This window comes from Podarcis erhardii (genome assembly GCF_964252035.2).
Source record: "Podarcis erhardii genome assembly, chromosome: 2".
In the NCBI taxonomy this organism is placed as follows: domain Eukaryota; kingdom Metazoa; phylum Chordata; class Lepidosauria; order Squamata; family Lacertidae; genus Podarcis; species Podarcis erhardii.
In genome coordinates this window covers 116,798,304-116,933,411 of record NC_138498.1, presented here as the reverse complement: position 1 = coordinate 116,933,411, position 135,108 = coordinate 116,798,304, and the positions used below count along the sequence as shown (strand labels likewise).

Here is a 135,108-nt window from a genome sequence, read left to right as displayed (position 1 = left end):
TGTCCTAGAGCAGAATCCCAGGTGACGATTTTAATATTTATTTATGGCACCATTTATATGCCGTTCCCAGGGAGTTCTCTGGCAGCCTACGATAAAGAGGTTCAAAGGCAGCCCTAACCTTAAGCATACAAATGCAGCATAGCATTAAGCAACGTGGAAAAAACACGTTGAAAACTAAAGGATTCTCCAGCAGGACTCAAAACCCTTAGAGTTCCAAATCCTGCAATCCCTTAAAGACTTTGAAACTTTATTTTAAAAAAGCTGGGATGCTGTATATCTTCACCCAACTCTGACTTGTGCTGTGTTCACATTACTGTCTTAGAACAAAATGAAGCAGTCTTCCGTCTGGCCCACATGATATGAATATCATGCAAATAGCCCTGAAGAGAGGTTCCAGATCTCAGAATACAGTGGTGCCTCGCAAAACGAAATTAATCCGTTCCGCGAGTCTCTTCATCTTGCGGTTTTTTCGTCTTGCGAAGCACGGCTATTAGCGGCTTAGCGGCTATTAGCAGCTTAGCGGCTATTAACGGCTTAGCAGCTTTAAGAAAAAGGAAACAAACTCGCAAGAAATTCGTCTTGCGGAACGACTAAAAAAACGGAAAACTCTTTTGTCTTGCGCGTTTTTCGTCTTGCGAGGCATTCATCTTGCGAGGTACCATTGTAGTTGTGCTCTTGTGCCTCTAGGCAAAAGTGCTGTTTTCAAATGCTGCAAAAGAGGAAAGGAGAAAAAATGCATCCATCAGTACAGAAACATCTCTCTCTTCCTTTCATGCAACGAAAGGCTTTATAACAATTCAAGTCAGGCAAAAGCACTCAAGGATGGAAAAGCCTCTGCGAGGGGTCGTGACTTAGTGGCCCTGAGGGCCAAACAGAGAGGTTTGAAGGGTCACTTTTGTTCCTGAGCCTGAGGTTCCTTACCCCAGCCTTAGGGCATTGTCTTGTTGCTCACCTGGTGCTGAGCTGCTTGTCCTTCTGCAGCCAGACAAGTCTTTTTCTTTGCCCAAGATGTTTAGGTTTTTTAGATCCTAGCCTTTCATCTTCTCTGTCACTACTGCTTTTTGGCTGTTCTCATACTGTGGCGAGCCATTTTAAAAGACTTCAGCCTGGCATGTGGGGTCATATTTATTTGTAAGAAATAAGCACCCAGAACAGGATGTGACTCATGTTATGATTCTCCCTTTCGTCCTGGGCAGGTTATGGACGGGTACGTGAGAATATGACAGAATAAGCTTCAGAAGCAAGTGGATCTGGGAAAGATTTGAGTGAAAAATCATGATTATGGTGCCCTAAAGCCATGTGCTGATGTCAAAGGCAGCTACCAACAGAGCTGAAATCATAAACACCAAATAATGCATACAGGAGAGGATAAATATAAGTGTTCAGAATGTGGGAAAACCTTCAGCCGGAGCACCAACCTTCTTGTACATGAAAGAACCCACACTGGAGAGAAACCATACGAGTGCTCCAACTGTGGGAGAAGCTTCACCCACAGTTCAAATCTTAGGGCACATGAAAAAATCCACACAAGAGAAAAGCCGTATGCATGCACAGACTGTGGCCAGACCTTCTATCACAGCTCGAGCCTTACAGCACATGAGAGAATCCACACAGGGGAGAATGTACACAGGTGCCCACACTGTGAGAAGGTCTTCACTCGTGGCTCAGTTTTTAGGAAACACATGAGAATCCATACAGGTGAGAAACCATTCAAGTGCTCAGACTGTGGGAAAAGTTTCTCTCAGAGGTGCAATCTTATTATCCACGGGAAGACCCACACAGGAGAGAGACCCTTTAAGTGCTCCGATTGCAGGAGAAACTTCAGTCGAAAATGTGACCTCATCGCACACGAGAGAATCCACACGGAAGAGGACCCATACAAGTGTCCGCACTGCGGGAAAAGCTTCTCTCAGAAGTCCAACCTTGTCATACATGAGAGGATCCATACAGATGAGAATCCATATCCATGTCTACACTGTGGGAAACGCTTCCGTCAGAAGGGGAACCTCATGACGCACATGCGGATCCACACAGGAGAGAAGCCGTACCAGTGTCTGGATTGTGGGAGGAGATTCAGTCAGAAGGGCAGCCTCACATCACATGAGAAAACCCATGCAAGAGAGAAAAGGACGTCTGAAAGCTTAACTTGCATGCAGGAAGTGAGGACTTGATATTTTTCAGCCTCAGGTGGAAGTACCTGATTTAGTTTTTTGGCTTAGGAGAGCCCTGGTAGTTCCTCAAAACCTTACTAAGGGCTCTCTCAGTGCAAAGATCAATAGGGGCAAACATGCTTCCCTGAAAGATGGATTGCTCACTACTATTGATCGTCCTCAACACATAGCTATCGAGCTACCAGGCTTGTCTTGTGTTCTTATACACCACAAACCCTGCCCTTAAAAAGATCAAACCCTAGTTATTGTGGCTGGAGAAATACAGGACTGTGAAACCAGCTAGGAACAGTTAGAAGTAGTAACATTACTCAGCAGCACTCAAGCTTTAATACACCTGTCATTAGTTTTAAAAAGAAAAGGCATTTGGGGGGATTACTTAAAATACTCTGTGTTTGCAGCTCTTGGGGGTTCTTAAAATGATATGTTGTATGTGTATATTTTAGCCCTGGTGTTGGAATTTGCTCTGCAGAGGGGCTCAAAAGGTAGGAAATGGTTTAAGAGAAGGGCAGGTTCATAACCGCCTCTTCCTGGTAGTTCATTTAACAGAGTTCTACCGCCTCAGTTTCATAATGGAGTGGGTCAGCTGCTCCTTCTTCATAGTTATCCCTTATCTGCACTTGGGAATTGATCACTTTCGCCTGCCTACAGCGGTGTTGTCAAGGATTGTTGGGAAAATTTACACAAAACACTGTGAACGCTAAAAAGATAATTCTACTACAAGCTAGATTTGTAATGAAATGCATCAGTCTGCAGGGTGCTCATGGCTATCTTGCTGTCTTCTAGGATACTTCTCTCTCTCTCTCTCTCTCTCTCTCACACACACACACACACTTTTCCCATCTCATCAGAGAATCAGCTTCTCAAGGCCACTAGAAATGTGTGTTCTTCTTTGGCCTGTTTTCGGAAGGTTTTCTAAAGTTGCTGGGGTTCCTCTATGCCTGCTGATACTTTGTGCATGGATTTTGCCATTTTGGCTACCTTTGGACCAGCGCTTGAAGAACCCAGTAGCCATGTGATTGCCTTTTTTTTGTTTTTGTTTTTAAATAAAAGTGTTTCCTTTTTCTCCTTCACGCCCTCCTCTTCCCACCCGTTTTTATATGTGACTGACTGAAACCTCCACTGTATAAAAGCAGTCCTTGCATATAGAAATCTAGCAAGTCAGGGGGAAGTATGTTAGGGCCAAATAAATTTCTACTGCTTGTGGGCATCTTCCCACAGGCCTCTGGTTGGCCACGGTGAGATGAGAACTTCACGGGCCATTGGCCTAATCCAGCAGGCTCTCCTTGAGTTCTTATGCCCAGCTTCCATAATTCAGTTTGGGGTAAAGTGTTGATGAAGGTGAGATTCAAACCCACATGCACAAGAAGCAATGGATTAGCCAGTCATCACTTTTACCTTGTGATCTTGAGGGCGGGGGACCCAAACCTGTACCTGGATGGACTCGAACCACCATCCTTCTGGTTAACAACCAGACACACTAACCAGCAGAGCCACAGAGAGCTGAATGGTTTCCCTCCTCAGCTTCCTTTGGGCTGAGGTGATGTTGCTGGAGCTGAATAGATGACAAACAGACTGATGGTTCGAGAGGCCGAACAATTTAATGTCTGAGCAAACTTGGTCACCACATTTTCACCCTGAAGCCCACATCATTTCTGAACAGAGGAGTCATTTTTTTTAAAATTTAAACATTCTTCTTAGTTTAACACAGAAAAATATCACCGATTAAAATCTACTTGTGGTTCTAAAAATTTGTATCTCTCATTGATGCAGTCTGCATTCAATTCCTGGTCAAGGAATATGTTTTTCTCTTTATTTACTTATTACTTGCAAATGCCTAATATAGATAACAGCAATCAAGACTCCCAAGTCACCACCCATGACGCCCACAGTCTTCCCTTTTTCCTTCTTGGAGAGCACAGCTGAACACACCCCTTGGCAAAAAGGAAGAGAGAGGAGGAAGTTGCCTTCTCAGAGGCTCCAACTCTGGACCTTCAGATTATGAGACTGACCTGTTGCTTCATAAGCTAAGAAGGGGGCAGAGTGGCATCTCTTCCCTGTTGAGGATGTGAGTATGGCAGCTCATGGAAGTTCTGTTCACAAGAGGCAGAGCCAGATTTGTTAACAAATCATGAAAACTGCTAGCGTGGCAGTTGAAGAAAAGTGAACAAAGAAACTCCATAAACAAAATTAATATAAATGGAAAGATCACAGATAAGATGAAGGAAATAAGAGCAGCATTTGTAAAATATTTCTCAGAATTGTATAGGAAAGGGAAGGAAAAAGCTTTTAAAATAGAGGAATATATTAAAAGTAGTAATCTGCCAAAAATAAAAGAGGAACAAATGGTGATCTTAAACACACAAATAAGAGCTCAAGAAGTGTTAGAGGCAATAAAGTGGACAAAAAAATGGCAAGTCCCCAGGTCCAGATGGATTAATGGCAAAGTATTATAAAAAAATAAGTAAACAATTGGTAAACCCATTGAAAGATGTCATGAATGAGATATTAAATGCAGGTGAAATCCCAGAAACATGGAAAGAGGCTTACATTACAATAATTCCAAAACAAGATTCAGATTTGCTGCAAATTAAAAATTATAGGCCTATCTCATTGTTAAACAATGATTATAAATTATTTGCAAACATCTTAGCTAATAGAATAAAAAATATATTAAATGAGTATATACATCAAGATCAGGCAGGATTTCTTCCAGGTAGACAAATGAAAGAGAATATAAGATATAGTTTGAATGTGAGCTGGAGCTGTGAATAGCTGGAGGTCAAAAATGAAAAGAAAGCAGCAATGATGTTTATAGACGCTGAAAAAGCCTTTGACAATGTTTCTTGGAATTTCATGACAAAAGTACTTGAAGAAATTATTGTGGATTCAAATTTTTAAAGGGAATACAAGCAATATATTCAGAACAAAAAGCTAAATTAATTGTAAATCAGGTGATAACGGACAACTGTAAGATACAAAAAGGAACTAGACAAGGATGCCCATTTTCGCGCTGTTGTTCATTCTGGTTCTGGAAGTATTTGCTAGAAACATAAGAGCAGACAAAGAGATCACTGGGATAAAAACTGGGAAAAGTGAGTTTAAATTGAAAGCATATGCTGATGATTTAGTAATTACAGTGGAAGATCCAAAAAATTCTCTCCCTAGAGTTATAGAAAAAATTCAAAAATTTGGGGAAGTGGCAGGATCTAAGTTAAATAGAAACAAAAATAAGTTATGAGTAAAAAATTTGAAGAAATAAAAAAAAGGTGGAGTAAAGTATTGAGATAGAAGTCCATAAAAAAGTAAAATACGTATATGGCTAACTGCAAAAAATATGAATATATATAAAGTGTGGCTTGAGATAAAAGAAATTTAGAAATATGGAACAGAATGAACCTCTCCCAACTAGGAAAAACAGCAGTGGTAAAAATGAATGTTTTGCCAAAAATGCTCTTTCTTTCACACTGTGAACTGAATGATTGTGAGTAAACTACTTTTATATTGATTTTAATAAGACTGTTGTGTCTATTCTTTTTAAGCGGGACAAGGGATCTTACCAGGAATCTTATATTAAGAGGCTCATACGAGCCTGCAACAAGCAAACCGCTGTGCGTTTAAAGGGGAATGCTACTCTGATAAGATATAGCACTTGCTAACGCAAGTTAGGAAGGATATCATCAAACAATATATCCTCTCCTGCATTCCTGAACATTCCCACATTTTTTACCAGTCTTCTCAATCTATTTCCTGTCAGGGAATCCTTTCGCTGGACTAGAGAGTTCAACCAGGCTTTTCTCAACCATGGTTTAGTGGCCAGGATTCTGTGCCACAATTGGTGCTGAGGTATATATATCCAAAAAATGTTTTTGATTATTGTTGTTGTACATTTTAGATCATCAAACATTACATGTACACAAAAAAGAAAAGAGATGTAATTCAAATCATAATATTCTTCATAAATAAATGACTTCCCGTCTCTTCCATTTTATTATAATAAACTTGTTGCCTGTATTTATCTATTTTCTTTTTCTTTGAACTACTATTATTTCTATCTATCTTCATTTTAATATTGGTTATCTACAGAAATTACTCAAAGGCCATTACCGTTTTCAGTTTGCAGCCCTTGTTGGTTTTAAATCAGTTGTTTTCTTCTTTCTATATTCAATGTACCGTATTTTATGCTCTATAGGACGCACTTTTTCCCCTCCAAAAATTAAGGGGAAATGTGTGTGCATCCTATGGAGCAAATGCAGGCTCCTTGGCTTCAGCGATAACAACGCGAAGCCTCCGAAGCGCAGAGGGAGCGCTCCGGGAACTCGCGCTTCGCTCCAAAGGCTTCGGGTCAGCGAAAGAAACCCGAAGCCTTTGGAGTGCAGCGTGAGTTCCCAGCTGTGCCCCAAAGGCTTCAGGTGGCTATCCCTGAAGCCTTTGGAGCGCAGGGGGACCTTGCGCTGCACTCCAAAGGCTTCGGGTTCCTTTTGCTGAAGCCGGGAGATCAAGACTCTGCTGGCTTCAGCAGAGAGGGAGAGCTGCGCAGTGCCCCTTCAGCCAAGCGGGAGGAGAAATGGAAGGGGCTTCGTTTCTCCTGCCGCTTCGCTGAAGGGGCGCTGAGCAGAGAGGGGGAGGTTTTTTTTCTTGTTCTCCCCCTCTAAAACAAGGCCCGTCCCATGGCCCAGTGCGTCCTATAGAGCGAAAAATACGGTATTTACAATGAAAAAAAACCAGGTAGGAGGAGAGAAGGGGACTTGCCCTCCTTAGGCATCTCTGTATGATATGGCCATTTGGGGCTCTCAGTGGGTGGGTGGGCGGGCCCCCCAGTTCAGATACGCAGAGAACAGGCATTCACTCTTAGATGCCCTCATTATGCTTAGAGTTGGGGAAAGTGTCAGTGCAGAGACCCATCAACCTATTCTGCCCTGGAGTGGATCTGCTATAAACTAACAAAGCTTAAGCTTCAGGGCCTCATACCCCATAAAGTCCCCAGAAGTGACTTGATTCATGCATGTAAATAACGTTTCTCTAATTTTCACTCCCCCCCCCACTTGAAAACTATAAGACATAGGAAATATTTGTTCACACGAGTGACACTGACCTGAGATAATCCTGTACAGCAATTTTAAGCAAAATCTGAGATGTAGCTAATAATAATTTGAAAAATTGTGGTGATCTGTCATGGAACGACCCCACTGAAGAATATAAGAGTGGTTACTCAGACCTTGGTGGTTGTCAGGTTGAATTTTACTTTTTGAAATATGGCAACCCTAGATCAAGCAGGATTGCAGAAGTTGTGCCCACACTCTGGGATGATCATTGGATCCTTGGAATACTCCAGGCAGATGGAGCAAGTGGCTTCAGCACAAAGAGTGGCTTCCTCACTGCAGAGACTGAGTTAAGTTTCACTTTCTCAGTTCTCAGTTTTCAGTAACTGGGTGTTTCCCTTCCTGTAGCTGATTCAGGAAGAAACTCAGTGCTGACATGCTTTTTTAAACCTGCAGTTGCTCAACAAATCAGCTTGAAAACAAGCTGGTTAAACTGGTTCTGTTCTCTCTATCTGTCAAGGTCATGCTGTTTATAATCAATAATAAGGCCAGAAGGAGCCTGGGTTTCGCTTCCTATCTCCTTCCTTCTGGTGTGGTGTCCTGTATATAGTGTTACGGTTTAGACTTATTATAAGTTATTGTAAGTTTAAGTTAAGTCTGCTGCAACTGGATTTGTTATAGACAGTGCCAATACTGACAAACCCCCTACTGAAAGCCTGACCGCCCCCCCCCAAATTCCTGGCTACGCCCATGCGGTTAAAAACTCAAAGAGTGAAAAACACATGGAAGAGAATGAATTTGAAGATGAACTAGAAATCATTCTGAAGGAAGGTGAGGACAGGTGACCCTACCGAGGCCTGAAGTCACCCCCCCCCCACTCAATAATCACACCAGGCCTCAAAACTGTCCAAAATTCCTTTTGTCTTCTAAAAATCCACAGCTACAGCTTTTCTGTGGATTCTCACAAGATGCTGGTACATAGGAAAAACCGTTACTTTTATCAGCACGAGAAGGCTTCAAAAAGCTAATGAATAGACTCTGTCAGAGCAAGCCTGAGAACTGAATCTTATCTCATTCGGTTGCAACATTTTGGACATGCTGAACCACCAGGGCTCCTCAACCCCTTGGCTCTCACTCCCCTTTCCTGGGAAGGGTGCCAAGAGTCCAAGAGTCCCAAGACAGGGGAGCTTTCTGTTCATGCTCAGAGGAACTCATGGGCAGGACTCCTGAGGGAGGAGAAAGGGGAGGGAACTGGAAGGGGAATATATACTCTGTGCACATGACTGTGAACCCGTGCATGCTTTTTGTGAACTATCACACTTGCTCCTTCTACCAGTTCATGGATGGTAGAAATAAAGCCTTTTCTCCGAAACTATTCCTTGAGTGTCTGTTGACTCCCATCTCCCTTTCCCGGACGCAATACATTTCCCACCCGAGGGCAAAGCCTCATAAGGCTACAATTCAAGGCAAAATTAATTCGCTGTCAGTGATTGGGGCCTACACCCACCTCGGCTAGATAGGACTCAGGAGCTAAGCAGCCAACCAAGATGTCCAGGCCAGGAGGCAGAGCCATAGCTGGGGTGTGTGTAGCCAGTACTTTTGCCCCGGGTGAAGCTCCCAGAGGGCACCAGTGAGGGTCACAGCCTGTTGGCCATTTACTGTATGTGTACATAAATGTGTGTGGCAGGGTAACCAACTTGGTCTTTGACCTGGGTGACAGAAAGCCTAGTTTCACCCCTGCCAAGCGGGCAGAGCATCATCCAGTCCCCATCCCTCAGATGAATTTGGGCCTCAGTCAGAAATTTACCTTTCTGAAGCTGTTGTCTGAATAAAAGAGAGTCTGAGGAAGCAAAAAGATATGAAGTTTAAGCGTTATACTCTTGTACCTCCAACAACAACAACAACAACAACAACAACAACAACAACAGTAATTATATTTGTACCCTGCCCATCTGACTGGGTTGCCTCACCCACTCTGCGTGGCTTCCAACATATATAGAAACATAAAACTTTACAATAAATATTTGTACAAAAAATACACTTCATAATGTAGCTATAGTTTCCTTAAATCAAGTAAATAATAATAATAATAATAATAATTTATCACTTGTACCCCGCCCATCTGGCTGGGCCTCCCCAGCCACTCTGGGCGGCCTCCAACAGAGATAAAAAATACACTAAAATGTCACATATTAAAAACTTCCCTGAACAGGGCTGCCTTCAGATGTCTTCTGAATGTCAGGTAGTTGTCCATCGCCTTGACATCCGATGGGAGGGCATTCCACAGGGCGGGCGCCACCACCGAGAAGGCCCTCTGCCTGGTTCCCTGCAACTTGGCCTCTCGCAGTGAGGGAACCGCCAGAAGGCCCTCGGAGCTGGACCTCAGTGTCCGGGCAGAACGATGGGGGAGGAGACGCTCCTTCAGATATACTGGACCGAGGCCATTTAGGGCTTTAAAGGTCAGCACCAACACTTTGAATTGTGCTCGGAAACGTACTGGGAGCCAATGTAGGTCTTTCAAGACCGGTGTTATATGGTCTCGGCGGCCGCTCCCAGTCACCAGTCTAGCTGCCGCATTCTGGATTAGTTGTAGTTTCCGGGTCACCTTCAAAGGTAGCCCCACGTAGAGCGCATTGCAGTAGTCCAATATTAGGTAGTAGAACAAATATTTTAAAACAAGGAAATAATAGAAAGAACCAATGAAAATAACTAGAACTTTAAAACTCAGCAGTGATAAACTAGACTTAAAAGCAGCAGAATAAAAATATTCAGCAAAAAACCGATGGTCTATGAATGTATATTCAGGTAGGTAGCCGTGTTGGTCTGACGCAGTTGAAATAAATAAAATAAATAAAAAATTGTCCAGTAGCACCTTAGAGACCAACTAAGTTTGTTCTGGGTATAAGCTTTCATGTGTGTGTGTATCTGAAGAAGTGTGCATGCACACAAAACTTATACCCAGAACAAACTTAGAATCATAGAATCATAGAATCATAGAGTTGGAAGAGACCACAAGGGCCATCGAGTCCAACCCCCTGCCAAGCAGGAAACACCATCAGAGTACTCCTGACATATGGTTGTCAAGCCTCTGCTTAAAGACCTCCAAAGAAGGAGACTCCACCACACTCCTTGGCAGCAAATTCCACTGTCGAACAGCTCTTACTGTCAAGAAGTTCGTCCTAATGTTTAGGTGGAATCTTTTTTCTTGTAGTTTGGAACCATTGCTTCGTGTCCGCTTCTCTGGAGCAGCAGAAAACAACCTTTCTCCCTCCTCTATGTGACACCCTTTTATATATTTGAACATGGCTATCATATCACCCCTTAACCTCCTCTTCTCCAGGCTAAACATGCCCAGCTCCCTTAGCCGTTCCTCATAAGGCATCGTTTCCAGGCCTTTGACCATTTGGGTTGCCCTCCTCTGGACACATTCCAGTTTGTCCGTGTCCTTCTTGAACTGTGGTGCCCAGAACTGGACACAGTACTCCAGGTGAGGTCTGACCAGAGCAGAATACAGTGGCACTATTACTTCCCTTGATCTAGATGCTATACTCCTATTGATGCAGCCCAGAATTGCATTGGCTTTTTTAGCTGCCGCGTCACACTGTTGGCTCATGTCAAGTTTGTGGTCAACCAAGACTCCTAGATCCTTTTCACATGTACTGCTCTCAAGCCAGGTGTCCCCCATCTTGTATTTGTGCCTCTCATTTTTTTTGCCCAAGTGCAATACTTTACATTTCTCCCTGTTAAAATTAATCTTGTTTGTTTTGGCCCAGTTCTCTAGAAACTTAGTTGGTTTCTAAAGTGCTACTGGACAATTTTTAAATTTTTTGGTCTATGAATGTTGTCACTGAATTTGTGGTCTTTAGTGGAGGACTGGAGGGGAGGCAGCGTAACAGCAATCCTGTAGAAGGATGCACAGGGGAGATTGAGGCAGCCTTGATAACTCCCCCAAGTAAAGTGATGAGGGATTTTGTTTAAGCCAGAATCATGAAATCTTATGAGAAACTCAGCTTGTAGAGGAAGGAATGGCGGAGCTCTCGTGCAAAAGGAATCCCTCCCCTCAAACCTTTTAAAAATCTTCCATGCTATTAAGAAACATAATTGTGTCCTTTGGGGCTCATGTGCACTTGATTTCATAATTAATTTGTGAACTCTCAGGAGATTGTGTTTGTGGCAGCTGTGGGTGGACGCCTGAGGACACAGATCAGGGCTTTGCTTCACTGCTGGGAGACAAGCCTGAGGAGGAGGCAAAGAGGGGAACAGGGTGGTTCAAAATGCCCTTTCACGAGGGACTTCCGGGTTGATGCGATCGGTGTAATGGCGGATTCCCTCCGAGCTCCGGAGGGAATCGGCTCCTCTGAGGACGGGTCTTGCCGCGCCGGCGACGCGGGGACCCTTAGAAACCACAGGTGCGGATACCTGTGGACCTGGTGACTCGGTGGGCACCTTAAGCGCCCCCCCTGACAGTCGAAGAGCCTTTTTAAAGGCTGCGGAGAAGGTACGGGGGGTGGCGTGGTGCTGAGAGTAAACCGCTACCTCAGTGGAGTGAAGCCGCAAGCCATTCACCGGAGAGCGTCAACTTTCTACCTGAAAATTCGATTGGATACAAACACCCCGTGAGTAGAAGAAAATTTGGACTTTAAAAAAAAATCGTTATTTTTAAATCGGGCAAACGGGGGGATGTGCTAAAGGGAAGTCCGCACCCCCCCTTCATACAGGCAATTGGAAGCAAGGAGCGAAAATCTAAGATCGGAAAAAAGATTTTATGTTTACGGAAACTGGTAAGAGACTTTAATAACTTTTAAGAACAAGTTTTATTTTGTCAAGTTGTGCTGGAGGGAAGAGACGAACTTTGGAAACTTTTGTGACCCCCCCCCCTTGGACCTGGGAGCGTCCTGCACCAATCTAGCCTTAAGGAATCGGAGTTTGACAGCTGTCAACTGAGCTGTCAAACAGCTGAACAAAGGACAAAACTGTATTACTATATATCTCTTTGGTTTAAAGGTGTTACATATAAACAGACGTGATTTGAAACAAAGTAAATAAACAATAGGGTAAAGGATTGCTGGCGTAGAACTTTGAACAATGGCAATCCCCCTAGGGGAAACCAGTGACACTACAATGGCTGCAGAAGGAAAATTACTAGCACAAATAGAGAGAGCCTCTTTTCTCGTGGGAATCCTACAAGAACAATACATGACCTTGATTTTCAAAACAAACAACCTTGCTGAGGGAACTAGAGACTTGTTCTTGAGAGAATCTGTAGCTCAACCAAATATGACATCTTTGGAGGGGGTGAAGGAGGAAGTCGGAGAAGAGAAAGTGTGGAAACCTATGTTGCCAGAGAACAAAGAAACCTTTTGGATCACAAAGTATGAAGACATGAGACTGAGGAGAAAAGTGAAGGAGGAAGCCCTTGGAAACTGTGGAATTATGGAAATTAAAGGAGTAAAGAAATATAACTGGGACTTCCTCCTCTTTTCTGGCCTTTATTATCTGCAACCTGGAGGACTTTTGGTAGAACCCTGGCAACAAGTTTTCTCAATTAGGTTTGAACTGGGAGAAGAGGAAGTAACTGTAACAGACACCCTTCGAGACCTGGAAACCAGCAAAAAGGAATATCAACAGAAAAACCGGAGAGAGACTGAAATAGACTTGAGGGCTGGAGATGTGAGGAATCCTGGCTAGGAATTTTATGGGAGGATAACTACCTGGGAAGGGACAGATACCCGGGCAGGGAGGGAGGGGGGAAAACAGATTTTTGAAAAACTTTATGATTTTTGGTTATTGTAAATTTGATTTATACTTTAATACAAAAAAAGGGGAGATTGGTATATAAATTTTGGATCTTAGAAAAAAGGATTTATTGCATATAAGAAGATAGGGTAATAATATGGGGTTTAATAAGATGAACTAAGTTGGAGAATAATGAGATTAAGTTTAGAGAGAGGAATAAGAACTTGCTGAATTAAATGGGGGAAGTGGGATGTATGTGGGGGGGTGGGGGGAAGTCATATGTGTTGTTTGTTGTTAAAAAATTTGAAAACCCAATAAAAATTTAATTAAAAAAAAAAAATGCCCTTTCACACTGCCCTTCAGAGTTTGAGAACCTCCAAAAGAGCCAGCCCAGATGTACATTGAGGGGAAAAACTTGACTTTGCTCTGCACTCTGGTTCAGGCTCTTTCTCTTTGTGGCAGCCACCATTTCTTTCCTCTAACCCCCCATGCACCAGAGTGACAAATTATATAGGGCATTCTGAGGAAAATAAGATGATGGCTGGACCACCAAGAATGAAGGTATTATTTTGTCTGCAGCAAAAACAAAATACAAGACTATGCAATACATTAAGAAAAAAAATTCCTTCCAGTAGCACCTTAAAGACCAACTAAGTCAGTTCTTGGTATGAGCTTTCGTGTGCATGCACACTTCTTCAGATACACTGAAACAGAAGTTTCCAGACCCTTCTATATAGTGAGAAGGTGGGGAGGGGTATTACTCAGAAGGGTGGTGGGAATGGGTGATTGGCAGATAGCTGTGATGAGCCTGTTGACGACTCTTAACGACTGCAATAGGTCTTACAGGAAAAAGCAAGGGGTGAAAAGGTGAAAAATGGCTTTGTCATGTATAATGAGATAAGAATCCAAGGTCTTTGTTCAGACCAGGTTTCTCCATGGTTTTAAGTTTGGTGATAAGTTTTAAGTTTGCTGAATTACAACCTTGGATTCTTATCTCATGCCTATTCAAAGCAACTGAATTATGTAATGTAATGCTCAAGAGTTTCTCTACCAACTTCACTTCACTGGCTTTCACAAGCCAAGGGCACGAACCATCTGAGTGTGATGACAACACAGCAGATATTGCCTTTCTCTAGATTAAGGTTACCAGACGTCCCCGTTTCCCAGGGACGGTCCCCATTGAAGTTGAAAAGTGTCCCCAGATTCATTGAAAAAAATCTGGTAACCTTACTCTAGATCAGACATGTCCAATACGTCGATCGCGATCAACTGGTCAATCGCGGCCTCGTTGCCTCCACCTTCCGCCCTCTGCCATGGCCGCCAAGCGCCTTCAGCATGTGCTCAGCTGCAGCAGGAGTGACTCCGCAGGTGGCAGCCGAGGATCCGCTTAGCCAGGCTTGATCACTGCCACCGCAGCAAGTGCTCTGGCTGGTGTTGGCAGCCGTTGGCCTTGCCCGACACCCATCTGTCCCCTGCAAGCCACAGCCCCAGGGCAGGGAGGCGCAGGGGCAACAATGAGGAGCACAGGTCCAGCTCTGCGGAGGGAACCGCGGAAAGGATGGCAGGCAGAGAGAGAGAGGGTGACACCCCTCCCCTCTCGCTCCTAGTTCTGGGTGGATGCTGAACTTTCTTCTCCTTTCCAGCTCCAGCCTGGCTACATTTACTCGAAAGTAAGCCGCTGCGGAGCTCGCTGTCCGGTAAAGGGGAAATTGGACATTTCCAGGTGTGCGCCAACGGCCCTGGGAGGGGGGCTGATGTGGGGGGGTAATTATTTGTTATTCTTTTTATCATCATCATAATAATTTATTATTTATACCATGCCCAGCTGGCTGGGTTTCCCCAGCCAAATATAATATGTTTAAGTTGAAAAATGACATTGGGAGAGTGTAGTAGATCACTGCCAGTTTTTGATACTGGATAGTAGCCTCCTTGGAGTTGGACATGCCTGCTCTAGATGTCTCCAGAGAAGGTGTGAAGAAGAAAAAAGATGTTTGCCGCTGTTGTTCCTTATAACCTCTATTCTGAACCTGAATGACACCTTGAAGTTACATATTGCAGCAGGGATATAGTCAATAATCCAGCACACGCCCTTCCCTTATGAGAAGTCACCTCCACAGGGGCTCCATGAGAAAGGGTGGGGTGGTCAATAGAGTGGTTGCTGTAGAGCAGTGATGGCCAAATTTGGCCCTCCAGCTGTTTTGGGACTACAATTCCCATCATCCCTGACCACTGGTCCTGTTAGTTAGGGATGATGGGAGTTGTAGTCCAAAAACAGCTGGAGGGCATCACTGCTGTAGAGTTACAGAGTGACTATGCAGTTGCAAATAAAATGTTTTAAATGTGTTTTAGTGCAATATACAATGTGACACTTTGGCAATGGTGATGGTGAGCCTTATGTAAAATTCAATGTATTTTTTCAATTTTTTTTAATTTTAAAAAAGCATTTTGAGAATGTTTTTATGTGTGTGTAGATTCCACCTAAGCAACAACGTAGGCACTCCAAAGGAAGTCACTTTGTCTGGAAAGGCCAGTCCTAGCATAGAGTCTTCCTAATTTCCCAGGCAGGGTCAATAAAAGAAATAGCCTTCACAGTCAGCGGTTATCTCCCAACATGTAACTCATGACCTGCTCAACATGATATCTACAATCTTACCCAGGAGACGTTGGGAGGAGGAATTCCAAGGGGCTCTATGCGCGGGCCAATGTAGAAGAAATTGAGGGGCATCTTCCAGGACCCTCACTCACGTAAGACCCTGGTGTGTCTCAAAGGGTGCTATCTCACCCCTCAACAGTATTCAGTGAAAGAGCTTGAAGCATAGCAAGTGTAAAAACTCTCAAGGGATCAGGCTTTCTACCCAAACGAAGCTGCTTCTTACCTCGGAAACTCCTTAGGGAAAATCACAACAATCCCACCTCTGAGGAACAAAAACAATCAACTTATTCCAGATTCACTAACCTCCCCTCCAAAAATACCTAAGAGAGAGTTAACAGAGGTGGGTGCTTTTCTGTTGCTCACCATAGTTTGAGGAAAAACTAGCTGGACATTGAAACACGTTCGTAGGTACTGAGCTATTCACAAGCATCTTTGAGCCACTTTCTTTTATATGTTTGACACTATGTATTGCAGAGTCAGTGAATACAACATGCAAGAGGCAGAGAAGAGCCTCCAGCCCTATGTGATGGGGAAGGAGGAGGCCGTGCTCTGACCTTGATCCTTGGAGGAAGAATTAGATTGCTACAATAGCAAAGGAGAGGGCCCTATTTTTACGTGTGAGATGCTGTAGGGCATGGATAGGCAAACTAAGGCCCGGGGGCCGGATCCAGCCCAATCGCCTTCTAAATCCGGCCCACAGACAGTCCGGGAATCAGCATGTTTTTACAGGAGTAGAATATGTCCTTTTATTTAAAATGCATCTCTGGGTTATTTGTGGGGCATAGGAATTCATTCTTTTTCCCCCTTCCAAAATATAGTCTGGCCCCCCACAAGGTCTGAGAGACTGTGGACTGGCCCCCTGCTGAAAAAGTTTGCTGACCCTGCTGTAGGGTGTGGAGTCCTACAGTCTCTCCCCCAGGAGCCCCTTCTGTACCAGGTTTTATGTGTTGGGGTCCTGGACCCTTCCTGACCTCAGAGAGATGCTTATGGAAATGAGCAGGATCCACTTACTTCTCCAAGGTGCTTCTCACATCCTAGAGGGGAAAAGATAACAGCAATCACTGCCTATAAAAGGCCACACTTTGAAGACACTTCAGACCCTGGAATGGATGCAGCCTGGTCCTCTAATCTCAGTCTGCCTGGCACACATCAAAGATTTGAGCAAGAATGGCTAAATCAGCCAATATTGGTTGATCAGCCAATATTGGTTGATATTTCAGTCAGTTTTTAATTTTACAATCTGAAGTTCAGTTCTCCACAATTCCATATCAGCATTTTAGTGCGAATTTCTCCCCAAATACACCTTTGTAGCCAATTTTGTATGCAAGTTCCGATTACTTGGCTTGAGAATTTCACTAGAAAATCTAGAGAATTGCAAATGCTGGTGGATGGCTATGATTCAGTTTGCATATTGATCATAAACAAAGCAGGTCTGAGGCAGTTTTAACTTATCAACCTGCATTTAATTTTGTGTGCAAAAAAATCCCTCCCAACACACTTCTCATTGTGCAATTTAGACATCAGGAGACCTACAGTTTAGTCCTTATAGAACATTTTCCCCCAAATCCATTTTTAGAACATCGCCAAATTTCAGCCAGCCAGCACGTACCATTTTCCTTCTGGAAACAAAAAAACCCACCTGCAGTATAAGATGCAATAAATTTTTGTGTTCAGCTGAGTTTCTTACCCCAGCAAATGTCGGTGGATTGGGTCATTACAACCCCTCATTGTTTCTTTCACAGAAAAATGTTCAGGAAAAGGTCGAGGAATTGTGAGGTGGTTGGTAGAGACCATATAATGATGGGTGATATTTCTCAAACCAATGGCAGGTTTCTCAGAGGGTTACATAAACACCCCAACCGCCACAGACCATTTACATTTGTGCCGAGTTGTAATAGCTATTGCATTTTTTTATGACACTTTCATAACATTTATCATGATTGAAGTTGGCCTCAATGTCTGTCTGGAGGGCAGAAATTGAAAATCTGAATGCAGAAAGGTGGGAGTGTCAATTTGGATTAAAAAAATGTGATTGTGCTCAATGTTAAGGCTCACTTCTCCTTTGCTTAATTTTAATTTTGCTTAGCTCTAAGGCAGCCAGATCAGCCCACAACAGGACATGAAGGCAGCACTGCAAAAATAGAAGGCATTAGGAGAAAATCTTTGGCTAAGCACAGAACACCACATTCTATTAACACTGAGTAAGCATCTCCAGTCTGCGTTAAGGGAAATAATAAACCACACCAGTTTTCTTGGCAGCTCCTGTGAAAAAGCTGAGTTCTTTTACTGCTTGTATAGAGGCACAAAAAGATTTGGAAGAAGCCCTTCTCCTGGAGTGGAGCCTTGGGCTGTTCCTCCTGCCATCTTACCTGCAGGAGTTCACTTGCTGGCTTCTGTCGTTTCTCTTCCATCTCCTGAATGATCCTCTCAAGAGAGGAGAGTTCCCTGGAGAGTCTGGCCAGCTGCTCATCCCTTCTTCTTGCAACCTCCAGCTCCACCTCTTCTATCTCGTGCAGCAGATGTTTTTCTTTCTCTTCCAGAAACTGGCGCAGTTGTCCAAACTTCTCCTCTGTCCCCTGCTTCTCAGTTTTTGTTAATTTCTGCAAGAAGCAGGTAGAAGTAAGAAACATGGAGCCCTGACTCAGGAACACGGCTATTCCTGCTTGCTGCCTTCCAGTTTGCCTAAAGCAATGAGCTTTTTTCCCTAGCAATGGAGGTTCCTTGCACATATTTGAACCTGGCATAATCACAGTTCTAAAATATTCAGGGAGCCTCCACGGACATTAAATGCTGCTCACTTTAGACTGAACACTTCCATAAATAGGAAGGCAACAGAAACACTAGCCTGCTCATCCCCAGAGCACCCCTGTTTACTTTAAGGCTTCAGGATGGCCTGACTTTGCTAAAGATTAACAACAGAGTGCACATTTCAAAATACCTTTCATTAACAATTTGTATGGTCCTTCAGGATATTCCCAACTACTTTATATTCAATAGAGCTGGCCTGCCTCAGGGGGAAGAAATTCAATCCAGTTTGCATTCAAAGGTGAACTTAGCTGATAGTCACTCTCCCAAAAAATATGCAGATGGAAAAACAGCATTCATTTCAAATTAACACTTCTCTGAATGTTACTCTGGTCAGGTAATGTGCACAAAAATGCACATTCGAGGGTAAAGTAGGCATTAAAACTGTTTATGAATGCAAATAACACAGAAAGGACTTTTTAGAATTCAAAATTGCATGCTGATATGGAAAAACGGGGAGAAGCTGGTATGGGACAGATTTGCCCGTGCTTCTTCAGTCCTGACTTGATTACAGTGGTACCTCGGGTTACATATGCTTCAGGTTACAGACTCTACTAACCCAGAAATAGCACCTTGTGTTAAGAACTTTGCTTCAGGATGAGAACAGAAATCATGCTCTAGCGGCACAGCGGCAGTGGGAGGCCCCATTAGCTAAAGTGGTGCTTCAGGTTAAGAACAGTTTCAGGTTAAGAACGGACCTCCAGAATGAATTAAGTACTTAACTCGAGGTACTAGTGTATTCAAATGCTTGTTCCCATCCTAGTAACAACAGGGACACCTACAAGGAGGTCTTGACTTTGCTTTTCCAGGTCTGCTCGATAGGCTAGCATTTTCTCTCTCTCTCTCCTCAGTGTCTCCAGGCGGCTGCAGATCAGTCTCTAAAGAAGGAACAAAATCCCAGGTTTGATTAAGACCAAGAAAAAGTGGGAGGGAGGGAGAGAGGGAGAGAGAGAGTTAGAGAGAGGAGTCCACTTTAGAAGGCATCTGAAAGCAGCCCTGTATTTGGGGGGGGGTTATGTTAAATGTTTTATTATGTTTTTATATGTATTGAAAGCTGGTTGGGGTATAAATATCACTATTATTATGATGGAATAGGATGACCCTATTTTCATCATAGAAATATTGGAGAGTATGCAGCTCCCTTTGGTACCTACCCCTACACTGCTCAGGTTTCTCCTTTGCTGCCTTTTACATAATAAACAATTGATGTTTGGGCAATTGATTTAATGCAGTTTGGACTTAAGTGCTACGGAAAACGGCCCGGGAAGAATCCACTGCTCTTCCCCTCATCAAGATCCACAGTGATTTCCTACCTTGTACTCTTTGGCAGCCTCCTCCAGAGGAACCATCTTGTGGTTTTCATGTTCCTTGGATCTGTCACAAACCACACAGATGAGGGTCGCATGGACTTTGCAGAAGAGCTTCAGGGTCTCCTGGTGCTTCTCACAGACCTTCCCTTCCTGAAGGGGAAGGCTGAGCTTCTTGGCTATTTCTACCACGTTGGCCAGTTGCTGGTTGGAGATGAGGCTCCTCCGCTGGACAGTTATTCTGCACTGAGGGCAGGAAGCCTCTCCCTCCAGTTTCCCCCAGCACTGGACCAAGCAAGATCGGCAGAAGTTGTGCCCACACTCTGGGATGGTCACTGGATCCTTGAAATATTCCAGGCAGATGGAGCAAGTAGCTTCATCGCACAGACTCTGGACGGGACCACCAGAAACAGCCATACCTTCCAAAGTCCCAGTTAAGTTTTACTTTCTCAGTTTTCAGTCACTGGCTGTTCCCCTTGCTGTAAATGATTCATGAACTCAAGGCTGTTGGGGCCTTCTTTTTAAAAAGACAGACAGACCTCTGCAGTTGCTTAACATTTTGTTGAGAAGCCTTGGTTGTCCTTTCATTGCTTTGGATTGCTTTTTAATTGTGTGTTTGTTGTTGTACAGTGGTACTGTAGCACCTCTGCTTGTGGTTAACGCTTAGCTGGAATGAAATATTCAACGCAGCAATAGAGAAATTAAAATAATAATTTATTTGTCAGACAAATAAATGAGAGGCTCAGTGGTATATGGTTACCAAGCTCTGGCCTGGCCTCCTGCCATCCTGGCCAGCACTTATATTTCCTTAATCCAGCCCCCTTTGCTCCTCCTGTGGCTGCCTCTGTCCAATCAGCCTGGTTGAAATTCCTATTGGCTGTTTGCTAGAACCAATCACAAAAGATACACCCACTTCCTTCTGTCCTTATATGGGAGACAAAGAGCTATATATAAATGACAAATAAGTAATAATATATCTTACATGGAATCTTAATTACCAGCTCACCTCTTACCCTCCTTGCCCTATTGCCTTCTAAAACAAATGGTTAATCTTACATTTTTATCTTCAACAGATGTCAAGGATCTTGAGTTCACATCAACATTGAAAGATTTCCTTCAATTGAAGGTTTCTAAACAAATGCCTGACAACTATATATCAAGAGTGCTCTATGGCGTCTCCTGTCTAGCAGGGGGGCTAGGCTCATTTGCCCCTCTGGTCTCCTATTACAATATGACTCTATGAAATAAGAATCTAGCATTTCTTAAATCCTTTGCATAATTACATTTAAGCCAATATATTTAAGCTAATATATTTCATACATTTGTCATAGGTAGCCTTTTAAAAGAATAAAGCTTCTCAAAGTGAAAAGGAAGGAACTCAGTAAAAAAACAGCTTTTAAAAGAAGCCTCTTCAGTTTGCACCTCCCCCTTTCACCCTCCTCTCCAGCCTCAAAATAAAATAGAAAGAAGCTACTTCTTCTACAGCCAAGCCAGTTGCCTTTCCCAATATTTAACACATTTAACCTTTTTAACTCTCTCAGTTTAAGAAAGAAACAGCTTTAGAAAAGACTTTTCAAAAATGCTCTCTTTTCTGTCAGCTAAATGTTTTTCCCCATTTGCTCCTGGCCTTTGAAAATACAACTCAAGGTTTAAGAGAGGCCCCATGGTATCATTTTACTATTTGCCCATTCCTAATTGTGTTTTGCAATCTGCAAGGTCAGTTGTCTGTAATTCCTTTTTTTATGACTTTGAGAATTGTTTTTCCTGCTATAAATCAGGGGGGCCCCCTTGTCTTAGGAGGAAAAACATCTTGCCAAGGTTCTTTCTGCCTGGCATGAAACATTTGAAAATCCTTTTTAAAGCTCATTTTAAATACAAGCAAGCCTTAATAAAATATATATATGCTTTGATAAAAATGCAGGCTTATGATTAGATGCCTCAGTACCTCGGGTTACATACGCTTCAGGTTACAGACTCCGCTAACCCAGAAATAGTGGGAATAGAACAGAAATCGTTCTCCGGCGGCACAGCAGCAGCGGGAGGCCCCATTAGCCAAAGTGGTGCTTCAGGTTAAGAACAGTTTCAGGTTAAGTACGGACCTCCAGAACGAATTAAGTACTTAACCCGAGGTACCACTGTACATTGCACTGAGAAGGCTTCCTGAACTCAGCTAAATCCTTGGCATTGTGGCGGGGCAGTCTTTGCTTCAAAAAAAATCCAAGGGTAGAGCTTTGTAGCAGTTGGAGCTGCCCTGGGCTCCCTGCTTGGCCATCTTTGTCAGCTGCTCAGTTCCAGGGAATGGTCTGGTGGTGTTGAGCCCTTCAGGTGAGGGCTGCATTTTATCCAGCGCTTGGCATCAACTGGTTTGAATAAATTTTAATGAATTTGTTCAAATCCTAGGCTCGTCCACACTTCTGCTTGTCTAGTTGGTTTTCTGCTTTCTATCCACACATCCGAATAGTTTCAGGAAAACCTGCTCTTTATTTTTAAATAGGAGGAAATGTCAATCTGGAGAAAACCCACATTGCCATTTGCTCCGAGTGAGAGCTAAAGAGCAGTTTTCCCCAGGAGAAACCAGCAGGATAACAGGCAGTGTGGGTAAGGCCTTGATCTCTGAACTACACCTGAAAGTAGCCCCCATAACTGAGGGTGAATTAATTTTGTCTTGAATGATTTATAGCTTGCCATTGAGTTCATTCTCTTCCATGTGTTTTTCACTCATTGGGACTTTTAAGTGTAAAGATCATAATTGTTTGGGGAAATAAAGTGCTTTATAAAATGCTTTGATCCGTGAAACTGTCACTGTTACGAGTGCCAAATAATAGAACTTCTGCACTTGGAAGAAATGAACATCTAAACTTTGGAACTCCCTTCCTGTTGATATCAGGTAGTGCCCTCTCTTTTTTGTTTTTGTTTAGGCAATTCTAACCTGACACGTAGAAATTGAAATTAGGCTACTGCTGGATTTAATTATCATTTGAATCTTTTTGAATTCCTGTTTTCATAAATATTTTCTTTAGTATTTTAATGTTTATATTTGGGGTGTGGGTGCATGTAAATGGATTAGTTTTGTTATAATCAATCAAGCAGTACATAAAGCTTGTAAAATCAAATGAATCATGTAGACAATTCCTTTTCCTGTGTGTGTGTTTCGCTTTACTGTATATGTTTTATTGGGGCTGGATTCCACTAAGTAGGATACTGGTAGGGTTGCCATATTCCGAAGCGCAAAATCCGGGACACATTTGGGGCACCTCCCCCATCCCGCATCTCTATCGTTCACCCCCTTCCTGTTCGCCCCCTCCTTCCCTCCCCTCCCTTACCTTTGCTGTCCTTGGCTTCCTACTCACAAGATGCTGCGTCTCTGGACAGTGGGAGGCCAGAAGCCCGGGCAAGGCCTGGTGGCCAGTGGAAATGCCACCAGACCTAGTGCGGCCAATAATAATAATAAAAGTAAAATAAACCCAAACCCGGACACTTCATGTAAACTGCAAAAATCTGCCCAGAGGGGCATGCTGGCCCCCCAACAGAGGACATGTCCTGGAAAACCCAGACATATGGCAACCCTTGGTACTGGAAGAGAGGCAGTGCTGTGAGTCTCACTAGCATAACAAGACTTCAGCACCTCTTCTCCCCACTGAGAGAACCAACCCCCCCCCCCAGGAATGGTGAGGCGCATCTGTCTTGCAGGCTTTCCTCTGCTGCAAAGTGCCCTGCCCTTGAGGGAGTCCAGAGAGCAGCCTCCCCTCTGCCTTGAGGACATTATGGGGTGTGATGTGGGGTGAGGAAGAGATGGAAAACTTTCCTTGAATGGACTTCCCTCACTTAGGGTCCAATCCCAGTTATAGGTAATTGCCCCTTCTCTCAGCAGCTTCCTCTACTCCAGCCCACATCATGCAGGAATGTCTTTTAAAATTTCAGATAAATCTTTTTTTTTTTAATTTCTGTTTCTTATCTTTGTTACTTCTTTATTTCTTTATAAATTTTCTGTTTTATTTCTTTTTTCTTTTTTTCCCTGTTACAAGATAGTACATAATGTTTGTATAGACATGAAAATCTTTTAATCAATCAATAATTTTTTTAAAAATAATTTTTATTACGTTTCCCATTTTAACAATCCAATCAAATCACATTGAATGTTCCAGATTATACAAATACATATCAAATAGTCCAAATAGTCTGCCTAAATTATTATTATTTTTTGTTGGGACTTCCCATGCTTCAAGTTCGGGAGGGAAGGCTCTGATCATCTCATATCTCTACTGCCGTGAATAGTCTTTCCAATAGTTCCTTTAAATCTTCCTGTTGTTAACCTTCCTTCTTTCATGGCCTCTGAGTTGTTTCCACAAGCAAGTTGAAATAAGCAATGATGTGTTTCTGTGTGAATTTTATGTGTATGACTCTCCGCTGTTGTTGCAGTATCTCCTCACACACTGGTGTTTATGCCGAATCAATCCAAAAGTCATTTCGCTGCTGGCAAACGTCATCTTCTCTCAGTTCCAATGAAATCAAGTCTAGGCGTTTGCTCATAACTTTTCCCAGACCGGTTGCATCAAACATTAGCCTTTGCAGGGGAGATTTACCAAATCGGACTTGAAATACAGATATAATGACATATTAAGAGCTCACCTCCCCCTATGACTATTTATAACTCTGCAGCTTGGTCTTATTCCATAATGGCGGATTCCCAATTAAAAAAGGCATCACATCTCAACATTCTAAGAATTTTTGTGAAGTTTCTCCAGCGGCTAACGAGATCCTGCTTCTTTCTAAAATCAGCATTTGGAGGGTCTTTTATCTTCTTCCAGGCAATTCAAAAAACAGAAGCTTTAATTATATAATATTGTTATTTCCACACAGTTTATATTTTCTAATCTCGCTTGCTATAAATAATGTAAACGGTTCTTCTGGGGAGGGGGTTGCCAAGTAATATAATAAATCAGAGTACAATAGTAAAAAAGACTTTACCCCCCCCCTTTTCCGTTCTGTTCCAACATACCAACTTAGATGTTATCCTTCTTCCACTCCGTCTCTTTTGGCCCTCAGTGGCTGGCTTAATTGGCAGATTAATTTCCCCCTCCTCACTTGAAGCATGGCCAAAACTTAAATCCAAATTTTCATCTTAAGTAATGGATCTTGGTGCGCTCACGGGGACAGCGTCCAGGAGATCCGAACTCCCTCGGGGGCTTTCCATCCTGTGCCCCCACCCCCTTCTTCCTTACGAACTTGGGGGTGGTTTATTGGGAATCCGGGGATGAGACTGCATCTTCCCTTACCCTGAGAAGAATTTGGGAGGCTGATTACTCCATCTCAGCCTCTAATTACCCCGTGGGAGCTGGAGCGATGGTATTGTCAGCCATCTTCCATGGCGCCTCAAGCGGAAGTCATCAATAAATAATTGATAGTTGAAAAAAATATATTTTGGGTGGCGTTTTAGTTCTACAGAAAGTTGGAAAGAAAAGATTATCCTAAGTTAACATAGGATCCAAGCCCTTTTTTAAAAATAGAGCTACTGTATTTTTCGCACCATAGGGCGCACCGGACCATAGGGCGCACCCAGTTTTTAGGGGGGGAAATCAAGGAAAAAAATATTTCCCCCCCCCAGCCCCAAAGAGCAGCGTACAGGCTGCACACAACCTCTCCCTGCCGGAGAGGTTGCGCGCAGCTATGGAAGAAGGCAAGGCAGCGAGCGGGATGGATCCCGCTCGCTGTTTTGGCTTCCCCTTTAGCCCTGTGCAGCCTCTCCTTGCTGGGAGACGCTGCGCAGGGCTAAAGAAGCCATAGCCCCGTGCAGCCTCTCCCTGCCGGAGGGGTTGCGCGTGACTATGACAGAAGCCTGCATTTATTTTTTTTTATTAATTTTTTAGAAAAGTTTTTCTTTTACAAATTTAAATAACACATACTTTCCAATATAATACATAAATTCTTTTAGACTTCCCCCAGCTCCCTCCACAATCCTCATGATTTTAAAATTTAATTCACATTTCCTTTATAATTGTATTGCTAGTTAGTGAATCTTTACAGCTCTTTCCCCTCTTACAACACCCTTTCTCCTCACAAAGCCTCTTTAAAACCGACTAGCGTTGTCTGTTCATCACATATATTTTCCAGATAAATCGTAAACTTTCTCCAGTCCTGTATGAACTTGTGATCCTTTTGGTATCTGATTTTTCCTGTCAGTTTGTCTAATTCAGCAAAGTCCATCAATTTCCGTCTCCATTCTTCCAATGTTGGTAAATCTTCTTGTTTCCATTTTTGAGCCATTAAAATTCTTGCCGCAGTCACTGCATATTGAAAAAGTTTATAATCACTTCTATTGATCTCGCTTCCTGTAATTCCTAACAAAAAGGCTTCTGGTTTCTTCACAAACGTATATTTAAACATCTTTTTCAACTCATTATATATCATTTCCCAGAAGCCTTTTACTTTCTTACACTCCCACCACATATGATAAAACGACCCTTCCTTCTCCTTACATTTCCAACATTTATTACATGTCTTATACATTTTTGCAAGTTTAACGGGAGTGATATACCATCTATATACCATTTTCATGATATTTTCCTTTATCGTCATACATGCAGTGAATTTCATATTTTCCTTCCATACCTTCTCCCAATCTGTCAGCTGTATATTATAACCAAAATCCTTGGCCCAATGTATCATAACCGATTTAACTTCTTCGTCTTTTGTTTGCCATTCCAATAGCATTTTATACATTTTTGACAAAACCTTATAATCATTATTTATTATCTCTTTCTGAAATCTAGACTCTCCTTCAATATATTTCCTCTCTTTACAATCCTTTTTAAACATTTCATTTGTTTGGAAGTAGTGCAACCAATCATATACATATTTTTTAACTTGTTCATATGGCTTCAATTTCCATTTCCCCCCCTCTTTAATTACAATATCTCCATAAGTCATCCAATCCTCTCTCATGTTTGTCTTTTTAACACTCATGACCTCCAGAAGCCTGCATTTGCTCCATAGGATGCACACACATTTCCCCTCAATTTTTGGAGGGGAAAAACTGTGTCCAATAGAGCGAAAAATATGGTAAATGCCTGGAGCCAGTGTGGTGCAGTGGTTAAGAGTGGTAGACTAGTAATCTGGGGAACCGGGTTCACTTCCTCACTCCTCCACATGCAGCTGCTGGGTGACCTGGGCCAGTCACACTTCTCTGAAGTCTCTCAGCCCCACTTACCTCACAGTGTTTGTTGTGGGGAAGGAAGGGAAAGGAGAATGTTAGCCGCTTTGAGTAGGGTAGTGATAAAGCGGGATATCAAATCCAAACTCTTCTTCATCCACTGTCCCTTTCTCTAAGCAATACATGTATGTGCAGAGACAGGTATGAGGCCAAGCTGCTTTCAGAATTATTCACAGGACTGTGAAGTATTGGCAGGTGTGAGGTATTCACTGAGAAGAGGCTTTGCTCAGTGCAAGGAATCAGTGGAGGAGCTGAAGATTACATGCTGCATGGTTCAGTCATAATCATCATTGGCAATCCCTCATGGCCAAATAAGATTGTCTTCCATGAACGCAGTCTTAGTAGTGTGTCTGTAAATGACTGTCGGAGGTCAATTCTGGATTCACACATCCTTCCACAGTGGGAACATAGGTTTCTGGGCGGGAGCTGATCACAGTGAGGATGTGCCAAACAAACGTGCTTCAGTATAGCATGGTGAGCAAGCATGGGAAAGTGGTAGCGCATCTCTTTATATACAGTGGTACCTTGGGTTAAGTACTTAATTCATTCCGGAGATCCGTTCTTAGCCTGAAACTGTTCTTAACCTGAAGCACCACTTTAGCTAATGGGGCCTCCTGCTGCTGCCACGCTGCCAGAGCACGATTTCTGTTCCAATCCTGAAGCAAAGTTCTTAACCCGAGGTACTATTTCTGGGTTAGCGGAGTCTAACCTGAAGCGTATGTAACCCGAGGTGCCACTGTATAGGTAAAGGGTAAAGGGACCCCTGACAGTTAAGTCCAGTCGTGGCTGACTCTGGGGTTGCGGCGCTCATCTCGCTTTTTTGGCCGAGGGAGCCGGCATACAGCTTCCAGGTCATGTGGCCAGCATGACTAAGCCGCTTCTGGCGAACCAGAGCAGCGCACGGAAACGCCATTTACCTTCCCACCAGAGAGGTACCTATTTATCTACTTGCACTTTGACATGCTTTCAAACTGCTAGGTTGGCAGGAGCAGGGACTGAGCAACAGGAGCTCACCTTGTTGCGGAGATTCGATCCACCGACCTTCTGATCAGCAAGTCCTAGGCTCTGTGGTTTAACACATAGTGCCACCCATGTCCCTACCACTGTATACTTGTATCTATATAAGGTTTACCTCTAAGACCAGAACTGTATTATAGTGGGTTGAGCTAATCGTATACCAGCATCTCTTAAAGTTTATGTAGCTAGTGTGTTTAAGTTTGTCTTGTACCATGAGGCAACCAACACTTTATACTTTGAACTGAACTGAGTGGGAAAGTTGTTTCCTTACCAAGGAACTCTGGAAAATGCTACTGGAAAGCAGGAAAACTTGGATGTTCTGCTGGAAGACTCTGCAGATCACACTGGTCGAAGTGTGGTGTATCAACAACAGATGGCGGTCTTACAGGTCATGGGCCAACTGACTTCTACAAATCAATTAAAATTAGATAGATAGATAGATAGATAGATAGATAGATAGATAGATAGATGATAGAGTGAAGCTATGGCACATGCTCCCCCAGGAGGCAGTGATGGCCACCAACTTGGATGGCTCTAAAAGAGGGTAAGACAAAATTCATGAAGGGCTATTGTGGGCTCCTCACCATGACGGCTATGCTCTGCCCCCACACATTTGGAGACAGTAAATCTTCCCAATACCTGTCACTGGAAATCATGGGAGGGGAGGAGAGGGGAGTGCTCTTGTGCTGTGTTCTGCTCCCAGGTTTCCCACAGGCATCTGGTCAGTCCAGATGCTGGACTAAGATGGGCCACTGGGCTGATCAAGCAGGCTCTCCTTATGAACTGAGTGAAATTTATCACTAAGTATGGATATGGTGGGGACGCAGGTGGCGCTGTCAGAGCCTAGGACTTGCCGATCAGAAGGTCGGTGGTTCGAATCCCCGCGATGGGGTGAGCTCCCGTTGCTCAGTCCCTGCTCCTGCCAACCTAGCAGTTTGAAAGCACGTCAGAGTGCAAGTAGATAAATAGGTACCGCTCCGGCGGGAAGGTAAACGGCGTTTCCGTGCGCTGCTCTGGTTTGCCAGAAGCGGCTTAGTCATGCTGGCCACATGACCCGGAAGCTGTATGCCAGCACCCTCGGCCAATAAAGTAAGATGAGCGCCGCAACCCCAGAGTCGGTCACGACTGGAGCTAATGGTCAGGAGTCCCTTTACCTTTTATGGATATGGTGAGGCTGCACTTACACAGGGAATTTGTAGTTTGTGCCTCTCACACAGTTTGTATCTTCTTCCTGTCTTGAGGTCTATTGAACCAAGAGCGCCCTCTTTTGATATGCACGAAGGGGTTGATTTCTAGTAATCCACCAATGCAAATACAATGTGCATATCTGAACAACTATCGGAGGTCTTGTAGGGACATGAAGGCATACCACACAGCTGTCGCATTTTAAGAACATTATTCCAGATTGACAGATGACTTCCTGGGTTCAGATCCCGAACCTGGATGTCCTGTGCTGGCTCCAGTTTTGCTCTGACCATGTATTTTTCATCCCACCCTGTGGCATGAGTGAATTGGCTCACACCAGAGCATGAATTAAAAAAAAAATGGAAGTGAACCCCCCCCTCCAAGTTACCACTCTTCTTCCTCCTTCCCTTGTGGCAGGAGGAAACGGCGACTAAGGCCACGGTGGAAGTGGAGGAGGCTGTGCTGCCTGCAGCAGCTCTGCCCAAGGCGGCTTTGCCCATGGCTGGGGCCGCTCTGCTTGAGGCCATGCTGGTGGCAGAGGAAAAGGCGGCGGCTACAGAGGAGGTGGCGGCCAAAAGTATGGGAGGGGCAGCTGGTGAGCAAGTGGACGAGGGGGTGTGCAAGCAGGTGGGGAGAGCAATCATCGAGGGTGCAGCAGGGGGGTAGGGTGGCGGCAGAATTTTTTTTGAAGGGTATGGGAAGGTGGAAGAACAAAACTAGGATTGAAGGTGATGGAAGCTGAACCCTTTTGAGGAATATGTTATTTATTGGGAAAGTTAAAGTGTTGCTGTCTCTTTAAAAAATAAGCTGCAGGGGGAATTCTGGGAAAGGGAAGAAAAACAATACAAAGTCTTATTTTTGTTTGTTTTATTATTTATGCTGATTGTGACTGGAATGAATCCTCCCAAAGGACCCCTCAAAAGCTGCCAAAAGGGCTCCTGAGAAGCATATGTGTGTGTGTGTGTGAACCACCCTGAGACCCCCAAGTATAGGGCGATATATAAATTCAATTACGTGTGTGTGTGTGTGTGTGTGTCATTCTAGTGAGGCAGATTTCGTCTCCTCAGCAGATTTCAAGGTGGGTAGAAACTGTATCCAGCCGAAAGAAAGGGAGAAGGGTCTCTCCATAGAACCAGGCTCCTGAGAAACTGTAGAGTTTGGTTCCCAAGTCAGCATTATAAAAAGACACACATCCGCCTTCATAGTCCAGAGTCACCCGGATCCTCTTAAGCTTCCCATTCAGGGACAGATGAAGGGGAGTAGGGGAAATGCAGATCTTGTGCTGACCATCTTTCAACTGTACAGCCCAGATCCCTCCCACGGGACTTAGGGGAAATCCATACTTGCTCACAGACTTCACAGCGACCCCGACAACCCATCCTCCTCCATTTTCCACATTGACTTCCCAGAAATGTCTGCCTGCTGTGAATCCCTCACATCCTAACACCGGAAGATAGCAGCTGCTGTATGCATCACGAGGTTTTCCTCCCAGTCTCACACTTTTCCGATCCTCAGACAGGATGTAGTTGGTATCGGCTGTGTCTGGATCCAGAGTGACATTTGCTGTTGGGGAGATGATGAGGGAAAGAGAAGAGAGGCAAAGTCAGCTGAGAGTTGGAGATGAATATCCTGATCCAAGAGATGCCCAGACTAGATCCCCTCTCAAGTAATTGGGAGTTCTTTGCATTGCATTCTGGATTGGGACCCTCCTCCGCTTCTTCCAGACTTGCCCCAAGTGAACCAGGTTTCTGTTGTTTTTATATTCAATGTATTTATATTGTGCTCCTCCAGTTATTCCAGGTGAAATATTTTTTTTAAAGGCATATATATTTATATATAAAAAATAAATGTTCATAAATGTACCAACCAAGCACGTACATAGATATATAAACCACATGTCTGAAATCCCACAGAAAAAGTCCTGAAACCATTTTGTCCCTCCCAAATTGACCTCAAACATTTCTCTGCAAGGTGGAAGGAAATTAGAAAAGCCTCCCCATTGTCTTCTCCTTCACAAATCCTGTCTGAAGGGTATGTCTGTGTATGAATAGGGTGAGCCTGTGACCTGGCTCAGGAACTAAGTATTTATCATTACAAAAGACTGGCCAGACTTGCTATGTTGCTATGTTGTTGCTATGTTGTATTTTTATTTCATATTAAATTGTATTATATTATTCATGTACATTAATTTCTGGGAGTTAAGAATAGGACTAGGATAAATTGTGTTTGCTGTACCCGTATTTTATACAGTTTGTATATGTTGTTTGTCAATGTGTGGTGTGCTATGCCTAATAAAGGATTTTGAATTGACTGGCCAGACTCCCCAGGTAATCCAATCAAGTGACCATCAACAGGTAACCTGCCAGACAGGAGATAAATGCACTGAGATTTCTGTTGTAGACCGCCTTTTCTGTGATGTAGGTATGATGTATCTGGGGTGGTGGTCTTGGGCTACACCCCTTCTGTGATGTAAGCATGATGTTTCTGGGGGTGGTCTTGGACTGTAGGGCAGGCATTTAAAAATATCAATATAAGGGCAGGCACACCTTGGTTCTGGGCCTCCCTCCTTTATCCTACATGTGAGGGGAGCAACCTGTTGCAACAGTTCAATAAAGATCAGGCTTACTAGCTTCTCAATATTCTCTGGTTGGCCTCTGTTATTTTCTCTGACTGATGGAGAACCTACAAAGGACTCTTGTGTCCCCCATAAGGGAGTAAGGGCAGATTTTTGTTTATTACACAGGCATATAAATTATTATTATGAATTATTAATCATTATTATTCTTTTAAAAATCATGAAAAGTGTGATTTCCAGTATATTTGGGCATATGGAGGGTGTCAGCTGAGCTGGGGGTTAGGGTTGAGTTAGGAAATCCCTAACTCTGTGAGCCAGATAGAGAGGGTGAAAGAATGTTTCTTTTCATGCATTTTTGCTTTTGCCTGCTTGTGATCCTAAAATTTTCTTATGCTGCTGGGCCCCACTTTTGCATGCAGACAAAGGGCTTCTTCACACCACAGTTTATGCTGTGTTTGTGGCTGCTTCTGACCCCATTTCATTTGCGTGGTCCAGGTGATATTACCCTCAAACAACATCACTTGGGGGCCATATTCAGGCCTCCATCATGTTATTGAATTGCACACGTGTATTTCTAAAGAACAGCCACTGAAATTGTTTAGCTCGTTTCTGATGCTAGTCCTACACAGAGTAGACATGTTTAAATTAATAAACCCAAGTTACTCATTTTCACTCTGTCTATACTTTACAGCAACATAAACGAGTTCTCTCCCTCAATTGTTTCTCCTTATTGCAATTGTGCTCTTCCACAACAGGAATATTTATTTTTTTAAAAGATAATTAATGGCTCCTCCTCCTCCTCCCTTTGCTGTCCTATTTCAGATTGCAGATTTCTCCCTGACCAGCTAATTGACAAACTCTGATGACCAGCTAATTGGCAGCATTTGCAAAGCTAAGATAAGGCCTACATATTCATGTAATTTTAGAATGGGGTCTTTGTTTAATGCTTCTCTCTTGGATTTAATCTACTGAATAAGGCTAATTGCCTGGGAAAAACAGGAGACAATAAAAATGTAGCCAGTTACAGGCTGAGAGTGTCATAACTACAGTGGTACCTCAGGGTTAAGAACTTAATTCGTTCTGGAGGTCCATTCTTAACCTGAAACTGTTCTTAACCTGAGGTACCACTTTAGCTAATGGGGTCTCCCGCCGCTGCTGCACAATTTCTATTCTCATCCTGAAGCAAAGTTCTTAACCTGAGGTACTATTTCTGGGTTAGCGGAGTCTGTAACCTGAAGCATCTGTAACCCGAGGTACCACTGTAACTGAAGCCTCTGTGTTCAGAGGGAGTATCTCTCAAAGCAGGACCAGAAGTCTGTAAAGGTTGTACAGTGGTGCCTCGCAAGTCGAAATTAATCCGTTCCGTGAGGCTCTTCGTATAGCGTTTTTTGAGAGCGTGCTCACTTATGGCTTATGTGTGTGGTACGGAAGCTATACTACCCAGGACAGGATGGGGTTGTGCAGAGTTGTTAAGGCAGCAGAGAGCATTGTTGGCTGCCCACTCTCCACCTTAGAGCAGATTTATGCCACAAGGTGCCAGAGGAAGGCACTGGACATAGTAAAAGATCCATCGCATCCTGGTCACTGTCTCTTCGAGCTCCTGCTGTCGGGACGGAGATACAGGACGATGAAGACAAGAACGAGCCGTCTCAAGAACAGCTTCTTCTCCAGAGTGATCTCGGCCCTGAATGGGAAACCTGGACTTTGAAAGTCATCTAATCTTCCTTGCTGTATTATACTGTATTGTTTTAATTAGTGTTTTTATAGTTGTTCTGATTTTGTGTGGAGTGCCCTACCTGGGTGGATGGAGCAGCCAAGTAATCTCGTTGTCCCCGAGAGGGGGCAATGACAATAAAGATATTATTATTATTATTATTATTATTATTATTATTATCGTCTTGCGAAGCAAGCCCATTGACAGCTTAGCGGATTAGCGCTATTAGCGGTTTAGCGGCTTTTAGCGGTCAGCTGTTAAGCGGCTTATCAGCGGATCAGCTGATAAGCGGCTTAGCAGCTTAGGAAAAGGGGGGGGGAGGGGAAAAAACCCGCAGGAACTCGCAAGACATTTTCGCCTTGCGAAGCAAGCCCATAGGGAAATTCGTTTTGCGAAGCGCCTCCAAAACAGAAAACCCTTTCGTCTTGTGGGTTTTCCGTCTTGCGAGGCATTCGTCTTGCGGGGCACCACTGTATTTAGTAGCCAGCAGACTTCACATATCTCCCTCCGTGATTTGTTTTCTAAAAGAAAACTGAATTAACCATTCTAAGGTTTTTGAGTCCTGATATCTGGAGGAGATTGTTAATGGAAGTTACAGTCATATCTTATGTTACGTCCGCTTCATGTTACATTCTTTCAGGTTACGTCCCGCGGTGACCCGGAAGTGCTGGAAAGGGTTAATTCCGGGTTTCGCCGCTCGCGCATATGCACAAATTGACGTCACGCGCATGCGCAGAAGCGGCGAATCACAACCCGTGCATGTGCAGACACGTCGCTGCGGGTTGAACTCATTTCATGTTGTGAACGGGCCTCCGGAACAGATCCCATTCGCAATGAGGTACCACTGTATAACAAAAAAGTATGGCTACTCGCAAGCCCATCCCTGAATCTCAGGTGAAGGGAGCCTGAAAGTGGTGGGAGCCATTGCTTTCCTGCCATGAATGTGGGATCCCTGGAGGCATCAGACAAGCTCTAGGCAGGAACAGAATTAGTCTCACTTGTGGGTAGTTCCTTTGTAAGTAGAGGCACTCTCCAAACACCCAGTTCTGCACTCTCAAGCCCACCACCCTCTGTTTTACATATGAGGAACCCAAACAGCAAGACCAAAGCTATTGATGGTTCCCAACTCTGCAGAACAGACTCCTTAGCTCCAATGAAACACCAGACCCCTCCCGTGAAGGTGGGCCTCCATTGGAAATTTACCTTTCTGTTGTCCGAATGACCAATTATCTGAGGAAGAAAAAGATATAAAGTTTAAGGGCTATATCTCACAAAATTGTAGTTACAAATAATCACTTCATAAAAAAGCATATGTTGTTTACTCATTTCACATCAAAGATTAAGTCGCAGAACAAGCACCGTATTTTTCGCTCTATAAGACGCACAAGACGCACCTAGTTTTTGGAGGAGGAAAACAAGAAAAAAAGTATTCTGTATCTCAGAAGCCAGAACAGCAAGAGGGATCGCTGTGCAGTGAAAGAAGCAATCCCTCTTGCTGTTCTGGCTTCTGGGATAGCTGCGCAGCATGCATTCGCTCCAAAAGACGCACACACATTTCCCCTTACTTTTTAGGAGGGAAAAAGTGAGTCATAGAGCAAAAAATACGGCAACTGGAAACAAGAAAGTTGTAGTCAGATGAAATTAAATTAACTAACAGGTAAAAATCAGACGCTGTAAACCATACTAGACAACAACAGAATAAATCCATTCCAAATCCATCAATGAAATGGGGATCCATAGCAGAGGATGGGAGGGCCAGTATCAGTATTTTTAAAGGATCCAGAGAAGAGCTGGAGGCAGGTTCAAAGCTGCCCCAAGTAAACAGGTGGGGGAAAGCTATTGAAACCAGAATTGTTAAAAATACTGACAGAGCAAACCTGCAGAAGAAAAACTGGCAGAGATTTGAAATCTAATTCCAAGGGTCTCGTGCAACAGGAAGTCCTGCCTCATTAAACTTCTAAAATTCTTACAGAATGTTAACAAAATTTTTGGTAGAGGCTTCCTGGAAAAGTGTCCTTAGCTTCCCATGTGGGGCTGATCTAATAAGAATTGCAGGATTGTGTGATGGTTGAAGCACTATGCACGGCAGCTGTGGGTGGATGTCTGAGGAGACAGCTCAGGCCTTTGTTCCACTGCTGGACCAGCCTGGGCAAGACACTGTTGGCTATTGGCCCACTTGGGAAAGGCTGACTCCTCTTCCCAAGCACTGGGGCCTGCTGCCGGTGATCTGCCCCTGGCTGGTCTTCGGTCAGTCCAGGGAGATCAATAATAAGCAACACCTCCCTCTCGAGAGATGCACACTCCCTTTCCCCTTGCATCTCAGCAGAAGAAAGACGACAGTCTGAAAGTAGTCTGACTCATTCTACTTTATTCCCGGACTGTGCACTGTAGACGAGCTAGTATAAAACATGTCTGCTCTCTCAGAAACCTCCGTACAACTCACTCACTCCTCCTTTGCAGCAACAACAGGAAGGTCTCAAGTTACACTTGGAACACAGCCCTGAGAATAGCGTTGAATATCCTGTCTCACGCTCAGTCACATCATAAGAATCACATGATGTAAACAATGAGCTGCTGGTGAGCACTCATATCCCAACATCCTCCCCCATATTAGGCGAATCAACAGACACTGGGTGCTTGCTGAAGCCGTTTTTAATTACCTTCAGGACATTGAAACCCAAGGAAAGACTGGGAACCTCCAAAAGGACCTCCAGATTGTGTAGATGGGAAGCAAAACGTAAGGAAGGTTCCATGTAAATGAAAACTGGATGTTATGCTGACCCAGTGGGATTTCGTAAGGGAGAAAGTCAATGAAACAGTTTATAGGTCGGAACCAAACTCCTAAGTCATTGGTCCCAGAATGGCATGCAGGTTCTTCGCAGGGATGCCAGCACCCCCACAAAAATCTACCCCACACCTGTACCTTCAAACCCATCCTCTGGTCATTCATTGTACATATAAAGAAACTAAATGCCACTATAGACCCAGAACTAAGCTATTGAATGTGCTTCCAAACTCTGCAGAACTGACTGTTTAACCACAAAGACGTACCCGAACCCCACCCCTCCTGTGAATTGGGGTTCCTCATTGGAAATTACCTTGCTGAAGCTGTTCTCTGAATGAAAGGGAGTCTAGGGAAGAAAAAAAGATAAGTGTAAGTACTACATTCTTTCATTTCAAATATGTGTTCTTGCCAAATCACACTTTATACTGCAGCATCTAACTAACCCGTGATCTTTTCTCCGCCATGGTTTCTTCCTAAAACGGGTGCAGCCAACCAGCTAAAAAGAGACAGATTGTCCTGATCTCTCTCCCCTCATCCTCCCTCCATGGCCTCTGCCCCAAAATGGCACCAAAGCACAAACGAGTAAAGAAGTGAGCAAACTTCAGCTGTTCAGACATCAGGTGTGTGTGCAGCGAGATTTGACTATAACTCTTTGTGTTTGGATAACTGAGTGTTCATGTAACAAGCAGACAGATAACGGGACCTGTGTGTACAATATAATATGAGCCTGGTGTGCTCACTTTTTGACTTACATAATGCCCAGAATAAAATCATTGTAGTCATTATTTTATTACCTTGGAATTTCTTCATGGCAGAATCCAGAAGTTGGTCTATGTCACAGAATCTGGAGGTCTTTCTCTTCAGCTTTGGAGGGAAAGTTGGCGGATTCTCCAATTTCTGTCTTTTGTCATACCTGGTGAAAGGAAACAAAATATTAGTCTGGTCAATTCCACAATTCCTGGTAAAGGAAAGAAAGCTGAGAGGAGGAAGAGAATGGTAGAGAGCCTAGAGGGAGAGGCAGACACAGAGGGGAGAGATACTTCCTCGCTATGGGGTCCAAAACAGCCAAACCCCAAGCCTCCAGAAGGTGACCAGGCCAGACAGAGAGGCAGCCTAACTCAAGAAGGAAGAAGCCTTGCCACTACTGAGGTGCTTGTTCAGGAAGATGGTAGTAACCTATTCTGGCCCCTGCTGCCTGAGGCAACCAACACCCTCTTTGTTCCATAGCTTAGTGCAAAATCCATATTTGCCTTTTGTGTGTGTGTGTGTGTGTGTGTGTGTGTGTGTGTGTGCGCGCGCACACACACACACACACACTCTTTTGTTGACCACCAGCATTACGCTTTCCAATATATAACTACCTCTATCGTAAAGGTATATATTAAAGTATTGAAAAGGTAATTTCAAAGCCTGGAAATATGAAAACCTTTCGGCCTGCCATCAAAACGTTATTGTTATTATTAAGGGAAGTGTTCAGTGGCTCCATGTGGATGTTAAAAAGCAATGGGGACAAGATGGAACCCTGTGGGACAGCCCTGGAATGCTCCCATGGCCCTGAAATATGTCCCCCATAGAAATTCTCTTTCAGACGTTTGAAACTATTGCACAGTCAGTGAGTAGGATGTGCAGAAGGCAGAGAAGAGTCCCCAGACCTGTTTGATAGCAGGGAATTAGGTGCTACTCTAACCCTGATTCTTGGAGGGAGAATTGGGGCACAACAAGGTCAAAAAAGAGGGCCCTGGTTTTACTTGTGAAATGCTGTAGGTCTACAGTATCTTCCACAGGAGGCAGATCTTACGTACTCTCCTCTTTAATCCCTCCCGGCATGCCAACAGAAATGAGCAGGATCCACTTACCTCTGCAAGGTGCTCCTCACATCCTAGAGGGGAAAAGAGAAGGGAAATCACTACACACCACAGGCCACGCTAGGAAGACCCCCTCTGACCCCTTGATGTCAGTCTCATAGCACACACACCAAATTTTTGGGTAGGGATGGCTGAATCGTCCAATTTTCAGCAGTTGGGTAAATCGTACACTTTGCTTGGCTGGAGAACTGCCTTAGAAAGTCCAGAAAACTGCAAATGCTGACGAATGTTTGTAATTCAGTTTGCATATCGATTTATAAAGTGCAAATGAGGAATGATCCATCCCACGTCTATTGGATGCACAAGAGACCTGGCTTGAGGCTCCACCAATTGAGCCCCTTTATGTGCCTACTTCATGGGTAGGCAAACTAAGGCCCGGGGGCCGGATCCAGCCCAATCGCTTTCTCAATATGGCCCGTGGACGGTCTGGGAATCAGTGTGTTTTCACATAGTAGAATGTGTGCTTTTATTTAAAATGCATCTCTGGGTTATTTGTGGGGCACAGGAATTTGTTCATTTCCCCCCTCAAAATATAGTCTGGCCCCCCACAAGGTCTGAGGGACAGTGGACTGGCCCCCTGCTGAAAAAGTTTGCTGACCCCTAGCCTCCATCTATAAAAGCAGCAAAGGTCTGCAGCCATCTTTCTCCTGACGGGGAGCCTTGTGCTCTTCCTGCCACGGTCTTACCTGCAGGAATTCGCTCTCTGGCTGCTGGCGCTTCTCCTGCATCTCCTGGATGAGCCTTTTCACATAGGAGAGCTCCCTGGAGAGCCTGGCCAGCTGCTCTTCCCTTTTCCTTGTAATCTCCTTCTCCACCTTTTCTATCTCGTTCAGCAGACATTTTTCTTGTTCTTCAATAAACTGGTGCAGTTGTCTGAACTTCTCCGCTGTCTTCTGCCTCTCAGCTTCTGTTAATTTCTGCAAGGTGCGGGAAGAGAGAAGAAAAGCGGAGCCCTGAGTCCGGAATATGGGATCTCACGAAAACAAGACGTGAGATTTCCACTTCTGAGTTTTCATGGACACAAAATCAACTTCCTGCTGGTGAAGAAGCTCCCTTCAGGCATTAAAGGAAACATGGTGCCTTAGACTGGCACCTTAAACAAGTAGGAACAGGAGGAGGGCAGAGGTGTCATTTTTCTCCCCAGCATTCCCCATTTACTTTAAAGCTCCAAGATGGCTTGAGTTTCCTAAAAAATAGTAATATATCCATTTTTGTACCGGGTCAGAGGGTTAGGTCAGCTGCCAGCAAAAAAACTAGCAGGACAGGTGGTAGAGAGGTAACTTCAGGAGGCAGAAAATGCCAGTACAGGTCTGGAAAGTGCCCAGCTTCTCCTGTACCAGTGAATTTGCCAAATATATCTTCCTGAAAAAAATATGCAGTGAAATACAGCAATCTTCTGAAATTCACACGTCTCCAAATTTAGCCAGGTTACCCCAGCCAGGTAACATTTACAAGAATAAGGGTGAAGTATGAATACAGATGAATTTATCATTCCAAAATAAATTTATTGATATGCATTGATTAAGATCGTAAAGTTAAGAATAAACATTGTATGATTGTTCATAGGGTTAAAGTAACTAATATATATAACACAGTGTTAAGTTATAAGAAAAGAACAAAGGACGTCGAGCTGTGGTGGAGGGAAGTCACAATAGTAGAAACAAGGAAAGTAGATATGCTTAGTAATGATATAGCTATAACATAACGTACTGTTAAAAATGGAAACTTATAATTGATTGTAATATTTCATACTTTATATTCTGTATATACTAAAATAAAAAATAGCATTAAGTTCTAAACAAAAGTTATAAGAATTCTAATGTCTCAAATATAGAATAAATATTCATAAATGCATACATATCTAAATACATAAACCATATGTCTGAAATAGTACAGGAGAGCAATCCTGAAGCCATTTTGACTCTCCCAATGACCTCAAATATTCCTCTGCCCTAAGGGAGGCAAATGGTGAAAGCCTTCCCATTGTCTTTTCACTTATAAATCCTGTTTTAAGAGCATATTTGTATATGAATAGGGTGAGTACGTGACCTGGATTTAGGAGCTAAAGTATTAACCATCACAAAAGAATGGCCAAGCTGCCCAGGTAACGCAAACTGCGACCATTATCAGGTATCCTGACAGACAGGTTTTCTGCTGTAGACCACCTCCTATGATGTATATATGATTTTGGGGTGGTCTTTGGCTAAGGGGGTTGGGCAATGTCAATGTGAAGGTTCCTTCACACTTTTGTTCAGGGTCTCTCCGTCCTTAGAAGGAGGGGAGGGAACTCTCTTGCAAAAAATAAATAAAATATCTGCCTTGCTTTCCATTGGATCCTGCCTCCATCCATTCTCTGACCGATCAAAAGCCAAACCCCAATTTTTACATCACTAGTAACAACAGTGACACTTACAAGGAGGTCCTCACATTCCTTTTTCACGTCTTCTTGATAGGCCAGAATTCTTTCTCTCTCTCTCCTCAGAATCTCCAGGCGTCTACACATCAGTCCCTAAAAACAAACAAACCCAAAAGCTTAGGTTTGAACGAGAGAAGCAGAAGTGTTGATTGTTTATTTTATTTATCACACTGATACACCACCATTATCTTCCAAGAATCTCAAGGTGGTATCCATGGTTCTTTTCCTCCCCATTTTATCCGCACAACAACCCTGTTGTGGCTAAGAGATGGTGACTGGCCCAAGGTCACCTAGAGACTGAGTGGCTGAATGGGGATTCGAACCCTGTCCTCCCAGGCCAGGCATAGGCAAACTCAGTCCTCCACATGTTTGGGGACTACAATTCCCATCATCCCTGACCACTGGTCCTGTTAGCTAGGGATCATGGGAGTTGTAGTCCCAAAACATCTGGATGACCAAATTTGCCTATGCCTGTCCCAGGCTCTAGTCCAACACTAACCTTTACGCCACACAGTTAAGCTGACTTCTTGGTGGCCTTGCTATTAGCTCTTTATCACATAAAGTGCTCTGGAACATTCTAGTATTTTTTCCAATTTCATTCATTTTATTGAGAATAAATAAGCAATGGTTAATGATTTTATATATGTATATTATTATAGAAATGGTGTAGAAACTTGCATAAAATCAGTATTTATTGGGGGGATGTGTATCATGTCCACCCATGTTTTTATAAGCAAAAATAATAATCAACGTTACAAAACATAGGAGCAGTGCGCAAGATGTATTTTCCAACTAAGCAGAGAGAAGGTCATGTAGAAAAATAAAAGCAGCAAAACACATATTGAAAGCCAAATTTTGCAATTTGGTGGCGGGTGGGGGGGAGTGTTTTGTGTACAGTATCTGAATTTGACACAAAATTGAAGTCCCTCCATCCTGTGTAACCTAAGAGTTACAGAAAAGCTCCCAAGAAGAATAAAAAGAAACCCAAAATCCAGAATAATTTCCTACCTTGTACTCCTTGGAAGCCTCTTTCAGAGGAATCGTCTCGTGACATACGTGCTCTTTGGATCTGTCGCACACAAGACAAATGGGGGCTCCGTCCTCCTTGCAGAAGAGCTTCAGGGGCTCCTGGTGCTTCTCACAAACCTCTCCTTTTCCTCCTTCCTCCTTTCCCTCTTGAAGACTGAGCTTCTTGGCTATTTCTACCACGTTTTGCAACGGCCAGTTTGGGATGAGGCGCCTTTCCTGAACCGTTTCTCTGCAGTGAGGGCAGAAAGCCTCTGCCTCCGATTCCCCCCAGCACTGGATCAAGCAGGACCGGCAGAAGTTGTGCCCGCATTCTGGGATCATCACCGGATCCTTGAAATAGTCCAGGCAGATGGAGCAAGTGGCTTCATCGCAAAGACTCTGCACGGGACCACCTGCAGCAGCCATGGCTCCCTCGCGCCAAAAAGGAAGAAAACTTCCACTTTCTCCGTTTTCAGCCAATGGGCGTTTCCCTTCCTGCAGGATCTCGGTCCTGATGGGACTTTTTTAAAAAGAAGAAGCAGACCCGCCTCTGCAGCTGCTTAATGTTGTCTCAAATAGCCTTGATTGCTTCATCATTGCCGTGATTGCTTCTCTCTCCCCCCCCCCCTTCATTAGAACTATATAGACACATAGATTTAAACATATCGTTGTGCATTGTCCTGAAATAATAAATGCTTTTACAAATAACTAAACTAAACTAAATCCTTGTCATTGTGGAGAAACAGCCTCTGCTTCAAGGCAATCCACTTCCCCAAGGGCAGAGCTGTGTAGCAGTCAGTCCAGCCAGTCCAGGAACCTCTCTCTCTTTTTAATTTTTATTTATGCTTTTCAACTTTATACATTTCATTAATTTTACAATCATTTTAATTAACATTTCCCAATTTGACTTCTTTTCCCCTCTTTATGCGGTTCCATAACTTTATTTTTAATATCGTCTGCATATCTAAAGTCACTTAATTTACTCCTTAAAAAAACACCAAAATACTTTAAATACATACTCTTATAAAACTGCAGGCCATTACAATAAACCTGGCAATGTTTTCATCTGTTTACAATTTATCTGTACATACTCCACAAACCATTTCCATTCTTTTATAAAAAGCTTGTTGGCTTGATCATGGGTGACACCTGGCTTGAGAGCAGTACATGTGAAAAGGATCTAGGAGTCTTGGTTGACCACAAACTTGACATGAGCCAACAGTGTGATGCGGCAGCTAAAAAAGCCAATGCAATTCTGGGCTGCATCAATAGGAGTATTGCATCTAGATCAAGGGAAGTAATAGTGCCACTGTATTCTGCTCTGGTCAGACCTCACCTGGAGTACTGTGTCCAGTTCTGGGCGCCACAGTTCAAGAAGGACACTGACAAACTGGAACGTGTCCAGAGGAGGGCAACCAAAATGGTCAAAGGCCTGGAAACGATGCCTTATGAAGAACGGCTAAGGGAGCTGGGCATGTTTAGCCTGGAGAAGAGGAGGTTAAGGGGTGATATGATAGCCATGTTCAAATATATAAAAGGATGTCACATAGAGGAGGGAGAAAGGTTGTTTTCCGCTGCTCCAGAGAAGCGGACACGGAGCAATGGTTCCAAACTACAAGAAAAAAGATTCCACCTAAACATTAGGAAGAACTTCCTGACAGTAAGAGCTGTTTGACAGTGGAATTTGCTGCCAAGGAGTGTGGTGGAGTCTCCTTCTTTGGAGGTCTTTAAGCAGAGGCTTGACAACCATATGTCAGGAGTGCTCTGATGGTGTTTCCTGCTTGGCAGGGGGTTGGACTCGATGGCCCTTGTGGTCTCTTCCAACTCTAGGATTCTATGATTCTATGATTTTTTTATTCTCCTGGTAAGTTTCGCCATTTCTGCATATTCCATAAGTTTTTGTATCCATTCTTCTTTCGCTGGGATTACTTCTTTCCATTTTGGGGCAAGTAACATTCTTGCTGCTGTGGTAGCATACATGAATAAGTTTATGTACTGTTTAGGTATATAATTCCCAAGAAAAAAGTTTCTGGTTTTCCCCCAAAGTTATTTTAATCATCTTTTTCAATTCATTATATATCATTTCCCAGTAAGCTTTAACCTTACTTACTACAAGACCACCACATATGATAAAAAGGAACTTCTTTCTCTTTACATTTCCACAGTCCAGGAACCTCTCTCACAGTAGCCAGCAGGGCATCTCTCTGAAGCCCAAAGGTTTTCTCTTCTGGACCAGGCAGAGATCCATGTTGCTTTCCCTCAGATCTCATAGCGAGTGACACAAGGAGAGCCAGCCCAACTCAAGCACCAAAGGCAACCTTGGGAGCAATGGAAAGGAAATGGGGGAGGAGAGAAACAGCGTCCAAAATCGAAACTATTTTGCAAAAAAAAAAACACAGAAAAGGGGAAACATCACTTCCTCTCATTTGCAACGAATTCATGGTGGATGCCATTGCTCTGCAGTCCAAGGTCAGTACATTTCTAGATTAAATTGTGGGAAATGGCTGCATCCTATTTAACATGTTGGGAAGGGGCCCGCTCTGAATCACACCGGCCAGGACCAGACCCCAGACCTCATTTCCTGCCTTGGGTTGGGAGGAGATCAGCAGCCTCTCCTGTTCACTGAGAGGCCGCTGCAGAGGAGGCCCTGGGATGGGGGGCTGCCGAGCAGGTACCAGATCCGACCTCCAAGGATGTACCACAATCATGCATTCCTTGGAGGCCAGATTTGCTGCCCCTGTGGATCCTGCCACCAAAGGCAGTCACCTCACCTAATATAGATCTATTAACAGAGACTTTCTGTCTCATTTCTTCTTACTGACAAAGAGAAGCTTTCACCAAAGCTGGGCTTTGTAAAATTTAACCGTGTGCTTTGAAAAAGAGAAAAAGGGAAGCATGAAGTGTGTTTTCATTCTCACCCACCCTGTCAGACATGCAGCTGAAAGGGCAGAGAGGAAATGGGTGTTACACTTGCAGGACGCACCATCCTGCAGGGTGACTGTTGGCGTTTATGGTGTGAAGGCTGCCATAAACAGATTTTCCTGGCACACTTCCGACCAGATTTTGAGCAGAGGTGAAATACAGTTTGCAGCTAAGAGTGAGGCAATCGGACCTGAGTCTGGATTGATGAGCAACACACAGTTGTCTAAGCAGATTGCTTTATTGCCTGTCATTTTGCTTAATGGTTGCTATTTACAGAGACTGCTGTGGATCCCCACAGCGGAAGATCCGCTTGCATCCTCTCAGCAGATCAAAACCAAAACTCTCTCTTACTCGCACTCACATAAAGTGCTGCGAACGTCCATGACTTTGCTGTCTGATCTTTGCACCTGTATGAACAATCCAACTTCCCAGCCAGAGTGTCATCTTGCATGAAGAAACTCAGGAAGACAGTTTTCTGAAAATGAATGGCCCCAACAGTGACGGAAATCAAGCTCATCCAGGAGCAGAGTATAAACTCTAGTTGTGGTTACATCTGTAACATAAAATAACCTGTGTCCCCTCAGAAATAAAGTGCGTGGGAACAGGAAGAAGTGACCAGGAGGAAGCAAAAACTTCAGAACCTCTTGTTCATCAACCCAGATCCCTGTTCACAAGAGACGGCTAGTTGAGGGGTGAGTATTTTACAATTGGACCCCAGTCTCTGTTTGAAGCAAAAGGCCAGGCTAGACAGGATGCTAAAAATGTCTCATGCTAGGAAATACTGGTCAGGGTTGGTAAAATGTTCACTGGGACTAACCCTTTCCTTTCCTTCTCCAGAAGTCTTGATGAAAATCACTTCCTCCACAGATGCTCCCAGCCCCCTGGCAGTTTTCTGAGAGGCTTGACTGGTGACTTTACTGGTTTCCTGTTCTTTGTTTTTCAGTTGCTCTCTGCTTTCACAGTGAGTTTAGAGTGCCAGCATCGTGCACTTTGCTTGTGACCGTATAGGGACGTTTTCAGAAAACAAACAAATCCGACATATATTTGCGCCATTTTAGTGTCAAGCAAAGGGTGGTCTTGGGCTACCCCTTTAATGATGTACGTATGATGTATTGGGGTAGTGGTCTTGGGCTACACCCCTTCTGTGATGTATGTATGATCTTTCTGGGGGTGGTCTTGAGCTACAGGGTAGGCAATTTCAAAGTCCATATAAGGGCTTGCACACCTTTGTCCTGAGTCCTCCTCCTCTCTCCTGCGTGTGGGGGAGCACCCTGTTGCAACAGCTTTAATAAAGATCAGACTTATAGCTGCTTTGCTTTCATATATCCTGGTCTGGTCTCTGTTCATTTCCTGGCTGGTTTGAGCCTTAAAAGGTGCACTCTCTCCGAAGGTCCAGTCTTCCTTAAGAAGGTGAACCCCTTGAAGGGACCTCTCAATATTCTTATTTCAGCCACAGTGAGCCACACTCACTCCCACAAGAGAGATTTGGAAATCTTTATTGCCCAGTGGTTTTTGCAGGTTTCTGCCCTGCTCAAGCTGCTTCTCTTTACTTTGTCATATTACAGCTTCCCTTTCTATCAACAAAGCAGCAAACTCTTCACCCACTATGGCCTCAGCATCACCATCTGTGGACATGGACCAGGACGCCTTGTGTCCCATCTGCAAGGACTACCTCACAGATCCAGTGACTTTGGACTGTGGACACAACTATTGTCAGGGCTGCGTCACCAATTATTGCAGGATACGGGAAGAACAGGCTATGGGGCATTTGGAGTGTCCCATCTGCAGAGCCCAAATGCAGAGAGGGAGTTTCCGCCCCAATTGGCAGCTGGCAAGTATAGTAGAAAAAATTAAACTCCTGCAGTTAAATAAAGGGGGAAAGGATATGTGTGTGAAACACAAGAAGTACCTTGAACTGTTCTGCAAAGAAGATGAAAAATTGGTTTGTGTGGCTTGTGAACGATCCCCAGAACACAAATCGCACACTGTGGTGCTTGAGGAAGAGGCTGCCCAGGAATACAAGGTAGGAAATTATCTTGACACTTAGTAATGCAATCCTTTCAATTTTTTGTGAAATATTGCAATGTGGCTGGAAAGCAATTCCCGTGGCAATTAGATGTGTTATTGTGTACTGTTAAACAGCTTGGAAACACACAGAACAACTGTAAGTTTTAAGGAAAACCCCACCACCAATAAAATATAAAATGCTGTAAAATATTAAAAACCTTAATCCTGAGCTAGGTTGAAGCGATGGACATGAGGCAGGAGTTGATAAAGCAGGTGAGCTGCGCACAGGTGAGCTGCATGCAAGCTGCTGGCCAGCCCTGTGGAGCCTCCTTTTATTGAGACAAATATGCAAACCAGGCAGATACATTTTGGGCTGTGACCTTTACACATCTTCTGGTCCCGAGATCGTGGGGTGGTACAAAGTTATTTTGGCAACTGTTTCCACCGCGTCACTTTCCCCTTGCACAGTGTATGACGAAGGAGACGAAAGGTCTCAGAGACAAAGGTTACAGACAGGACACCGCAGACTACTGAGACCACAAAAGGTTAGACAGAGGCAACGATGTTCAGACAGCCATGGCTTTGTCTGTGAGGGGTGTGTGTGCTCCGCACCCCAAAGTCACGCGTGTAGGCAGGCTGAGGCTGCCTGCGGGTGGGGAGTGTGCTCCCTCCGGACCCCACTCCCCACTCCGTGATCATCCCTACACTAGGTGACAATGTTTTTAAAAAAGAAAGAAAGAAAAATATGTTACTAAACAGTCAGATACCAGCCACCAGCTGGCGCGGAAAGAAGACAGCACTCAAATTTCTTAAAAATACAAAACTATATGCTGGATGCAGATGTGTTAGTAAACAATCTCATTTAAGATTAGCAGTGAGGCCATTGGCATTTAATCCAGGACTTTCCAAAAGCTAACACATGCTGGATGAAACCTCAAGTTTCATATCCTTCCAGATCAAGCACCATAATATAAGGAGAGCCAGGCTGGGTCAGGTCAAAGGCCCATCTAGACCAGCAGCCTCTTATCATGGTCAGACAGCTAGGTAACCCTTCTGGGTTCTGCCCCCTCCTGAGGTTTCCAGTATTCAAAAGCAAATACTCTACCACACTGGAGAGTCACTGCTGTATTTACTTTTGACCCTTCAAATGAAAACCTTTTCTCCACAACAAAGCAGCGACTGGGGATCAGGGGTTAGATCAGGGTGAGGAGACACAGTTCTTAGTTCTCATTAAAAAGTGTGCTTTTATGGTGCTGGAGGAGACTCTTGAGAGTCCCATGGACTGCAAGAAGATCAAACCTCTCCATTCTTAAGGAAATCAGGCCTGAGTGCTCACTGGAAGGACAGATCGTGAAGCTGAGGCTCCAGTACTTTGGCCACCTCATGAGAAGAGAAGACTCCCTGGAAAAGACCCTGATGTTGGGAAAGATGGAGGGCACAAGGAGAAGGGGACGACAGAGGACGAGATGGCTGGACAGTGTTCTTGAAGCTACCAGCATGAGTTTGACCAAACTGCGGGAGGCAGTGGAAGACAGGAGTGCCTGGCGTGCTCTGGTCCAGGGGGTCACGAAGAGTCGGACATGACTAAATGACTAAACAACAACAAGAGCCTTTGCAGATGCTACTCTCAGTCGCAATCACAATCTGAGCTTTCGTTTCCTCTTTAGGGACTGATCTGCAGCCGTCTGGAGATTCTGAGGAAAGAGAGAGAAACAATTCTGGCCTGTCAAGCTGACACGGAAAAAGAAAGCCAAGATCTCCTTGTAAGTGTCACTAGGAGTAGTTATTATTTTTTTAAAGTCCTCACGAAAATCAATCAGCATCTTAGTGCAATTTCTGCTAACATGTTTTAAACAACTATATATAGCTTTATAAAGAGTTATATAATTATATAACTTTTTGTAGACATCTGAAGGCAGCTTTTCATGTTTGATGTGCCCGTCCCCCCCGTATTTTTGCTGGAAGCCACACAGAGTGGCCGGGGCAACTCAGTCAGATGGGTGGGGTATAAGAAAATAATAGTAATAGTAGTAGTAGTTGCATGCAATTTTGCCTAGTATACACATTTTTTGCAAAGCAATTTCCCCTAATATTATTCCTTTTTCTATGCCTTAATAAATGCATTTTAAGGCACACTTTACCTTAGTATATGCATTTCTGTAGTTATTACTTGGCTGAAGAACTGCATTTCGAAATTCAAAGAAATGTGAATTTCAAAAAATTGCTGAGTTTTTCTCTGCATGTTTTTTCCCCAGAAACTGCTAATGAGGTAATTTTGCATTTGAAGCCAAGCTGAACTGAAACTGTTCCCCATGAGGCAGCTCACATACACAGAACATAAATTAGTTGCAACCTTCTGATTTGCCTTACAGATTCTAAAAGAAATGTCTTTCTAAATGTGCACTATCTTTAATCTTTAGGAAGCTCAAGTCGACTCAAGACTTTAAAGTAAACAGAACAGTGCTGGGGATGTACAGGCTAGATCCGCCCCGCTTCTCCTCTGTTTCTAGTCATTTACTAGTCATGAAAGAAAGGTAAAGGTAAAGGACCCCTGGACAGTTAAGTCCAGTCAAAGGCAACTATGGCGTTTGGGCACTCATCTCACTTTCAGGCCGAGAGAGCCGGCGTTTGTCCACAGACAGTTTTCTGGGTCATGTGGCCAGCATGAGTAAACCACTTCTGGTGGAATGGGACACCGTGACAGAAACCAGAGCATATGAAAATGTTGTTTACCTTCCTGCCACAGTGGTACCTATTTATCTACTTGCACTGGTGTGCTTTTGAACTGCTAGGTTGGCAGGAGCTGGGACAGAGCAACGGGAGCTTACTCTGTTGCACGGAACTTCTGATTGGCAATCCCAAGAGGCTTAGTAGCCAGTGTGAAGTGAGGACTGTTTTAGGTCCATGGAAACTCTCTGACCAACGTAAAAAGCAAATTATACCAAGTTCAGAATTGTACCAGGAACGTCCATAGATAGAAAAAAAAACCATTGCTTCCACAAGGTGGATGGCAACAGAAATGGCAAGGGATAGGGCAGAGCTAGTGTGTTCAACCCTGCTGCCTCCCTACTGTGTTTACTTTAAAACCTGAAGAAGAGGACTTCCTTATCAACTGAGGGCTTGTCCACACTTCCACTTGTCCTGAGCCTAGAAAGCATGAGTCCAAGCAGGTTTCCCCTTTCCCCACACCTTCCCAGTGAAAACTGCCGCTTGCTGCTAAATTGAAGCAAATGTCCAGAGAAAACCCAAATTTAATAGGAAATGTGGATAAGCCCTGAGCACTGGTTTCATGTCTTTGAAAAAAGGAAGAGTACTCCAAGTGGAATTTTCATAACTCTCCTCCTGATGTTGTAAAGACTGAGACCATATTCCAGACTCTTATTCTCTTTCTTCCTGCTTCTTGCAGAAATTAACAGAAACCGAGAGGCAGAAGATAATGGAGAAGTTCAGAAAACTGTACCGGTTTCTTGAAGAACAAGAAGTACACCTGCTGAATCAGATTGAAGAGGTGGAGAAGGAGATTGCAGGGAGAAGAGATGCGCAGCTGGCCAGACTCTCCAGTGAACTCTCCTCTCTTGAGAGGATCATCCAGGAGATGGAAGAGAAGAGTCAGCAGCCAGCGAGTGAACTCCTGCAGGTAAAACGGCGGCATGAACAGCACAAGGCTCAACTTGGGGACGAGGCTTTCTCCAAACCTTTATGTCCCTCTTGCATCTATACAAGTAGTAAAGGGACTCAGCTGATGGAGGCAGATGCACCTCCCTAGGGAGGACCTTCCACAACTAGGGAACCAGCACTAAAAAGACCCTGTCACAGGGCAGTGCCAACGGAGCATGCCAAGTACTGAGGGGGAAATGAAACTTATACCCATGAAGCTTTAACATTTTGTAATACATTCCTCACCCCGCCCCCCTATTCAGCCAGAATCATACACATCACATTCTGTCCTTCGTGTTGCCAGGCTCAGGCTCATTTTGCTTTGCAAAGTACATCAACAGCTTTAATTAACAAAAGTAACATTCTTATTCCACGCAGATGCTTTTTCATATCCAGTTGTAACCCATATTCTCCATTCTAGAGTCTTATCCACAGGTCTGGGGTGAGAACAGAGTAGTCCCTGGGGAACCTTTGCAATAACACAGCTCTGTCCTTTCCCTTTAATCAAACAACTTTGCAAGTGCATGCAACAAAGTTAATCCATCTTTTGGACCTTCACGCCACATTCAATCAATCACCTGCAGCTTTGTTGACATCTTGTCAAGAGGGGTGCCCTTCACTTTGATCCAATTGTCCGAATTTAAGGGGAATCTGCAGCGTTAAGCAGTTGTAGATTGAGGCTGTCTCACTGATAGAGTGAGCTCGGAGCCCTGCCTCGTCGGCCACCAAACAACGATTTCCACCCCTATAATTTTTTTTATATATATAATAGTTTTTATTAAGAATTTTGTTGATACAATAGAGAAAAGACAGAATAAACAGAAAATAAACATAAGAAAGAACAAGCATAAAATTTAACATCTTGCAGTACCCATCTTTTCTTCATCCTTTGGACTTCCTCACATCTCACGCTCCTGCGTTCCAAATTTATAATGCTTTAGCCAGCAACTTATCACCTTATTTCAGTTCTTATTAAACACATTTCCAATGTTTTATCCCTAATTTTGAATATTTTTATCTAGGTCTTAAATATCTAATTTTAAGCACAATGTTTATTCAAATTTCCACCCCTATCAGCCACCAGCTTCGGCATGAAAGGGCTTCTGCACCTCCATTACATTTTTTTTAAAAAATAATTTAATCATTTTTTCAATGCAAACAACAACAAAAAAACCATATACCATAAAACCACAATAACACTAATAAGACAATTTAACAATTCAGATTTGAGTACTGATATACCTATAACTACACTTTTATAACACTATTTCCCCACCTCTCCTCCCCCTACTTCCCACCACTGTCCGCCTTATCACTTAAGTATTCCTTCCAGATTTCTTCATATTTATCCATTCTTAATTTGCGTCAGACTGACATCAGAGGGCCAGAGTCCATCCATCCCAGGGCTGAAGGGGTTTCATAATGTGGCCTGTGGTGTGCAGTGAATTCCTTTCTCTTTCCCCCTCTAGGATGTGAGAAGCACCTTGCAGAGGTGAGTGGATCCTGCTCATTTCCATTAGCAGCACTCTGTAAGGCTGGGAAAAGACCAGAAAGACAGTACATAAAGCCTGGCCCTCCAAGCTCCTGATGGAGAGACTGTTGGACAAACTCCATCATTTCACTGGCACAGATAGGGGCCTCTCTTTTGAACTTGTAGCACCCCTATTCTCAACCCAAGAATAAGGACCAAAACACTGCTTCCTCCCTCCCCCAACCACACATTGCTGGAGGCTCCTGTTGGATGTTGTATTCATTGACTTGCTCTTCAAAAGCCATAAGGAAGGCAAAGTTAGATTTTGTTTTGAGCAATGGAACAAAGGCCTCAGGCAGCAGGTGCTGGAGGGAGTGGTTCCCATCTTCCTGAGCCAGCACCTCAGCAGTGGGAAGGCTTAATTCTGGTTGGCCTGGGCTGCCTGCCTGTCTCACATTGTCACATTCTCCCCACCTGCAATGTGTCACAGCCAAGGACACTGGGAACGGCCACTGACTGAAGGAATAGGCACCTCAGAGGCACACCCTTGACCACACCAGGCATGGAGAGGGCCCATGAACTGCTCTGCTCCCATGACAGACCCTGACTACCACTTCCTTGGCATGGCAGCATTTGCCTGAGAGGGCAGGAAGCCGTTTCTCATGAGGGCTTTTCACCTGCTATACTTAAAACTTAGTTGGTCTTTAAGGTGCTACTGGAAGGGATTTTTTGTTTTGACTATGGCAGACCAACACGGCTACCTATCTGTAACTTTCTCCTCTGTAACCCCTTGCACAGAGCTCCTTGGAATTCCTTCCCTACTGGAAAATTTGATTTTGTTGTACATCTGTGGAAGAACTACCTCAGCCTCTGAGACCATCTGGTGCTAGAGCAAAAGTAATCTAAGTTGTCCAACCATGATACCAGCAGCCTCAAGAAACAAATATTTTAACCTTGCTCAAGTCTTGCTAAGAAAGTGCCTACTCTATACTTCCACACAACAGGAGAAAGTTACATTCTTTGGAGCAACCAGTGTTTTAGTTGTTCCTCTCAAGATATATCAGTTCAGTCACTCTCCAGCAAACCCCCATGTACCACTCAAGTTCAGATTAAAGGTCACAGCAGCCATCTTTTCCTTCTCCACACCTTCACTGGTGACAGCTAGAGAAAGGAAATGTGTGTTGTAATGTCATCGCACTCAGGATAATTTGTGCCGCTTTCTTGTGGAAATCAATGAAGTGAAGTTGGGTCAGAGAAACTGAGTATTACAATATTACCTGATGGTGTTGAATAGATGTACATGGGGGGAGGCCTGGGGTAGCTATTCTGGCCCTCCAGTGTCTGGCTGTGAAGTCTGTAGTAAGGGAAATCTCTTCCTCTGCGCCTTCCTGTCCCTCTAGGCCTTTTACCATTTTCTTCCTCCTCTTTTTTCTTTTCCTTTACTAGGAATTATGACTTTGAAAGTTTAACATTCTTTTTCATCAGGTATGAGAGAAGAGAGAGACTGCAGAATCTGCTGGCTTTCCCTCTAAAGCTAAAATGGAAGACCTCCAGATTTTGTGATGTGAATCTCCATCTGCAGGACGTGATAAAGCACTTCAAAGGTATTGAAGAATGGCTGCAAGGAGTTTATGCTCAGCATTGTATTAGACCAACATAGAGCTTGCCAGGCGCTTACTCTATTGTATTTTGCTCTTGCTGTAGACAGGGGTAGGACCATCATACTCGTGGTCAGGCAACCCCAAACTCGGCCCTCCAGATGTTTTGGGACTACAACTCCGATCATCCCTGACCACTGGTCCTGTTAGCTAGGGATGATGGGAGTTGTAGTCCCAAAACATCTGAAGGGCCAAGTTTGTGGGTGCCTGCGCTTGGTGGTCCAGCCGTCATTGGATTTTCCTCAGAAAAAAATTATGGGGTATAAGAAATTGTGACTGCCACAAATAAAGAAAGCCCACACTAGGCTGTATATTAAGGCAGGATTTCCCCCTTCTATTGTGCATCTATTTACAATTCCTTTGGAATGAGAGCTCTGCCAGTCTTTCCTCAGCAAGCTTAGTTTCTCATGGTGTTTAACAATTCTGGCTTTAATAATTTCCCCTACCACTAAGGCTGCCTCCATCTCCCCCCTGCATCCTGTTACAGGATTGCTATTGCTTGGGCTACCCTCTGCTATGGACCCCAATTTCAGGGAGAACATTCAAAGACAATCAGATTTAATGTGGGATATTTTTATTCTGCTGTTTTGAAGTCTCGTTTACCATTGCTGAGTTTTACAGTTTTCTTCTTAAGTTGTTAATCCTTTGTTCTACCACTTGAAATAAGGATACAACAGATTCTGTGTTGCTTTTCTATCAATACTTTATTGAGGTATAGCAGTGCAGTGTTTAAACTTGATATATTTCTTCTTCTTCAGATGCTGTGTTATTCAAACTACAGTTTCAGAAAGGTAAATTTCCAGTGGAGACCAAATGCACAGGAGGGAGGGGCACTGGTATTTCTTTGGGGGTTAGATAATCTTTTCTTTAGACTTTGGAACTATCAATAGGTGGCAAAATGCCTTATAGCGGCATTTGAGTTCTTCATATGTACATTGAATGACCAGAGGATGGGTTTATTTTATTTTGTTTTGTTTTGTTTTATTTATTTCATTTCATTTCACTTCATAAAGTTTATACACTGCTTTATTGTAAAACAAAAAACCGTCTGACACCTAGCGTGGAAATTGCCTTTTTCTGCTGCACACTAAGTCAACATCATCATCAATCTATCTACTATGAGCCCAAGGTTTCATGCATCACTTTCGTTGAATTGCATTTGCCATTTTACCGCCCATTCACTCAGTTTCTGGAGCTCTTCAGTGTCTCTTTTTTGGTTCAATGCAGTCATCATAACTAAAATCAGGGAGCAGCAGCATCTAAAATTACAGTCATCACAATAAAATGTGTGATGCTCCTTTTTGTAATCTCTTTGCAGTCACAACTTTGCATTCTGTCCCTGTGCACAGTTTCATTCAGGATGACATTTTGCTGGGTGCTCCACCTCTACCCTGTATGCAGATATGCTACATACTGAGAGCAAAATCATGCATTTGCTTTTATACATATATGTTCATGGTTTACCAATTATGATTATTATTTATACAAATATTGAAGAATAGTTTCCAAACTGCTCTGGGGGTGGGAGGAGGAGGAGGAGGTGTGTGATGATATTGGCACTAGCCAATAGGCACCCACCACAGCCAAGTTTCACTAGATAAGCTACAAACTGGCAGATCCAGTTTAGGCACAGCTTGTTTCAAGGCATGCGGAAATACAAATGCAGGTGTGCTTTCAGTACAATATCTGAGCTTTAAAACAACAACTGTCAAACCCAGGGAGACTTTGGCAGGCTTCAAGATAGCAAATGTGCATGAAGTGGTATCATGTTTGTAAGAAAACAACATGGAAGGAAAGTTCAGAAGTTCACAAGGCAAGAAAATCTTCTTGGTTGCTTAATTTTGCTTCTTTCCCAGATTGAAATGTGACCCTTGAGCCAGAATTAGTCCTACTTCCAACTGAAGCAGAAATAGGTACAGTGGTACCTTGGTTCTTTGAACGGCTTAGCTGCTGAACAAATTGGCTCCTGAAAACTACAAACTCGGAAGTAAATGTTTGCAGTTTGCAAACATTTTTTGGAAGCTGGACATCAAATACAGCTTCTGCTTGAGTGCAGGTTTCGGGAGTTGAATGGACTCCCAGAATGGATTAAGTTCGAGAACCAAAGTACCACTGTAATGGTAACCTTAAAGGTAAACCTTAGTGAGGGCATTAAAGATTTTGTGGTTGTTCTCTCCTTACCTGAACTGGGGGGCTCTCACCCCTCACATCCCTGAAGCCCCAAATGACCAATTCACCCAGAGAGTATCAGATGAGGGCAAATTCCTTCCTCCCCTGGGTGTTATGTACTGAGTCGAATAGGATCCAAACTGCAGCAGTCTGATTGGTCCTAGAACAATAGGATCCAAAAGGCAGCAGTCTGATTGGTCCTAGAACAATAGGATTCAGAATGCAGCAGTATGATTGGTGGGCAGGAACCACCCAATCATGCTCCAGATTGAAGTGAATCCATAACCTGATTGGCTTACAGTAGAATTCCGGAATTAGCCAATCATGTGCAGCCCATTGTGTAAATAATGTATATAAAGCAGATACTTTGAGGGGACATTCATTCCTCCTCACCACCATGAGCTGAATAAAGAGCATGAAATCACTTTGCGACTCTGAGTATATTTCACTGCCCCTTCTAATCCCTTTCTCCTTCTCCTTCACTTAGAGCTGAATAAAGATTTACTGGGTGATTTTGCTTCTTGGAAGATGCCTGGATTGACAGCAGGGGCCCAATCCTGATTTTCCTTATCTTCCCTCAACAGCAAATGTCACTCTGGATCCAGAGACAGCCCATGCCAGGCTCATCCTGTCCGAGGATCAGAAAAGCGTGAGAAGGAGAGACAAAAAGCCACGCCTGCCTAAAAATCCTGAGAGGTTCAGCAACGGGCCTTGTGTGCTGGGACGTGAGGGATTCACAGCAGGCAGACATTTCTGGGAAGTCACTGTGGGAAGTGAGGGAGAATGGGTTGTGGGGATCGCTAGGGAGTCTGTGAGGAGAAAGGACAACTTTGCCTTTTGTCCTGAGGGAGGGATCTGGGCTGTGGGGAAGAGGGGAGATGAGTACTTGGCCTGCACCTCCCCTGTTTCCCATCTCTCCCTGAGTGAGGAGCCCAGGAGGATCCGGGTAACTCTGGACTATGAAGGGGAACGTGTGTCTTTTTTTGACGCTGCCTCAGGAGCTGAACTCTACACATTCGTAGGAGGCTCTTTTTCTGGAGAAACCCTCCTCCCTTTCTTTTATCTGTGGGGAAATAAAACCCACCTCAGGATCTCCTGAAGAGACTAAATCTGCCTCACAGGCCCAGATGAAGTTGGGGATGATAGGAGTTGAAGTCCAACATCATCTCAAGAGTCACAGACCTCTCTCCCCTCTCTAACCAAAGTGAGATACCTGAACAAAGAAACGACCTTTCTTTCCCCACTGTATGTACGAATGGAAAACCTAATGAGAACTTATTTAATTGGTCCCCCCCCCAAAAAATACTCACACATTATTTAATAGTAACAACAAATTATTGTTACAGATAGGTAGCCGTGTTGGTCTGCCATAGTCAAAACAAAATAAAAAAATTGAAGAAGTGTGCATGCACACAAAAGCTCATACCTAGAACTAACTTAGTTGGTCTTTAAGGTGCTACTGGAAGGAATATTTTTATTTTGTTTTAACAAATTATTGAGCGCTTGCCCTTATCACTGAAGTACTTTTTTCAAATTTCTCACATCACCCCAAAGAAAAAGCCCACATCTTCCTAGTGCATAATTTAGAAATGTGGAAGCCTTGAACCCAAGTAGCAACCCTGAAATGAAAAAGCAGCTACGTTCGTGCGAGGGGGGCACCATGGCTTTTGTTGAGATGCCTGCCCTGTTCCAGCCTCCAAGGCTTTGCTATTTCTTAAAGAATTAAACAAAATAATCATAGTGTTTTTCTTTCTTCACTCAACACACTGCTTCATGAACCTTTCTAGAAAGGAGAGCATCCCTAGGATGTAATTCCTAGTGTGGGTTTTTTGTTTTTTGTTTTTGGATGCTCACCGAAAGGAATGCAGAAGAGGGAAATCTATTTTCATAGGGTCTGACCTTGGAAACTTTAGCCTAGGCACATAGTGCACTTTACCACTTCAGACTGCAGCAAGAAAAAATCCATTTTTTAAAACGTTCCTTTATGTTGAAAAAAGGCCCTGCACATAGAAACCTAGTACAATAGAGAGCAAGTGTAATGGGGGTTGGGGTTGCTCGTGCGTAAGCCGCAAACTGCTCCAGGCTGAGTAGTTTGGTTAAAACTTTCCCCTGGCTGGACAGCCAGTACTCCGTGGCTGTCTCAATCACTGGCAGAATCCGTCAGTGGGCGTTTCCTGAATTTCTTCCAACATAAAAGTTCTTTGACACTAAGTCTCCGCCTAGCCTCCCTGCGCGGAAGCTTTCTGCGCAGAGTGGGCGTCCCAAGAGGAGGTCCTGTGCTCTCCCCGCTGGTCTCGCTGGAACAGTCCCGGAGCCTTCCCTCCGAAGCTCCCTCAGCCTCCCCTTTCTCCCTGGCGTCACGTCTATTTCCTTCCCCAGCGGAAGCTGAAGAATCAAAAAGGGCATGCCCTACCTTCAGTTTGCCCAGGACGCGGGTAGCGCTGTGGTCTAAACCACTGAACCTCTTGGGCTTGCCAACAGTAAGTTTGGCAGTTCGAGTCTTTTCACTGAGGGCATCCTTCCCATCCATGAAAACTTCAACCTGGACCAATTTTTGAAATCTTTCTTTCATTTTCAGAATAATCTTTATTGGTTTTTCTGTTACATACTACACATCCACATATTGTATTACATTTTGCATTTATACTTGCTCCTAGTAGCTGACTTCCCTCCTTCCTTCTTCTGGCTTTTTTATATCACCTCTAATTTTTTTGCATTGTCTTTATCCCTTTTGTGTATTGTTGTTGTTGTTCCACATTTGTCCATAAACTGTCTGTAAACAAATAAATCCTTCTATATATACAATTCTTGTTGTCTGTCTATATTCATTTACAACTACTATTAGTTACATTGGTCACATTATACGTTTTACTTCAACCCACTCCAACAGACCCTTGAGCAGAGTAAGAGACTAGACATCCTGGCCAGGAGGACAGGGGAAGCCCCTTTTACACGGCTCTTCCTTCAGGGAGGTGCGTTTCCTTTAAACTGGGTGTGTTCCTCCACAATGACAGTATTTTATTTGTTTATCACAGTATTTATAGTACTGCCAGCATTAAGAAAAATTCCTGAGTCATTTCTAGGTAGGGAAACACCTAGTGACTGAAAACTGAGAAAGTGAAATTTAGCTTGGTTCTTTGGCCCGAGGGAGCCATGGCTGCTGCTGAGAGACCCGTAAAGGATCTCTGCGATGAATCCACTTGCTCCATCTGCCTGGAGTATTTCAAGGATCCAGTGACCATCCCAGACTGTGGGCACAACTTCTGCCGAGGCTGCCTGATCCAGTGCTGGGGGGAATTGGAGGCAGAGGCTTCCTGCCCTCAGTGCAGAAGAGCAGTCCAGCAAAATAATCTCATCCCCAACCGGCAACTGGCTAACTTTGTGGAAATAACCAAGAAGTTCAGTCTCCAAAGCGGGGAGGAGGAACAAGGAAAGGGGAGAGTTTGTCAGAAGCACCAGGAGCCCCTGAAGCTTTTTTGTAAGGAGGAAGAAACCCCCATCTGCGTGGTGTGTGACAGGTCCAAGGAGCACAGACATCATGAGGTGATCCCTCTGGAGGAGGCTTCTCAAGAGTACAAGGTAGAAAATGACTCGGGATCTTGATGGGGTAAAGAGCTGTGGGTTTTCTTGAGAGGTTTTCTGTAATTCTTAGGTTCAACTAGACGTGACATTAACACACCCTCCAAGTGTCCCTATTTTCTAGGGACAGTCCCGGATTTACAGAAGCCATCCCAGTATCTGATTTGATCCTGGAGTGTCCTTTTTTCCTTAGGACATCCCTATTTTCATCAGAAAATGGATTTTCCTGCTTTGTCCTGGATCTTAGGCAAGTGAGAAAGAAAAACGCTCAACAATGTTTGGGGTGTCCTGGTTTTTTAAATATGGCATTCCTACTGGAGGGTATGCAAAAATTTCCTGAAATCTTGTTTAAATAGCCATTGAGAAGCTTGAGGTCTCATGGGAGGTGGGTGGCACAAGTGTAATTTTTTTCTCTGTGTGCCAAAGGGGGCTTCACTTGAAATCCATATGAGGGTGCCAAAATACCAAAGATTACCAGAGTCCGTCCCTGATGCCATCCACTATTACAAAAGCTGCCCCAAGTCTTGTGAAGTTTTGTGTGACTGCCCCCACACTTGCAATGAAGACTCCTGAGGCAAAGTGATGGTAGAAAAAGGTTTATATTTCTTAACAAGTCAAAAATTTGCAAACCAAATTTAGAATTTGCAGGCAGGCCTAAAACTACGCACACATTTGTGGTTTAAAATGCAATGATGTCACTTCAAATCACATTTGCACCTTGGTAGGCTCAGCTGGTGGAACTAGTAACCAGAGTAGGACCTGACTGCATGGGCGTAGCAGGCTAGAGAGGGAAGAAGTACACTTTTAATGAGAACCCTTCTCTGTGCTATTATGAATAAAAACAAAATTCTGATTTTGTTTCAGGAGCATCTTTTTAAAAGGCCTTTTACTTTCTTTTTTTAAAAAAAACCACTACACTTGTTTTTCTACACTAGCGCAAATATGCTCTTGTGCAATGTAATAATAACAATTCAAAATAAAAGTAATAATAATGAAATGAAACTTCTCATAACAGCCTTGCTTTTAAAAATGTCTATCTAGAAACCTGAGGAGAAAACCCAGTTTTGGGGAGGGGGTAGCAGCTAAACCTTAAGACTCTTAATTTCAGGGTCGTGGGCTCAAGCCCCATGTTTGGCAAAAGATTCCTGCTTTTCAGGGGATTGGGCTAAATAATGATGATGATGATGATGATGATGTTGATGATGATTTACACCCTGCCCATCAGGCTGCGTTTCCCCACACACTCTGGGTGGCTTAAAGGTAAAGGTAAAGGACCCCTGACAGTTAAGTCCAGTCGCAAATGACTCTGGGGTTGTGGCGCTCATCTCGCTTTATTGGCGGAAGGAGCCAACGTTGGTCCGCAGACAGTTTTTCCGGGTCATGTGGCCAGCATGACTAAGCTGCTTCTGGCGAACCAGAGCAGCGCACAGAAACGCCGTTTACCTTCCCGCCGGAGTGGTACCTATTTATCTACTTGCACTTTGACGTGCTTTCGAACTCCTAGGTTGTGAGAAGCTAGGACCGAGCAACAGGAGCTCACCCTGTTGCAGGGATTCGAACCGCCGACCTTCCGATTGATAAGCCCTAGGCTCAGTAGTTTAGACCACAGCACCACCTGCGTCCCTATATAAAAGCATAGTAAAACATCAAACTTTAAAAACTTCCCGAGACAGGGCTGTCCTCAGATGTCTTTTAAGTTATGTAGTTCTTTATCTCCTTGACATCTGATGGGAGGGTGTTCCACAGGGAGAGTGGAACCAGCAGAAGACCCTCGGAGGAGGACCTCAGTCTGGGCTGAATGATGGGGTTGGAGATGCTCTTTCAGGTGTACTGGGCTGAGGCCATTTAGGGCTTTAAAGGTCAGCAACAACACTGAATTGTGCTTGGAAACGTACTGGGAGCCACTGAAGATCCCTTAGGATCTTACATGGTCTCGGCGGCCACTCCCAGTCATCAGTCTAGCTGGATTAGTTGTAGTTTTCGAATCACCTTCAAAGGTAGCCCCAAGTAGTGTGCATTGCAGTAGTCTAAGCGGGAGATAACCAGGGTATGCACCACTCTGGCAAGACAGTGCACAGGCAGGTAGGGTCTCAGCTGGCGTACCACATGGAGCTGGTAGACAGCTGCCCTGGACATAGAATTGACCTGTGTCTCCATGGACAGCAGTGAGTCCAAAATTACTCCCAGGCTGTGCACCTGGCCCTTCAGGGGCACTGTTACTCCACACCCACCTGCCCCCTGTCCCCCAAAAACAGTACTTCTTAATCCTTGTGGTCTCTTCCAACTACAGTTCTATGATTCTTATGAATCTCCCAGAGCAAGTGTCAGAAACTAAAATGTACCAGAGAGATAAAAAAAAGCTAAGAGCAGAGCCAGTGGGCAAATAGAATGGAGCATAGTGCTTGACTTCTCTTTATCTCTCTTTCGCGGTCTTAGTCACAATCTGAGATTTTGTTTTCTCTTTAGGGAATAATAGGTAACTGCCTGGAGATTCTGAGGAAAGAGAGAGAAACAATTCTGGAATATGACGCAGACCTGGAGAAGGAAAGCCAAGACCTCCTTGTAAGTGTCACTATTGTTAGTGGGAAGGGAACAACTATTTGACGAATCAAGTAGGGTCTGAGGAGGGATGGGGAAATCTACTATTGTTTCTCTCAGTTTCATATATTTCTGTCTTAAATTCACTTTTCCACATCTCCACTTCACTTATTATTTTTTTAAGTCCTCATGAAAATCCACCAGTATTTTAGTACCATTTTCTGCTAATATACATATTTTCACATGAGGTTTTGCCCAGTATACACATATTTTGCAAAGCAGTACACCCTAATTCCTTTTTCTAGGCTATTTACCTTAATAAATACATTTCCATGCACACTTTAACCTTAGTATCTGCATTTTGTAGGCATTACCCAGCCTCCTGTTTTCTTCTTTCTATCTGCTTCTTGCAGAAATTAACAGAAACTCAGAGGCAGAAGACAGTGGAGGAATTCAGACAACTGCGCCAAATTCTTGAAAAACAAGAAAAATGTCTGCTGAATGAGATAGAACAGATGGAGGAGGAGATTGCAACGAGATGGAATGAGCACCTGGCCACTCTCTCCGGAAATCTCTCCTCTCTTGAAAGTATCATCCAGGAAATGGAGGAGAAGGGTCAGCAGCCAGCGAGTGAACTCCTGCAGGTAAGATGGTGGCAGGAACAGCACAAGGCTGGAAAAGGGTGCCTGCATACTTTTATGTGCCTCATTCATCTATACAAGTAGTAGAGAGGCTGTTTACTGAGCCTCTAGGTAGGTCTGTTCTGTACAGGAGCATCCCAGAGAACAGGGATGGTTTATTCACTGGGGATTCTTGTTCAGTGCTGCTGCTGCTGCTGCTGCTGATGATGATGATATTTATTGAATTGATATCCTCCCCTTCCTCCCCAAGGGGCCTGTGGCAGCAGATTACAATACAAAAACAAAGCAAAAAGCATTTTAAAAACCATTGCAATAAAAAGCATTGAGAACAACTGCAGTTAAAGGCATTCTAAAAGCCATTATAGTTTTAAAACAGACTTCCATCTCATGATGTCGAGGTTGCCAGGAGCAGCGTTCTTCAACTATCAGATGCCTGGGTAAACAGGAATATATTCACATTCCTCCTGTAAGTTTTCATGCTATGGGTTTCCCCCCACAGAATTGTAGAGTTGGAAGGGATCCCAAGGGTCATCTAGCCAACCCCCCGCAATGCAGAAATCTCAACTAAACCGTCCATACTTCTGCTTAAAAACCTCCAATGAAGGAGAGTCCACCACTGTCAGAGGGAGTCCATTCCACTGTCGAACTGCTCTTACTGTCAGTTCTTCTTGCTGTTTAGTCGGAATCTCCTTTCTTCTAACTTAAAGCTATTGGTTTGAGTTCTGTCCTCCTGAGCAGAGGAAAACAAGCTGCTCTATCTTCCATGGCATAGCCCTTTAGATATTTGAAGATGGCTACCATATCTCCTCTCAGTCTCCTTGGTTTTTTAAAAAAAAATGCTTCCAGAATCAAAATGGTAAGCAGTAACTGGCGGAGATTTGAGGTTGCTGTAGGGGTGAGTATTTATGACAATATCCTAGAAAGACTACACCATGTTGGCTTATGTGTCTACTGTACAATGAAAATTATACAGGGAAAGGGTGGGACGCCACCATTTTTTGGTGAACAAAATCAGATGAATGTTAAGAAGTTAAAACCCAAAGCTAGCAATGGCAAAGAAATTCTATTGGCTTTGCACTTAAAGGTGAAACCATCAAATGGGCAAGACTAGAAAATTAAATTCTGAGAGATAACAACGTTGGCTGATTGAACTATTCCTTTCCTAAAAAATTGGTGTGTGCTGGGCAGACTGACATCCAAGGGCCAGGGTCTGATGGGGTCTTCCTAGTGTGGCCTGTGGGGTGCAGTGAATTCCTTTCTCTTTTCCCCTCTAGGATGTGAGAAGCATCTTGCAGAGGTGAGTGGATCCTGCTCATTTCCATTAGCAGCACTCTGTAAGGTTGGGAAAAGACCAGAAGGACAGTACATAAAACCTGGCCCTCCAAGCTCCTGATGGAGAGACTGTCAGACAAACTCCATCATTTCACTGGCATCATTTCACAGGGGCCTATTCTCAACCCAAGGATCAGGCCCAAAACACTCCCTCCCCTCATCACACATGGCTGGAGGTTCTTCTCTGCCTGCCTGAAATTCTGTTCATTGACTCTGGAAACATTTCAAACATTTAACAAATGATTTGCTCCTCCAAAGCCATAATAAAGGCAAGGCTGGATTTTCTACTGAGTGACGGAACAGAGAGGGCAGGCATGGCCCTACCAATGGGCAGAGTGTGTCTGTCGCCTCAGGCAGCAAGTGCTGCAGTGGGTGGTTCCCATTTTCCTGAGACAGCACCTCAGCAGCAGGAGGGCTTAACTCTTATTGGCCTGGGCTACCTGTTCATCTCACATAGTCACCTTCTCAATGCAATGCGTCACAGCCAAGGACACTGGGAAAGGGCCCTGACTGAGGGAGCAGGCAGAGAAGCAGTCACCTCAGGCCCACACCCTTGACCACACCAGGCATGGTGAGGGCCCATGCACTGCTCTGCTCCCATGACAGACCCTGACTACCACCATGGCAGCATCTGCTTGAGATGGCAGGAAGCCTCTTCTCATGAGTTCTTTTACACCTGCTATACTATGTTTTGCTGAAGACTATTGTGGGGGAGATAGAACAAGGCTTGGAGACACACCAGGGGTCTATGTGGGTGAGGGTCCTGGAGGATCAGTTTCTTCTCTGTTTTCCCTTGCACAGAGCTCCTTGGATAACTTGCATTGGTTGTACACCTGGGGAAGATCTGCCTCTTTCTCTGAGAGCATGTGGTTCTACAGCAGAGGTTATCTAAATTGTCCAAGCAGGATACCAGCAGATATTATGACCTTACTCAAGTGTTACTAAGGGAAAGTTGCAATAATTCCACGCAACCAGTGCCTTAGTTGATCCCATCAAAAACTGCCAGTCAGCAGCAAATGCTAATGTACCACTCAGGTTCAGATTAGAAGTTACAGCAGCAACCATCTTGTTTTTCTCTACACCTTCTCTGGAGGCATCTAGAGAAGGGAAATGTGTGTTGTGCTATCATTGCACTCAGGATAATTCGTGGCCCTCACCTGTGGAAGGCAATGAAGTGAAGTTGGAGGAGAGAAACTCTTGAGCGTTACGATAGTACATTGTTATGTACTGAAGTTTTCACCCTGGGCCAGCAGGGGGATACTGTAGATAGTTTTCACTCATGTCCACATATGCAAATAAGGGATTAAAAGTGACGTTCAGTGATTGGATAGTTACAGAAAATGGTTACTGTTGAGTTGTAGTGGAGCTCTATATAAGCAGGCTGGCCGAACCCTTCAGTTCAGTTCTGTTCTGGCCTGTGAATAAACAAGAGCTGTTTGAAGAATCGCTGTGTCATCTGATATGTTCACCCACAACTTAACATAATGTTTCTTATTTGAATAGAAATAAGTGGGGAGACTCAGGGATCTGCAGTTGCCTTTCTGGTCCTCAGGTGTCTGGCTGTGAAGTCTGTAGTGAGGGGAAATCTCTGCCTCTGTGCCTGCCTGTCTCTCTAGAGTCTAGACATTCTACCATTTTCTCTCTCCTCTTACTTTTAAAATTTAAAATTTTAGAATCATAGAATCATAGAGTTGGAAGAGACCACAAGGGCCATCGAGTCCAACCCCCTGCCAAGCAGGAAACACCATCAGAGCACTCCTGACATATGGTTGTCAAGCCTCTGCTTAAAGACCTCCAAAGAAGAAGACTCCACCACACTCCTTGGCAGCAAATTCCACTGTCGAACAGCTCTTACTGTCAGGAAGTTCTTCCTAATGTTTAGGTGGAATCTTTTTTCTTGTAGTTTGGAACCATTGCTCCGTGTCCGCTTCTCTGGAGCAGCAGAAAACAACCTTTCTCCCTCCTCTATGTGACATCCTTTTATATATTTGAACATGGCTATCATATCACCCCTTAACCTCCTCTTCTCCAGGCTAAACTTGCCCAGCTCCCTTAGCCGTTCCTCGTAAGGCATCGTTTCCAGGCCTTTGACCATTTTGGTTGCCCTCCTCTGAACCCGTTCCAGTTTGTCAGTGTCCTTCTTGAACTGTGGTGCCCAGAACTGGACACAGTACTCCAGGTGAGGTCTGACCAGAGCAGAATACAGTGGCATTATTACTTCCCTTGATCTAGATGCAATACTCCTATTGATGCAGCCCAGAATTGCATTTTGCTTTTACTAGGAATTCTGGATTTGGGGGGTTAACATTCTTTTCCCCATCAGGTATGAGAGAAGAGAGAGACTGGCGAATGCACGTTCTTTCCCTCTAAAGCTAAAATGGAAGACCTGCAGATTCTGTGATACAAATCTCCTTCTGGAGGACATCATGAAGGAATTCAAAGGTAATGAAGAATGGCGGCAAGGATTTTGTGCTGGGCATTATATTAGTCCAACACAGAGCATGCCAGGCTCTTAGGCATTGTATTTTGCTTTTGCTGCGGACATGGGGTGGCATGATTGTAACTTCCCTCTTGGTGCTCCAGCCATCATTGTATTTTCTCCAAAATGCCTCATATGCATTGGCACCCTGGGGCATGAGAAATTGTGTCCGCCACTTGTAAAGAAAGCCTGCACCAGACTGTACAGTAAAGTCAGGATTTTTTCCTCCTACGTGCATCTGTTTACAATTACCTTTGCATGAGATGACTGCCTTCCTCAGCAAGCTTAATTTCTCATTATGTTTAACCATTCTGACTTTAATTATTTCCCACACCATTTTACTTGGGGCAGATGTTAAGGCTGGGTCCATCTCCCCCCTGCATCCTGTTCCATGTTTGCTATTGCTTTGGCTACCCTCTGTGCCTCCATTATGGACCCCAGTTTCAGGAAGAAAATTCAGATTCAATGCTGAATATTTTTATTCTGCTATTTTTAAGTCCCATTTACCAATGTGGAGTTTTAGTTTTCTTTAATTGGTTCATCTTACATTTTTAATAATTTGTTACACAACCTCATCTTTTACCTGAAATAAGGATACAACAGATGCCATGTTAATAATTAATATTATTCTAACAATGTTTATTTGAGGTACAGCAATCTTGTGCTTAAACATTTTATCTTATCTTCCTCAGATGCGATGTTCTTCAAACTACAGTTTCAGAAAGGTAAATTTTTGATGGAGACCCATATTCACAGGAGGGCTGGAGAATAGTTTTCAAACTGCTCTGGGGATGGGAGGAGGAGGATATGTGTGTGGTGGTACTGGCACTAGCCAATAGGCAGCCACCACAGCCAGGTTTCACTAGATAAGCTATAAACTGGCAGATCCAGTTTAGGCACAGCTTGTGAATATACAAATGCAGGTGTGTATAAAAAGGAGAAAATAACTGATTTAAAAAACAATAAGGAAGGTATTCACTGCAGGGAAAGTCTGGAAGAATGAGAGCAGTGTTCCAAGCCTAAATGCAAGACAAGGAATCCCATTTATTTGAGAGGGAATCTGGTTCTTCTGGGTATTTCTTGGATTAGGATGTCCGTCGCTGATTCTACATCTTTCCACCAACAGCAAATGTCACTCTGGATCCAGACACAGCCCATCCCAGCCTCATCCTGTCCAAGGATCGGAAAGATGTGAGATTGGGAGGCAAAAAGCAAAAGCTTCCTGACAATCCTGAGAGATTCAACACCTTTCAATCTGTGTTGGGACATGAGGGATTCACAGAAGGCAAACATTTCTGGGAAGTCACTGTGGAGAGTGGTGGGTGGTGGGATGTCGGGGTTGCCAGGAAGTCTGTGAGGCGAAAGGGTTGCTTCTCCTTAAGCCCTGAGGGAGGGATCTGGGCAGTGGAGAATTGGGGGGGCGATTACTGGGCCCGTACATCCCCTGATTCCTCTCCTCTGTCCCTGAGTGAGAAGCCCAGGAGGATCATAGTGACTCTGGACTATGAAGGGAGGGAGGTGTCTTTTTATGATGCCGACTCAGGAGCCAAACTCTACACGTTCTCAGGAGCCTTGTTCTATGGAGAGACCCTCCTCCCTCTCTTTTGTCTGTTGGATAATAAAACCCACCTCAGGATCTCCTGAGGAGACTAAATCTGCCTCACAGGCCCAGTTGGAGTTTGTCTCCAGACTGGACTGACTGATATAAAAATAAGCATTTACCTCTCAAGAGCAGTTTTGGCAGCAGAAATAACAAAACTGACAAAAACCTCCATTTCCCAGGATCCCCTCTGCAGCTGAAAGAGACAGAAACACTTTCAACAGTCTCAATAAATAATATTTTCCTCAAAAGGATAGCTTCCATCACCATCAATCCTGGTTTAATTTTCTACTCTCTTTATCCCCACAAGAAACAGCTGTTAAAATACAAACATTAATAGATGACTAGAAATTCACCCCTTTACCCACATCTGGAGGGAAAGCACCTTGTTGTATAGACCTCAGGAGGAAGAAAATGTGAATCATGTGTGTGAGGCAATAACTTCCAGCCCCATCTGCAAATGCAGCCTCTCCATCTCCACACTTTATCAGAGATGAATCTCACTGAATTCAGTGGGGCTTTTGGACAATTCAATATGTTTAGGGTTGCTGCATTAATCTTTTCTATATAAATGTTGGATTCCGTATATTGGGACAGCCAATGAAATGTCCTTTGGACGATGTCGAACTATAACTCCCATCCAGCAAGGCCAACAAGTCAGAGATGATGGGAGTTGTAGTCCAGGGACTTTTGAAAGGCTCTAGCTTGGCTCTGCCTGCCCTATATAATTCCCATTTAGATTTCCCTCTGATCCCAAACCCCATCCATAAACCCCATTCCCTCTGATCCCAAACCCCATACATAAATTGAATGTATATAATGGGATGCTCCCCAAAAGAGGGTCCTTTGCCTACCAGATGGATGTTACTTTTCTCGCTGGCTTTTAATAGCTATCATTTAATGCAGTTTAATTCTTATAACTATTTTGTTTCTACTCTTGCTTGTTTTTAGTGCTGCATTTATTGGTCATGATATTACGCTGCCTTTTAGGGTTCAGTGCCGGGGTTACACTAATTTTTTTGTGCCGACACAGATTTCCTGCTGATTTGCTTTTAATGAATTGCATTTGTATTTTAATTTGTGAACTGATCAGAGTATGTGGCTAATTAGGAGGCATAGAAATGCCAAGAAATAAAGTAAAATAAATCTCTATAACTCCTTCTCAGGCTGTCAAGGGCCTCCTTCTGGACTGCTGCTGTTTTGCAGGAATATTCTGCAAGATGCCATCAATGCAATAATACTGCATTAAAAAAAGGTAAAGGACCCCTGACAGAAGTCCAGTCACGAACAACTCTGGGGTTGGGGCGTTTATCTTGCTTTACTGGCCGAGGGAGCCGACGTTTGTCCGCAGACAGTTTTTCCGGGTCATGTGGCCAGCATGACTAAGCCGCTTCTGGCAAAACCGGAGCAGAGCACAGAAACGCCATTTACCTTCCTGCCGGAGTGGTACCTATTTATCTACTTGCACTTTGACATGCTTTCGAACTGCTAGGTTGACAGGAGCTGGGACAGAGCAACGGGAGCTCACCCCGTCATGGGGATATTAACCGCCGACCTTCCAATTGGCAAGCCCAAGAGGCTCAGTGGTTTACACCACAGAGCCTCCCGCATCCCTAATATTTCATTAGTAGCAGATTTATAAGGGAACATTCTGCTTTGGGGGTTATTCTGCAATGTTTCCCCAATGTTAATGCATTGTTGCCTTCGGGGTGGGGGCTCCCATGTCCTATAATGGAACAAATATTTCTGGCATGGAGAGCTCTGCAACTTCAGCAGGAAGAATCAGGACATGGATGCTTTAGCTGGACTAGATGAGCCTTGGATCCCTTCCAACTCTTATATTCTAGGATTCTATGGACTGATAACCAATGAAGCCATTGCAGAAGTTTGCAGACAAAAAAAGCAAAATAGACACAAAATAAATGCAAAAAAGTGGGATTGTGTTTGAGCGCCCCAACAACATCATGACCAATATTCATCAAAAATACACACACAGAAAAAGTTATATATAGATGCTAGGGGCGTTGCATTTTGTGTTGGGGTGGAGGAGTGAGCATTGGGTCGTCTCACCTTAGGTGAATAAGGCTATAGGGCACCGTAGCAGATCCAAAAACAAGTTTTGCATATTATTGCACAAATTAAAGTTTGGTAAACCTGCGTCCTTCCTGCTATCTAATGGCTGCTTACCCAGTCACAGGGTGGGCAGCTGTTGCGACCCATTGCAGCAGTCTCCGATCTCCAGGGAGTCACTGTTTTTCCACAGGGCTGTTTGACTATGCAATAAATATTTTAAAAACAAGCTTGGAAAACACGCTATAAATAATTTGTATAAATTGAATGTATATAATCTAGAGAAAGAAATAGAAATTCAGATCTTTGGAAGCAAATAGGAGACCAAGACCTTACATGGGATGTTGGATTTCTCCAAGGCTCATTTCAGTCATCCTCTGAAGCCACAGAGACCAGCTTCATAGTGGCTGCATCTCTGATGCCTGGGGGGGACAAGTCAAGTCAAGGCCTCTTAAGGAGTTCCTCATTTAAATCCAACTACCCTAACCAATGCCATTTCCACCAAGTTGTGGCAAAGAAAAGGCTGGGCCACTCTGTGGAATGTAAGCAAGCAGAGGGCAGGCAAATGGGAGGGAGCAGATGCCTAACAACAACAACTTTATTATTTATCCCCTGTCCATCTGGCTGGGTTTCCCCAGCACTCTGGGCGGCTCCCAACAGAATATTAAAAACACAATAAAACACCAAACATTAAAAACTTCTCTAAACAGGGCTGAGATTAGTGGGGCAGAGCACCAGTCTCCCTAATGGACCAGCCCCAGTGCAGTCTGCATGGATTTCCTGATGGAGCAAGAAGGGAAGAGCAGTGATGGGCACCAGCTTACCGACAGTCAATGTTCATATACAGTGGTACCTTGGTTGTTGAACTTAATCTGTTCTGGGAGTCCGTTCGATTCCTGGAACCGTTCGAAAACCAAGGCACGGCTTCTGAATCGCTGCAGGAGCTTCCTGCACTCAATTGGAAGATGCACCAGACGTTTGGCTTCCAAAGAAAGTTCAAAAACCAGAACACTTTGGGGGTTTCGGCGTTCGGGAGCCAAAACCTATCAGTACCAAGGCATTTGAGAAGCAAGGTACGACTATACTTTCAATGCTAAACAAAATGGGGGTTCTGTGGCTGGAGGTTTTCCTGCAGCCTGAGCATTGGGTAGGTTCTGTCCCCTTCTTCCACCACCTTTGCCATCCTTGCACAAGGAGAACTGTGCTCAAGGTGGCTTACAGCAGGAAAACATTTACATAATTACAAACACAAAAACAGTAATCATAAACAATAGATTTGTTGTTGTTGTTTAGTCATTTAGTCGTGTCCAACTCTTCGTGACCCCATGGACCAGAGCATGCCAAGTACTCCTGTCTTCAAAACAATAGATAAGACACATCAAAAAGCACAATCAAATTTGAAGAGTTTTCACATAGATCATAATAAAACCTGAAAATAAAGATACAAAAGACTGATATCCATAACAGCAGCAAAAACCTTTCAGCACTTTGTTTGTGGAAGTGACTTTGTTCAGTTGGAAGTGACTTTGTAAGACTTGACACAAGTCACAGTCTCCTGCTAGAGACAGACAGAATTAAATCATCAGGATAATGGAGGAATCTTCTTCCTGTGATGTTGAACCCTTCACATCTCTGCCCATCCAGCATCCCAAGAAGCACCTCTCTTATTTCCCTGCTGCAGGAATCATTCCTACAATCACAATTTCACAGTGAAGGAGGGAAATCTGCACATCACTTCCTATGTAGCCACTCGCTTTCATTATACCAAGACCAAATTGGATGCATTTTTTTCCCAGCTGACCAGCAGATGTCAGAGTTTCTCTTAAAACAAATGTCTGCCCATCCATCTGTATTACCTGAAGAGGAATGAGGCAAAGGTCACCATTTATTGGGGGGGGGGGTGACAAGTTCAGGGCATTATCAGAAAAGTTCAGGGCATTATCAGAAAAGCCACATGGCGGTGAGAGCTAATCTCTTTGCACACCTATGGTGTCTCCATAAAAGCTATAGGGCTACAATTCTAATCATTTATGACCACTGGTCATGATATCTTGAGCTGATAGGAGTTGCACTCTAGTAACACCTGGAGGGCACCATGTTGGCTGACCCTGGATTAATCCCTATCTGCTGTGACCATGTAAATAGTGACATTTTCATCTGAGGGATGTTGGAGGGAATGGAAGCAACTCCTATTTTCCTCTTCACATGCAGCATCCAAAAAGGGGGCAAATGGTGTTGGTGTTGGTGGTAGGAATAAGACAAGGACTCCTAGATTAAAATCCTCTCGTGGTCAGAGGAATTAATGGACTGGCAACTTATCTTGTTCTTCGTTGCTTCTTCTGAACAACTCTCTGCAATAGGTGTCAATAATCACAACTGTTAGGCTTGCATAACAATCTGCCTCTGGCGTTACAAGGGTTGAGAGATAAAAACTCTAGATTTATTGCTAGGTCCTGCTTGGAAGGGACTTTAATCACTATGGATGTTCTACAAACAGCATTGATGATTCCTATAAATGCCAGGTGGCTTGTTTCAGAAGATGAAACTGAAATAACTATTTACAGGACGAATAAACAGCTGATAACCCAAATGGCCTCAATACTTTTCCTTTCTTATATTTTTTGATAGCTTCACATACCTCTCAAATATTTATAGGGCCATTCATAATTTGTCTTTGGTAAGAATCTGAAATGTTTGGTAGATGTTGTCTTTGCAGATGATCGTCTATTTTTTTCCCAGAAGACAAATGGTTTTACTGTCTTCAGCCCCTCTCCCTCCAAGATGGCAATATCACCTTCAGTGACCTCGAGAAGGTCTGCAAAAAGCTCAATTTCACAAGCAGACTGAACATGGATGAGCTGTATGATGAGAACACTACCGTACAGCCAACAGCCTTTTGAAGCATCTTCAGAAGGATGATCGATGGAAGCTGCAAGGTGGGTGGCTGAATTTACAGCATCTGATCTACCAAATAAGCTGATAGTCATCTCCTACACTGTGATCTTTCCAGCCTCAACAGAGTACGTGGAGAGCATCTTCTCCACAATGGAAAGCAAATGGACCAATGTCTGGAACTAGTGTTCTGTGAAACTGATTAAAAGTGAGCTCCTGATTTCGCTTGACTGTCACCTGTCCTGTGCTGACTTCCACTCAATTATTTTGAAGGACAAGCCACAAGAGGTGACAGAAAAGTACTCGTGAGAAGGTTGAGTAGAGAGAGAGAAATATTGTTGGCTCAACACAGAGTGACTTGCTGAAGCTTTCAACAGAAACAAAGATTTCTATTATTATTATTATTATTTCCTTTCAGTATTGTTGGATTGTTTGCAGTTACCAGTAGTTACCATCTGATTGGGATAGACACCATGTTATCATCATGTTTGGCATTACAAAGCCAAGCTATGATGTGATATTATTATTTCCTTCCGGTATTGTTGGAATGTTTGCAGTTACCAATAGTTACCATCTGATTGGGATAGACACCATGTTATCGTAGTTACAATGTTATCACATTACAAAGCCAAGCTATACTGTAATGTGATGTGCAATATTTTTCTTAGACTTGTAAATTATAGTGCTTTTGTTATTTTTTTAATTGAAGAAAGTCTTGTAAACCATGTATGTCATTGTAATTGATTGCTTTGAACTCATTTCAGAACCGGGCAAAAAACAATTTCAGTCCCCAATCCCACCCTCCATCCTGTCCTGTATTTTGCCAGAACAAAGGTCGTAACCCTGTGCCCAGATCAGGAGAACAAGGAAGCTCTTGGTACATAACTCTTACTCCAGGGAGGAAGGTTTTCTTCAAGAAGGGTTGTTCCTCCACAATGTCAACATTTTATTTGTTTATAACAGTATTTGCACATTGATTTCTCAGGGCAGCGCTGAGGCAAACAAGAAAGGCGTGTCAGCATAAAATATATGCATTTCAGCACTGAGATCCTTAACCATTTACAGGATGAGAAGCACCCAGGGTATATAAACAAAGAAAGTGAAATTGACTGTGTCTTTGGTGTGAGGGAGCCATGGCTGCTTCTAGGGGTCCCGTAAACAAGAAAATCCGCCTCCAAAGCAGGAAGGGAGGAGGAATGGGGAGATATTGTGAGAAGCACCAGGAGTCCCTAAAACTCTTCTGTATGGAGGATGAAACTGTAGTCTGTCTGGTGTGTGACAAATCCAGGAAGCACAGAGGTCATGAGGTGATTCCTGTGGATGAGGCTTCTGAGGACTACAAGGTAGGAAATCACTCTGGCCCTTGATGGGGAGCAGGGAAGTCTTCTTAATTCTTCTTGGGAGGTTTTCTGTAATTCTTAGGTTCAAACTAGGCATGGCATTAATTGCCAGAATGCAATTTAAATGCTTGTTGATTAAATAGCCAAGGAGAAGCCTGAAGTTTTTTTTGGAGGTGGCTGGCATGAGTCTAATTCTTTCTCTCTCTGCCAGAATGCGAAAGGGGCTTCCCTTGAAATGCAAGCAGCAGGTTCAGTAACTGTTGGGACCGTGACAGGGAAATAAATTATTAAAACTTGGGGACCCATGGTACATAATAAAAATGTTAATTTCATTTACACAATCTCCTGTCTAGTTTTTGTTTATGATTTTCAATTTTATACATTTCAATAATTTTACAATCATTTTAACATTTCAAAACTTGACTTCCCCCTTTTTCTGCGTTTCTTTAAATTTATTTTTAAATATTTCCTGCATATCCATATTAACTTACTTTGCTCATTCATTCATTCATCTACTTTAAATATATACTCTTATAAAGCTGCAGGTTATTACAATAATCATGCCAATGCTCTTATTTGTTTACAGTTTATTTGTAAATATTCAATAAACCATTTCCATTCTGTTATAAAAAGTTTGTTATCTTGATTTCTTATTTTTCCAGTAAGTTATGCCATTTCTGCATGTTCCATAAGTTTTTGTATCCATTCCTTTTTTGCTGGGACTTCTTCTTTCCTGTCTTGTTTGGGCTTAGGCTGTGTACAGACTCGTTTACTCAGCACCCAGTGTGCTTCCACCATTGGTTTGGGAAGCTGTGCACACGTGATATTAGCCCTAACCCACTGGGACCGTGACACGTAAATAATGGGTTAACGGTAACGCTTGGGGACCTTCTCCCCACCCCTCAAGGCTGCTGTAATTGTTGGCATCCAGGACAAAGTCATACTGCCAGAGAGTGCCTCCTGTGGCTGCAGAAAGCTGTAACTCATAACAGCTGCCTGTTGTTTTTGCTGTGTTAGCAGCACTGAAGTGACCTCTCCAGAACACAAGGGTGGGTCGTTTTTGTGTGGAGGTCCTGGGCTGCCCAGATGACAAAACCCCACCTCTCGGCCTCACAGATGTGGTCCAAAGGAAAGCAGTGGCACCAGTTTTGGCACCAGCTGGGCTGCAGGAATTGCCGGAAGGCGTCATCCAATCGCCTTAAGGGACTCCGGATTTTATTTAGGGTTTACTCCTTAGCCTTTTCTTTTCCCGAATACATCCCGCAAGGTGGCAGGTACAGATTTTTCCTTGGGATGTACCCCCAAAGCCTTTCTCACAAATGAGTATAGCCGCAAAGCAGTGGAGGTTTAGGATCAGAGTTTTCCTTCTCCTGGATGGGCTATTTTCCCTGGCTGATGAGCAAGGCTGCTGTGTAAATAATAAAAAATACTATACACATTAATTCCACGTAAACAATCTAATGTCTACTTTGGGCTTAGGCTGTGTACAGACGCCTCCACTGCTGTTTGGCAAGATATCCTGTATTTACCCTGTATCTATCATGCTGCGTTAAACATGTCACTGCAAGAGGGAGAGTCAATATGCTTCTGCCCTCCGTATTGTTAATCTTGGCCCCATACAGACCACACCCAGAAGTTTGGATAGTTTTTATGTGCACAGTAGAGCAGCCATGATGGATCAAAGTGGATTATACTATGACATGTCAATAGAAGCTCCTTGGACTTTTGTTCACATTGCTCATGGAGACCTTGCCAATGTGATAAGATAAATGAAGCCATGTGATAAGAGCAGCCATGAAGCCAAAACAAAAGTGAAAGGATTACATTTTTTACTAACTAGCACTGGAATTTACAAAGTTCCAATGGGTCAGGCACCAGTGACACATTTGGGATCAAAGCTGTTCATCGCCCCACCCCGATAAAGTATAGTCATTCAGAGTCTACATTTTATGTGGGTCCACCAAAAGAACAGTAAAATTAAAGGAAAACTCAATGAAAAGGTGCAGCCCCCAGATCCTGTTCAATCAATCAATCAATCAATCAATCAATCAATCAATCAATCAATATTGTTATGAGTTTATGGGTGCCAGATTCCCCTAAATTCCTGGATTCTGATGTGTTAAGAACCTGGGATGATGAGTCATTAAGAAAACAAAGGAAAGGTGATGGGGTATTAAGAAAGCAAAAGAGAGGGGGCTCTGTGCCAGACAGCAAACATTTCTCCCACATACTTGCAATGAAGGCTCATGAGGCAAAGTGGTGGTAGAAAAAGGGTTATATTTCTTAAGTGAAAAAATGTGCAAACCAAATTCACAACATACAGGTAGGCAAAAGGCTATGCACACATTTGTGGCGTAAAACGCAGTGGAGTTGTTTTGAATCACATTTGCACATTTCTGGGCTCAGCTGGTAGAACTAGCAACCAGGGTCTGATCTGACTACGGGGGGGGGGGTCCATTCCACCCCCCCATGCAATAAGGCAACAGGTAGTGGGAGAAACACACATGGTCTGGTTGTGGGGTGGGGGCTTGCACAGTAAGGTGGCAGGGTGGTGGTCCAGGTGATCTCCCCCAGAGGCTAGGGTGGAGGTACACACTTTTAAATGAGAACTAAGAACTGACTCTCCTCTCCTCTGTGCTCGTATGATTAAAGCAAAATCCTGATTCAGCTTCCAGATAATTTTGTTAAATGCTTCTGAATTTCTTTTTAAAAAACAAAAATTAGCACAAAGAAGCTCCTATGCAATTTAATAATAATGAAAAGTAAAATAAATAATAATGAAATGAAACTCTTCATTAAAGCCTTGATTTTAAAGTTTTGAGCTAAAAGCCTAGAAACTCATGGAGCAGATTTCAAAAACTAGCAACTATGAGGTAAAAAGCTTTAAGAGCAGCGAGGCACCAGGAAGTAGAAGGGAGCATAACAGCCAACCAAAGTCTTTCTCTATGTCTGTCTCAGTCACGATCTGAACTTTTATTTTCTCTTTAGGAAAAGATCAATAGCTACCTGGAGAATCTTAGGAAAGAAAGAAAGAAAATTCTGGCCTATGAAGCAGAACTGGAAAAGGAAAGCCAAGACCTCCTTGTAAGTGTCACTAGTGTTCACTGGAAGGGAACAGGTGCTTGACGAATCAGGTCAGGACTGAATAGAAATGGAGAAATCTGTCTATTTCTGTTCATCTCAGTTTCATACATTTCCATCTTAAAGTCATTTCTCCCAGTTTTGCCTTTGAATCCAAACTGAACTGAATCTTCTTCCCATGTGGCAGCTCAGATCCACAGAAGATAAGATAGTTGCAACATTCTGATTTGCTATACAGTACAGACTGTTGAATAAATTTCTCTCTAAATGTCCACTATTTTATATCTATAGGAAATTCAAGTTGACTCAGTGTATTAAAGTAAACAGAGGACTGTTGGGGGTGAGCAGGCCAGCTCTGCCCTGCTTCTCTGTTTCTGTTGATTTCTTACTCATGGAAGTGTGAGGTGAGGACTCTTTTATGTCCATGGAGGCTTTCTGAACATCTTAGAAACTAAATTATGCTGGGTCCAAAAATGTGCAGGCAACATTCATGGATAGAAAAAAAATCTCCTGGCTTTAGGCTGCCATAGTTGTCAACTTTCAGATTTGAAAATAAGGGATCAGCAGACTCGAAAATAAGGGATCAGCAGCCTCACCTGTCCCGGGGACAGTCTACAGGATATCTAACAATCCGGGATAGCAGTGGGAACGGCGCTGGAATAAGGGAATTTCCCGCCAAAAAAGGGAAGCAGGGCTATGATGGAAGCAGGGCTTTTTTTTCAGCTGGAACTTGCCAGATCTCAGTTCCAGCACCTCGCAGGCAGGTGCCATTGCCATTGTAATAGTAATAGTAATAATAGTAATAGTAATTAGAACAAGGGAGGTATTCATGGTGAGTTCCGGCAACTCTTTTTCTAGAAAAATAGCACTAGGTACGGAAGGCAAGAGAAATGGCAACAGAGAAGGCCTAGCCACTGTGTTCATGCCTGCTTCCTTCCTGCCATGTTTACTTTAAATTCTGAAGAAGAGGGCTTCCTTAGCCACTGAGGGCTTGTCCATACCTTCACTTGTTCTGAGCCTAGAAATCATGGGTCAAAGCAGTTTCCCTTTGCCCCGCTCCTTTCCCAGGGAAAACCCACTGTTTAGTTCTCAGTCAGAAGCAATGTCAATCCAGAGAAAACCCAAATTTCCTGTGCAATTTCCATAACTCTCCTCCTGGTGTTGTAAAGACTGACCACACTCCAGACTCCGGTCTCCTTGTTTCCTCTTTCTACCTGCTTCTTGCAGAAATGTACAGCAACTGAGATGCAGAAGGCAGAGGAGAAGTTCAGAGAACTGCACCAATTTCTGCTGAATCAGATCAAAGTGGTGGAGAAAGAGATTGCAGGGAGAAGGGATGAGCAGCTGGCCAGACTCTCCAGGAAACTCTCCTCTCTTGAAAGGATCATCCAGGAGATGGAGGAGAAGAGTCAGCAGCCAGCGAGTGAACTCCTGCAGGTAAGATGGTGGCAGGAATAGCCCAAGGCTCCACTCCAGGAAGAGGCTGCCTTGAAATCTGAAGTGCAAGTTGTGTGAGAAGGAAAATGATAAATGGTTACTGGCTTATACAGATGCTTCAGGTTACAGACTCCATTAACCCAGAAATAGTACCTCGGGTTAAGAACTTTGCTTCAGGATGAGAACAGAAATCGTGCTCCGATGGCGCGGCAGCAGCGGGAGGCCCCATTAGCTAAAGTGGTGCTTCAGGTTAAGAACAGTTTCAGGTTGAGAACGGACCTCCGGAACAAATTATGTTCTTAACCCAAGGTACCACTGTACTTGGGCCTGTGTTAGGGGTGAATATGTATGAAAATATCCTAGAAAAACTACCCAATAGTTCAACTTACATGTACAATGACAAGTGCACCGGGAAGGGGTGGGATACCACAATTTTTTTGTGCAGCAAATTGGATGAAATTTAAGAAGTTATGGCCCAAAACTATCAATGGTGGAAAAATTCCTTAACTTTGCACTTAAAAGTGAATCCACCAAATGGGCACTTTATAAATTAATATGCAAACGGAATCACAGCCATCTGTCAACATTTGCAATTCTCTGAAATTTCCAAACAGTTCTCCAATAATGCTTACAAAAAATTCATACAAGATCATAAAGTGAAACTAACATAAAAAAACATTATATTACAGAAAATTGCTTTGCAAAATGTGGGTTTCAGGCAAAATTGGATATAAAAATATCTATATTAGAATAAATTCACACTAAAAGGGTGGCGAATTTTCAGAAGGACTTTTAAAAAATTGTAGACTGATGTGGAAATGTGGAGAGCTGAAGAGGGGGAATAAAAAACTGAAAGATTCCAAAATTGGCTGACTAGGCCCTCCCTACCAAGAATATTGAATTCCATTCTCTTTTTCCCTCTAGGATGTGGGAAGCACCTTGCAGAGGTGAGTGGATCCAGCTTATTTCCATTAGCATCAGTACTTAAAACCTGGTCCTCCAAGCTCCTGATGGAAAGACTTTAGGACTCCACACTCTGTAATTTCACCCACAAAGACTGGGACCTTCCTTCTGAACTTGTGGCACCCCTATTCTTGTTCCAAGGATGAAGACCAAAACACTGCTTCCTCCCCCCCCCGCCCCCATCATACATGCTATACTACTACTACTACTACTACTTTAATATTTATACCCCGCTCATCTGGCTGGGCTTCCCCAGCTACTCTGAGCGGCTTCCAACAAAATATTAAAATACAGTAATGCACCAAACATTACAAGCTTCCCTAAAAGCTATTTTGTTAAAGTCTTTCGTGGGTGAGACAGAACAGTACTGAACAGTATTAGTACCTTGAAGGATCATCAGGGTCTATGTGGGTAAGGGTCCTGGCCCCTCCATTTATTCTCTGTTGTGCCTTGCAATTCCTCTCCACCATCCTTTCTTGGATATATTGATTTGATTGTACACCTGTGGAAGATTTGCTTCATGCTCTGAGAGCATCTGGTTCCAGAGCAGAGGTTATCTAAGGCAGAACACCAGCAACCTCAATAAACAAATAGTCTGACCTTACTCAAGTGTTGCTAAGATAAAGCTGCTATACTTCCAAGCAACAGGAGAAAGTTACTTTCCTTGCAGCAACCAGTGCCTTTGTAGTTCCCTTCAAGATTTGCCAGTTCAGTCACTGCAGAAAACACTCATGTACCACTCAGGTTCAGATTAGAGGTTACCAAAGCATCCATCTTGTTCTTTCTACCATTTTCTTCCTCCTTTTACTCCCCCTCCCTTTCCTTTACTAGGAATTAGTGATTTGAAAGGTTAACATTTTTCCTCATCAGGTGTGAGATAACAGAGAGATCAGAGAATCCACTGTATTTTCCTCCAGAGCTGAAGGAGGAGGCCTCCAGATTCCGTGATATGAATCTCCGTCTGGAGGAAGTCATGAAGGAATTCAAAGGTAATGATGAATGGCTGCAAGGATTTTATGCTGGGCATTATATTAGTCTAACACAGAACATGTTAGGCTCTTACTGTATTTTGCTCTTGCTGCAGACAGGAGTGGCACCATCATACCTCCCCCCCCCCTTGGTGGTCCAGCCATCAATTAATCCCCCCCCCCAGAATGTCCCATGTACATTGGCATGCTGCAGCATTAGAAATGGTCGCTGCCACAAATAAAGTCCACACCAGACTATAGTAAAGTCGGGGGGGTATTGTTTTGCAGTTTTGTCTAGCTTATTTTTATGTTTTTTATCCTGTATCTTACTCTGTGTACCACCCTGAGATCTTATGATGAAGAGCAGTATATAAATCTAAGAAACAAATAATAAAATAATGTGCATCTGTTTACAATTCCCTTTGCATGAGAGCTCTGGAATCCTTCTTCAGCAAGCTTAGTTTCTCATTTTGTTTAACCATTCTGGCTTTGATTATTTTCCCCACCACTTTATTTGGTGTAGATGTTAAAGGCCGCATCCATACGATTTAATGTTGAATATTTTTATTCTGCTTTTTAAAAGTCTTGTTTACCATTGCTGAGTTTTACAGTTTTCTTTAACTGGTTTTTCCTAAATTCTTAATCATTGGTTCTACTGATTAATCTTTTACTTGAAATAAAGATAGAACAGGTGCTGTGTTACTAAGTAATATTTTTCTAACAAAATTAATTTCAGGTAGAGCAGTGTAGTGCTTAAACTTGTTATCTTTTTTCTTTCTCAGATGCTATGTTATTCAGACAACAGTTTCAGAAAGGTAAATTTCCAATGGTGACCCAAATTCACAGGAGGGGTGGGGACTGGCATTTCATTGGGGTTGTACAATCTTTTCTGAAGACTTTGGAACCCTTAATACAGTGGTACCTCGGGTTACATACGCTTCAGGTTACATACGCTTCAGGTTACAGACTCCACTAACCCAGAAAGTGCCTCAGCTTAAGAACTTTGCTTCAGGATGAGAACAGAAATCGTGCTCCGGCAGCGTGGCAGCAGCGGGAGGCCCCATTAGCTAAAGTGGTGCTTCAGGTTAAGAACAGTTTCAGGTTAAGTATGGACCTCCGGAACGAATTAAGTACTTAACCTGAGGTACCACTGTAAGTTATTAGCCTTAAAATGGCATTTATGTTCTTCATATGTATTGTCAAATCCCCGTTTTTCCAGGCGTCATGTTCCAGGTTAAAATACACATAAACCTGCCCCATTACATGTCAGTTTCTGTCTCTCAGCTGATTTTGCCGCTCTTTTCTTCATTTTTCCCATTAGCAAATGTCACTCTGGATCCAGACACAGCCCATTCCTGCCTCATCTTGTCCAAGGATGGGGAAAGCGTGAGATTGGCAAACAGAAAGCAAGATGTGCCCAATAATCCTGAGAGATTCAACAACTGGCATTGTGTGCTGGGACTTGAGGAATTCACAGCAGGCAGACATTTCTGGGAGGTCACTGTGGGAAGTGGGGGAGAATGGGCTGTGGGGGTCGCCAGGAAGTCTATAGGGAGAAAGGGCCGTTTTCCCTTCCGTCCTGAGGGAGTGCTCTGGGCTCTGGAAAAGATGGGAAATGGGTACTGGGCCTGGAACCCGCCTTATAACCCTCCTCTGTCCCTGAGGGAGGAGCCCAGGAGGATCCGGGTGACTCTGGACTATGAAGGGGGACGTGTGTCTTTTTCGGACGCTGACTCAGGAGCCGAACTCTACACGTTCTCAGGAGCCTCGTTCTCTGGAGAGACCCTCCTCCCTTTCTTTCGTCTGTGGGGAAATGAAACCCACCTCAGGATCTCCTGAGGAGACTAAATCTGCCTCTCAGGCCCAGCAGGAGTTTCTCTCCAGAAAAGAAGGGCTGAGATAAAACCCAACATTTACCTCAGTTGCACTTTGGGCAGCTTTTTAGGGGCCGTGTGAGATTACTCTACAATCAGCAGAAATAACAAAACAGACAAAAATGGTTGCCTTTTCCTGCTTTTTATTTCCCTTTTCCAGAATTCTCTCTGCAGACTATGTCTTAAATAGTAACAGTAACACTTTTAACACTCCCAGTATATAATGAGTTCCTCAAAAGGGCTCAGCCTCCATCATCTGGTTTCATTTTGACACCTTCCTTTCCCAAGACCCCCAGCAGCTGTTAAAATACAAGCATTCATGGATTACTAGAAATGAACCCCTTTACCCACCTCAGGAGGGAAAGCTCCTTGCTGTGTAGACCTCAGACCGGAAGAAAACACAAATAATGTCTGTGTGGCACCAACTTCAAGCCTCACCATGCCCCCTGTTCCTCAGAGATTAATAAAATACAATCATCTTTATTGCCATTGTCCCATACAGAACAACAAAATTGAATCTCGCTGGATTCAGTGGGGCTTCTGGACAATTAAATGCATTTACAGTTGCTGCATTAATCTTCTATAAGTGTTGTGTTCTGTATATCAGAGGCAGCCAACACAATGTCATCTGGAAGGCCAACTAGTCAGAGGTGATGGGAGTTGTAGTCCAGTGACTTTTGGAAGGAACCAGCTTGGCTCTGATTGCCCTATATATAATTCCCACTGAGCTTTCCCTCTGATCCCAAGCCCCGCGCTGGTTATGGGATGTCCCCCCAAAGAGGGCCTTTTCACTACCAGGTAGATCTTAGTTTTCTCTGAGGCTTTTAAAGGCTATCATTTAATGCTGTTTAATTCTTAGAACTATTTTGGTTTCAGTTGCCAGTTTTTAGTGCTGCATTTATGGTTCAAGATCTTATGCTGATTTTTATGGTTGTTGTGCCGATACAGATTTTATGCTGATTGCTTTTAATGAATTGCATTTGTTTTTTAATCTGTGAACTGACCAGATCATGTGGTTAATTAGGAGGTATAGGAATGAAGTGAAATAAAAATAAAAATGAAGTGAAATAAAAGGTCCAAAACTCCCTCCCAGGCTGTCAAGGGCCTCCCTCGATTGTTGCTCTTTCGCAGGACTATTCAGCAAGATGTCATTGATGCAATAATAGTGCAGTAGTGCTGTATTTATATGGGACAATCCACATATCATTCTGCTTTAGGGGTTATTCTGCGATTCTTCCCCAATGTTAATGGTTTATTGCCATATGAAGGGGCTCCCATGGCTTTTCTGTGAACTGCCCTGAGACCTCTGGGTATAGGGAGTATATAAATTCAAATAATAATAATAATAATAAATAATAATAATAATAATAATAATAATAATAATAATAATAATAATGGAACAAAAGCAGACATTCCACTCTAATATTCCCGACATAGAAAGCTCTGCAACTTCTGCCCTGGAGTGATAAGAAATGAAGCAATTATGAGTGTTGCACCAACAACCAGATCCCCACTTGGGATCTGGGCCAGAGAGCCCTAGTAAAGAAAGCCACATAGAGCCGGAAGCCAAACTGTCGCCTTCAGTCAGGCACATGACTGAGAAAGGGAACTAGATTTGAGGATGGCAGGATGTGGGGAGCAGAGCTTGAATAGAAATAGTGTCAGTACTTAATACCCTAACCTAACCTCTGGTTTAAACAAAATAAAAAAATTCCTTCCAGTAGCACCTTAAAGACCAACTAAGTCAGTTCTTGGTATGAGCTTTCGTGTGCATGCACACTTCTTCAGATACACTGAAACAGAAGTCACCAGACCCTTCTATATAGTGAGAAGGTGGGGAGGGGTATTACTCAGAAGGATGGTGGGATTGGGTGATTGGCAGATAGCTACTGGAAGGAATTTTTTAATTTTGTTTTGACTATGGCAGACCAACACGGCTACCTATCTGTAACTAACCTCTGGTTTGACAGTCAAAGTAAAGAAAGCAGGCTATGTACTGGTTGTAGGTGAAAGGCTACAATTGGATCACATCTCTCACTATCCCTGACCACTGGGGGGTGATGGAGTCCAGCAATGTCTGGAATGCCACCGATTTCCCATCCCTGACCTAACAGGACAAAAGAAAGGAAAGTGGGGGTTGTTTGTCTGGAACTCACTCATACACTCCATACTCCAAAACACCGCTTGAGGTTGGGGCGAAATGGGAGTTTTATGTCTTGGAAAGAAGGGCTTTAGGGCTCATTTTTAAGTCAGACTTGCAGTTCCTCACAGGCTGCTACTCATTTCTGAGGAGGAACAGATGGTCCCGAGGACAATGTTGGGATGAGGGCAAAATAGGCCAACAGCCCTGACAGTGGTTGGTCCAGTCCTGCGTGTGTGGAATTGACAAGAACCATGTGGATGGTACACATCTTGAAACACTGAGTGATAGAAGAAGAAAAAGCCAAGAAATCGCAAGCATGCATTATATACAAAATTTATTACTCATTCACACTCCCAGCTAATTTCACCCATCAGCTCTTAGTAAGGTTTTTTTAATAACTGAATTTTATTAGTATTTTCCACACAACAACACGAAAGATATCAAAAAATAACAATACACAACACACAAAAATCAACATTTGAAAACAAAAAACAAACAAACAAATCCATACCTTACAAGTTAATATTATAAACACTAAAACAACAACAAGACATTGACTTCCACCAATCCCACAGAACCTCCTTTATCTCTCATTGTGTCTTCCTGTTTTCCTGTTTTCTTTATCCTCTCTATCCTAACATCTAGATATAAATCCTTCTTTCATATCCTTTCACTTCACAAGGTTATTCCAGACTCAGCCAGATTTCTGCCCTCGAACCTTGACTTTTGAGGTATTCATTTAGGCACTTTCATTCTTTTTTTACTTCACTTTTTGGTTTTTGTCTTATTATATCTGTCAATTTGGCTAATTCTAGGTATTCTGAGAGCTTACATAGCCACTCTCCCCTAGTGGGTAACTGATTCCCTTTCCAGTACTTAGCCACCAGGATTCTTGCTGCAGATGTTGCGTATAAGAAAAAATTAGTTTTGTCTTTTGGAATATCATCATTTAAAATTCCTAAAAGGAATGCCTCTGGCCTTTTACTATATGATATTCTTAATATTTTCTTCATTTCTTCATGGATCATGCTCCAAAATTTCCCAATTTCAGGGCATGTCCACCACATATGGTAGAAGGTTCCTGCATCTCCAGCACTTATTATTATATGTTTTATTCATTTTTGCAAGCCTTTCTGGTGCCAGGTACCACCTGTGATACATTTTCATATAGTTCTCTCTTATTAGGTAACATGCTGTAAAATTTATATTTTTTGTCCATAGTCTTTCCCATTCATTATATTCAATTGGGTGGCCCAGATCTTGTTCCCATTTTTTAATAGCGTCTCCTTTTTCCTCCTTTTCTACTTTCCAATTTTGTAACAGTTTATATATTTTTGAAAGAGTCTGTTATATAAAATTTCTTTTTCCCATACCGAGATTTTTTTATCAAACCCCTTAAGCTTACTATCCTTCTCAAATATCGTTTTTAATTGGAAATATTCTAACCAATTCACCCCCTCTCTTTTAATTCTTCAAATTTCTTTACTGTCCGGCAATCTTTTATCTCTTCTACGAGTTCCCTATATGTTAGCCAGCTATCTTTCATATTGCTTCTATGCAAGGCTGACAGCCACCAGGGAGTTTTGGCTGTTACTATTGTTTTATTTTTTCCCCAGACTTTGAATAGGGCCTTTCTCACCAAATGATTAGTGAATCCTCTATGTGCTTTTATTTTATCATGACCCAGGTAGCCATGCCACCCGAGAACTTTATAGTGTACAGTCATACCTCTGCTTACATATCCCTCTGGATACATAAACTTCGGGGTGCGAACGGAGCAAACCCAGAAGTATTTTTCTGGGTTCCGCTGCGCACGCATGCGCAAAAGCACTCTACATGCCGTGTGCATGCACAGAAGCAATCCTCTGGTTGCGAATTCCTCGAGATGCGGCCAGACCCCTGGAACAGATCCCATTCACAACTGGAGGTACCACTGTACAGGTTTTTTATGCAGCATATTCAAAATTATTATTTTTTTAAGTACAGGAGAAGCACTTGTACTCCCCCTTCTTGGAAAATAATGGAGATCTTGCTAAAGGAGGGATACAGAACCTGTGGTTCTCCAGGTGCTGCTGAACTACAACTCCCATCACCCCTGACCATTAGCCATTGTGGCTGGGGGTGATGGGAGTTGAAGTCCAGCAACATCTCAAGGGCCACAGACTTCTCTCTTGCCTAACCAAAGAGCTACACACAATGGGATACCCAAACAAAGAAATGAGCTTTCTTTCCCTGCCATATGTATTAATGGAAAACCTAATGAAAACTTAATTAATGGAGAGAAGTTTTTCAAATGCTCATACAGTGGTATCTTGGAAGTTGAATAGAATACGTTCCGGAAGTCCGTTCGACTTCCAAAATGTTCGGGAACCAAGGCTTCTGATTGGCTGCAGGCGGAATCTGCGGAAGCCGCATTGGACGTTCGGGTTCCAAAGAACATTCGAAAACCGGAACAATCATTTCCAGTTTTCAATCATCGGGAGTCAAAACGTTCGACTCCCAAGGCGTTTGAAAACCAAGGTATGACTGTACATTGGCAGCACTGTTCGAAATGAGAACAAATTCTTGAGCATCTACCCTTATGAAAGAGCTGTTTTCTTTTCAAATTTCACACAGCACTCCAAAACAAAAGCCCACATGGCACTATCTTCCTAGTGAGTTTATAAAGGTGAAAAAGGCTTGGGCCAAGTGACAACACTTACGGAAAACTGCACCAGATTCTCTGGGGAACTAGTGTGCTAGAGGAGTCTTGGAAGGCCTATCCACATTCACACTGTCTCATAAGAGCAGCAGGGGTACGGAATGTGTGGCCCCTCCAACTCCCATTAGCCCCAGCCAGCCAGGATAGCTAATGGTCAAGGATAATAGGAGCTGGTCGTCTGACTGTATCTAGAAGGCAAAGAGGTTCCCAATCCCTGCTCCAATACTTCTGATAGAAGCTATGATCGTGGGAGGGGCTGCAACACAACTTTTGTTGAGATGCCTGCCCTGTTCATAATCCGCACTCTCGTCTCCAAGATCTTGCTACTTCTTTAAAAATGAAATAATGATAGTAGTGTTTTCCTCCCTTCGCTCAACACCCTGCACTCCCTGAAGCCTTCTAGAAAGGAGAGCATCCCTACAATATTATTCCAAATGTGGCTTTTTGGATGCGAACCAAAAGTGGTGCAGAAGAGGGAAATCCATTTTCACAGGCCTGAACTCTGAAACTTTAGTTTGGGTACCTGGCCTTATATACAGTGGTGCCCCGCAAGACGAATGCCTCGCAAGATGAAAAGCTCGCTAGATGAAAGAGTTTTCCGTCTTTTGAGTCGTTCCGCAAGACGAATTTCCCTATGGGCTTGCTTCGCAAGACGAAATGTCTTACGAGTTCTTGCGAGTTTTTTTTTCCTTTTTCTTAAAGCCGCTAATAGCCGCTAAGCCGCTAAGAATTTAATAGCCGCTAAGCCGCTAATAGCCGTGCTTCGCAAGACGAAAAAACCGCTAGACGAAGAGACTCGCGGAACGGATTAATTTCGTCTTGCGAGGTACCACTGTATAGGCAACTCCCCATTTGCGTGTGATCGGCACATGTGTGACCACTGACATACATGCAGTTTTCAGCACTGAAAAGGGGATGGAATGGGGGCAGAACAGACTTACACACATCCCACTGATGCACATGGGGACCAGGAACACAACTCCCACACAAACGGAGAGTTGCTTGTATACAATCATATTGAAGGAATGGGTTTCCCAAACCCAAAACTGACTGTGAAGGCAGTTTGAAACTGCACCAAAATCCCTATTTTTCCTTAGCTAAAATCCATTAACTTGAGCTCTGAGTCAATGTATAAACAGAAACCCAGCTGTGCTCAGAGCCCTCTCTTTTATCAGCTTGTGACGGCAGGGATGACCCTGACTGCACCAGTAGAACAGAAAAGACACATTTGTACCTTATCTTATGTGCTGACCACAAAAGATGCACAGACCTAAGTCCGGAACAAGGCCAAATCGTGTTCTCAGAGATGACAACCTCTTCCTCCCTGATAAGAGTAGGAAGAGGAAGATCCTTTTATGGTCAGAAGTACAGGAACGAATTCCCTTTTACGGTTAAGAATACCAGAGCAAGAACATATGTGATGTCAACCTGCGTACATAGGCTGACGTGGTTGGAGGAAGGAGGGAGAGGGTGCCTGGAGGATATATATACTGCATGAAACTTGTCATTTCTTTGGACTTGCTGTGGACTTGATCACGCAAGTGCCTTCTGCTATCCGGAGAGCAGAATAAACTCTTTCTTTGAACCAACCTCGGTGTCATTTGACTTCCTTCCTCCTGTCCCGGAGCAACGCAGACCCAATCGATGAACTCCAAGAAGGCTACAATATAAGGTGGCAGAGTCTATAGGCAGCATAGAGTGCATTGTACTGCTGCCGACTGTAGCAAGAAAAAACTATTTTTCAAAATGTTCCTCCATGTTAAAAAGGCCCTGCACATAGAAACCTAGTGCATCAGGGAGCAAGCTGGGCTAGAACCATTTTTCCTGATATGCTAGATTTTTACTTGCCCAGAGTGTTCTCATTTTAAAAAATTAAAAATGAATCTGGGAAATTAAAAATGGCAGGTCCTGCATCTTCAGTTTGAAAAGGTGCAGGCCAGTTTCTCACCGCACCCAGCTATGTGCATAAGGCAGGCTATGCGCTCAGGACCACTTACCACTGCTCCTCTGCTGCGTATGTGGTTTTAAAAAACGCTGCCCAGAAAACTCTCCCATTCACGAAAAATGTGCAGCAATTCGTCAACCCATGTGGAATCCAGAAGACGCTTGCCACAGTTGTGAACCACTTCTGTGTTTTCTCTCTCTATTGGCAGTGGCTTGTTTCCACTAGCAGTAATGGGGCAGAAGGCGGGGAGCCCAACAGTAGGTGGTGATAGAGAGTCAATGGCAGGCAGATCCAACTAGAATGCTAGTTCTCCCCTCTTCCTTCCTGCTGAACTCTACAAGGGACATCCTAAGACGATGGAGGCAGCCTATCGGCTGGGCCACTCCCCAGATTGGTGGCAAGTTGAGGGCAGGTGAGGTAGGGGCTGGCTAAGGGCAAACCAAAGTTGGGTCACCTCTTCTGCCAATTCTTACACCAGGAGAACCCACACTGAAGCTGGCCCTATGCTCGGAGCACTGCTGTTGCAGGGTCTCTCCCCACCATGAACCTTCTTGTGTCTAATCAGGGCGGTATTACGCGTGTAGCTTTTCCCGCACTCGGCGCAGTGGTAGGGCTTCTCTCCCGTGTGGGTCCTCCGGTGCCTGATGAGGTTGGACTTCCAGCTGAAGCTCTCCCCGCACACGGAGCACCGGCAGGCTTTCTCCCCGGAGTGGGCAATCTGGTGCCCCATCAGGAAAGCTCGCTGCTCGAAGCACTTCACGCAGTCTGAATCACACCGGTGCGGGTTCTCTCCCTTGTGGTTCTTCTTGTGCGTCAGGAGGTCGATCCGGTGAGAGAACCGTTTCTCGCATTGCGGACACTTGTAGATCTTCTCGCCAATGTGGGTCCTCTCGTGGGCAACCAAGTCCAAACTATCGCCGAAAGACTTCCCACAATAGGAGCACTTATACACTTTCTCTGCTTCCGGTGGCATTGTCTGGTCTTCCGGAAGGGGAACGTTCCGATGGAGGCTGATCCCGTTCTCTTGGCCTCCCTTCCTCCCCTCAGTGCTCAGGAGGTTCTCAGGAAAGGTCCTCCTGGGTGCATTTTTAGCATCTTCCCCACAAAGCAGAGCTAGGTTAGGCTTGCTCTCTTGGAAGCTGTCAACCTGCTGCCGAGTCTCAGGAGTCTCCTCTACTTTGGGACCCCAAAAACATTCCCCCATGTTGATTTCCAGGGATGTCCTACTGTGGCTCATTCGCTTAGGTGTTCCTTGCCAAAAGTTCTCCTCAGACTTGAGCGCTCCGTTGCCATTTCCTGAAACAAACAAGAAAAATGACACGAGAAGGAGAGAGTGGGAGGGAGCCTTCAATTTTTGAAAAATAATAATAATTAAAACTAGTGTTCAGCTGATCAGTTGGTTAGATCAGGAGTAAGGAAACTGTGGTCCTTACCTGTAGTAAGGTTAAAAAGCTAACTGGGAAATGATATATAATGAATTGAAAAGGATGTTTAAAATAACGTTTGTAAAAAAAACACAAAAAAACAGAAGCTTTTCTTTTGGGAATTATAGGGACAGAACTACCTAAATTGTACAGAAACTTATTCATGTATGCTACTACAGTGGCAAGAATGTTACTTGCCTCGAAATGGAAAGAAGCAGAAGTCCCAGCAAAAGAAGAGATCCCTGGCCTCTTAATTTCCCCACAATTCCCTGGAATGGGAATTGCCTCCCCTCTTCTTCTCTCCTACCCTACAATGGTAGGCGAAACCAGAGCCAATGACAGGCAGAGCCAACGGATGCTCACTTGGCCTCCTTCTTGTCTCCCACTGAGTTACAATGGCTCTTCCCCAAAGTGGTTTGTATTAAGTTTCAGTAACATAGGAGAAAAACTATTTAAACAAAACAACAATTTAAAAAACCCCTACCAGAGTACATATCAGTTATTGTGGGCATTACAATAAATATATATTATGATATTTATGGTATCTGAAGAAGTGTGCATGCACACGAAAGCTTATACCCAGAACAAACTTAGTTGGCCTCTAAGGTGCTAATGGACAATTTTTAAATTTATTTTATCTATTATGAGCAAACTATGGGTTGTTTATGGGAATCATTTCCTCCCCGTAACAATTCCTTGACTGCCAGTTAGGAAGAGGGTGTGCTTGGTACATATCCTCTCCACAGATGGCAGGGTATTGTTCTTCTGGCTATGCGTGGACTCTTATTTGGAAAATGAGTTCACTATTAATATTTATAGACTACAAATAGCATTCCAGCAACCAATTTGTGGAATTTGCTGTCAGAAGATGGAGCAAGAGCAATTGGTTTAATGACTATAAAGGTCGATCAGTTAAATTAATGGAGGGAAGGATGGTTACCAAAAACCGCTATACAGTGGTGCCTCGCAAGACGAAAAGAATCCGTTCCGCGATTCTCTTCGTCTAGCGGTTTTTTCGTCTTGCGAAGCAAGCCCATTGATGGCTTAGTGGATTAGCGCTATTAGCGGTTTAGCGGCTTTTAGCGGCTTATCAGCTTAGCGGATTAGCGGATAAGTGGCTTAGCGGCTTAGAAAAAGGGGGGGGAGGAAAAAACCCCAGCAGGAACTCGCAAGACATTTTCGTCTTGCAAAGCAAGCCCATAGGGAATTCGTTTTGCAAAGCACCTCCAAAACGGAAAACTCTTTCGTCTAGCGAGTTTTCCGTCTTGCGAGGCGTTCGTCTTGCGGGGCACCACTGTATGGAGCCTCCATGTTCAGGGACAGTGTAGCAGCAGGTGGGGGAGCAACAACAGGGAAGGACTATGGACCTGGTGCTTCCAGATAGGCCTCTGGTTGGCCACTCAGGGAAACAGGATGCCAGGCTTAGATAAGGCTTTGATCCAGCATACTCTTAAAACTTAACATAAAGATATGTTTTTTTAAAAAAAAGGAACCACTTCAAATAACAGCCTGGTAGCATCCCTGGAGTCGCCCCGACAACCCTTACCCAAGAGATCATCCTCTCGCATCTTCACCGATTCTGTCAGATCCTGCTCCGACAAGGAGGCATTATCATCTCCTGTAGGCCTCAATGCCTAAAAGAGAAAGAGGAGTGCAACTCAGTGCGAAGCACAGCACCTAAAAGAGGGTCTTCTCCAACATTAATCATCTCTGACACTACGAGTGGCAGCTGAAGCCTTGGTGGGGGTATCACCAAACACCACTGGGGGGTTTCTGGTTGGCCCATGACAGGGCCTTTATAGTGGTGGTTCCCTATTTGTGGACCTAGCGATGTGCATTTGTCTCCCTCGTTATTGACTTTCATGAATTTTTTTAAAAAACACTGATATTTACCCATGCCTTCGGTGGCTGAAATGGCACACAATGAGATCTACGTTTTTAGAATATTTTAAATTGCTCTTAGGATCCTTTTTCTCCCCGTTATAATTGATGTGTGTATAATTGAGCGTGGGATAGAGAATGAAATAATTATATTTGTATTTTCACGTGGTGTGTGCCACAAGACAAGGGAAGACCTGTTCTCTGCCATCACCCACCCCAATCCACACAAAGCCCTCGACTGCCTTCGACATGATTGCACCACCAGTGTAAGCAGGGGGACCTGGGATTGGGTTCTCTCTCCATCCTTCTTTAGCATATAAACAGCAGGAGTGGAAGAATAAAGTATGATTAGAAATGTAGTTCAGCAATATCCGGAGGTTCACAGATTCCCCTCATCTCTGTTCAGACAAAACAGGGGTTTAGAGATCATCTCACTTTTTCTTCCGGCCTCCCTTGCATCTCCACACCAACACTCTCCTCCTCAGACAAAACCTCTTCTTTCACTTTCACAAAATACTTCCGGCTTCCTGGAGTTTCACAGCCAAGGCCTGGCAGGGTGTGATCAACGCCTTCTCCACTATGTCCATGGCTGTGGTTCACGACCCCCTTCAAAGAAGCCTGGGATTCCCTTATATCAGACACCAATGAGGACTGGGGGCAGGGAAGCCCAGAGGGAGTGGATGCTGCTGTCTTCAGGAAATTCAGGAACTGGTCTTCCCATTCCAGCTGGGACCTAGAAGCGGGAGTCTGCTTGACCTGCGGCAGACTTGCCCTACACAGAAACTGTCTCTCAGTCCCAAGTTGGACTGCAGAAGTCTCATTTTCTCCTCTTTCCATTCTTTCCCCGGGTTCAAGGGGTGCTGCCAACTCCCACGCTTCCACATTCATTCCTGGCTGCAGCTCCTGGACTGAAAAGAAAAGAGAACATAAGAGCCTGGCAACTGGATCAGGCCAATGGTCCATCTAGTTCCAACATTCTGTTCTCACAACAACCTTCTGAGTGCAACAATATTGCTCTCCTCACTTATGACTGCCAGCAACTGGCATTCAGAGGCATCCTGCCTCTAACCGTGGCAGACACTGGGGTCTCAAATTTCAGTGGAGCCCTGTGCAACACCCAAAATCAGTGCCCCCCTAGCCTTGCATTTTACATCATAGCTGCAGCGCCCCAGGGGTTCTGCACCCAGTAAAAACAAGCCAGTCACGCTCCCCTAAATCCGCCTTTCCAGTGGAGGTAGAACGTAGCCAGCCTAGCTGGCAGATACCGATAGCCTTGTCCTAAATGAATTTGTCTAACCAACTTTTAAAGAAATCTGAGCTGCTTCTCACTCTGTGCTCCTTTTGCCTCTCCTGAACCTTCCAACATTTGGCTTCCATTGGATGGCTCACTAATTTGGGCAATACTACCCTCCCCACCCATCATAGTATAACTTCACTGAGGAGTGAGCCCAGACTCTCGAGGGCTAGTATAGTCGTACCTTGGAAGTCAAATGGAATACGTTCCGGAAGTCCATTCAACTTCCAAAGTGTTTAGAAACCAAATTGCGGCTTCTGATTGGCTGCAGGAAGCTCCTGCAGCCAATCGGAAGCTGCAGAAGCCACATTGGACATTCGGCTTCCAAAAGAATGTTCGAAAACCAGAACAATCACTTCTGGGTTTCAATAGTTCGGGAGCCGATTTGTTCAGGAGTCAAGACGTTCAACTTCCAAGGTACAACTGTACACACACACACACACACACCTACACACTCTTAGCCCAATATGTCCCTGTCTCTCACTCTCTATGGCTCATGTCTGACCACTCTGTTTTTTTCTATTTTCCCAGTGGGGTTTTACAGTCAATTCTTGTTACCAGGGAACTCTCAGATTTGCAGCTGTGAAAGGAACAGGTGTCTCCTAACAACTCTCAGAACCCTTCAAAATCACATTTCTTGGGGACTCTGTGGGGGAAGCCATGACTGTTTCAAGTGGCAGGATACTGTACTGTATAGTGCATATGGGGCCAGACAGAAGGGATGGCACAGAGCCTTCTGCAGTCCTGCAACTCTGCCCACCGTTGGCTGTGCCCCACACTGGCTTTTCCTATGGTGAACAAACTTTCATAGGAAAAAGATTCCCCCACCCTAGCACAGATGCACACATTCTTATTTATCTTACTCAGGCTAGGAGGGAAAGCTTGAGGGCTGAGAGGGTAGTCCACTAATCAGATCTATCAGGCTTCTTTGGTCAGGTGCGACAGATGCCCACCTCGCATTTGGCCATTGAAGAGAGAATTAAAGTCTCCAAGAACAGCCCAAGAAAAGCCATTTTGATGAACCAGTGGCAATAATCAATATAACGAGAATGGCTGGAGAATGCTAAGGCTGAGTGTTATCTTGACACTTGATATGGAAAACCACAAGCTCAACCTGGCGTTGTTGACATTCTTGAGTTCCTGACAGAGATGCAAAAGTACCGAGTGGCTCATCTAGTCCAGCATCCTGTTCTCACAGTGGCCAACAGATGCCCATGGGAAGCCTGCAAGCAGGACCTCGCCCAGCTTGTCCGGAGTTTTGAGCTGGGTTGCCATCAGTATGTCGATGACACCCAACTCTATCTGTTGATGGATGGCCATCCTGACTCGGCCCCAGACACACTGACCAGATGTTTGGAAGCTGTGGCTGGATGGTTACGTGGGAGCCGGTTGAAGCTAAATCCTTCAAAGACAGAGGTCCTCTGGCTGGGACGGGGCGATATGGGATTGGTTTTTTTTTGTTTTTGTTTTTTTTAAAAAATAATTTTTATTCATTTTTCAAACACATAATAAAAACAAACAAAACACAAGACAAAAACATACAAAACATTTAAACATATATAATTTCATAATCTTATTTTCCTGTAACTTCTTTCAATCAACTTCCCCATACCTCCCTTTCGCTGCATCCTTATTTTAAAAAGAATTTTTTAGCAACCCTTTAGTCAAATTACCCATTTAAATCCCTTCATTACATTCCCATAAATTTGTTGATTACAGCTGTAATTCTCTGCTTCTTACCCCTTGACATCTTAACACTCATCAATTTTACAACAGTTTTTAAGATATATTTTAAATTTCTTCCAGTCTTCTTCCACTGCCGGGACGATATGGGATTGGAGGGCAACTCCCATCTCTTGCGGGGGCGCAATTAGTGCCAGCACCGTCCGTTAAGAGTTTGGGTGTAATCTTCGACACCTCCCTTTCCATGGAGGCGCAGATTGCAGCTATAACAAAGGCGGCATTTTTCCATCTCCACCAAGCTAAGCAGTTGGCTCCTTACCTCTCTCGCCCTGACCTAGCCACTGTGATCCACGCAACGGTCACCTCCAGACTGGATTATTGTAACTCGCTGTACATGGGGTTGCTCTTGAGACTGACCCAGAAACTCCAGTGGGTACAGAATGCTGCAGCGAGACTCCTTACGGGGTCCTCGCTGTGAGATCACATTCACCCGGTGCTATACCAGCTGCACTGGCTCCCGGTGGAGTACAGGATCAGGTTTAAGGTGCTGGTTTTAACCTTTAAAGCTCTATACGGCCTAGGACCCTCGTACCTACAGGACCGCCTCTCCTGGTATGCCCCACAGAGAAACTTACAGTCTTCAAATAAAAACATCTTGGAGGTCCCAGGCCACAGAGAGGTTAGGCTGGCCTCAACTAGTGTCAGGGCTTTTTCGGCTGTGGCTCCGATCTGGTGGAACACTCTGTCACAAGAGACTAGGGCCCTGCGGGACTTGACATCTTTCCGCAGGGCCTGCAAGACAGAGCTGTTCCACCAGGCCTTTGGCCAGGGCACAGCCTGACTCCCTCCCTCGGCAATCTTCATGGAGCTCTGGCCCAATGGTTGCCAGTGGCTTGATATGTATTAATTTTATAATGAATGATTTTAGAGTGTTGTGTTGTACTGTTTTATTGTTGTTAGCCACCCTGAGCCTGGCTTCGGCTGGGGAGGGCGGGATATAAATAAAATTTATTATTACAGTGGTGCCTTGCAAGACGAAAAGAATCCGTTCCGCGAGTCTCTTCGTCTTGCGGTTTTTTCGTCTTGCGAAGCAAGCCCATTAGCGGCTTAGCGGATTAGCGCTATTAGCGGCTTAGTGGATCAGCTGATAAGCGGCTTAGCGGATCTGCTGATAAGCGGCTTAGCAGCTTAGCGGCTCAGTTGATAAGCGGCTTAGCGGCCTAGCGGATCAGCTGATAAGCGGCTTAGCGGCTAAGAAAAAGGGGGGGGGAGGAAAAAAACCCTGCAGGAACTCGCAAGACATTTTCGTCTTGCAAAGCAAGCCCATAGGAAATTCGTTTTGCGAAGCACCTCCAAAACGGAAAACCCTTTCGTCTAGCAGGTTTTCCGTCTTGCGAGGCATTCGTCTTGCGGGGCACCACTGTATTATTATTATTATTATTATTATTAGCTGCACTCTTCCCTCCTGCAGTTTCCAGCAGCTGGAATACAGAAGACAGATGGGTGGGGTACAAATAATAAATTATTATTATTATTATAATTATTATTATCCTCCAGGAACTGAGCTCATCCTCTTTTAAAGTCATCCAAATTCATGGCTATTACTGCCTCTTACAAGCTCCACAGTTTGCATTAGTTTGAGGTGTGTACTTAGGATGTGACATGGAAGGAGGCTGGGGATCTTAGGAATGGGAACCAGCTAGAGGGGGTCTTAAGCAATAGGAACATTAGGGTTAGCACACCTTGACAGATACTTACCCAGGGAGGCTACCATCCCATAGTTCTCTGCCATGACTTCCCAGTAGAGAGCCCTTTGGCCTGGATCTAGCAGAACCCATTCCTCCTCGGTGAAACACAAGGCCACCTCTTTGAAAATCATAAGCCCCTGTTAAGAAGAAGGGCAAGGAGGGAGATTCTCATTCCTCTGAAGCCGCCTTCTATCACATCACATCAATGACATGATTGAAATTATACATGGTACAGAGAAAAAAAAAAGTTTCCCTCCCTCTCTCATAGCACAAAAAATCCTGGGCAGTATAATTTACCCAGGGGGGTATGGGGTGCTAGGGAAAGGGTATATCTCTGGTGGGGGACACATCGTGCTCCCTGTACCTAGTTTTCAAACATGACTCCTAGAAGCTGTCAGCACAAGACAGTCACTAGTCCCTGGGAATGGCTTCAACTGGTCAGCTAATCCAGGTGAGGGTAGCCAATGGGTCTGAAACCCTTGTTAAGGGACTTCCCCTGCATGCAAAGACAGGCTCTGACAGGTTGAATGGATGAGACCAATAGTGTGTCCAACGGTCAAGAGGGTGGTTTCCGTACATGCTGTAGAGAGAAATGAGAGGGAGATGGGGCTTGTCAACCTGGGAAGGGAGCCCATGTACAAGAAGGAAAACTCTGGTCCTAAACCTCCACTGCCTTGTGGGTTATCTTCAGAAGAAAAGGCTAAATAGAGAATCCTACACAAATCCAGAGTGGAGTCTCTAAGGAGGTTGCATGGCCCCTTTTATGCCTCCTTCTGGGCAACTCCTGCAGCCAAGCTGGTGCCAAACGTATTGTTCTGCTTTCCCTCAGATCAAACCAGCAAGGTTGAGAACGAGTCTTGTCCTATGGGCAGCCAAGGCCTCCACACACACGGCCCACACGTGCACTCTGGAGATGTCACAACAAGGGAGATAGCAGCCAGGAGCTCCTTTGGTGCTGCTAACGCGGTAGTTTCGAATTCACCCCCAGAGGCACACTCCATTGTCTCTTTCATGACAGGCAGATGCCAACACCCCCGCCCATCTAACTGTGTATCTGAAGAAGTGTGCATGCACACGAAAGCTCATACCTAGAACTAACTTAGTTGGTCTTGAAGGTGCTACTGGAAGGAATTTTTGTATTTTGTTTTGACTATGGCAGACCAACACGGCTACCTATCTGCGTTGCCCCAGCCACTCTGGGAGGCTTCCAACAGGCTATAAAAACCCAGCATAGCATATGCTGCCTTCAATTTAGGGCGATTGGGGTGGGAGGACAAAGGGGAAGTGGGATGAGGATCTCCCACTCCTCTGAACTCCTCGGGTGAAAGAAGAATTAACAGCGCGAGAGAAGCAGGACCAAGCCCACCCCCGCAACCCTCACCAACCTCGCAGGGCTGCGAAGAGCAAGAGCCAAACAATGCGCGCCCAGCCAGCAGCCCAGCCCGGAGCCCCTTGCTCCTCGTGCTAAGCCTCCGGGGAGCTTCCCCAGCAGCCCATTCTCCTGACCTGCCTTTGGCCCTCCATCTCCAGCAGCCAGACGTCATTCTCGGCCCGGGGGGTGGGGTGGGGGGTGGGATCCACAAGCCCAACTCTGCCGCCCACGAGCTAAAGCAGAGCCTACCATAGAGGCTGCTCTGGGTAGAGCGACGTCCCCATCAGGGTTGCCATGGTGAGCCGCTCTACCCTCGTTCTATCTTTATGGGTGGTTATTATAGATACTTCCGGCTTTCCGCTCCTCCGATGCAAAGTGCAAGGGGGGGGGCTTCACCAGAGAGATGCTGTGGCCTAGAGCGGGTTGTTTTGTGCTGTTGTGTTTCCAGGTCAGGAGGAGTCGGTGCTGGGCGGGGTGAGGGGAGATGTTTTTATACGACACTGGAGGACCTTATGGTGGCCGAGCGGGGAAAGCTTCTGCATTTTAGGAAATGGGCATTTTAGCAAGTGTGGCATGGAAGACGCGCTGCCCCTTTTGCAGTTTTCTTTTCTGCACAGCTACTGAAGATGCAGGAGCCTTTGGCAATCAGCTTTATTTTGCCTGTTTATTAAGGCGTATCATTGTTTTTCGCTTTTGTTTGTTTCAGCGTTATTGTTGGTTTTAATTTTCGTTGTGAGTTTGCCGTTTTGTTTTGAAAAGCAACTCATAAGTCCTAATAATATTAAAAAATTCTGTCTTCCAACAGTGGTCAACAAGGTGCTTATGGGAAGCCCACAAAGCAAGAAACTCAGTAACAATAGCACTGTTCTCTCTACCTTTGTGTTCATAGGGAACTCGTATCCAGAGGCATACTGAGCCCCACAAACTCCTAAAATCTGCCCCAAAGGGTACGTGGGGTAAACATAGGACAGGTTTAGGGGAGTACCTGGAGGAAGAAGGGCACGTTCTGTTGCACTAGTATAAATCCTTCCACTATGTAATGAGAGACTGCTGGATATACAAGCCATAACATTTATTGAATGTTTTTCTGTTTAGTGGCAGCAAAGGGGCTAGAACTGTTCGGAAGAAAAGTGTGGCAGTGAACTGGGCAAAACGTTTCTTTGCATGAGAGGAAAAAGACACATTCAGATCCGTTTTTGTAGGGAGGCAGAGAGGAAATGGTCCTAATTTGAGAAGGGAGCAACTTGGTTCTTTATTTGCATACAATTATTCAGTCTTGTTGGAAATAATGGGATTTTAATTAATCACAGATTAATTGCCCCACTAATTTCATTTGGATGCATCTCAATGAGTTGGATTTGAGCTGATGTATGTGGTTGAAGGCCGCTGATTCAGGCTTCAGAATGGAAAAGCTTGGAATTAACCTTCATTTTTACGAACTTAAATAGTTTAATTATTAAAATTTAATTTCTTTGTTCTTAAGCGTACAGTTATGAATACTTCATGAAGTTCATAGTAGATATGTCTCCAGCTCTTATTAATGGAAATTGTTGTGTAAATAGATTTATGAATTTTACTTTTTTTTGTCTTCAAGTGTCTTTTGGTTTTCTGAATTATATGTTTAATAAACTGGGTTTAACCTGCTTGCATTCAGTTTTATTTTAACCATTTAGAAATAAAAATAAAATTGTGTGGTGCAGCTATAAGCATTTTTACTCCAAAGCAAACTGTCCTGAGTTTAATGGGATTCAGGCCTAGCAACATGCTCTGCTATTCTCACTCTGAAACAGTTTCAGAGATCACTTTAGCTCTGCTGCTGACTTCTGGACTTAAAAAAAAAAATAGGTAAATTTAGAACTACAGAGGAGTTGCTCTGTCAGGAGTGCTCTGATGGCGTTTCCTGCTTGGCAGGGGGTTGGACTCGATGGCCCTTGTGGTCTCTTCCAACTCTATGATTCTATGGTGGGACCCTCACTTCTGCCCCATGTCTCCTACATCCATGAACTCAGTTTGTACCTAAGTAGGGTGCTGCTCATTCGAGCAACTTGAACACTGCAAGCTTCAGAGAAAGGCAGAGATGGGGAACTTGTGGCTTTCCAGTTGCTGTTGTATTCCCAGCTTTCCTCAGCCCAAGTCAGCATGCCCAACGGTCAGGGATGGCGGGAGTCACAGACCTAGAGTGCCACAGGTTTCCCTGCTCTGGGCGTTGGGGACACAGCTTCATAAAGGCTGCAACAAGGAGAGCTCGGGGCATTTCCAGACTGTCACTATTTGAATGGGATTCAATTACACAGGGAGTTGTTGTTCTGCAACAAACACGCTTCCCCCCACAAAAGACCACACTTTTTGCAGTAAGGAAAGTGACAGGGAAATGCACTGGAAAGTGTGGGATAACACTTGCTGTGGTGCAGCATTGACGAGCAAATCCACATCGCACATTTAAAGCACAGCCAAAGCTCATGACTTCCCTCAAAAAAAATACAGTGGTGCCTCGCAAGACGAAATTAATCCGTTCCGTGAGTCTCTTTGTCTTGCGGTTTTTTCGTCTTGCGAAGCACGGCTATTAGCGGATTAGCACTATTAGCGGCTATTAGCGGCTTAGAAAAAGGGGGGGGAGGGGAAGAACTCGCAAGACGTTTCGTCTTGCGAAGCAAGCCCATAGGGAAATTCGTCTTGCGAAGCACCTCAAAAGATGGAAAACTCTTTCGTCTAGCGAGTTTTTCGTCTTGCGAGGCATTCGCCTTGCGGGGCACCACTGTATTGGGAATGGTAATTTCCACCCACAGATGTGCAATTTCTGGCACCCTTAACCAACTATGGTTCCTGGGATTCTTTTGGGGAAGTGATGTGCTTTAGTTGAGATTCCTGCACCACACGTGGTTGGACTAGATGACCCTCAGGGTCCCTTCCAACTCTACAATTCTATGAAAAGCACATGGGACACTTTAAATGTGTGGTGCTGATGTACCCATTATCCAATCTCCCACAAACAAATCAGGATGAATGCTCAATAAACAGGCTGTCTCGAAGTGCCCTTGATTTAGCCCCACATTTTTAACTTAAAACTGCCTGGTTACAACACAGTTATTTTATGCAAGCATTTCATTAGCCCAGACGTTCTTCTGGCTGACACTATTGTTTCATCTTGGTTTTTTTGTTTTGTTTTTTAAACTCGCTGCACCACTGCCTGTGTTTATGTTTGTTTTTATTGCATTGTTTTATATGCTGTGAGCCAGCTCCGAGCGTTGTGTTTTGTGGGGGAAGGGTGGGATATGAATTTCCCCCCTAAATAAATAAAATAAATAAAAGCCGCTCCGCTAGGTCTGCTGTAGTCATTTCTGTCGCAACAGCTTCTCCCCCAGAGATTTAAAAGCCGAGAGGGTGTTTCCTTCCCCCTCCTCCTTTGGGCTTCAGACCTACTAAGAAACTATAATGGTCTGCAATATGTAATCAATAGTAAAAAAGAAATGTTATTCAGCAGCTGCAGTCTCTGAAACGGCAGCCTCTGCACAGTGATTAACAAAAGATGTTGCTGAGCTGGAAAGGACATGGAAAAGGGCACTCAAAATTATCAAACAACTAGAGCAACTTCCCTATGAGAAAAGGTTAAGGGTGTTTGTGTGTGTGTGTGTGACAATTTTTCTCCAAATTTCCCCTGCTTCAGATTGCTGGAAATTATTGAGGCCCACCAGTCACAAAATGGAGGCAACATTTGACATAATCTGGCAATTACTGTCTTTTTTTTTTTACTGAAATCTAATCCATCTTTGAAAATCGTTGAATTCTATGCTGCACTATTTTCCTTGTGGTAAGGTGTTTCAGAGCTCACCTTTCCTCAAGTTCAGTGCAGCTGCTGGAAGTGGTAAGAGAGGAAGAGTGTTCTTGCAGTTGGGTCCTGCTTGTCAGCCTCCCAGAGGCATCAAGCTGGCCACTACCTGGGTGCTGAAATGCACTTCGGCAGGAAGAACCAGCTGCACAAATATAAGATGGGGGGCACCTGGCTTGCCAGAAGTACATATGAAAAGGATCTAGGGGTCTTGGTAGACCACAAACTTAACATGAGTCAATGGTATGATGTAGCAGCAAAAAAAGCTACTGCCATTCTAGGCTGCATAAGTAACAGGACTGCACTACAGTGGTACCTCGGGTTACATATGCTTCAGGTTACAGACTCCGCTAACCCAGAAATAATACCTCGGGTTAAGAACTTTGCTTCAGGATGAGAATAGAAATCATGCTCCGGCAGCAGCAGGAGGCCCCATTAGCTAAAGTGGTGCTTCAGGTTAAGAACAGTTTCAGGTTAAGAACGGACCTCCAGAACAAATTAAGTACTTAACCTGAGGTACCACTGTATTATGCCTCGGTCAGACCCCACCTGGATTCCTGTGTCCAGTTCTGAGCATCACGATTTAAGGATATTGACAAGCTGGAACATGTACAGTTGTGGGTAACTAAGATAATCAAGGGTCTGGAAATCAAGTCGTATGAAGAATGGTTCAGGGGGTTGGATATGTTTAACCTGATAAAGAGGAGACTGAAAGGTGATATAATAGCCATCTTCAAATATCTAAAAGGTTATCATCACATGGGAGATACAGCAAGTTTGTTTTCTCCTGCTCCGGAGGGTAGGACCCAAACCAATGGTTTCAAGTTACAAGAAAGGAGATTATGACCCTGCACTGTGGAGAACCCCAACACAGGTTTTAGCGAAGCCTGTGTACGGTACCAATTCTGCCACTTCATTCTACCATCTTAGTCTGCAAGTTCATGTTTAACAACTGTGTTTTGTTACACTTTTTTTTTTTTAAAGGATCAACCTCCAGCCATTTCACAGAAGAAAAATGCTAGAGAAAAGTATGGTCCTAGGCAGAATTTCAGAGGCGGCCAAAAGAGAAACAGAAAATAAAACCCGTAATTTACCTTACAACTTGAAACTGGAGCTTCTTCTCAATATGGAACAAGTCATCTTTAGATATAAAAAATTAATGGCAAAAAGGAGGGGGAGAATTTAATGTAAAATCTAGAAGTAACGCATATCCCTAATAAATTGAATTTAAGGTTTTTTAATGCATTTTTACAACTACAGATTCACAAACATTCATAGGAAGGAAGCAGTGTTCACCTCTCCCCGTGCCTCTTCATGTGAACAGCAAACATGCAGACACGTCGAGGGATATAAACGGACGTGAAAGGTGGATTTAAGAATAAGTGAGGTCAAGGGAAGCTGGAGGAGGGCGGTGGGCTGATAATTTCAAGAGAGACGGTGCAGCTCAGTTTCTCCCAGCAGTACAGGCAGATTCCAAGAAAGGCGTCCATTTCAAGATGCCCCATCTTTGAGAAAGGCGTCCATTTTCTGACCCCTCTTACTTCTTGTAGAAAGATGGAAGTGTGGCCATTTTCTTCTTGTGGAGGCTTGGGCAAGACCTTGTTCTGACGTCCTCGAGAGGATGGTACAGTCCCCATGCCCTTCCAGGCACTGTGTCCCCTGTTGTCATGGTACAGCAAAGCCAGGGGAGCCAGGTTCAAATGTCCCCTCATCCATGAAAGAGAAATTAATTGTGATGGAGTGCCATGTTTGTTTATTTCTTTAACTGTTTGTGTATAGAAATTGGGGGCAGGAGAGGGGACCCCCAATAAGTATCTGAGCTGATAGTGAGTGTCTTGGGTCCAGAAAGGTTGGAGGCTACTTTTCCACAAAAAAGGGTGTTTGCAAGGGAGAGGAGCAAAATGCTGCCTCCTTCCTTGTCATTGTATTTCAAGCATTTTTCTCTCCAACCCACCTCACTGCCAGTGAGGAAACTGCTTCAAGACAATGAGCAAGGAAAGGGGAGCTGGGGAAGGTTCAAGGTTCGTCCCCCCACACCCTCCAAACACACTCCATGTCATGGGATGAACAACCCCTCCCTCTACCATCACAATCTTTATTCCCTGCTTAAAAAAAAAAAAAGAAATCAGGATTGAATAAACTATACAATTAACTTCTCCCACCCCACATCTAGTTTCACTCTTACTGAGCGTCATATGGGAAGTCCCTCCTCTCCAGCCTAATCTCCCTCACAGGGTTATCATTAGGACAAAAAAGGATTTCCACTCCTGCCTGCCTGCCCCCTTTTCCATTTGTATTTGGCCCTGAGCTCCTTGAAGAAGTTGCAAATTAGGGGGCAGATGCTGTCGTTGCTACCTTAGCACAGGGGGAGAGAACCACTGGCCCGCCAGATGTGGTTGGACTACAAGTGTGCAGGTATTCCTTATCATGTTGTTCCCAATTTATACTGAGTGCCCATAGCACCCTTCACCAACCAGGTGCCCTCCAGGTGCTGTTGTGCTACAACTCCCACCTGCCCCAGCCAGCATAGCTAATGGGAGTTGTAGTTTAACACCACCTGGGGAACAGCTTGCCATAACTGGCCAATCCTAGATATATGAAGGGAGAAAAAACCAGATCAAGCTAAAAAAGGGGGGGAGGAGAGGGGAGCAAAAAGACTACCATTATCTCTCTATCCTGCAAAATATTGATTATTTGTATTTATTTAAAAATCCCTTCCTTTACTCCTTTCTAGATCCCAAGTGCTGCGCCTGAACTGTCATTATTTGCAAGTAGGGTCACAATGTGAGCAAAATCAGGGTTGTGCAATGATAGTTGATAGTTCATTTGGAGGTCTTGTACAACAAACCTACTTCCTTACAATAAGCAAAGGGGTGAGGAAATGCTCATGAAAGTGTGGGGAAACACTTCCCTCAATGTTACGCCATCTAGCCTCCTTGCAAATAAATCAGAATGTCCTTCCAATCTCCCTGCAAGCAAAGCAGGACGAAGGCTCAACAAACAGCTCACCTGGCAGCACCCACAAAACCTTCCCTTTCTGCCTTTGCAAGAAGACATGTCCACCTTTTGGGTGTGTGAGATCTAAATGAATTTCTCCTCTGCTCCCAGCATGCTGCCCTGTTCTGGCTCTCCTACATGAACTTGCTTTTCTTCATCTTGTATACACCTAGGGCTTTTTTTCAGCCAGAACTCTCCAGAACTCAGTTTTGGCACCTTTCAGGCAGCCGCCATTGCCATTACAGTCAAACTTCGGCTCCGGAACAGCCCCGTTTTCTAATGATTCAGCTCCCGAACGCCGAAAATCTGGAAGTAAATGTTCCAGTTTTCTAATGTTTTTTGGAAGCTGAACGTCCGACGTAGCTTCCGCTTGAGTGCAGGAAGCTTCTACAACCAATCGGAAGCCACGCCTTGGTTGTCAAACGTTTCGGAAGCTAAACGGGCTTCCAGAATGGATTATGTTTGACAACCGAGGTTTGACTGTATAAGAGGCGTTCACGGTGAGTTCCAGCACCTCTTTTTCTGGAAAAACAACACTGTATACCACAGTGAACTCTAAAAGTAGGGCTGGAGAATCTGTGGTCTTCCAGATGTTGGTGGACTCCAAGACCCATCAGCTCCAGTCAGCATAGCCAATAGTCAGGCATGATGGGAGTTGTAGTCCCAATTTTACCTGGAGGGCCACTGGTTTCCCACCCCAGCATTATGTAATTTCCCCATAAAGCTCCGTTCCCTTCATCCTGGAGGGGGACAGTTAAGCAGTCTCCTTCCTTCCCTTCCCATCCCAGTTATTCCTGGGAGCCCCATTTTATCCAGGACACGCCAACTGTCCGCTTTGGGCAGGCCAACATGTCTGTTCATTGATGGACAGCTGTAGGCAGGCTTCAAGTGATGTGACGTGTGGTTGAATCAAGAAGACAGCACAGAGTTTGCGCTTCTTCTCACATTCACCTCAAACTGGACCTTTGCAAGAGAGACGTGTTTAGTTGCTAGTGTGCAGTACATGCACGTCTGAACCGGGCCAGAGAATCACCCTTTCTCCAATAAAAAAAATGCACATGCACCTAACCTGCTTTTAAAATTCTCTCACTCACACACACTTTATGCAATTTGCTCTCCACTCCTTAGTCCTCCTCTTCTTCCAGTACCCCCATACTAAGGTCACATCCACACTAGGCATGGACAAATATGTCAAGTACAGTTTCTCATTTCCCCCCAATCTTAAATTCATTTCTCTGCTTTTCCACATCAGTTTGCAATTTTCTCCTCTAAAAAAAAAAAAATCCTCATGAAAATTCATCAGCATCTTAGTGTGAATTTATCCTAATATATACATTTTTTGCATGTAATTTTGCCTAAAACGCACATTTCCCCAAAGCAATTTCCTCTAATATAATTCATTTTAATGGTATTTTTGCTAGCATGTGCATTTATATGCACACCTTACCCTAGTATATGCATTTTGTACACACTGTTTGCCTGCACGACCGCATGGCAAAATTCAGAGAAGTGCAAAGTTCAAAGGATGGCTGTGTTTTGGATCGTGCATTGCTTCAGAAGATGCAAATTAGGCAAGTTCGCCTTTAAATGCAAACTGAATCCAACCTCTCCCCCATCCCTAACCCACACAGTGCATTCAGGGCACTCTTACACCACTTTAGCAGTCCTAGAGAATCCTGGGGACTGTAGTTTGTTAAGGGTATGGAAACTGTTCCATGAGGACAGCAGCCTTGACAAACTACGGTTTTCAGGACTCGAATTGTTTCTCAGCCCTGCTTCCACATTTGCTGTGTATCAGAGATGGGGAACCTGCAGCCCTCCAGAGGTTGCTGAGCCTTAAACTCCCATGATCCCTGTTCACTGGCCATGCTAGCTGGGGCTGCTTGGAGTCGGAGTCCAGAACCATCTGCAGAGTCATGTTAACCCCTCCTCCCCCAAAAATCAATTCTTTAACATAACAGGGTCTCCTAAACACATGATAAGCCTAGCTTGTTTCCAGTACCAGAATTGAACTGAGCTTCGAGGTTTTCTATACCACAGTAAATCACTACTTAGTTTTTTTTCCCATTTTGGCAGCCCAGGAGGTTTCTTGGGAGTGTGCTTAGCTGTTGCTACTGTAAAACAACCAGGAGTCAGAATCTATTTGTCAACCTGCTGCAACTATCACCACAATCGCAATTGACCTTGTGCCTCTATAGGAAACTTTCTCAGCCAGAGGCCACAGGCCCTCATGGGCAGCCTCCCAGGAACTTCAAACTAGTGGCAAAGGGGTCTGGAGGGCCGCATTCTGGACCCCGGGGGCTGAGGTTCCCCACCATTGTTCTATAAAACTATAGATTCCCTTGGTTGATTAATACAACGGGTCTGGAAAGAGGCTTGATTTAGTCAGGCCAAGCAAGTGAGCAGCAAGAGCTCAACATTCCTGCATTGCAGGGGGTTGGACTAGATGACCCTTGGGGTCCCTTCCAACTCTACAATTCTATGATTCTATGTTAAGACTGGGGGCAGGCACTTCCGCTGTGACCTTGAAAGCAATTAAAGGATGATCCATCTAGTGCTTTACATCATATTTCTGGGTGGGGAGGGGACTATTTGTGGTGCTCTACCTGCAACGTGTGCTTAGCTCATGGCCTTGACTATTCGGTCAGGCCCTCTTCAGAGGAGGTCAGTACAGCATGCATACAAATATCCCCACCCACCCAAGCAGAAAAATGAAGGGCAGAGGTGAGCCTAGATTCACTCAGGGCGGGGGGACAAAAATAGGGCCACACGTCACAGGCTAGAGGTGGTAAAACACAGTGGGACTGGATTAATTTGTTCTCAGCCAGGTGCAGCAGAGGATCGTTTGCCTGCAAGAAACTTGTGGCGCAGTGGTTGGGTGGCAGAGGAGAATAACAGTTACACAGGTCTCCTGCCATCCCATAAAATACTTTTGCTTCTACAAATCTACACCCTTCCAGCTTTCCAATGACAAGGGAAGGAGGACAAAGTTATCAGAAGTGTTTTCAAACTACATCTTGAGGTGCGAATGGGAATGCTTGGCAATTTCTCAGAGGAGAAGACAGGAAATGGAGGACAAGCTGTCCTCTGAAAGGACCAATATTCTCAAAACCAATGAAATGCTCATCTATAAGAGTGGGTTGGGTGTGCTGAAAGACACTGTCGAGCTTCAAGGCGGTGCCAAATTTAGAGGCCCCAAAGGCCCAGGCAGGTGTTTCCATGCAAACTATGTGTGGGTGGGTGTATGTCATACAGTGGTGCCTCGCAAGACGAAAAGAATCCGTTCCGCGATTCTCTTCGTATAGTGGTTTTTTCGTCTTGTGAAGCAAGCCCATTGACAGCTTAGCGGATTAGCGCTATTAGCGGTCTAGCGGCTTTTAGCGATCAGCTGAGAAGCGGCTTATCAGCGGATCAGCTGATAAGCGGCTTAGCGGCATAGGAAAAGGGCGAAAAAAGCGAAAAAACCCCACGGGAACTCGCAAGATTTTTTCGTCTTGCGAAGCAACCCCATAGAAAAATTCGTTTAGCGAAACGCCTCCAAAACGGAAAACCCTTTCGTCTAGCGGGTTTTCCGTCTTGCGAGGTGTTCGTCTTGCGGGGCACCACTGTAATAAATTTCCCAGAATCCTTTGCAACAAGCTCCCATTTTGTGGTGGCGACCGCTCAGGGCTGCTTCAGCGGACGAGATGCTCTGGACAGGTTTCCATAATAGAAAGCTGCCTTGAGAGACACTGCCTTGCAAGAGCTGAATTGTTCATCTTCTTGCCGAGTCCTGCCCACCCTCCACCTTGGCTATTCTCTGTGGCAAGGATAGGGAGCTTCCAGATGTTGTTGACTCCCAACTCCCATTGGCCCTGGCTGACATGGCCAGCAGAGAAGTTGCAGTTCAGCACCAGGCAGAGGGCCCCATCCCTGCCCCAAAGAGAGTCACCAGAACACAGGAAGTTACCTTATATGGTCAACCTGCAGGTCCCTCTGGCTCAGAACGTTCTACACTGACCGTGAGCAGCTCTCTATGGTTCCAGGCACAGGATTCTCCCAACCCTAGCTGGAGGCTGTGGGGACTGAGTCTGGAACTGCATAGCTTGTGTACTACCAGTGAGCCACGGCCCTTCCTTTGACCTCAGGAATGGTCCGCAGAGTTTGCTAGCTGGGAATCACAGGCAGGCGGCAGGGACCATAAGAACAAAGCTGGCTTTGTGCCAAGTCAGACCACAGGTCCTTCTAGCCAAATGTGCGCATCTCCCCTTATGCATGGGGAATGGAGGTGGGGAATGCAGCATGCACATGTGCCACACTTGCTCACACCTCATGGGCTGGAGGCTGGGAGATCTGCACAAACCACAGGCCTAGCCCATCACACCAGCAAGGCTTAACAGCCAGGATGAATGACCAGCCTTTGGAGGAAACTTATACCTATGGAGAGAAAAAATATACGTGTCTTCTTTCTAAATTGTAAGAGAGATTCCGCGCCTTAATGTTAGGTGTAGAGAATAAAAACGGCCCTCGAGATTACAGAAGCTAAGGCCATCCCTGATTTACAAGATTCCTGGCCGGGGCGATGGGTGAAGTGGCCCCATCAGGAGGGCCGGCCTAGTGATCAAAGCCTCTCCCCGCTCTTACGCGCATTTATATGGCTCCTCTCCCGTGTGGACCCTCTTGTGACTTAGGAGGTGGGAGCTGGAAATGAAGCACTTCCCGCACTCCAAGCACTCGTAGGGCTTCTCCCCCGTGTGGACCCGCTTATGGCTGACGAGCCGAGAGCTGGAGATGAAGCTCTTGCCGCACTCGGAGCACTCGAAAGGCTTCTCTCCCGTGTGGGTTCTCTTGTGTGTGATGAGGGAGGCTTTCTGCCGGAAGCTCTTGCCGCACCCTGAGCATATATATGGCTTCTCTCCCGTGTGGATCCGGCTGTGCGCCGTCAGGTTGGAGCTCCGGCTGAAGTTCTTGCCGCAGTCGGGGCACTTGTACGGCTTCTCGCCCGTGTGGGTCCTCTTGTGGTCGGTGAGGTGGGAGCTGCTCCCGAAGCGCTTCCCGCACTCCAAGCACTCGTAGGGCTTCTCTCCGGTGTGCACCCGGATGTGGTTGATGATCTGCGAGCAAGCGCTGAAGCTCTTCCCGCACAGCGTGCACTCGTAGGGCTTCTCTCCTGTGTGGGTCCGCTTGTGGGTGATGAGGGAGGCTTTCTGGTTAAAGTTCTTGCCGCAGTACGAGCAGCTGTAGGGCTTCTCTCCCGTGTGGACCCTCTTGTGCGTGATGAGCTGGGAGCTGGTGCTGAAGCTCTTCCCGCACTCGGAGCACTCGTACGGCTTCTCGCCCGTGTGGGTCCTCTCGTGGGTGATCAGGGAGGCTTTCTGGTTGAAGCTCTTCCCGCAGACCGCGCACTTGTGAGGCTTCTCGGGCATGTGGGTCTCCTCGTGCCTCATGAGCTCAGAGGGGTGCGAGAACCAGGTCTCGCACACCGAGCACTTGTAGGGCTTCTCCCCGGTGTGGATCCTCTCGTGGATCACCAGGTGGGTTCTCTCGTAGAAGCTCGCCCCGCAAAAGGAGCATTTGTGGGGCTTTTCAATCGGCTGCATTTCCTGATGGCCAAAGCTCTGGCAGGAGCTTTCCCCCGAGTCAGCGTGCCTGTGGGTTCCCTCCTGGGAGGAACCTTCGCGTAAGCCCCTCTCGCCTTCCTCAGAAAGCTTGGCGGCCTTCCCAGGAGGGCTTTCCAGGTGACCTTCTGGCCCCTGGCGACTTTCAGTCTTCCCGTCCATCTCAAGGCCCTGGAACCCTTTCCCTTTGGCTCTTTCCAGCGATGCTCCACCAATACCCACTTGATCAGGCCGGTCGGCCTGAAAGGATGACTCCTCCTCGTCGTCATCTTGCACTTGCTCATTGCCTGTTGGAACACAAATACAGTGGTACCTCGGGTTACATACGCTTCAGGTTACATACGCCTCAGGTTACAGACTCCGCTTACCTGGAAATAGCACCTCGGGTTAAGAACTTCAGGATGAGAACAGAAATCGTGCAGCAGCGGTGCAGCAGCAGCAGGAGGCCCCATTAGCTAAAGCAGTGCTTCAGGTTAAGAACAGTTTCAGGTTAAGAACGGACCTCCAGAACGAATTAAGTTCTTAACCCGAGGTACCACTGTATAAGAATTGTAGTGAAGGGCCCTGCTGCATCACCCCAGAGGCCAGCTTCCTCTTTCCCACAGTAGCCAACCGGGTCCCCCTCTAGCAAGCCCACAAACAGGATGTGTGGGGAACAGCCTTCTTTCCCATTTGACCTCCCAACGAACCATGAGATTCCATTTAGCTAACACCGACCAGCTAATTCCACAACGGAATACTGCATTATTTTATTTATTCCAGCGATCCCCACCCTTACTCAAAAATGAGCTCAAGGTGGCGTTTCTCCAAGAGTTCGTGTACATGTTTCTCCCCTTCCTCAGTTAATCTCCACAACAACCCTGCGAGGTAGGCTAGGCTGAGAGGCAGTTAACTGGCCCAAGGTCACTCAATGAGCTGTATGACTGAATGGGGATTTGAATCGTGGTCCCCCAGGTTCTAGTCTGGCACTCTAACTACTCTGCTACACTGGCAAGCCCGTGAGGTGGTTTAGACTGAGAAAGAGTGATCAAGGAGACAGCAGGGGACTTCAAGTCTGATCATACCTGAGCATTGGACGTATTGGCTGGGGTTGGCGAGAGTCCCCCGCCCCTGGGGTAGCAGGAATACTTACCAGACAAGGTGGCCTCCCAGTCATCCTCCTGCTTTTCCTCCAAGGGGAGCTGCATCTTCAGGACAGCAGCTGGCGAATGATCTGACATGGGAGAGTTAAATGGCTTCTCCAAGGAGCCTGACAGCTAATTTTTTAAAAAAGGGAGAGAGAGAGAGAGAGATGCATAATGGTCAGACAAGTATAAAAAACATGAACGCTGCAGGTACCACCAGCCCCAAACCCTTAATCCAAAACAATTGCCTTATGTTCGGGTTCCTCGGACTCTTGCAGGTACCGCTCTGCCAGGGCTACGGCTCGGGTGCAAGTCTCGGGGCCCTGGTCCCTGACCCAGCTCTGCATTTCCGGAGGCAGGACAGTCAGAAACTGCTCCAAGATCAGGAATTCCAGGATCTGCTCCTTGCTGTGAGTCTCCGGCCGCAGCCACTGGTGGCAAAGTTCCCAGAGCTTGTTGCAAACCTCTCGGGGCCCCTCGGCCTCCTCATAGCAGAAGAGGCGGAAGCGCTGCCGCCTCATCTCGACGTTGACCAGATCCTCGTCCAGAACCTCCTCCTTCACTTTCACCGGTGACTCTCGGCTGCTCTCGTAGGCCTTGCTGGTGTCTCCACTGAGGCCCGGGGGGCTCTGGTCCATGCACTCGACCTTAGGCCACCGGCCACCTTCAGCCCCTCCCTTGAAGGAGGTCTGGAAATACTTGGTGTCTTCTCCTAGTGAATACTGGGGTGGCTGGGGGTTCCTCCATCCCGAACGGGAGGGCTGCATCGCCTTCAAGAAGTCCTGCAACTGGGACTCCCAACAATGGTCCTCCGGCTCCCGTTTAAACTGCTGAGGCGTGGCCCCTTCCATCAACTCCCCGGTGGCCCCGACCTGAACGACGTGAAGGTCTCGGGCTCCCCCCTCCACAGTCTCTCGTGGTTCAGGTCCTGCAGGTTCCTGTTCCTCCATTTTGGTTTCCGAATCCAGCTCCTGAATGGGAAAGAGGGTAAAGTAAATTTTGTTATGTATCCCAAAAATGGGGCAGGGGGGCAACCAATGAGAGCTTATGCTGAATTAAGAGCAGAAGAAGAACCTTGTGTTTTAGACCCCATGGAGATGTCTTGGAGAGGGTGATGAGCAGGAATGGGAGATTTGGGAGCTGGAACAAGCTGGAGGATGAGAATATGGGACCTCAGGAGGAGGACCCTGAGCATCATAACAATAATAATATTTTTCCAACAGAACACTAAAATACAATAACCTATTAAACATTAAAAGCTTCCCTAAACAGGACCGCCTTCAGATGTCTTCTAAAAGTTTGGTAGTTATTTTTCTCTTTGACAACTGGTGGGATGTCAGTGGCCTGCAGTATGTATGTGGATTTGTGGTTGAAGACAAGAGATAGCCCATCCATCTCATTAAATATTCATTGATTTTTAATTGCAGGTCAGTTGCTTCTTTTATTTCTTATAGATTGGGTTTCATGACATCACAGTTCTAATTCCATATATTTCAGCGCATTACGACTGCTGCAACAAGGAGAAACACCAATTTCAAGCAGCAGCTCCCTATATTCCTAGCTCAGTGGTCAAGCATCTGCTTTCCAGGCCAAAAGTCCTGGGTTCAATACTGGGTATATCCAGGTAGAGCTAAGAGGAAGACCCCTAGAGAGCCTCTGCTGGTCAGTGTGGACAATACTGAGCTGGATGGGCCAAGATAAGGCCACTTCCTATGTTCCTAGCTCTGTCCCATTTCAGACTTAAGTTGGGGTAGGAGGGTAGGAATTTCATATCCAAACTCTGCTTTAAGATGTCCTACGATGAACAACCCACCTCTCCCTATATCACTGGTTCCATTTGGACAATGGATCCCCATGTACCTATGGGGGGCAAGCCACTCTTTACCCTACAGATCTTTGAACTGCCCTTGGGAATGGATTGATAACCCATAAGAACATTAAAAAATATATTAGAATTGTAGAGTTGGAAGGGCCCCCAAAAGACATCTGGTCCAACCCAGGAATCTCAACACATTGTCCCCCCATCCAATCTGAAACCACAGCAGACCCTGCTTAGCTTTGTGAATGTGCTAGCAGTTTTATTGCTGCACTACCAGATGTGCTTAAGAAGAGCCCTGCTAGATCAAGCCATTGGCCCATCTTAGTCCTATTTCTTTCTTTCTTGTTTATTTATTTATTAAAAAAAACATTTACCGTATTTTTCACTCTATAAGACGCATCAGACCACAAGACACACCTAGTTTTTGGAGGAGGAAAACAAGAAAAAAAATATTCCGAATCTCAGAAGCCAGAACAGCAAGAGGGATTGCTGCACAGTGAAAGCAGCAATCCCTCTTGCTGTTCTGGCTTCTGTGATAGCTATGTAGCCTGCATTCGCTCCATTAGACGCACACACATTTCCCCTTACATTTTAGCAGGGGAAAAGTGAGTCTTATAGAGCAAAAATACGGTATATACCATTGTATCACAGGGGTATAGAAAGCCATAAAACGATACAGTAAAATAATTATAAAAAGCAAGTTAAAAGTTCTCATGATAACCAACCACATGCCTATGGGAAGCCCGGAAGCACAACCCGAGCACAAGAGCCCTCTCCCCTTCTGAGGTTTCCAGCAACTGCTATTCAGAAGCATTGCTTCCTCCGACCGCAGAAGTAGAACATAGTCATTCATGTTTCTTCCAGTGCTGGCAATGAGGCTCCATCCATGCAGTCCAACGGCACTTCCATACAGCAGTTCAGTGCGAGCTCAGTGCAGCGAATGCGTGCAAGAGTTGTGCAGCATCCACACACAACATGGCATCATCAAGATGCCAGCCCATATTATTTCCACATTTAATCTGATTTTACTGTCTCTGTCGAAAATCCACTAAGTAAAAAAACACAGAAACAGTAAATCCAGATTAAATGGCGAGAGTGGACAAGCAAAATGTGGCACAGCCTTTTGATAACGAAGACATCATGTTATGTACCAGCAGCTACAAGACCACAATAAACTGCTCTGTATAAATACATAGTCTCTTTCAGCGGTTCCCCCTGCATTGAATGGGGTTGGACTAGATGATCCTTGTGGTCTCTTCCAACCAGTGGCGTAGCGTGGGTTGTCAGCACCCGGGGCAAGGCAAATAATTTGCGCCCCGTAACCCGTGGATTTGCGCCCCCTAACCCGTGGATTTGCCCTAACCCCAGATGTTGCGCCCGGTGCGGCCGGCCCCCCCTGCACCCCCCCACGCTACGCCACTGCTTCCAACTCTACAATTCTATGATTCTTCCCCCCACCCCAACCACTTGAAAACTGCTGAGAGTCTTGGCAGACCAGTTAATGGGTTTTTTTCTGTCCGTTGTAGCAACTGTAATGTGCTGTGCTAGATGCTGCAGGATTTTTAACTGTGTTTTTATTGCTTCTTTCATTATTTAAATTGTATTTTATTTTTTGACATGGACTACAATAGAAGGTACGATAATACATAAAAAATACAATGCAAAAGCAGCAATAAAAATACAATTAGAACTCAACATGAATATTTAACGCACTGCACCCACTGTTCACAGTTGCTGCACCCGCTGTTCTACACACACACCGCAGACCACCAGATTGAAGTCCACGGGCCACAGTCTGGTCTGGTCCTGGTCTATTCAGGGACACAGAACATAGGAGCTGCCTTATATATATCTGAGTGAATCAGATCACTGGTCCATTTAGCTCAGGGGTCAGCAAACCTTTTCAGCATGGGGCTGGTCCACTGTCCCTCAGACCTTGTGGGGGGCCGGACTATATTTTGGGGGGAGAAATGAACGAATTCCTATGCCCCACAAAGAACCCAGAGGTGCATTTTAAATAAAAGGACACATTCCACTCATGTAAAAACATCAGGCAGGCCCCACAAATAACTCAGAGATGTATTTGAAATAAAAGGACACATTCTGCGCATGTAAAAACACGCTGATTCCTGGACCATCCGCGGGCCAGATTGAGAAGGCAATTGGGCCGGATCCAGCCCCGGGCCTTAGTTTGCCTACCCATGATTTAGCTCAATATTGTCTACACTGACTGGCAACAGCTCTCCAGGGTTCCAGGCTGGAGAGTCTGCCTGAAGATGCTGGGAACTGAATCTGGGACTGATGGGCACACGCCACAACCTCTTTTATTGGTTACAACAAAATGCATCTTCCAAGCCTAATTTAAGTAGGGTGAAGGGGATCTAGCAAGCACCCATTAAGGCCTCTGCAGAAACCTGTGCGCTCTTGGGTACCACGTTGTCGATCCTTGAATAACAAAGCAACAATGTATAAGACTATTGGAGGGACTGCTTACAGAACTTCAGCAAAGATCTAAGAACAGCAAGTTGCTAGTTTGTGTGTTTTTGTTTTAAAGCAAATTACAGTGGTGCCCCGCAAGACGAATGCCTCGCAAGACGGAAAACCGGCTAGACTAAAGAGTTTTCCATTTTGGAGGCGCTTTCCAAAATGAATTTCCTATGGGCTTGCTTCGCAAGATGAAAATGTCTTGCGAGTTCCTGCGGGGTTTTTTTCCTCCCCCCCTTTTTTCTAAGCTGCTAAGCCGCTTATCCGATAAGCCGATAAGCCGCTAAAAGCCGCTAAACCGCTAATAGCACTAATCCGCTAATCCGTCAATGGACTTGCTTCGCATGACGAAAAAACCGCTAGACGAAGAGAGTCGCGGAACGGATTCTTTTCGTCTTGCGAGGCACCACTGTAATAGAGAATAAAGAACCTTCAGCTGCACACACACAATACGTTTAAAGCACATCCATGACTCCCTCCCAAAGAATAATGGGAACTGTAGTTTCTCTCTCATACAGCTGCGATTCCCAGCACCCTTACAGACTGTTCCCAGGGTTTTTGAGGGCATGTCATGTGCTTTAAACGTATGGAGTGTATACAGCCTTAGCACCAACAGAAAGGCTGAAAGAAAGGCCAGGTGAATTTTTCGTGGGAAGGGCATTCCACAATTGTGGGGCCACCACCAACAAAGGCCACTTTTCTCATCATGGCCCATCTAATTTCACACATGGAAAAGGGCAGAGCACAGGACCTCCGAAGCTGATCCTCAGTGCCCACTGCTTCACGTGGGTGCAAGAGATTACTGAGGTAACCTGGCCCCCAAAGCCATTCCAGGTCCTTAACAACTAATAGCAGCCATTCATGACACAAAGCTCCAAAACAAAAGCTGGCAACCATTGCAGTTAGAACCACAAAACTCCAAATTTTAGGCGCCAGATCTCAAGCCTGTCAGCAACATTTTGCATCAATTGGAAGTTTATGAGGCATTGGTTTTGTCTGTTTTGTAAAACAGCTTCACATGATTAGCAATGCTGTAATCCAGCCTGGAAGTAACCAGGACACCGATAACTGATGTCAAGGTCCATCTTAAAAGATGGAATAAATGTGTATTAAATAACTTGCTGGCTCACTTTGGCGTTGTGAGACTGACCCCCTTCCCCCTATCCTCTCCCAGGCCCCATCTGCGCTATGTATTTAAAGCAGTATTATATCACTTTAAACAGTCATGGCTTCCCCCGCAGAATCCTGGGAACTGTAGTTTGTTCAGGGTGCTGAGAATTGTTAGGAGACTCCTATTCAACGCACAGAGCTATAATCCCCGGAGTGGTTTAACACTCAGTTCCCCTTCCCAGGGAACTCTGGGACTTGTAAGGGGAATATGCGTCCCCCGACAACTTCCAAAGGGCCAGTGACCAACACAGACTAGCACTTTTCAAAGTCAATACCCTTCTCACATTGTCTCATCTAGCTGGCTATGTTGTCCATGGAACTCCCCGCAAGAGGATTCAAGGCGTGGGATGCTCTGTTCAGTTCATGCACTGTGCTGGCCAGGAGGGCTTGGGCCTCACCATCCCATCCCATTGAGTGCACCTGAGACATACTGCCCCACCTGCCTGGGGGAAGATCAGTGGCAACAGGAAGCTGATCCTCCCCCATCTCCCCCCAGCCCGTTGCCCCAGGAAGCTGGTCCGCCATTACTGATCCTCTTGCGGAGTTCCGCTTCAGAGGGACTCCCGGATTCCCCGGGGTACAGTTTGGATAGCCTCCGATTTAGGCCCTGCCTCTTGGGGTGACAGCCTGCCTCTCTCTCAGTTCTTCTGCAATAACAATTCCTGACGACCGTGCGAATCCAGACTGCATTAAAGCACCCATGTCAAACCACATGGCATCTGGGCACACAAGTGCTCTGAGTTGAATTTTGCACACTTTTAAGTTTCTCCGAGGACCCCCTGCTCCTTCCCTCCGGCATTAGTTCCCCATCTCTCTCGTCTCTCCCACTCAGCCCCCTTCCCACTGCCACTACTTTGTAGCTTGCATCCGGGTGCCCCCCCTTCCTTCCTTCCTTCCTTCCTTGAACTCACCCGCGCCTTGCAGCCTTTGTGTCTGCCGCAGCCCTTCGATTGCTCCCAGGTTGGGAAGCGAGATGCAAGAGGCCGTTTCTCATGTCAGACCGGAGGCGGGAGGCGGGACGAGAAGGGAGAGGGAGCCTTCTCCCCCCCCTTCCTCTCTCTCTCTCTCTCTCTCTCTCTCTCTCTCTCTCTCTGCAGCTCTCATCTCAAATTTCCACAGGCCTTTCTAGGAACCAGAGCTTCATAGGTTTAACCCTCTGAACCACTCCAAGTAGGAAAAACAACAACATCAACAGAGGAGAACAATTGCAGAGGGATAGTGGCCATGTTAATCTGTTGCAGTCAAGAGGACTTGACTTGCAGTCTTTTAAAGGCCAGAAAGTGAACAGCGGGGGGAGCTTTTCTTGGACTACAAAATGCCACACACACACACACACACACACACACAAAATGTTACTTTTCTAGCCCTAGCAAAGCCGCTCTCAAATGGTTCCCCCCCCCCAAAGTAAACATCAAGGAACGAAAATTAAAACTAAAGCCTTAAAAATAAGAAGGGAACAGAGTTCGCACTCCTCCAAAAGTCCTTTTTATTGTGCATGGCTAATGTTTCGTGCTCATGATACTATTGGGGTGTCCACACACTATTCCACTTTCAATACTGTTTACATCTTCAAAGGTTTGGAGGCAAAAACACTGCTTTATTTCTAGTCACTGCATGTCTTGTGGCTTACGGCTGAAATCCTTTAAGTTTTCATGCCACAAACGTTCTGGAGTATTATTATTATTATTTTTGTCCCACTTTGGATGCACTATAGCCCCTTAAGACAGCAATAATGTGGTAGCACTGGAGAAACATTATTTAACAAATGTTGTATTTCAAATTGCTGTAACCTGCCTGTGGGCCTTACAGTGAAGCGTGCATAATGAATAACAACAACTAATAAAGTAGAATAAATCTACCAGCAACAAATAAAGCAGAAAAAACTCATAGCTGATACACCCTGATCAGTCACATCTGCACAATATATTTAACACACATTTACACCACTGAATGCTGGGATCTGTGTTACCCAACACAGAGCTACAATTCCAAGCTCTTTAAAACTAGTTTTCAGGTTTCTTTGATGGGAACCCATGCCTGCTTAAAGTGGTATAAGAATGCTTTAAATATATTATTATTTTATATCATTATTATTTATTAACTTTGTATACTGCCCTTCATCCGAAGATCTCGGGACGGCTCACAGCATCAAAATAAAAGATAAAAACACAAAATACATAATAAAAACAGGAAGCAAAACAAAACAAAACAAAACAAAACAATAACACCCCCTTTCCCTCACCTCCAAATATATGGTACAGAAATGACTTCTGGGTCAAGAGCATGCTGCAGAATACACCCACAATAAAATACCAGCCCTACATTAAAAGCTATGTGGAATGTCTTCATTGCCTGCCTGAACACCACCAGGGATATGGTGAGGACCAGGGTGTTACTGCAGAAAAGTCCTTGCTCATGGTGTCCCCCCCCCAAACTGGGACATGCAAGAGGAACTTGGAAGATTATCATAATTTATAGGGAGGTTCATATAGGACAGGAAAGTGGTACCCTCCAGATATTCCTGGGCTAAATCTCCTATCATCCAATGGCCAGGGATTATGGGAGTTGAAGGGTCATAGCTTCCCAATTCCTGATATTGGAGAAAGCCACAAATCTATTGCCAATCCATGAAGCGTTTGTTTGAGGGGCGGGTATTACATCTTAGGGATGGGAGATTCGGCAAAATCAGCTTTTCTCATTTTCTAATTTCCCAGACTTATATTCCGTTCTCCACTTTTCGACATCTGTTTGTGATATGTGTGCGTGTGTATAGCCCTCATGAATATTCATCAGCATTTTTATTTCTCCTAATATATGTATCTTGGTATGGTGATTTTCCTAATATACACATTTTTATATAGCAATCCCACCCCGCCCCCCCGCAATACAATGCCTTTTTTGTATACTATTTTAACTGATATATGCATTTTACTGCGCGCTTTAGTCCAGTAAGTATGAATTTTTGTAGAAGTCACTCGGCTAGAGAATTGTGCTTCAAAATTAAAAGAAGTACAAATTTCAGAGTACAAATTTCAAAGGACAGCTGTGTTTCCATTTTTGTATTGTGTCAGTGTGAATTAGGTAGCTTAATATTTAAATGTGAACTGAATCAAAGACCTTCCCCTTCCCTGATTACATACCCAGACTGGTACAAGGAGGAACACTGCAAACATAGACTGCATAATTAAGTCTAAGCAGCAAATCAGAGAGGAAACACTAGATTATTAGTCAATTTCATGAAACAAAGAGTCTTGGTGGCCCGAGCAAACAGATTTGTTAGGAATACAGGAAATTGACATTATTACAGGGAGGAGCAACAGTTACTTATTTTTTATTATTGAATTTATATACCTCCTTCATCAAAAAATCTCAGTGCAGTTCACAAAATTAAAAATACGAGATGAAAGCTAAAATAAATATTTAAAACAAAAACAACAAAACTATAACCCCTCTACCCACCCACAAACACATTTAAGAGGCTGTAGAATATTAATCAGTCGAATGTTTTTTTATCTTTCTACCGTAGGCTACATTCCAGCCATGTAAAGCAATGCACATTTCTCCATCTAGGCGCGTTCTCACACTTCAAGGACACATTCCAGCTGCACAAAAACATTAAAGGAAGGCATGTATGCTTTCTATACATAAAATTTAAGAGCCTAAGAAGAGTCCTGCTGCATCAGAATAATGGCCCAATCTAGTCCAGCATGCTGTTCCTACAATGGCTGACCAGGTGCCTGGGGGAAACCTACAAGCAGGATCTGAGGGGAACAGCACTGCCTTCTCCACTTGTGATTCCCAGCAATTGGCATTCAGAGGCATAGATCGCCTCTGACAGTAGAGGATATAGTCATCGTGTCTAGTAGCTATTAAGAGCTTTCTCCTCTGCAATATTTGTCTAATCCTTTTAAAATGAATCCAAGCTGAGAGAGCAAGTTCCATAGTTTTAACAATGTACACATCAAGCAGAAATTTGTATCACAGCTTTACTAAAACGACATTAAAATAAAGGGAGGAGAGATGTGTCAAAATGCATGTATACCCTCATGCATAAGGTAAAAGGTAAAGGACTCCTGGATGGTTAAGCGTCTATGGTGTTGCGGTGCTCATCTCACTTTCAGGCCGAGGGATCAGGTGTTTGTCCACAGACAGCTTTCTGGGTCATGTGGCCAGCATGACTAAACTGCTTATGGCGCAACGGGACACCCTGACGGAAGCCAGAGCGCACGGAAATGCTGCTTACCTTCCCGCCGCAGCGGTACCTATTTATCTACTTGCACTGGTGTGCTTTCAAATTGATAGGTTGGCAGAAGCTTGAAGAGAACAGGAGCGCACCACGTCTGCAATGGATTCCAAATAACTTTACTGCAAGAGAGGCTGCCTTCCTCGCAATAGAAAGCTTAATTTCCATTCATTTTCTGATTCTTAGTGTTATTTTAGTAAGGGCTTAAGATCTCTGATCCCTGTACTCTGCAGGAGAGGACCTTTTGTAGTTATTACCACATCACAATATAGGAATCGAGCCTTTAGCATGTTGGTACCTGCCCTTAGAAGCCCCTTCCCCATTACAGATCAGACAAGCAAAGTCTCCATTGCCTATCGAAGACCTTCCTTTTTCAAAGAGCCTTTTAAGTGAAGATATTTATCCCATTTTCTATCGGCGTCGGATTTGAAATTGATTTTACATACAAAAGTGGTTTTTAATTGCTTTTACATATGAAAGCGTTTGTAGTTGTTGTTGTTCTCCCTTGCGTTGTTGTTTTTCATTTTAATATATAGGTCACTGTGCAATTGCTTTTATTGCTGCTGGTTTTCATTGTGAAATTGCTTTGAGGCATTTTCTGGGAAGCAATTATTAAATGGAATTTAAATAAATAATAGCAAGCGTTCTCCAACACTACAAGCATAAAGCTGATGTTCATGAATATGGCGAGGCACAGCAAAATTGACTCCATCACCTACAGGGCTGGCTTGAGGCCTTGCCCTGCCTGAGGCGGAAGGACAATATGGCACCTTTCCTTATTTAATGCAACTAAAGTGGATATGACTGGGGGTCACACCACATGTTTATAACACTCATACCAGTTTTAAAATTCATTGTGTGTCCTCCCACCCACCCACCCCAGGCCAAATGTGAAAACTGTAGTTTTTTAAGCCTGCTGTGGACTGTAGCTCTGTGAAGGGGTCCTCCTAACAACCGTCAGCACCCTGAACATAGTTCCCAAGATTCTTTGGGGGAAGCCATGACTACTGAAAGTGGGCTCAAGAGTGCTCAAATTGTACGGTGTGGATGTGACCAGGCAGTGTCCTCCACTGCACTTGACGGCCCAGCCGCACATACCTCCCTAAGGCATACACAAAAGGTCTCAGCAAATATCCCGCTGAGTCCACGATGCATGAGGGACTGTTTACTTTGGCTCAGCATCCCCTACACTGAGCACAAACATTCCCATGCCTACATTTTTACAGGACGCCAGAACTGAACCCCTTCTCTCCCTCCTATTCTGAACAGAAGAGAGGTGCAAAGAGCTTTGCTCAGTGAGCGACCACAGCGGTGGCTGGTTTAGACCCCTTTCCTCATGTGACGGGGTGCCAGATTTGAGGATGGGGCACATATCCACGCCATTTTGTGTTCCTGTCTCTCTTCCTTCTCTTTCAACGGTGGCAGCCATTTTGTCTCACGCCACGTTCCCGTGGCAGCCATCTTGTGTTATGTCATGAATCCACGACAGCCATTTTGTGACTGGTGCCCATGGAGATTTCTCAAAATTCCCAGTGTGCCCACCAGCTCTAAAAGGTTGGTGGCTCCAGCTGGCACTGTGCACGCCGCATACTCTCTTCTCAGCAGTGGAGGTCCTGCTCCATGATCACCTACTTTCTGAAGCTTCACACCAAGGAGAGTAGCCCTGGTTTATTATTCCTCACCAATTAAAAGCTTTTGGCAGCAGCTTCGAGTAGCTTTGCAATGCTGCCACACACACCCCCCCCCCCGCAATTTTGTTACCATTTTACAGACCGATTTTATTTTGCTGGCCTCTTTGTTACTTTTGCGATCTGCTTCAGTTCTGCTGCTTTTATTGTTTTTAATGATGGATGGCTTTAATCTGTTGATTCCCTGGTGCGGGCTGCTTTGGTTTTATTTTACAAGAAAAGCAGGGCGCCAAACCATTAAATGAGATAAATAAATAATAATCTTAAGAGTCCCTGCCAGTTATGCGCACCTCTTAAAAAGTCAGACACAGAACCTCTGCCAGGAAGAAAAGAAGCAAACCTGATACAATTCTTTTAAGCTTATTTTAAAAAGGAAAAGGAAAAAAAAAAGAGTAGAGGAGGCTTGCTTAAGGCCTCCTAATGAGCTTGCATCTGAGCGGATATTTACTAGGGCACATTCCCAATTCCTAGCTTAATTTTGTGGCTCCTGTGATATACTTCTGTGGTTCTACACTGACATTTGCCACACTTTATTCTGCAAAAAGAACAAAGAGCCTTGTGGCACCTCGAAGACTTAATGCTTTTATTATGGCACAAGCGTTTGTGAACTACAGTATGCTTCATCGCTCTCCTGTTCTTTGGATGAAGAGTGAAATGCAGAGGGAAACATCCGCGACTCAGTGAAAAGGCTGTGTGTCTCTGCACACGTGTGATGACTAAAATCAGGCTCTCTACTGAAACCAGATATATTTCACAAACTTTAGCACAAGAATGGGGAGTCTGTGGCCCTCCAGATGTTGCTGGATTGCAACTCACATTGTTATGATCATTGGCCACGATGGCTGGGGCTGCTGGGAGTGGGAATCCTACATCTGGAGGGCCCCAAGCTCCCCACCCTGCTTTAGTGATTGGAGGTGGTAGCCCAAGAAGAGCCCTGTGGAAGCACAAAGCTTGCTTCCACAGCAATACAGTTGGGTCATGGAGGCCACATTCACTTCATATGTCTAATGCACTATATGATACCACTTTAAACAGCCATGGCTTAAGAATTCTAGGTGCTTAGAGTTGTTAGGAGCCTCCCTTTTCCCATCACAATGGTATAACCATCAGGGAACTCTGAGAAGTGTAACTCCCAGCACCCTTCACAAACCACAGCTCCCAGAATTATTTGGGAGAAGCCAGCACTGTTAACAGCAGTATCAGAGTAATTTAAATCTATGGTTTGAACCTTTAGTAAAAGCATTAGAAACTTGAACCCGAAACCATAGAGATAGACAAATCAGTTCATTTCAGTTCTATGCTTCTCGTTTTTCTCACCTCCAATTCTTCACATTTCCGTAGAAATCTGCCAAATTTTGTGTGTGGGGGGGTGGAAATCCTAATGAAAAAGCTCGTTTTCAATGCAATTTTTCACATACTCAAATAGTCACAGAGCTACCATTCCCAGAGTGGTTTTGCAATCAATCCCTCTTCCCAGGGAACTCTGGGAATTGTAGCTCTGGGAGCGGAATAGGATGTCTCCTAACAACTCCCAGCACCCTTAACAAATGACACCTCCCAGAATTCATTGGGGGAAGCCATGACTGCTTAAAGTGGCATCCAAGTCCTTTAACTGTATAGGGAGAATGTGAGCAGGGAGTCTTTCCTAGCCCTACCTGGAGCTGCCAGGGATTGAACCTGGGGACCTCCTGCACACCCAGCAGATAGGTAAAGGTAAAGGTACCCCTGCCCGTACGGGCCAGTCGTGTCCGACTCTAGGGTTGCGTGCTCATCTCGCTCTAGAGGCCGTGAGCCGGCGCCGTCTGAAGACACTTCCGGGCCACGTGGCCAGCATGACGAAGCTGCAGCTGGCGAGCCAGCATCAGCACAGCACACGGAAACACCGTTTACCTTCCTGCTATAAAGCGGTCCCTATTTATCTACTTGCACTTAAGAGTGCTTTCAAACTGCTAGGTGGGCAGGAGCTGGGACCAAACGACGGGAGCTCACCCCGCCGTGGGGATTCGAACCGCCGACCATACAATCAGCAAGTCCTAGGCACTGAGGTTTTACCCACAGCGCCACCCGCGTCCCCTACACCCAGCAGATACTCAGAGTTAATTACCCCTCCCTCCCTCTCTCTCTCTGTTTGTGTAATTATTTTGAGAGCTCTGCCTTGCCACATTGGCTGCTGCAGTGGTAAATCCAGCTTTCCTCCACCAGCACTTTACTGCTGTTATAATTTGTACCCTGCTATTTGGGTCATAAAATGCAGGCTGGGATATTTTTTTAAAAAAAGAAGCACAGATCCTGCTGAAAGAGGCGTATGTCTCGGGTGTGGTGGGGAGTCTACATAGCTGGTCCGAGAAGAGGCCCTTCGCCATCCGGAATAGGGATGCAAGGGGCAGGAGAGCAGTGTATCCTATCCTGTTTTATTTTGGGTGGGGGTTAAGAGGGAGGCATGCGCTCTGATGCATCTGGGGCCTGCTGCTTCTTTATTGGTGCGCTTAGCCTAGAGCCAGAGACTGCCTTGCTTTTTATTAATCTAATAAAAGGATTTGACAGAGCACTTCTAATATGCAGAGTGCTCTCCCCCCCCCCGCCCGCAATTGCTCGCCATCCCAACAAACAGCAGCTTTTATGGGTCAAAAAGCAGCAATGGGGGAAAAGGCAGTCTCTCTCTTTCTCTGGCCACCCCACCTTCCCCCAGAACCACATCCAGTTTCGGCAGCCATTACTCACAGCTGCCAGATGAAACCAGCGGAATCAGAGGCAGTGTACCTTTGAATAAAGGTAAAGGTAAAGGGACCCCTGACCATTAGGTCCATTAGGTCCAGCCGTGACCGACTCTGGGGTTGCGGCGCTCATCTTGCTTTATTGGCCAAGGGAGCCGGCATTTGTCCGCAGACAGCTTCCGGGTCATGTGGCCAGCATGACTAAGCCGCTTCTGGTGAACCAGAGCAGCGCATGGAAACGCTGTTTACCTTCCCGCCGGAGCGGTACCTATTTATCTACTTGCACTCTGATGTGCTTTCGAACTGCTTAGGTTGGCAGGAGCAGGGACCGAACAACGGGAACTCACCCCGCCGTGGGGATTCGAACCGCCGACCTTCTGATCGGCAAGTCCTAGGCTCTGTGGTTTAACCCACAGCGCCACCCGCATCCCGGTACCTTTGAATACCAGGCAACAAATGAAAGAGAGGGAAGTTGGAAGCTGCACTCTTCAGAGCTGGACCTCTGGTCCATGTAGTTCATGAGGTCATGGTGGCCAAGCAGGTGCCTCAAAAGCAAAACCTCTGGCAACAGGGTTACCTGGCATACAGAGGCCTATTGACAGAACATAGCCATCGTAGCAAGTACCCTCCATGAATCTGCCTAATCCTCTTTTGTAGCCACCATTGCACCTTGTGGGAACAAATTCCAGTTTTAACTGCGGGTTGTGTGAAGAAGGACTTTCTTTTGTCTGTTCTGAAATCTGACAACATTCTGCTTTATGGGGTGTCCCTGAGTTCTAGCATTATGAGTGGCAGCAGCTCTCCAGGGTTCCTGGGATTGGACTAGATGACCCTCGGGGTCCCTTCCAACTCTACAGTTCTATGATTCTATGACATTTCCAGCCCTGCTGCAACGTGTTATATGTAAGGCTGCCCCTGAAGACGATTCAGAAGCTTCAGCTGGTGCAGAATTCGGCAGACAGGTTGCTCACTGGGCCAAGAGAGTTTGAGCGTATCACACCACTCCTGGTCTGACTGCACCGGCTGCCAATTATCTTCTAGCCCAACTGAAAGTGCTGGTTTTGACCTATAAAGCCTTAAACGGCTCAGTACTGCAATACCTCAAGGACCACCTCTCTCCACATAAAGCAACCCAGACTTGGCGTTCATCATCTGAGACCCTTCGTGTGCCTCCCTTGATCTGGAGGGTGGCAACACAAGAACGGGCCTTCGCTGTAGTGACGCCCCATTTGTGGAATGTTCTCCCCAGGAAGATTCGCCTGGTGCCTTCATTATATATTTCTAGGTGGCAGGCAATAATGTTCCTCTTCAACCAGGCCTTTGCCTGATTAATATTCTACAGCCTTTTAAATGTGTCTGCAGGAAGACGGGGGGGGGGGGGGCTATTGTTTTGCTGGTTTGTTTTAATTATTTACTTGCGTTTTTATCCTGTATTTTATTTTGTAAACCACCCTGAGATCTTATGATGAAAGGCGGTAAATCAATCTAAAAAACAGCAATAAATACCTGGAGAGGTGGAGAATCGAACCTGGGACCTTTTGCATGTGACGCATGTGCTCTACCACTGAGCTACCTACAGCCCTTCCCCAAATATCCATGCAAATAATTATTGGGGGCTAGCAGTCACCAATTCACAGACCCACCCTTATGATTGTGCTGCAACTCTGACTTACTCCTGCCACTCCTCAATTTCTCCACTGGTTACCTCTGAGGAAGAAAAAAGGCCACAGCAGGTTGCCAGCACTAACACCTTAGAATCATAGAATCATAGAGTTGGAAGAGACCACAAGGGCCATCGAGTCCAACCCCCTGCCAAGCAGGAAACACCATCAGAGCACTCCTGACATATGGTTGTCAAGCCTCTGCTTAAAGACCTCCAAAGAAGGAGACTCCACCACACCCCTTGGCAGCAAATTCCACTGTCGAACGGCTCTCACTGTCAGGAAGTTCCTCCTAATGTTTAGGTGGAATCTTTTTTCTTGTAGTTTGGAGCCATTGCTCCGTGTCCGCTTCTCTGGAGCAGCAGAAAACAACCTTTCTCCCTCCTCTATGTGACATCCTTTTATATATTTGAACATGGCTATCATATCACCCCTTAATCTTCTTTGCAGTATTTGCAGTGGGTGCCAAACTGATACCTGCTGAGTTCAAGGTGTTAGTACTAACACATAACAGATAAGCTCAGAGATGAGGCTACCTGAGAGGCACCTGAGAGGTAACAGCAATGGCAGGAGAGTTTCTCCTGCAAGCAGAGGCAGCCTGTCCTGATTCGCCGCAATGGGAAGGTGCCACTTTGAATTCATGCCATGCACCCTGCTTGCCGCCCTCACCAAAGCCCCACTTACACGGCTGCAGCTTCTGCGTTCTGGCAAGATCATGAGAAAGCACTGTAGGTGCCTCCCTGTGTGATCTTGCAGGACTCTTGCAAGATCTCCCTAAAACCCAGAAGCCACTAGATCAGCTTCTCCTCACTTCTCTAGCATCATAGGAGTAAACTCTTTGGGGCCAAGGTCCTGTCCCCCCCCCCAATAAAATATTTGAGGGGGCCGCCCCCCAAGTTGATGGTAATTGCTATTCAAATGTTGCCTGTGTACTGCGTCTTGCAATCGATTATGTGGGGTGAAGTTACGTGCCCCCCAAAGTGCATTTTTTAAAGGAAAAATGGTTCCAGTACTCACCGTGAACTTGTTACAGTAAATTACACTTTTAACATTTGTTGGGGAAAGGTGGCAGTATTGCATACCCTTGAATACACCCAGAAAAAAGAACTGCCCCCAATATCTGGCAGTGGGGGGGCATGCCCAGGGAGGCGCCCCTTGGATTCTGCTACTAATTAATACTACTAGTACTACCACCACCAATAATAGTCAGTGCTTTTTTTCTAAAAAAATGTTTAGGGGTACTCTCATTTTGACTCAAGAAAAATCACCATTTTATAGTTCAAATTGGGAAAAATAAATGCAGAAAATGGACAAAAGTACAAAGATTCACAAAATGTTTAGGCATACCCCTGTGTCCCCCCACAAAAAAAAGCAGTGATAATAATGTATTAGTCCCTAAATTGCTACAAGGCTGTGTTGTTTTGCTAGGAGTCAGCTTAAGGGAACAAGTAGCAGGTGATAGGAATAGCCAGGGGTGTTATTAGGGCACAGCCCAAGGGGCAGTGAGCCCCAGGTATTTTACACTGGGGGCCGAATCTGCTGCCCCTTGCTCCTTTATTATTTAACCATATGGGGGCACTGGATATGGACATTTTTTTCTTTAAGTCTTTCATTGTCCAATCTTAAGTTCTCTTTGCCAGTTTGCAATTTTCTTTTAAAGCCTTCATGAAAATTCAACAGCGTTTTAGTGCAAATGTCTAACATACACCTTTTATGTGTGCAAGTTTGCTCCAAAATATACCAAAACTATTTCCCCTGGCATAATTGTGTGCATCTTTTTTGCCAGCAAATGCATGTATATGCACGCTTTATCCCACTGTATGCATTTTTGCACATACTACTTGACAAAAGAACTGCTCTGCAAAATTCAGCGAAGAGTGGGTTTGAAACAATAGCCGTATATTTCAGTTCATGCATTCTTTCGGAAAGTGAAAAATTGTTTCAGAAACATAAAATGGTAGAGTCCGAAGGGACCCTAAGGGTGATCTAGTCCAATGCTCTGACATGCAGCAATCTCAACTAAAACACCCATGATAGATTCCCATCCAACCTCTGCTTAAAAACTTCCAAGAAATGAGAGTTCACAACCTCCAGAGGGAGTCTGTTCCATGGATGAAGAGCTCTCAACATCAGAAAGTTCTTCTTGATGGTTAGTTGGAATCTCCTTTCTTGTAACTTGAAGCCAATGGTTTGAATCCTACCTCCTGAGCAGGAGAAAACAAGATTGCTCCATCTTCCATGTGACAGCCCTTTATAGATACTTGAACATGGCTATTCGTCTCGTCTTTCCCAGGCTAAACATACCCAACTTCCTCAACTGTTCCTCATAAGGCTTGGTTTCCAGACCCTTGATCATCTTGGTCACCCTCCTCTGCACATGTTCCAACCTGTCAGTATTCTTCCTAAAATTATGGCACCCAGAACTGGAAACAGTACTCCAAATGTGGTCTGACCAAAGTAGAATAGAACGGTACTATGACTTCCCTTGATCGGGATGCTATACTTCTGTAGATGCAGCCTGGAATAGTGTTAGCTTTTTTTGCTGCTGCATCACAATGTGGACTCATGTTAAGCTGGTGGTCTACTCAGACCCTAGATCCTTTTCACATGTACTACTGTTAAGCCAAGTGCCCTCCATATTTATATTTGTGCATCTGGTTCTTGCTGCCCAAGTGCAGAACTTTGTCATTATGGAAATTCATTTTCTTAGTTTGGACCCAGTTCAGTAATCTGTTATAGTCAGATGAGAATCCAGGCCACAACTCTCTCCCAGTTCTACCTAGACATGCCTGGAAACATCTGCATGCAAGGGAAATGTTCCACCACTGAGCTACACCCCTTCCTCAAGTTTTTAAGGTACCCAGAAATGCCCCTGGGATGAGCCACTGCCGATGTAGAATATTCTGGCCCACACAGACCATTAGGCTGACCTGGTATTAAGGTAGTTCTTAATTTTCATGGCAGTGAGATGTGCCACTCCTGCTGAATTCAGCTCTCTCCTACCGCAGAAGTAATAAAAGATTAAAGAGCAACATGGAAAGAATTCACAAACATCCCACATCTAGAACACCCACGTAAGATGCTGCAGGGCCAGTTCGACAGAGGTTGTTCCCAGCTTAGTCCCAATCCCCAGGGGGAAAGGATCTCTCTTGAAATGCAGCGTATGGATTGATATATACGTTCAGGCATCCTTTCTCTCAGCTTCTGAGCCCAAGAGGCACTGATTGTGTTTATTTCCCTCTTTCTTGTTACCAGACCATGCCAGAGAGCGATTCCTGCCTCTTTAGTTATTTATGGGATTTTTCCACAGCACTTTTCGACTTGCCTGCCCAAATCGGCTTTTCCTGCCCCCTGCCCCCAATTTGTCTATCCCTCCCCATCGTTTTTTTTCTCCTCCTCCTCTCCACCCATCATCCCAGGTACCTTTAATTCACTGCTCTGGGACATCTTTCTCCAGCCGCTTGCAAAGATAATTCAAAATCCCAGTTGGCAAAGGCAGCAGACAGGAAGTGGCATTCATGAATGCAATCCCATTCTTCCCTCCCTTGCCTCCCAAACCTCCTCCCTCTCTAGCAATTGCAGCTCGGTGGATTTAACCCTCAAAGAGCTGCAGAAGAGCACCTCTAGTCTGGGAATCTGGAAGACAAGTTCTGGACATCTTCCTAGGGAATTCTTATTGGGCTTTTATCTATTGCTCATCCGACTGAAAGCAGACCCAGGGAAATTGACATGCCAAACCAGCTCAGTCCCATTAATTGCAATGGGACTTGGTTAGATGCTGCCCATCGATTGATTAATTGGAATGTATTTCCCAATCTTCCTCCCAAAGGCGGCAAAACCATCAGTGATAAAGCAATACAATTAAAAAATGAGAGAAGAATGTAGATAAAACATTGAAAACCAAATTAATAAAATATAAACAGTGTCAACTCCTCACATGGCTACTCGTGGCAAAGGCAAGCACATCAGAAAGGCTGTTCACCGTACAGAAGAGGTGGGGAAACTTTTTCGATCTGAGGGCTGCAATCCCTTCTGGGGAAGGAAGGGTCACACAGAATCACAGAATTGTAGAGTTGGAAGGACCTACAGGGGCCATCTAGTCCAACCCCCCGCAATGCAGGTATCTTTTTGCCCAACGTGGGGCTTGAACCCACAACTCTGAGATTTGTTCTCCTGCTCTAAGGACAGAGCTATCCAGTTAAACATGCCAGTGGAGGGTGAGGCTAGAGGTAAAAAAATAATAATTCCCCACCCCCTCCATGCAGGGAAGATCCCTTTGATCATGTCTTTGATCATGTCAGCTGCATGGTTGCATTCTGATATTGCATTCCCAACATTTCCCCTATTTTCTCTCCATCAAGAACCTCCATAATCTTCTTCCTGGAGCCCAGACAAATTACCCCAGAGCGCAAAGAGATTTGTGTACATATGTTGGGGTGCAAGCATAAAAGAAATGTGTATAATGAGAGAGAGAAGATGAGGAACAGAAGCTCAAAGACAGGCAAGTATGAATTCTTAAAGCAGATTTGGGAACAGTTGGTGCCAGCCAAACCTGCTGGCTTTAATGAGAAACCCACAACAACAGAAAGCAGCAGCAAAGCCATAGGTTCTGGGAGTCAGATATTTGGCTGAGAAGTTTGAAGGAGAAATGAGTAGCATTTCGTGAATGGTCAATCATATATGAACGTTAAAATAGTGTTTGCAGTGCTCTAAATGTCATATTTTGTAAAGTTGAAAGAATAAAATTTATCGCTCCCCCCTTGCAAAAGAACAGCAACACCCATTTCTTTCAGATTCAGTTTCAGGACGACGCCTTGGTCCAAGAACAAAAAGAGCATTGCTGGAAGAGGCCCATGGCCCATCTAGGCCAGTATCCTGTTCTCACAGTTGCCAACCAGATGCATCGAAGGGAAGCCAAGAGGCAGGACCTGAGTTCAAGATGGAAACCTCCTTTTCTGTGGTCTCCATCACCTGGTATATATTGCCTTCAACAGCAGAGGTAAAGCATAACCATCGTGACTCATGGGCGTAGCCATAATTTATATTTGGGGGACAGGACTTTTGTTAGGGGGGCAGAACCAAGCTATCTGTGACGTGATTGGTCAGTTTGTTAAGTATTTTTATTTATTTACTTGATGAGGAGTAGCTGACCCCCTCCCTAATATGCCCATGCTGTGGCAGGCCAGTGGCTACGGAAAGCCTTATCCCCCATGAATTTATCTAATCTTTTACACCAGTACAGGGTGGTGATCATCCACAATAGCTCAGGGGAGCGAATTCTGTAGTTAAACTCTGCGCTGGGTGAAAAAAGGTTCATCTGCCTGAACCTTCCAGCATTCAGCTTAGTTGGATGTGCCAGAGTTCTAGGACTGAGAGGGAGAAAATATTCTCTCTGCGTAACTTTATACCCCTCCATCCTGCATCTCCCTTTCCTTTTTCTCTAAACTAAAAACTTCCCAGCAGTGTTCCAGCTCGTCTCTGCTTACGTTCTGCTGGAGATGCAATAGGGATAATGTTTCTTTAAAAAGTATGTTTTTTCATTGTCCTATATTGAAATAATTTTGGCAGGAGGTAACTGAAACCATCAACAGAACTGCACGGAACAACCTTACATTTACAGAGCAAAATATGCTCTTGAATTATATACCCAGCACATGGTACCTTACAAAAGGACAATAAGAGTGGACTCTCCGTGCCCTTACCACAGCAAAAAGACTGATACAGTGGTACCTTGTGTTACGGATGAGATCCGTCTGTAACATGAAATGCCCGCAACTCGAAGTGCTGAGCAGGCAGACGGCATGATTTGGCACTTCTGCGCATGTGTGAGCGGTGAAACCCGGAAGTAACCCATTCCGGTACTTCTGAGTTGCCGCGGGACATAACGCGAAAAGACGCAACATGAAGCGGACGCAACACAAGATATGACTGTACTGATGAACTGGAAAAATAAAAATACAGTTCCCTTCTACAACTGGATTGAAGACTTATACACAAACTCACAACATATGAACAACTTGCAAATAAACACAGACTTGCCATGGACAAATTCAACGATGTTTGGAATCTGTTCTTACATATACTGTAATAGGTTAAGATCTGGTGAAGAACAATAACAACCTTGCAAAAATATATAGTTTTGGGTTTTCCCCCTCCCCCCTTTATTTTCCCTTCTACATGGGTTGTATCTCTTTCTTCTTTTCTCTCCTTTATTTACGTCTCACCATGTTTAGTGCACATATAATTATGTAGTTTTTGAAATTTGAATAAAGGGTTTTTTTAAAAAAGGAAAACACAACACACACACAAAACAAGTAAAAACTTCCCAGCTGTGTTCCAGCTCATCTCTGCTTACGTTTTGAAGCTTGCAAGCGAAAGATTAAAGCAACAACCCTATCCTGATTTTTTGGGGTTGTTGCTGTTCTTTCCTCCCCGCTCCCCACAGCATCTGGCTTACAGGGGTACACTGCACCTATAGGTGGAGGTTCTGTTTCCCGCAAGAGCACGCGGTGGGGTGTGTGGCCCGGGGAAGATCCAGCTAACAAGCTCTCCCTTTGATTTGGCAGGCGTGGGAAAGGAAGGCGGGGAGGGCGGTGTGCATCTTGTTTACTCCTCGCTTCGGATTCCCCTCCAGCCGCCGCTTCGCCTCCGATCGCCCCCTTCTCCCAAATCCCCGACTTAACTTACCGCTCCCAAAAGGCGCTGACTCCTTTGCAGCCGCGGCTAAATTGCAAAATAATAATAATAATAATTCCAAACTTCGGGACGACCCAAAAGGGGACTCAACCAAGGGGGCGGGACAGGAAGAGGAATTGTATGGAACTTTTTTTTTTTAAAAAAAACAATAATAACAACAATAATATTAATAATGTCTCCGCCTTCTCTAGGCAGGAGAGCTCGGTGCTTTTAACCCCTTAAGCTTGATGTAGGGAAAGTCAGCGGCAGGGCTTCCGGGCGTCCTTTTTATTGTGCGTTCATTTTTGCGCTGTGAGCACACCAAGCATTTCAAGCGCCTTCCACGCCCCCTCTCCCGCCGCCGGAATCCTGGGAGTTGTAGTTTGTTAAGGATGGTGGGAGTTGTAGTTCTGTGAGGTTCGAACTGCAGTTCCCAGGATGGGGGGGGGGAGGTGCTTTAAATGTATGGGTTCTCAGTGCTTTTCAATGATGTGATGTATTATACTGTATTGTTTTAATTAGTGTTTTTATAGTTGTTCTGATTTTGAGTGGAGTGCCCTACCTGGGTGGATGGAGCAGCCAAGTAATTTCGTTGTCCCCGAGAGGGGGCAATGACAATAAAGATATTATTATTATTATTATTTAAATTTTACCATAAATAAAATAATAAAATAAATACACGGTATATACGCAGCCTTGGGCTGATGGTGGTAAGGCATCATCCTGCCTTCAATACTGTTTGCACCTGCAAGTAA

The 135,108-nt window shown here is 44.6% G+C and overlaps 6 protein-coding genes across 10 annotated transcripts; 2 read left to right on the top strand and 4 right to left on the bottom strand.

The window, feature by feature from the left end:
• Positions 1-16,111: 16,111 nt before the first annotated feature.
• Positions 16,112-20,320, bottom strand: LOC309337110 (zinc finger protein RFP-like). Of its 2 annotated transcripts, XM_081853794.1 has the most exons (4): positions 19,718-20,314; positions 19,187-19,282; positions 17,969-18,199; positions 16,112-16,633 (listed from the first exon to the last, which is right to left on the bottom strand). In XM_081853794.1, the coding sequence occupies exons 1-4, from the start codon at positions 20,126-20,128 to the stop codon at positions 16,607-16,609; spliced, it is 765 nt and encodes a 254-aa protein (XP_081709920.1). In that variant the 5' UTR covers positions 20,129-20,314; the 3' UTR covers positions 16,112-16,606. The 2 variants fall into 2 exon arrangements, with proteins under 2 accessions (XP_081709920.1, XP_081709919.1); XM_081853793.1 differs by lacking the exon at positions 16,112-16,633 and having other exon boundaries at positions 17,238-18,199; positions 19,718-20,320.
• Positions 20,321-29,975: 9,655 nt separating this feature from the next.
• LOC309337134 (zinc finger protein RFP-like) lies at positions 29,976-41,950 on the bottom strand. The gene is made up of 8 exons (XM_081853843.1): positions 41,487-41,950; positions 40,476-40,571; positions 38,749-38,979; positions 38,054-38,076; positions 36,992-37,110; positions 36,511-36,543; positions 34,616-34,642; positions 29,976-30,686 (listed from the first exon to the last, which is right to left on the bottom strand). The coding sequence occupies exons 1-8, from the start codon at positions 41,910-41,912 to the stop codon at positions 30,187-30,189; spliced, it is 1,455 nt and encodes a 484-aa protein (XP_081709969.1). The 5' UTR covers positions 41,913-41,950; the 3' UTR covers positions 29,976-30,186.
• A 1,650-nt stretch (positions 41,951-43,600) lies between these two features.
• LOC309336825 (tripartite motif-containing protein 10-like) lies at positions 43,601-56,704 on the top strand. Its single transcript, XM_081853201.1, has 8 exons — positions 43,601-43,955; positions 45,974-46,431; positions 48,083-48,178; positions 49,822-50,052; positions 51,542-51,564; positions 52,990-53,147; positions 53,960-53,992; positions 55,955-56,704. The coding sequence occupies exons 1-8, from the start codon at positions 43,826-43,828 to the stop codon at positions 56,467-56,469; spliced, it is 1,644 nt and encodes a 547-aa protein (XP_081709327.1). The 5' UTR covers positions 43,601-43,825; the 3' UTR covers positions 56,470-56,704.
• Positions 56,705-58,478: 1,774 nt separating this feature from the next.
• LOC309335199 (zinc finger protein RFP-like) lies at positions 58,479-82,139 on the top strand (the record flags this gene model as incomplete). The annotated part of the gene is made up of 12 exons (XM_081850072.1): positions 58,479-58,949; positions 61,416-61,511; positions 61,901-62,131; positions 63,317-63,355; positions 63,403-63,425; positions 73,619-73,844; positions 76,830-76,925; positions 78,150-78,359; positions 79,284-79,306; positions 80,193-80,311; positions 81,073-81,105; positions 81,612-82,139. Coding segments are annotated over 12 exons (2,085 nt in total), but the record flags the coding sequence as incomplete, so codon positions are not given.
• Positions 82,140-87,848: 5,709 nt separating this feature from the next.
• LOC309336878 (uncharacterized protein) lies at positions 87,849-98,548 on the bottom strand. Of its 2 annotated transcripts, none has more exons than XM_081853346.1 (5): positions 98,490-98,548; positions 96,994-97,120; positions 92,694-93,166; positions 91,924-92,011; positions 87,849-90,249 (listed from the first exon to the last, which is right to left on the bottom strand). In XM_081853346.1, the coding sequence occupies exons 1-5, from the start codon at positions 98,505-98,507 to the stop codon at positions 89,423-89,425; spliced, it is 1,533 nt and encodes a 510-aa protein (XP_081709472.1). In that variant the 5' UTR covers positions 98,508-98,548; the 3' UTR covers positions 87,849-89,422. The 2 variants fall into 2 exon arrangements, with proteins under 2 accessions (XP_081709472.1, XP_081709473.1); XM_081853347.1 differs by lacking the exon at positions 98,490-98,548 and adding an exon at positions 98,369-98,481.
• Positions 98,549-108,791: 10,243 nt separating this feature from the next.
• On the bottom strand, positions 108,792-134,510 carry LOC309336639 (uncharacterized protein). 3 transcript variants are annotated; one of them, XM_081852718.1, is made up of 4 exons: positions 134,366-134,510; positions 112,148-112,870; positions 111,908-112,031; positions 108,792-111,062 (listed from the first exon to the last, which is right to left on the bottom strand). In XM_081852718.1, exons 2-4 carry the CDS (start codon positions 112,847-112,849, stop codon positions 109,798-109,800), a joined length of 2,091 nt encoding a protein of 696 aa, XP_081708844.1. In that variant the 5' UTR covers positions 112,850-112,870; positions 134,366-134,510; the 3' UTR covers positions 108,792-109,797. The 3 variants fall into 3 exon arrangements, with proteins under 3 accessions (XP_081708844.1, XP_081708842.1, XP_081708843.1); XM_081852716.1 differs by lacking the exon at positions 134,366-134,510 and adding an exon at positions 131,102-131,223; XM_081852717.1 differs by lacking the exon at positions 134,366-134,510 and adding an exon at positions 118,284-118,416.
• Positions 134,511-135,108: the final 598 nt, after the last annotated feature.

Coding starts and splice junctions, on each gene's coding strand:
- LOC309336639 (XM_081852716.1), bottom strand. CDS start 131,125: ATGTCCCAGAGCAGTGAATTAAAG. Junction 112,871..131,101: donor CCCAGAGCAGTGAATTAAAG/GTACCTGGGATG, acceptor TTTCCCATTCAG/GAGCTGGATTCGGAAACCAA. Junction 112,032..112,147: donor CCGAGGAACCCGAACATAAG/GCAATTGTTTTG, acceptor TTAAAAAATTAG/CTGTCAGGCTCCTTGGAGAA.
- LOC309336825 (XM_081853201.1), top strand. CDS start 43,826: ATGGGGGAGGAGAGAAACAGCGTCCAAAATCGAAACTATTTTGCAAAA. Junction 46,432..48,082: donor AGGCTGCCCAGGAATACAAG/GTAGGAAATTAT, acceptor TTTCCTCTTTAG/GGACTGATCTGCAGCCGTCT. Junction 48,179..49,821: donor AAGAAAGCCAAGATCTCCTT/GTAAGTGTCACT, acceptor TGCTTCTTGCAG/AAATTAACAGAAACCGAGAG.
- LOC309336878 (XM_081853346.1), bottom strand. Junction 93,167..96,993: donor TGGGATGGTAGCCTCCCTGG/GTAAGTATCTGT, acceptor TTTTCTTTTCAG/TCCAGGAGCTGCAGCCAGGA. Junction 90,250..91,923: donor GCGAGAGGATGATCTCTTGG/GTAAGGGTTGTC, acceptor TGTTTGTTTCAG/GAAATGGCAACGGAGCGCTC.
- LOC309337134 (XM_081853843.1), bottom strand. CDS start 41,912: ATGGCTGCTGCAGGTGGTCCCGTGCAGAGTCTTTGCGATGAAGCCACT. Junction 36,544..36,991: donor TGCCATGAAGAAATTCCAAG/GTAATAAAATAA, acceptor TTTCTTCCCTAG/ACTCCCTTTCATTCAGAGAA. Junction 34,643..36,510: donor CAGAGAACAGCTTCAGCAAG/GTAATTTCCAAT, acceptor TTTCTTCCTCAG/ATAATTGGTCATTCGGACAA.
- LOC309337110 (XM_081853793.1), bottom strand. CDS start 20,128: ATGGCTGTTTCTGGTGGTCCCGTCCAGAGTCTGTGCGATGAAGCTACT. Junction 19,283..19,717: donor AGGCTGCCAAAGAGTACAAG/GTAGGAAATCAC, acceptor TTCCTTCTTTAG/AGACTGATCTGCAGCCGCCT. Junction 18,200..19,186: donor AGCAAAGTCAAGACCTCCTT/GTAGGTGTCCCT, acceptor TGCTTCTTGCAG/AAATTAACAAAAACTGAGAA.